This window comes from Aethalodelphis obliquidens, unplaced genomic scaffold (assembly GCF_003676395.1).
Source record: "Aethalodelphis obliquidens isolate GAN/ISIS:26980383/991018 unplaced genomic scaffold, ASM367639v1 scaffold53, whole genome shotgun sequence".
In the NCBI taxonomy this organism is placed as follows: domain Eukaryota; kingdom Metazoa; phylum Chordata; class Mammalia; order Artiodactyla; family Delphinidae; genus Aethalodelphis; species Aethalodelphis obliquidens.
This window is the reverse complement of record NW_020837997.1, coordinates 8813279-8949471: the sequence shown is the minus strand read 5'-3', so window position 1 is coordinate 8949471 and position 136193 is coordinate 8813279. Positions and strand designations below refer to the sequence as shown.

General features: G+C 53.2%; 10 protein-coding genes and 2 long non-coding RNA genes across 25 annotated transcripts in view; 7 read left to right on the top strand and 5 right to left on the bottom strand.

The window, feature by feature from the left end:
• PNPLA6 (patatin like domain 6, lysophospholipase) overlaps nt 1-10785 on the top strand; it is a 21550-nt gene extending 10765 nt beyond the window's left edge. For 4 of the 9 annotated variants that reach the window (XM_027085727.1, XM_027085726.1, XM_027085734.1 and 1 more), the window contains 19 exons: nt 266-471; nt 691-822; nt 911-1034; nt 1489-1602; nt 1873-1948; nt 3690-3833; nt 4051-4114; nt 4400-4568; nt 4769-4951; nt 5120-5238; nt 5426-5582; nt 5871-5987; nt 6075-6144; nt 6585-6701; nt 8280-8581; nt 9605-9721; nt 9845-9947; nt 10052-10161; nt 10266-10785. In XM_027085727.1, the coding sequence (XP_026941528.1) occupies nt 266-471; nt 691-822; nt 911-1034; nt 1489-1602; nt 1873-1948; nt 3690-3833; nt 4051-4114; nt 4400-4568; nt 4769-4951; nt 5120-5238; nt 5426-5582; nt 5871-5987; nt 6075-6144; nt 6585-6701; nt 8280-8581; nt 9605-9721; nt 9845-9947; nt 10052-10161; nt 10266-10337 (2496 nt within the window). In that variant the 3' untranslated portion in view covers nt 10338-10785. The remainder of the gene's footprint in view (nt 1-265; nt 472-690; nt 823-910; nt 1035-1488; nt 1603-1872; nt 1949-3689; nt 3834-4050; nt 4115-4399; nt 4569-4768; nt 4952-5119; nt 5239-5425; nt 5583-5870; nt 5988-6074; nt 6145-6584; nt 6702-8279; nt 8582-9604; nt 9722-9844; nt 9948-10051; nt 10162-10265) is intronic. The other 5 variants (XM_027085733.1, XM_027085728.1, XM_027085732.1 and 2 more) reach the window with 3 other exon arrangements.
• Nucleotides 10786-39644: 28859 nt separating this feature from the next.
• CAMSAP3 (calmodulin regulated spectrin associated protein family member 3) lies at nt 39645-54478 on the top strand. Of its 2 annotated transcripts, XM_027085736.1 has the most exons (18): nt 39645-39960; nt 45396-45649; nt 45950-46072; nt 46156-46251; nt 47316-47363; nt 47625-47763; nt 48374-48513; nt 48599-48692; nt 48772-48826; nt 48977-49050; nt 49362-49431; nt 49517-50948; nt 52124-52263; nt 52344-52651; nt 53008-53107; nt 53512-53624; nt 53703-53821; nt 53911-54478. In XM_027085736.1, exons 1-18 carry the CDS (start codon nt 39813-39815, stop codon nt 54214-54216), a joined length of 3759 nt encoding a protein of 1252 aa, XP_026941537.1. In that variant the 5' UTR covers nt 39645-39812; the 3' UTR covers nt 54217-54478. The 2 variants fall into 2 exon arrangements, with proteins under 2 accessions (XP_026941537.1, XP_026941538.1); XM_027085737.1 differs by lacking the exon at nt 47316-47363 and having other exon boundaries at nt 39649-39960.
• Nucleotides 54479-55654: 1176 nt separating this feature from the next.
• Nucleotides 55655-65399, bottom strand: XAB2 (XPA binding protein 2). 3 transcript variants are annotated; one of them, XM_027085749.1, is made up of 19 exons: nt 65321-65398; nt 64069-64217; nt 63641-63764; nt 63210-63407; nt 61930-62064; nt 61686-61850; nt 60260-60404; nt 59635-59786; nt 59429-59548; nt 59181-59312; nt 58946-59092; nt 58729-58842; nt 57323-57485; nt 57041-57231; nt 56699-56821; nt 56443-56614; nt 56101-56230; nt 55867-55970; nt 55655-55772 (listed from the first exon to the last, which is right to left on the bottom strand). In XM_027085749.1, the coding sequence occupies exons 1-19, from the start codon at nt 65369-65371 to the stop codon at nt 55711-55713; spliced, it is 2577 nt and encodes an 858-aa protein (XP_026941550.1). In that variant the 5' UTR covers nt 65372-65398; the 3' UTR covers nt 55655-55710. The 3 variants fall into 3 exon arrangements, with proteins under 3 accessions (XP_026941550.1, XP_026941552.1, XP_026941551.1); XM_027085750.1 differs by having other exon boundaries at nt 55660-55772; nt 58946-59077; nt 65321-65399; XM_027085751.1 differs by lacking the exons at nt 63641-63764; nt 64069-64217; nt 65321-65398 and having other exon boundaries at nt 61930-62087; nt 63210-63313.
• Nucleotides 65400-65591: 192 nt separating this feature from the next.
• PET100 (PET100 cytochrome c oxidase chaperone) lies at nt 65592-67046 on the top strand. The gene is made up of 4 exons (XM_027085830.1): nt 65592-65705; nt 66314-66400; nt 66552-66584; nt 66890-67046. Exons 1-4 carry the CDS (start codon nt 65679-65681, stop codon nt 66971-66973), a joined length of 231 nt encoding a protein of 76 aa, XP_026941631.1. The 5' UTR covers nt 65592-65678; the 3' UTR covers nt 66974-67046.
• PCP2 (Purkinje cell protein 2) lies at nt 67037-68923 on the bottom strand. Its single transcript, XM_027086022.1, has 4 exons — nt 68876-68923; nt 68180-68312; nt 67830-67954; nt 67037-67223 (listed from the first exon to the last, which is right to left on the bottom strand). The coding sequence occupies exons 1-4, from the start codon at nt 68921-68923 to the stop codon at nt 67104-67106; spliced, it is 426 nt and encodes a 141-aa protein (XP_026941823.1). The 3' UTR covers nt 67037-67103.
• Nucleotides 68924-69953: 1030 nt separating this feature from the next.
• Nucleotides 69954-74822, bottom strand: LOC113608854 (uncharacterized). The gene is made up of 3 exons (XR_003428435.1): nt 73839-74822; nt 73296-73536; nt 69954-70177 (listed from the first exon to the last, which is right to left on the bottom strand). It is a non-coding gene; the product is annotated as an uncharacterized LOC113608854 (long non-coding RNA).
• STXBP2 (syntaxin binding protein 2) lies at nt 73481-82045 on the top strand. Its single transcript, XM_027085782.1, has 19 exons — nt 73481-73558; nt 74829-74878; nt 75157-75238; nt 75680-75756; nt 75883-75961; nt 76049-76152; nt 76556-76704; nt 76875-76959; nt 77047-77177; nt 77269-77376; nt 77663-77720; nt 77869-77934; nt 78029-78109; nt 78556-78694; nt 79156-79265; nt 80368-80463; nt 81212-81297; nt 81415-81572; nt 81893-82045. The coding sequence occupies exons 1-19, from the start codon at nt 73522-73524 to the stop codon at nt 81976-81978; spliced, it is 1782 nt and encodes a 593-aa protein (XP_026941583.1). The 5' UTR covers nt 73481-73521; the 3' UTR covers nt 81979-82045.
• A 9620-nt stretch (nt 82046-91665) lies between these two features.
• On the bottom strand, nt 91666-93722 carry LOC113608856 (uncharacterized). Its single transcript, XR_003428437.1, has 2 exons — nt 93177-93722; nt 91666-92258 (listed from the first exon to the last, which is right to left on the bottom strand). It is a non-coding gene; the product is annotated as an uncharacterized LOC113608856 (long non-coding RNA).
• On the top strand, nt 92446-93976 carry RETN (resistin). Its single transcript, XM_027085826.1, has 4 exons — nt 92446-92698; nt 92859-92986; nt 93344-93421; nt 93720-93976. The coding sequence occupies exons 1-4, from the start codon at nt 92562-92564 to the stop codon at nt 93851-93853; spliced, it is 477 nt and encodes a 158-aa protein (XP_026941627.1). The 5' UTR covers nt 92446-92561; the 3' UTR covers nt 93854-93976.
• A 6207-nt stretch (nt 93977-100183) lies between these two features.
• MCEMP1 (mast cell expressed membrane protein 1) lies at nt 100184-103718 on the top strand. Its single transcript, XM_027085825.1, has 7 exons — nt 100184-100322; nt 100616-100699; nt 101274-101396; nt 101551-101601; nt 101678-101803; nt 102085-102153; nt 102276-103718. Exons 1-7 carry the CDS (start codon nt 100253-100255, stop codon nt 102290-102292), a joined length of 540 nt encoding a protein of 179 aa, XP_026941626.1. The 5' UTR covers nt 100184-100252; the 3' UTR covers nt 102293-103718.
• A 2-nt stretch (nt 103719-103720) lies between these two features.
• TRAPPC5 (trafficking protein particle complex subunit 5) lies at nt 103721-105995 on the top strand. 3 transcript variants are annotated; one of them, XM_027085822.1, is made up of 3 exons: nt 103869-104074; nt 105169-105244; nt 105372-105995. In XM_027085822.1, exons 2-3 carry the CDS (start codon nt 105230-105232, stop codon nt 105948-105950), a joined length of 594 nt encoding a protein of 197 aa, XP_026941623.1. In that variant the 5' UTR covers nt 103869-104074; nt 105169-105229; the 3' UTR covers nt 105951-105995. The 3 variants fall into 3 exon arrangements, with proteins under 3 accessions (XP_026941625.1, XP_026941623.1, XP_026941624.1); XM_027085824.1 differs by lacking the exons at nt 103869-104074; nt 105169-105244 and adding an exon at nt 103721-103828; XM_027085823.1 differs by lacking the exon at nt 105169-105244.
• Nucleotides 105996-119689: 13694 nt separating this feature from the next.
• CLEC4G (C-type lectin domain family 4 member G) lies at nt 119690-123976 on the bottom strand. Its single transcript, XM_027085811.1, has 9 exons — nt 123879-123976; nt 123435-123536; nt 123076-123129; nt 122823-122885; nt 122583-122687; nt 121091-121180; nt 120724-120872; nt 120494-120609; nt 119690-120208 (listed from the first exon to the last, which is right to left on the bottom strand). Exons 1-9 carry the CDS (start codon nt 123931-123933, stop codon nt 120070-120072), a joined length of 873 nt encoding a protein of 290 aa, XP_026941612.1. The 5' UTR covers nt 123934-123976; the 3' UTR covers nt 119690-120069.
• Nucleotides 123977-136193: the final 12217 nt, after the last annotated feature.

The following is a 136193-nucleotide window of genomic DNA, read 5'->3' as shown; positions in this document are numbered from 1 at the left end:
TGTGTAGCCAGTCTTCGTCGGCTCTTGCTGGCTGTGTTGAAAAGAATTCATGGGCCTTAATCTGGGTTGAGTTGGGTGATCCATTAGCAATGTCTGCCCTGGTGCTGAGTGGGAATATAGATGACATATGCTGCTCAGCTCAGTGCTATGGAAAGCCTTCACTCCCTCCAACTTTTCCTTCCTTAACCTTTCCTCTGGAGTGCACTGACCTGAGCTGTGGGTGAGGTGGTGCCCCTGTGCCCATCTCCTGGCCCTTGCCCTACAGGATGTGAGCCTGCACTTCGTGCTCTGGGGCTGCCTGCACGTCTACCAGCGCATGATCGACAAGGCCGAAGACGTGTGCCTGTTCGTGGTGCAGCCCGGGGAGCTGGTGGGACAGCTGGCCGTGCTTACCGGCGAGCCCCTCATCTTCACGCTGCGAGCCCAGCGTGATTGCACCTTCCTGCGGATCTCCAAGTCTGACTTCTATGAGTATGACTGGGCCCGATATTGGGGTGGGGGTGACGCTTAGGCAGCCCCGACCAACTCTGTTCTGCCCTGCATGAGGCCATCCCTCTGAACAGCCAACAGTTTTCCAGGGAAGATTTGAGCCCTTCTTGTCCCGCCTCCAGGCCATCCCCCACCCTCTCTACTCCCGAAGGGCTGTTCTAGGGCGCCCCCGGCCCATGCACCCCTGCCCTTCGCCTACAGGATCATGCGTGCACAGCCCAGTGTAGTGCTGAGCGCTGCGCAGACCGTGGCCGCGAGGATGTCGCCCTTCGTGCGCCAGATGGACTTCGCCATCGACTGGACAGCGGTAGAGGCGGGACGCGCACTGTACAGGTGCAGGCCCTGCCCCCACCTCTCCCCTCAGGCCCTGCCTACGAGGACCCCTACCCTGTCTGACCCGCCCCTCCCACCCCCACCCCAGGCAGGGCGACCGCTCCGACTGCACCTACATCGTGCTCAATGGGCGGCTGCGAAGTGTCATCCAGCGTGGCAATGGCAAGAAGGAGTTGGTGGGCGAGTATGGCCGCGGGGATCTCATAGGAGTGGTGAGCTCGGCCCCACCCACTGACCTCTAACCTCTCCCAGTCCAGTTTCCCCCCACGCCCAACATACACTTCATCCCAGGTAACCTGTTGGGGGTAGAGAACGCTCCCTCCCCAACCTATGACCTCGTGCAATCCACTTTCCCAACTCCTTTCCATGGGGTGGGGCCATGGGGGCAACCTCATCAGGATGGCGAGTCTGATCTGAATCAGTCTCCAGACCTCTCTACCTCAGAAGAGGGGACCCCCGCCGGTGTGGATCCCTGTCCTCCTGTCCTCTCCCTTTCCTCAGAGCCCCGAGATGGGTAGTAAGGCTTGGTTCTCTCCACCCCATCTGGGGGTTGGGGCGGGGTGGGGGGGACTCGGTAGGGCCTCCTCTCTGCACCCACGGTCGTCCTCTCCCTTACCTATCAAGCTCCTGGCTCACGCAGCCCTGGTCAGGCACGCTGTCCCCTAGGTGGAGGCGCTGACCAGGCAGCCACGTGCCACAACGGTGCACGCGGTGCGCGACACAGAGCTGGCCAAACTCCCCGAGGGCACCCTGGGCCACATCAAACGTCGATACCCGCAGGTGCAGCTCGCTGGGTTGTGGGCTGTTCTCCTAACGGGGGCTGGACAGATGGGAGTGGGGGCGGGTACCCAGAGAAGGCAGGGCCTAATGTGTGGAGAGGGGGGTTAGATGGGGGTGGAGCCCTAGGAAGGAGGTGAAGCCTCCAAGTGAGGGCGGGGCTCATGGGGTGGGACTCAGGTAACAGGGACCCAGGCGCCCTGGTAGAGGAGGAAAAGGTGGTGCAGAATTGCTCCTCCAGTCTCACTGGACCGCCGGCCTCCAACGACCCAGGTTGTCACCCGCCTCATCCACCTGCTGAGCCAGAAAATTCTGGGGAATTTGCAGCAGCTGCAAGGACCCTTCCCAGGTGAGAGCTGGCCAGCGCCCGTGAATGCTAAGGGATCTAGTCCAACGCCCAGGACGAGCTAGGAGAGGGAGCCATTGAACCCAGGGCATGCTGGGAAGTGGAGTCCTGCGTATAACCTGCTCTGGGCGGGGCTTCAAGTGGGAAGTGGGAATCCGAGTTCCGGTGCATGCTGTGGGCTGCAGTGCTGGTTATTGGGCATGCTGGGAAACGGAGTCCTGGACCCAGGGCCGGCTTTTTAATGGAATCTGAAGTATCAGTGGTGCTGACAGGAGGAGTCTTTAGGGCAAGCTTGGTTCAGGGTGTCAGGGCTGGCTGGAGGATGGAGTCCACATACTAGGAAGGGGAAACCTAGACCAAAGTGTGCTGGTAAATGTAGTCTATGGGGTGGTGTTTGGGGCCCAGGGCATGTTGGAAAGTGGCTTCGTAGGTTACCAGCCTGTTGGGAGATGTGGTTCCTGGTTCCGGTGAATGCTGGGAGATGGCCCCTGTCCCAGTGCATGCTGGGGGTGGTGGTGGTTGTGTGGTTCCCTTCCCTGGGCATGCTGGGAGATGTGGTTTCCGTCAGCTAGGATACACTGGGAAATTGAGTCAGATTCGAGATGTGCAGAAATATGGACCTGAGGTTCTATGTTATGGTGACCTGACCCTGGACCAGCCTGGCAACCTCTACTCTCCTTTTCCCCCCAGGGGCTTCTGCCCCATCAGCCCTGACACCTGGATCCTGAGGGTAGGGGCGGGGGTGAGCCGTGGCCAAGAACTGCCCCTATGCCCAGGGTCTTCCCCGATAGACTTTTCCCCCAGTCTCGCACCAAGTACACAAATACATGTTCTCTCCCACCCGGCTGCCAGGACCGCCCTTGGTGTGATTCTGGGGCAGATAATGGGGGCAGGGACTTTAAAATCTCAGACCTCTGGGAACCTGGAGAATGCACAAGAGAGACAAAGCCCCTAGAAGGGTTTACAGCTTCAGAAGCAAGATACAGTTTTTAAGATACAAAGAAAGAGTACAATGTCGGATAATGTACTGTGAAGAAAACAAAATAGGGTCTTGATGGGGTATGACTAGAGGCGGGAGGGAGGCTTTTCTGAGATCAGTGAGCTGAGACGTGATAAATGAGATGGGGCCAGACGCTGACAGAACTCTGAAGGCTCTGCACACAGGGCTTGGCGGTGTTGAAACACTTCAAGGAGGAAAGTGAGTGAGGGGGAGGGGGGGCAAGTCATGCAGGGACTAGGAGCCGTCGAAAGGCATTTGAAGTTGTTCAGACTGTTATAGGAAAACTGGAGGAGAGGAGGCTGGGAGAAGTCCGGTCAAGAGATGGGGGTTGATGTCTTGGTCTAAAGTGTAAGTAGAGAAGCTGAGAAGCAATCAGTGCGTCAAAAATATATTTATTTCCGTCTAGTTTTGTGTTCAAGTCCCTTTAGTGGACAGAGGCCCCAAGGCCAGAATGGGGTAGGGGCACAGATCAGTCCACACAGGTGGAGTGGAAAACAGAAATGGTTATACAGTTGTGTAGTGGATGCCACTGAGGAGATTGGGCCAAAACTGAAGGTCAGATAGGCAGGTCTTATCAAGAACAGTGGTTGAGGCTGTGAAGCTAGGATTGAGGCCATGACCTTCACTACGGCATCACTAAGCCTCAGCTGAGGAACAGGGAACAGGGATTTCTGAGAAGGCAGAGGCGAGCTGACCTTTCCAGACACAGGACTGCACAGCAAATACCATCCTTTGGGGTCTCAGCAGGTTCGGGCCTAGGTGTTCCCCCTCACTCGGAGCTCACCAACCCAGCCAGCAACCTGGCAACGGTGGCAGTGCTGCCCGTGTGTGCCGAGGTGCCCATGATGGCCTTCATGCTGGAGCTGCAGCATGCTTTGCAAGCCATTGGTCAGTCGTGGGCAAGGGCAGGCTTTCCGTCTGCGTGGGGCAAGGCGCATGTGGGTGGGGGCATTGGCCAATGAATGGAGACGCCTGGGTGGGCCAGAGGTGGGGCTGGGGGGCTGGAACAGGGCTGTGGGAGCGGAGTGGGTGGTATTGTCTTATAGGAGGGTCCTCCAGCTCCGTTGACCTGGGTTCCTAAACACCCTTCCTCACCCATCCCCAGGCCCCACACTTCTTCTCAACAGTGACATCATCCGGGCACGCCTGGGGGCCTCTGCACTGGACAGGTGTGTGTTGGGGGTGCAGGAGGTTAGGGTGGGGCGCGAGGGATAAGCTCAAAGCATAGGATTCTTTCAGATCTCATTTGAGGTCTAGGCTGTGAAACAAGGAGCATGCGCCCCCCATTCCTCTGGTCACTGGGGAGACAGTGTAGTGAATCCGCCCCTGGAGGATGCAGGCGTGTGGGGCTTGGATGTCCAGGTCCCCCTCCCCAGAGCAATGGAGCTACATGGTCCCTGAGGGCAGGGACCCCTGACCAGCCCCAGGATGACTGTCCCCCGCCCCCATCCTAGCATCCAGGAATTCCGGCTGTCAGGGTGGCTGGCCCAGCAGGAGGACACGCACCGCATCGTGCTCTACCAGACGGACGCATCGCTGACGCCCTGGACCGTGCGCTGCCTGCGCCAGGCCGACTGCATCCTCATGGTGGGCCTTGGTGACCAGGAGCCCACGCTTGGCCAGGTCTGGAGACCATTCACAGTGACCCCATCCCTGGGATCCCGCCCCCTGCCCTCCGGTGCCTGCGCCGGGCCACGTGCACCCTCACCGGTGGGGCTAGGCGACCAGGAACTACGGGGCCAGGTGTGGGAGGAGCAGGGAGGAAACCACGGGTGAGAGTGACTTCCGTGCTTCCCCCTTCTCCCCCCCCCCCCCCCCCAAAGCTGGAGCAGATGCTGGAGAACACGGCGGTGCGCGCCCTCAAGCAGCTGGTCCTGCTGCACCGCGAGGAGGGCCCGGGTCCCACGCGCACAGTGGAGTGGCTCAACATGCGCAGCTGGTGCTCGGGGCACCTGCATCTGCGCTGTCCGCGCCGCCTCTTCTCGCGCCGCAGCCCCGCCAAGCTGGTGAGGGGCCCTGCAGGGGACTGGTCGGCTCTCAGGACCTTTCAGGGGCGTGGCTACTGGAGGGGCGCGGCCTAGAGACCAGCGGGGCCAGGGCAGTGCCTTGGAGGTCTAGACGCCGCTTCCTACACCCGCATCCTCATGGGCCGCGTCTCTCTCCTTTCACACCAGCACGAGCTCTACGAGAAGGTTTTCTCGAGGCGCGCTGACCGGCACAGCGACTTCTCCCGCCTGGCGCGGGTGCTCACAGGCAACACCATCGCCTTGGTGCTGGGCGGGGGCGGGGCCAGGTGAGGGGCGGGGTCAGCGCTGACAGGAGCGGGGCCAGGGGCCCTGAGGGGTAGAGCTGATTCCCTGGGCGCGATCCCATAGGGGCGGGCCGGCACCACCTTCCTAGCAGGTGAGGGAGAAGGGATAAGATTCCTGGGGGTGGGGCTTAGGGGATTTCCAGAGGGTCACTGGGTCTCCACCTTGCAGAGGCTGCTCACACATCGGAGTGCTGAAGGCATTAGAGGAGGCGGGGGTCCCTGTCGACCTGGTGGGCGGCACGTCCATCGGCTCCTTCATCGGGGCCCTGTACGCCGAGGAGCGGAGCGCCAGCCGCACTAAGCAGCGGGCCCGGGAGTGGGCCAAGGTGTGTGTTGCGGGGAGGGGGTCCCCCCACCCCAGGAGCACCCTGAAACCTCACCCTAGACGGGCTTCTGGGTTTCTCCTGCCCCTCCCCGTCTTAATCTGTGAGCCCCACCTGGATCCTTTATAGAGATACCTCCAGGACCTTGGATGACCCCCCCCCCAATGACTTTCTGGCTAGTGACCCTAGTCTCCAGCTCCCAGCTGGAGAAGTCAGGCCCCTTAGGGACTGCCTAGTCAGTGACCCCCAAGTGACTCCTGTTTGACCCCCCGCTGGCCCATTGCCCCCTAGAGCATGACTTCAGTTCTGGAGCCCGTGCTGGACCTCACCTACCCTGTCACCTCCATGTTCACGGGGTCGGCCTTCAACCGCAGCATCCACCGTGTCTTCCAGGACAAGCAGATCGAGGTGCACTCTTCCCCCATGCCTGCCCCTCCCCTGCCCCTCCCCACAGGAGTCCCCACTCCTCCTGGACCGCAGTCCCTGTCCCTGTAGGACCTGTGGCTGCCGTACTTCAACGTGACCACGGACATCACCGCCTCAGCCATGCGTGTCCACAAAGATGGTGGGTACCCCAGCCAGCCCCACCAAAACCACTGTAGCCATGTGGGGAGTGGGTGCGGGGGAGGGGCAGCTGAGCATCTGGGACATTGTTAACATGAGTGACCATCCCTCCTGGCCTGAGTGCTGAGCACCAATCGTCACCCACTAATGCCCCAGAGGCCCCAGGTATGTCTGTCCTCGCGGGCAGGAGGCCGAGAGACTAGTTGGGCGCCTCACCCCCTCACACCAGTCCCCACAGGCTGCGTATGGCGTTACATCTGGGCCACTGCCTCCTACTGCCCCTACCTGCCCCCGCCTTGCGACCCCAGGGACGGGCACCTGCTGGTGGACGGGTGCTGTGTCAACAATGTGCCGGGTCAGCGAGCCCACCGGGCTGGCTGGGCCTCCAAGTGTGTCTGAGTGTGCCAGTGCGTGTCTGTGTCTGTGTGTCCCGCCGGGCAGGCTCCCTGTGGCGATACGTGCGTGCCAGCATGACACTCTCGGGATACCTGCCGCCACTGTGTGACCCCAAGGATGGGCACCTCCTCATGGACGGCGGCTACATCAACAACCTACCAGGCAAGTAGCCATCTGCTTGTCCCCGTGCACAGACACGCGGGCAAGCTCATAGCAGGCATGTGTGTGTGCAGGTGAAGGATGCGCCCATGTGCTATATTTGACACGCACACACACAGGGCAAGCGTGGACACACGCAGGTGGGTGGGGCAGCTCCACAACGAGCTTTCTTTCACACCCACTCACTTGAAGCATGCAGATGAGAGGCAGGGGAGTTGCAACTTAAAATTCCACACACCCAGTGGTGTGCAAACACAAGTAGACACCTACACTGGCTACACAGGCGCTTGAGGTCCCATAGATCAGGGATCCGCACACTGCACCCCACAAGCCAAACCTGGCCCCCTGCCTGATTTTGTAAATAAAGTTTTATTGGCACACAGCCACACCTAATCATTTATCCTTTGTCTGTGGCTATGTCTGTGCAGCAGAGTTGAGTAGTTGCAACAGAGACCATATGGCCTGCAAAGCCGAGATTAGTTTTTCTCTGGCCTTTTACAGACAGCTTGCCAACTCCTGCATAGGCGTTCTGTACAGATACTTGCACTCACACAACCTCATGCGCGTGAGCAAGTGTGTACAAACTCACAGGAGGACGGACACACTTGGACGCACAAAGAAACATACTTAGACATTGATCTAGGGACACAGGAAAGAAATACAAACAGTCCTGGGTGTGTGTGCAGAGGTATAGCACACCCAGAGGTGGGTGTGTTCACAAACATACAGACGGGACATGCACATACCTGATAGGGGTGTGTACAGCACACACACAGACACAGACAAGCTTGTGAGGGACACGGGCAAAGTCTTCTGGAGACTTAGGTGTCTTTGGGGACTGGACCTGGCTACAGGACCCTGTCCATGTCCCCCCAGGCACCCTGAGACCCACTCAGGGGCCCTCAGTGGGGCACCCAGACCCACAGCTACAGCACCCTCCTCAGCGCGCCATCACCCCACCCTTCACCCCATCCGTCCCGCTGCCTGAATCTCCTTGATCCGGCTCTTTGCTCTGTGTCCCTTGTCTCAGTCTCAAGATCCCTCTTTCTGCCCGGATTCTCTCTCCTTCCATATCTCTGGCCCCTGATATCTCTCTCTCCCGCGAATCTCTGTTGCTGTCTCTGGTCCCCTGCATTTCTCTCCCCGCGGCTCTGTCTCCCGATGTCTTTATTCCCGCATCTCGCTGCGTCTCTGATCCTCCATCTGTTTCCATGACTCTGATCCCTTCATCTCTGCCTCCTGGTGTCCTTACTATAATCTGTCTCCGTGTTACTCTCCTTCCATATCTCTCTCCCCCATGTGTCTGAGCTTGGGTCTCTTTCCCCAGTGACTTTATCCCTCTGCCTCCATCTTCTCCATTCCTCTGGCCCTGGTTCCCCAGACCTAAAAGCTCCAACACCCGTCCCCTCCTCCACATCATCGGCCTCTACAGCCATACCCTTTGCACGCCTACGTGTTGTTCGCATGGTTTTTTTTTTTTTTTTTGCGTGACCACGTGCGTGATGGTGTTTGCGGGGCTGCATTGAACTTCCCTGCCTCAGTCCCGGTGGAGAACAGCCCCCTGACCCCCATGCCCCACAGCGGACATTGCTCGCAGCATGGGTGCCAAGACGGTCATTGCCATCGACGTGGGAAGCCAGGATGAGACGGACCTTAGCACCTACGGGGACAGCCTCTCTGGCTGGTGGCTGCTGTGGAAGCGGCTGAACCCCTGGGCAGACAAGATCAAGGTTCCAGACATGGCCGAGATCCAGTCTCGCCTGGCCTATGTGTCCTGCGTGCGGCAGCTGGAGGTCGTGAAGTCCAGCTCGTACTGCGAGTACCTGCGGCCACCCATCGACTGCTTCAAGACCATGGACTTCGGGAAGTTCGACCAGATCTATGTGAGCGGGTGGGAGCCACTTGGTGCCAGTGTGGTGGGCCGGCAGAGCTTTAATACTGAAAGCCCAGAGCAACATGAAGGGAAGGATTCTAGGGCTGCATTTGGGATCCATGGGGAATAGAACGGTAATCAATCAGTGATGTCTGCAGTGAGTGTGGCAAGGGGATGTACATGTGTATGTGCGAACTAAGTTTCTTAGTATGTGCCAGCGGCACTGCCTGAAGCACGCTGTAGAGATTTCTAATGCTGTTTCTAATTAGAGATTTCTAATGCCGTTTCTGTGTAGGTGGGAATGAGAACCACGAAAAATTAGTAACGTCCGATGCCAAGTCTGGGATACACTGGATGGAGCACTGTATAATGTGCCACTGACCCAGAAAAATGTGTCATAGCCCATGCCAACTGAAAATGATCGGTAGCTGGGACTTCCCTGGTGGTCCGGTGGTTAGGACTCCGTGCTTCCCCTGCAGGGGTCATGGGTTCGATCCCTGGTCAGGGAACTAAGATCCCGCATGCCGCACGGCGTGGCCAAAAAAAAAGAGAAAGAAAGAAAAGAATATGATCAGTAGCTGCTGCCCAGAGCCCTGAGTAAAAATGTCTGATTCCCTTTCTGGGCTCACTGGGAAGGCGTACCATGCTGGATTAGTGATGTCTGTTATGGGCATGGGAGATGATGATATTTACGGGTATACCGCATATTTGCAGACCTTGAAATAAGCCTGCATGCCGCCATCTCGAATCATTTGGTACTTGGCACACTGCATGGGGCTGAGTGGGAAAGCATGAGCAAAGAGTGATTGGTAATGTCTGGCAGGGGCACAGGATAGGGGACATGGGGGTGAGTGTGCTACGTGTGGCCGACTCTGAAATCAGTGTAGTCTCAAATGCCAGCTCCGCCAGAGCATCAGGCTTTTGAGGGGCCAGGGCAGGGGCAGGCAGGGTGGGGATAAGCAGAGAAGATGAGGCAGAGAAGAACACCCCCAGGGATTGCAGACATGGCCCCAGACCCCCTCGTTTCCTGCAGGATGTGGGCTACCAGTACGGGAAGGCCGTGTTTGGGGGCTGGACCCGGGGCGACATCATTGAAAAGATGCTCACGGACCGACGGTCTGCAGACCTTAATGAGAGCCGCCGTGCAGATGTAAGCCTGCGCCCTCCTTCTCCGGCGGGGCCGCTCTGACGACACATCCCCCGTCCCCAGTCCCCTCTGGGTCTCCCCCAGACCTCAGACGACCCCGAGAGCCTCACCCACGCCTCTCCGCAGGTGCTTGCCTTCCCCAGCTCCGGCTTCACCGACTTGGCGGAGATCGTGTCCAGGATCGAGCCCCCCACGAGCTATGTTTCTGTTTCCGACGGCTGCGCAGATGGTGAGGGGGCTGAAGGCATCCCCAGGAGCCCGGGGTCGGTGTACTGGTGGCTGGAGAGGTCAGCCCAGCCCAAGCGCCCTCAACTTCACCCACTGCCATTCCAGGGGAGGAGTCGGACTGCCTGACTGAGTACGAGGAGGACGTGGGGCCAGACTGCTCGCGGGACGAAGGGGGCTCTCCAGAGGGCGCGAGCCCCAGCACTGCCTCCGAGATGGTGAGAGTGGGTGGTTCGGGCCCCCCACAAGGTGGGGAGACCCAGATGACTGCACCGGTGTCCCGGGCTGTGTGTCACGTGCGGGGTCGCCCCTATCCCTGCAGGAGGAGGGGAAGCCGATCCTCCGGCACCGGAGCTGTCTGCCGCAGGACGCCCCCAGATCTGCGGATGCCTGAGGACCTCGAGAGGGGTCCCCCTTTGGGCTGGACTAGGGGTGGGCCCTCTGGAGGCGGCTCACTGCCCCTCTGCCTGCTGCTATGCCTGTGACCCCCCGGGGTCCCCCTTGACCCCCAGCCCCCAGGGTCCACACACTGGACTGGCTTGTCCCCCGGGGGAGGGCCAGCACTGCACTGATGACCCTTGATCAGTCCCACCAATAAACCTGCCCCTCTCGGAAGCGGCCGTATGTCATCTTTGGGTTCAGGGGGCACCTCGCCCCACCTTCCATGCTCAGGATGGCCAGGGCTGGGGCCGGAAACGACCTTGAGCTTGTCACCATGACCTGTGCTCCCAGCCTCGGGCTGAGCTTCCCCCACTGGGAGTGGCCATCCCCAACTTCGCCTGTGAGCCCACACACATACGTATGTATATATATGGCATAAAATTTATCATTTTATCCCTTTTTAAGTGTACGGTTCAGTGGCACCAGACAGATTCACATTGTGCAGCCATCCATCCCCAGAAGTGTCTCACCTTCCCAAACTGAAACTCTGTCCCCATGAAACACTCACTCCCTACTCCCCTCCCCCAGCCCCCGGCCCCCACCACCCTACTTTCTGTCCCTAGGAATTTGACTTGTCGGTGGACCTCACGTGAGTGGAATCATATATTATTTGTCCTTTTGTGTCTGCCTTATTTCACTCAGCAGAATGCCCTCAAGGTTTCTCCGTGTTGTAGCAGGTGTCAGAATTTCCTTCCTTTTTAAAGGCTACATAGTATTCCATCGTACGGATGGACCACATCGTGTTTATCCATTTACCCGTCAGCAGACGTTTTGGTTGCTTCCACGTTGGGGCTGTTGTGAATTGTGCTGCTCTGAAAACAGGTGTACAAATACCCCTGCTTTCCAATCCTTTAGATAGATACCCAGAAGTGGATTGGCTGGACATGGGGTAATTCTATGTTCAACTTTTTGAGGAAGTGCTAAACTCTTTTCCACAGCAGCTACACCACTTTATGTTCCCACCTGCAATGCATGTGGGTAGTTTTTAAGCAAAGGAGAGAACGGTCAGATCTGTTTCTGGAAGCGGATGGATTGGAGGAGGCGGAGGCAGGGGGCCAGAGACCAGGGAGAGATGACAAGGCCGAAATTAGGACAGTGGACACAGAGACGGTGGGGAGGGGACAACACCCAAGAAATGTGTACAAGAAATTTTGGCAGAACTTAGAAATTAATGCTCTGTGGGAGCTCGGGACAGGGGATCCCAAGGAGGATGAAGGGACCTTGGCATAGGTGACCAGGGAGGGGCATCTTTTTAAAAAAATTTACATCTATTTATTTTCAATTAAAAAATATATTTTTGGCCACACCGCACGGCTTGTGGGATCTTAGTTCCCCAACCAGGGATCGAACCCAGACCTCTGCAGTGAAAGCATGGAGTCCTAACCACTGAACCGCCAGGGAATTCCCTTTTTTTTTTTTTTAATTGAAGTATAGTTGGTTTACAATGTTGTGTTATTTTCAGGTGTACAGCAAAGTGATTCAGTTATACACACACACACACACACACACACACACACACACACACACACACACACATATATATGTATATACATATATTCTTTTTCAGACTCTTTTCCCTTATAGATTACTACAAGATATTGAGTAGAGTTCCTTGTGCTATACAGTAGGTCCTTGTTGACTATCTATTATATATATAACAGTGTATATGTTAATCCTAACCTGCTAATTTATCCCTCCCCACCTTTCCCCTTTGGTAACCATACATTTCTTTTCTATGTCCATGGAGTCTGTTTCTGTTTTGCAAGTAAGTTCATTTGTATCATTTTTTTTAGATTCCACATATAAGTGATATCATATGATATTTGTCTTTCTCTGTCTGCCTTACTTCACTTAGTATGATAATCTCTAGGTCCATCCGTGTTACTGAAAATGGCTTTATTTCATTCTTTTTTATGGCTGAGTAATATTTCATTGTGTATATATATCACATCTTCTTTATCCATTCATCTGTCAATGGACATTTAGGTTGTTTCCGTGTCTTGGCTATTGTAAATAGTGCTGCTGTGAACATTGGGGTGCATGTATCTTTTCGAATTACGGTTTTCTCCAGATATATGCCAAGAGTGGGATTGCTGGATCATATGGTAGTTCTATTTTTAGTTTCTTAAGGAATCTCCATACCGTTCTCCATGGTGGGTGCACCAATTCACATTCCCACCAGCAGTATAGGGGGTTACTTCTTCCACAGGGAAGGGCATCTTGACTGAGATGAGGGTGAGGGGAAAGGACCAGGAGAAGGGGACACTGATGCTGGGCTCTGCTTTGAGCATGTTGAGTTTGGGGAGCCAGAGGAACAATCCAGGGGAGACAGCAGGGGCTCTGGACATTTGGGATGGGAACTGAAGAGAGATTTGTGCCGGGAACATGTCTGGAGGTGTCAGGACAGCGGTGGAGACTGGTGCCGTATGGATGGGTGAAGTTGTCCAGAGAGGATGAGACAGTCAAGAACAGCCCTGTGGCCCATGTGTGTCCTGACTCTAGATAGTCCTCTGAAGTCCCCTCCTCACCTCGAAATAGCTCGTGATTTGAACCAGCTGGGATGGGTCTAGAATCCTAATTCTGGTGCCTCTGTGGCTTTGGGGGGTGCTACTCTTCTGGGGGGCTCAGGTTAGGCCAGAGATGGGGTGCAGCTTCCCAGAGTCCCCAGGTATGTGGCTTTGCTGGGGCTGCCATAACAAAGTACCCCAGACTGATGGACTTAAACAACAGACATCTCTCACAGTTTTGGAGAATTAGAAGTCAGAGACCAAGGTGTCAGCAGGGTTGGTTCCTTCTGAACCTTCTCTCCTTGGCTTGTAGATGGCTGTCTTCTCCCTGTGTCCTCACATGGTCCCCCTCTGAGTGTGTCTGTGTCCTGATCTCTTCTTATAGGGACACCAGTCACTGGAATTAGGGCCCACCCCACTGACCTCATTTTAACTGAATTGCCTCTTTAAATGTCCTTTCTCTAAAAGCACTCACATTCTGAGTTACTGGGGGTGTTTAGTCCATTCAAGCTGCTATAACAAAGTACCATAGGAACTTCCCTGGTGGTCCAGTGGTAAAGAATCCGCCTTCCAGTGTAGGGGATGAGGGTTCGATCCCTGGTCGGGGAACTAAGATCCCACATACCGCGGGGCAACTAAGCCCATTCCACAACTAGAGAGAGAAGCCCCACATGCCACAACTAGAGAGAAGCCCGCGCACCGCAGTGAAGAGCCTGTGCGCCCCAATGAAAAATCCCACATGCCACAACGAAGACCCAACGCAGCCAAAAAAAAAAAAGTCTAGAGTTGTACAACCGTCACTGCAATCAAGTTTTAGAACATTTTCATCACCCCCCCAAATTCCCTCAAGCTCATTGCAGCCGCTTCTCTCTCCCCCAACCCTGCCACACCTGCCACCTACCCTGCTTTCCTCTACAAATTTGCCTTTTGCGGGGGTATTTCATATAAGCAGAATCATATAAAATATAATCTTTTATATCTGGCTTCTATCACTTAGCAACTTGTTGAAGTTCCTCCATATTGCAACATGGATCAGTACCTTGTTCCTTCTTACTGTAAAGTAATATAAACAACGGGAATTTATTTCTTGCACTTCTGCAAGCCAGAAGTCCAAGATAAGGGTTCTGGAGAAGGCCCTTTTCTGGGTTACAGACTGCTGACTTGGTGGAAAGAGGACAGGAGAGCTCTCTGGGATCTCTCTTATAAGGGCACTAATCCCATTCATGAGGGCTCCACTGTCATGACCTAATTCCCTCCCAAAGGCCCCATCTGATACCATCACATTAGGGGTTACAGTTTCAGTGTATGAACTGGATTGTGGGGGGACACAAACCTTCAGTTCACTGCATGGGGATTAGAACTTCAACATGCGAATTCGGAAGGGAGGGGGCCACAGTTCAATCCATAACACCAGGGAAGATATTTTCAGCATGGTGAGGCAGTGAAGGACATAGGCCTGGAGTCAGACCACCTGGCTCGAATTCCCATTTCTTCCAATTCCTAGATTTGAGAGGAAGAGACCTGGCTTTTCCAAGCTTTGGCTCCTTCATGAGTTCCCCACTGTTTCTGTAACTGATTACCATAAACCTGGTGGCTTAAACCGACACGCATTTATTATCTTACAAGTCTGGAGGTCAGAAGTCTGAAATGGGTTCCACTGGGCTGAAACCAAGGTCAGCTGGGCTGAGTTCCTTTCTGGAGGCTCTGAGGGAGAACCTGATTCCTGGCCTTTTCCAACTTCGAGAGGCCACTTGCATTTCTTGGCTTGTGGCCCCTTCCTCCACCTTCAAAGCCAGCAATGGCTGGCTGAATCCTTCTCATCCTGCATCACTCTGACCTCTGCCTCCATTATCCCATCCCCCTCTCTGACTCTGACCTTCCTGCTTCCATCGCGTAAGGATCTCGTGACAGCATTGGGCCCCCCCCGGGTAATCCAGGATCATCTCCCATCTCAAGATCATATCTGCAAAGCCCCTTTTCTATGATTAGGTTGTTTGTGGATATTGAGCTGTATGAGTTGTTTGTATATTTTGGAGATTAATCCCTTGTCGGTTGCATCGTTTGCAAGTATGTTCTCCCATTCTGTAGGTTGTCTTTTCATTTAGTTTATGGTTCCCTTTGCTGTGCAAAAGCTTTTAAGTTTAATTAGGTCCCATTTCCTCATTTTAATTTTTATTTCCATTATCCTAGGAGAGTGGTCCAAAAAGACATTGCTGCTATTTATGTCATAGCGTGTCCTCCCTATGCTTTCCTCTAGGAATTTTATAGTATCCAATCTTACATTTAGGTCTTTAATCCATCGTGAGTTTATTTTTGTGTATGGTGTTAGGGAATGTTCTAATTTCATTCTTTTACATGTAGCTGTTCAGTTTTCCCAGCACCACTTACTGAACAGACTCTCTCTTTTCTCCATTGTATATTCTTGCCTCCTTTGTCGTCGATTAATTGACCATAGGTGCGTGGGTTAAAGCCCATTTTCTATGTAAGGTGACACATTCACAGGTTCCAGGGATTAGTACACATACCTCTTTGGAGGGGAATAGACATTATTTTGCCAATCACAGCTCCCTCCCAAGTTCAGGGGCTGAGCCAGTAGGAGCCTCTCCATGAATTACGGTTGTTACTAGGATGATCAGCTGGTCATGACTGATGTTCTGACTATTTGTACCTGGAACTTCAGCACCTCGAGGGTACGTCTCCATTGTTGAATCAATGGCTTCTTCCTTCTGGAGAAACAGGTCTTGGGATGTCAGCACCACGGACAGCGAGGGCGCTATCCAAGGTACTGCTTAAGCCCACCCCTCTCTACCTCCCCCTCCGAGCCCCCGACATCCCTGCCCCTTCCAGATTCGGGGGGGCACATTAAGCTGAAAATTCAGCCCAAGTGTGCCCCCTGTTGACGTCTCCACCCTAACTGCCTCCCACTCCACCCTCACTTGCCCCTCAATTCCATTAGCATTTCTTCTGTTACTCAACTCTCCATAGATTCCTGCCTTGGAGCCCTTTGTAGCTGAAATGTTTGTTCTCAAATACCCCGCCTTCAGATTGTCTGAAGCTACTGTTTAAAGCATTTTCCCCACTCCCACTGCCCCGTTTTCTTGCCTTTTATTTATTTATTTTTTTAAATTTTTATTTATTTATTTTTGGCTGCTTTGGGTCTTCGTTGTTGCGCGCAGGCTTTCTCTAGCTGTGGTGAGTGAGGGCTACTCTTCGTTGCGGTGCGCGGGCTTCTCATTGCGGTGGCTTCTCTTGTTGCAGAGCACGGGCTCTAGGCGCGCGGGCTTCAGTAGTTGTAGCACACAGGCTCAGTAGTTGTAGCTTGTGGACTCTAGAGCACAGGCTCAGTAGTTGTGTGGCACGGGTTTAGCTGCTCCGCGGCGTGTGGGATCTTCCCGGACCAGGGCTCGAACCCGTGTCCCCTGCATTGGCAGGCGGGTTCTTAACCACTGTGCCACCAGGGAAGCTCCTTTCTTGCCTTTTAATCATGCTCGCTAACCACAGTTGCTTCACTTGTTTATCATCTGTCTCTTTGAGACATGACCAAATATAAGTTCCAGCACTGGAAGAACCTTTGTGTAGAAGAGCTTCTGGCCTATAGTAGGTGCTCGGTAATGTTTGTCAAATGAGGTCAAGCTCTGAAGGTAAAGCAAAGATACCTGTGATGTCTCCCACTCTCTAGGAATCTCGAGACCCCCCACCCTGAAGCCACATAATGTCCTCTTTCCCTTAAGCACATATGAGCACCACCAATAGCAATAACGATAATAATTCATTTTTGGAGAGATTGCCATATATCAGGCCTCATGCTGATGCATGCATATTCTCCCTCTGAATTCTCACAATAGTTCTATGGAGGACATATGATTATTATTATCCCATTTCATAGACGAGATAACTGAGGCTCAAAGAAGGGGTTAAGTGACACAGTGGCTAAGAGAGGCAGCCAGGCTTCATATTCATTAGCCTACCCACCACCCTATGCTATCTCCCTGGGAAGTGGATTTATTGAGGTTTCCATGCTAGGCTGCATTCCTGTGGACAGCACTTGATCCTCAGGAAAGAAATCTTCCATGGATCTAGAAGGAGCCCCCTGGTCACCCAGCATCAATGTCTCCTACCTTCTCTCACTGATGCTGGGAAGGCTGGGACCCCTGGCACCTTGGAGTTGGAATGGAGCTTGTTATGGGATGGATCGCATCCCCCCCCCCAAATTCATATATTGAAATCCTCATCCCCAGTACCTCAGAATGGGACTTTATTTGGAGATAGGTTCTCTAAGAGATAATAAAGTTAAAAGGAGGTAATTCAGATGGGTCCTAATCCACTATGACTGGTGTCCTTATAAAAGGGGGAATTTGAATCCAGACACACATAGAGGGACAGCGATGTGGAGACACAGGGGGAACATCATTTACAAGGCCAAGGAACACCTGAGACTTTAAGAAGCTAGGAGAGAGGCACAGAACAGGTTCTCCCTCACAGCCCTCAGAAGGCACCAACCCTCTTAACACTTTAATCTTGGACTTCTAGCCTCCAGAACTTCTAGCCTCCAGAGACAAGAAAAGTTGTTGTTTAAACTACCCAGTCTGTGGTCCTTTGCTATGGCAGCCCTATTAAACTAATAGAGAGCCCTTGGCTGGACCCAGGTACCATGATGTAGATGGGTTGGTGTATCATCAGGATAATTTAGGGCCTAAAACAAAACAATACGAAACAATACAAAATTAATTTCTCACTCCCAGGACGTATCCATCACAGGTCACCTGGGGATTCTTTCCCATGTGCCACACTCCATGACCCAGGTGATGAAGCAGCAACTATCTGGAATGTTTCAGGTCACCATAGCTGAGGAAACTCTCTGGCGGGCCTCACACCAGCAGTTAAATACTCTGGCCCGGGAATGACACAGCATTTCTGCTCACTTCTTATTGGTCAGGACGAGTCACAGGGTCCTACCCAACCAAGAAGGGGCAGGACGGAACAGCCCTACCATGTTCTCTCGGAAGAGAGAGCATTGGAAACATTTGGTGAACGTTCATGACTAACAGAGTTAGTTGGGCTTTCACTGGAGCTTCAGACTACTTCTCTCTGAGATTTAGCTAATGCTAAGAAATCTTGGGGTTCCAGTGAGGGCCTGGGTTCTGGGTTGAGGGTCTTCCCTGCAGCCCACAGGAGCTGGACAAGAGTGGAGTCAGAGGAAGCTGATGGAGCCAGGCTCACAAGAGGGGTGTGTGTGTGTGTGTTTCTGGCCAGGTCTCTGGAAATGGCCATATAGAGATCAGACAGGGAAGTGACAACAATGTTGGACCCCAAGACATCTGGGAAGCTGAGTTAAAAGACCTCTTATACATAGAGTTAAAATATGACCCAGGGCTTCCCTGGTGGCGCAGTGGTTGAGAGTCCGCCTGCCGATGCAGGGGACATGGGTTTGTACCCCGGTCCGGGAAGATCCCACATGCCGCGGAGCAGCTGGGCCCGTGAGCCATGGCCGCTGAGCCTGCGCGTCCGGAGCCTGTGCTCCGCAACGGGAGAGCCCACAGCAGTGAGAGGCCCGCGTACCGCAAAAAAAAAAAAAAAAAAATGACCCAGCAATACCACTCCTGTGAAAATATATGTCAATTGATGAGTGGATGAACAGATTGTGGCATATCCATACAATGGAACATTATTTGGACCTAAAAAATAATGAAGTACTGATACATGTTACAATGTGGATGAAACTTGAAAACATTATGCTAAATGAAAGAAGCCAGATACAAAAGGCCGCATACTGTATTATCCCATTTGTATGACTGCTTCCATTAATATGAAATATCTAGAACAGGCAAATCCCTAGAGAAAGACAGATCAGTGGTTGTCAGGGGCTGGTGGGAGGGGGAAATGTGGAATGATTGCTAAGGAACACAGGGTTTCTTTCTGGGGTAATGGAAATGTCCTCTTTTTATCGAGGTATAATTGACAAAATTGTAAGACATTTAAAGTGTCCAATGTGGTGATTTGATAATGGACACAGTGGGAAAGGATGCCTCCCCAACTAGTTCATTAATACATCCATCACCTCACATGTTTACCTTTCCCTGTCTCTCCCTCTCTCTCTCTGTGAGAACACTTAAATTCTACTCTCTTAGTCAATTTCAATTACGCAATACAGTGTTATTAACTGTAGTCACCATGTTATACATTAAATCCTCAGACCTTATTTGTCTTCTAACTGAAAGATTGTACTCTTTACCAACCTCTCCCTATTTCTCCCACCCCCATTCTTTGGCAACCTCTTTTCTTCTCTCAGTTTCTATGAGTTCTACTTTTTTTTTTTTATGCTTTGTAGCTATTTTATTTATTTATTTATTTGGCTGTGTTGGGCCTTCGTTTCTGTGCGAGGGCTTTCTCTAGTTGCGGCGAGCGGGGGTCACTCTTCATCGCGGTGCGCGGGCCTCTCACTGTCGCAGCCTCTCTTGCTGCGGAGCACAGGCTCCAGATGCGCAGGCTCAGTAGTTGTGGCTCATGGGCCCAGTTGCTCCACAGCATGAGGGATCTTCCCGGACCAGGGCTCGAACCCGTGTCCCCTGCATTGGCAGGCAGACTCTCAACCACTGTGCCACCAGGGAAACCCTATGAATTCTACTTTTTTCTTTTAGATTCCACGTACAAGTGATTGCAATATTTGTCTTTCTCTGGCTTATTTCACTTAGCAGAATGCCCTCCAGGTTCATCCATGTTGTTGCAAATGACAGAATTTCATTCTTGGGACTTCCCTGGTGGTCCAGTGGTTAAGAATCTGCTTTCCAATGCAGGGGACACGGGTTCGATCCCTGGTCGGGGAACTAAGATCACACATGCTTCGGGGTAACTAAGCAACTTCTGAACCTTCACACTCTGGAGCCCACACGCCACAACTAGAGAGAAGCCCACGTGCCACAACGAAGATCCCACATGCCGCAACTAAGACCCAATTCAGCAAAATAAAAATATATATATATTATTATATATTTAATTTTTTTCATTCTTTTTATTTTTTAATTTTTTTAAAGATTTTTTTTGATGTGGATCATTTTTTAAAGTCTTTACTGAATTTATTACAATATTGCTTCTGTTTTATGTTTTGGTTTTCTGGCCCCAAGGCATGTGGGATCTTAGTTCCTCGACCAGGGATCGAACCCACACCCCCTGCATTGGAAGGCGAAGTCTGAACAACTGGACCGCCAGGGAAGTTCCCTCATTCTTTTTTTTTTTTTGCGGTACGCTGGCCTCTCACCGTTGTGGCCTCTCCCGCTGCGGAGCACAGGCTCCGGACGCGCAGACTCAGTGGCCATGGCTCACGGGCCCAGCCGCTCCGCGGCATGTGGGATCTTCCCGGACCGGGGCACGAACCCGTGTCCCCTGCATCGGCAGGCGGACTCTCAACCACTGCGCCATCAGGGAAGCCCCTCCCTCATTCTTTTTAAAGGCTGATACTATTCCATCACATATACAGTGGAATGAATATATATGTATATATCTCACAGTTTCTTTACCCATTCATCCATCAAGGAACACTTAGGTTGTCTTCATACCTCGGCTATTGTGAATAATGCTGCTATGAAATAGGAGTGCAAATATCTCTTCTAGATAAGGATTTCATTTCCTTCGGATGTATATCCAGAAGTGGGATCACTGGACCATACGATAGTTCTGTTTTTAATTTCTTGTGGAAACTTTATACTATTTTCCATAATGGCTGTACCGATTTACATTCGCACCAGCAGTGCACAAGGTTTCCTGTTTCTCCGCATTCTGTGATGGAAATATTTTCAGATTGACAGTATGATGGCTGCACAACTCTGGGAATACACTAAAACCCACTGAATTGTACACTTTCAATTGGTGAATTGTATGATATGTGAATTAGATCCAAAGACAGGGCAGGGGCCCTTTGGGAGCAGAGGACTTGGTGATTAAAAACAGGGGCCTGGGGGGAATTCCCTGGTGGTCCAGTGGTTAGGACTCTGCACTTCCACTGTAGGGGGCACGGATTCGATCCCTGGTTAGGGAATTAAGATCCCACAAGCTGTGTGATGCGACCAAAAAGCAAAACAAACACACAAAAAACGGACCTGGACATTTCTCCAAGTTGGGTGGGGAGCTGCCCCTTGCCAGCTGGGTGACTCAGATTCCTCACCTGTGTCTTCTACATAATTTTAGTCCCCAACTCAAAGTGTTGCTTTGTGATTTAAGTTGAACGGAACAGAGCTCCTTACAGGAGGACGCGCATGTGTACGTACACACACACACACACACACACACACACACACACACACACACACACACACACACACACACACACACACACACCCCTTCTTGGATCAACTCATCTCTTTGCCACCAGGGGGCGGTCCTGCTATAATGTTTGGCCTATGGGTGGGGTTAAGTGTGGAGTCCCAAGCTAACTGCCTCCTTTTTTTTTTGTACTTTAAGGTAAACAACATTTATTGGGCGGGGGCAGGAGGGTGCTTTTTCTCACTATAAAATGATTACCAGCGTGCTTAGTTAAAATTTTAAAACAGATAAAGCATAAAAATAAAGGTAATATATGTTCATTTGGAAATATATACTCATGATATATGCTCATTAGAACATTCAGAAAACATGGAGTATAAAAAAGGAGCATAAGTCATCTGAATTCTATCGCCCAGAGGTGAACACTGCTAATAGTTTCTTCTCTTTTCCCCATTTCTTCCTCTATGTTCAGTTTAAATGTCCCAGTTTTGCTTTTATTGAAACTCAGAGCCATGAATGAAAAGACAGACAGATTTGATGATATGGAAACACGCTGAACAAAGACAAAAGGGCCAACAAAGCAGCAGCCTGGAAGGAAATACTTGCAATAAAAATGATAGGCAAAAGGGCAATAATTGCTAATGTTTTATTAGCTGCTCACTGCATACTGGATACTGTTCTAGGTGCTTTATATACACAGCGTAATTTAATCCTCAACCCTGTGAGATGGGTACTATTATTATCTCTATTTCACAGATGAGAAACAGAGAGGTTAAGTGACTTGCCCAAGGTCACACAGCCAGTAAACAGCTGAGCTTGATTCAAAGCAGCTTGGCTGTGGGGTCCGTACTCCTAACCCCTACATCATCTGGACTGTGTAAGCAAGCTAGAAATATAAATAGCAGAAAAAAGAAAAAGAAGACAGCAACATGCTCTGTCTCACTAGTAATCAGACAAATTTTAGTCCTCATTCTTTAACTTGGCAAACATTAAAAATATTGCAGGCGTCAGGTCTTATGGAGAATTGGATGAATAATAATCATTGCCACACTGTCAGGAGGGGGAAATGTAAATTATTGCAAATTTTTGGGAAGGGAATTTGACTGTGGTCGAACAAAATATTTAAAGCACATCACCTTTGTTCTGGCCACTCTACAGTCAACAACTGATCCCATGAATATACGTTCCCAAGTGTGCTCATCGAAGACTTGCTTGCAATGATGCCATTGCTTGTAAAAGCAAAACATGGAAAACAGTCTTGATGACTGACAATAGGGGCATAGTTAGACAAATCAGGGCACGGCAGACTGTGGGAACGCAGCACAGTCATTAAAAAGAATGAGACAGACCTATATTACTGACATGGAAAAAATCCCTGTGTATATTACTGGTATATTGCTCAATGGGAAAAAAAAAACACATAACATTGTATACAGTCTGATTGCATTTATATTAAAGAACACGAATGATACACAACTATGTACGTGCATAAGACGCCCTGGGAATCTATTCCAAACAATTGACAGTGGTTCCCTCTTTGGAAGAAGTGGCAGGGTGACAGTTAAAGGGGGAACTTCTGTATCTTCACTTTTTGTATTGTTTGACCCTTTTTACAATGAGATTGTACTATTTCAATAATTTTTAAAGCCCCCAGAAAATAACTTGTTAAATATTCCTCTAAAACAGGACGACTCCTCCTCTCCCCTGCCCACATGGCTGCAAAATTATTTAACCAGTTCTTTCCTGCTGGGCACTTAAGTTGGTTCTAACTTTTCACTGTTACAAATGAAATTGGGATGAATATCCTTGTATGTTCATCTTTCTTTGCCTCTGTGATGATTTCTTTATGCTACTCCCAATTCATTAGTGAAGAAATAAATAGGCAACACGTATTTATTGTTTCTTTGCTTATGCTCTTAGGGAAAACAATGCCAGATGTGGAAATACTGGATTAAAAATAAGTGGTTGGGGAATTCCCTGGCAGTCCAGTGGTTAGGACTCCGTGCTTTCACTGCTGAGGGTACAGGTTCAATCCTGGTCAGGCGAACTAAGTTCCCACAACCTGTGCTGTGCAGCCAAAAACATAAAGAAAAAATTTAAAAATAATAAAAAATAAGTGGTTTTGTTAAAGTTCTTGATGCATTTTGCCAAGTGTTCTTGGAAAAAATGATCCTCACCACCAGCAGTGGAGGAAAAATTTCACTCCGTAGAACACTTAAAGACATAGGACAGGATCCCAATTTTAAAATATCCACTGATGCAATTGAAAACCGAATAGCTCACATCCACGTAGTGTATTATGTGCCAGGCTCTGTTTTAAGCCTTTCATAAATCACTTTTTGATTTATTCCTTGCAACAATCTGACTTTGCCTCTTACTTTAAACTGAGGCAAGGAGGACGGAGTGACTTGGTCAGCGGTCTGAGTTTTTGAGTAAGAAGCCCAGAGTTGAACGTTGAACCTCTAACCAGAATGGCTTAAGGCTCTGTGTTCATGCCTTTTCTAATATCAAGGCAATCTTAACTTTTTTTGCAAATGGTAAGTTAGTAACTATTTTCCCCTTTACGGACCATAGTTTACGTCAGGACTACTCCACTCTGCCCTTGTAACTCGAAAGCAATAAGACAGGATGTCTATGAGTGCACGTGGCTAGGCTCCGATAGAACTTATTTGTGGACACATGAAATTTGAATTTCCTGTAATGTTCAGGTATTGTCAAATAGTCTTCTTTGGATTTTTAAAAAAGTCAAAATCATTCTGAGCTTGCAGGCCATACAAACACATGCAGTGGGCCAGTTTTGGCAAGTGAGACATAGTTTGCCCAACCCTGTTTTATTTTTTATTTATTTATTTATTTTTTTTTTGCGGTACGCGGGCCTCTCACTGTTGTGGCCTCTCCCGTTGCGGAGCACAGGCTCCGGACGCGCAGGCTCAGCGGCCATGGCTCACGGACCCAGCCACTACGCGGCATGTGGGATCCTCCCGGACCGGGGCACGAACCCATGTCCCCTGCATCGGCAGGCGGACTCTCAACCAACTGCGCCACCAGGGAAGCCCGACCCTGTTTTATTTTTATTTATTTATTTATTTTTTGAACAGTGGCGCACCCTGCAGGATCTTAGTTGCCTGACCGGGGATCGAACCCAGGCTCAGAGAAGTGAAAGCACGGATTCCTAACCACTGGACCGCCAGGGAGTTCCCAATGCCTACCCCTGTTTTAGATGTTCACATAAATCAAAGATATTAACCCATTGTAATTAATGTTGCAAATATTTTATACCAACTTATTTTATGGCTTGTTTGTTTGTTTGTTTGTTTTTGGCCATGCCACACGGCATGTGGGATCTTAATTTCCAGACCAGGGATCGAACCCGCGCCCCCTGCAGTGGAAGTGCGGAGTCTTAACCACTGGACTGCCAGGGAAGTCCCTTATGGCTTCATTTTTTTACTCTTAATTCTTTTATTGATCTGAAATTTATTTTGTCGCATGATGTATGGTAAGGTTTGAACTAAATTTCTTTCCCAAATGGTAAACCAGTTGTCTAAGTTACATCTATCGAATATTCCATCCTTTCCCCACCAATTTGAAATGCCATCTTTATTATGAATTATTATTGAATATTTTTAAAATAAGTTATGCTACATTTTTTAAAATTTTTTATTTATTTAATTTATTTATTTTTTTTGGCTACGTTTGGTCTCCGTTGCTGCACGTGGGCTTTCTCTAGTTGTCGCGAGCGGGGGCTACTCTTTGTTGCGGTGCGTGGGCTTCTCATTGTGGTGGCTTCTCGTTGTGGAGCACGGGCTCTAGGCGCGCGGGCTTCAGTAGCTGTGACACGCGACCTCTAGAGCTCAGGCTCAGTAGTTGTGGCGCACGGGCTTAGCTGCTCCGCGGCATGTGGGATCTTCCCAGACCAGGGCTCGAACCCGTGTCTCCTGCATTGGCAGGCGGATTCTTAACCACTGCGCCACCAGAGAAGCCCTATGCTACATTTTGTAGATAAGAAGAGAGATATATAGACAGTTGAAAACTAGAGTCTATTCTTTTCTGTTAATGTTTATTTATTCTTATAATAGTACCACACTATTTACATTGTTGTCATTTTATAGTAGGTTTCATTCGCTTTTCCAAAATTTTATTATGATATTCTTGCCTATTTATTCTCCCAGATATATTCTAGGTCAGTCTTCAAGATCTTTTCCCAAGTGGCTTCCCCCAAGCCCACTGGAATGTTTATTTGTAAGTTTTTTTCGTTTTGTTTTGTTTTGTTTTTGCGGTACACGGGCCTCTCACTGTTGTGGCCTCTCCCATTGCGGAGCACAGGCTCCGGACGCGCAGGCTCAGCGACCATGGTTCACGGGCCAAGCCGCTCCGCGCCATGTGGGATCTTCCTGGACCGGGGCACGAACCCGTATCCCCTGCATCGGCAGGCGGACTCTCAACCACTGCGCCACCAGGGAAGCCCTATTTGTAAGTTTTTTAAACCTATAAGTCAATGCAGAGAATGTCAGCAACCTTATAACATAAAGTCCCCCATTCATGAATAGGCTTTAGTTCTCCATTTAATTCAAGCCCTCTTGAGTTATATCTCACTTGTCCTGCACATTTCTTGTTGGTTTTATCTTAATTTTTATTATTATTGTGAATGAATGTATATTTTTATAAGTTGATCATCTCTGGCATTTGGGAAAGCTATTGAAGGGAGGAGATATGGGGATATACGTATATGTATAGCTGATTCACTTTGTTATAAAGCAGAAACTAACACACCATTGTAAAGCAATGATACTCCAATAAAGATGTTTAAAAAAAAACACACACACAGGCATTTGGGTGATGTAATAATGAACTCCCAATCTGCTCACATTAATCCCTTGGAATAAATTATGGAGAAATCTGGATGACAGTCTTTCTAAAATGTATTACATGGAGTTAACTTTAATAAATTTATATAGCATTGATCCAGGTATGCCTGGAAGGCATTTAAAAAAATTTTTTTAATTAAAGAAAAGAAAAGCTATTGTTTCATATTTTTATTTTGTAACGGCCACATTCATTAGTTCTAATAATTTTCAGTTAGCTGTCTGAGTAGACAATCATGTCAGGGATGGACTGTCTCTGTTTCCTGTTAATCGCATGGCATTTCTGATTCCTGCCTTGTTGCGCTGGCTAGCACTGTTGGAAGTAAAGCGGAACAATACCGGTGATATTGGCCATCTTCATTTCTTGTAAATTTTAGTGAGAACTCACCTTGAGCATGGTGTTGGCTTTGATTTCAGAGTTTTTGTCAGGAAAGAGTGTTAAATTGACTGACCCTCTGTAATGCGCATTGACAGGTATGGTGGGTAAGCTGGGCTATTGAGATGATGATTGCCCTATGATTTTCCCTTTTCAATTTCTTGATAGGACATATTACATTGATTTTCTAATGCCGAGCCGGCCTTGCATTGCTGAGATAAACCCCACTTGATCATGATGTGTTTTCTTTTTAATATATGGCTGGACTCTATTTGCTAATATTTTTTAAGAGTTGTCTGTGTCCGTATTCATGAAAGATATTGGTCTGTGGGATTTATTTTTCTTGTAATATCCTTATCTGGTTATGGTATCAGGATAATGCTACCCTCACAGAATTAACTGGGAAGCATTCCCTCCTCTTCTTTTTCTGTAAGAGTTTGTTTAAAATCAGTATTATTTTCTTTCCTTCAGTTTTGTAGAATTCACTGGTGAAGCAATCTGGGCATGAAGTTTTCTTTATGGGAAGGTATTTAATCACAAATTCTATTTTTTAGTAGACACAGGCCTATTTAGGTATCTATTTCTTCTTTTTTTTATACGCACATATATATACATGTACATGAAATATCTTTATTGTTAGTTTTACAAAAACAGGGTCATGTTATTCACACTTTTCTGCATTTTTCTTTTTTAAATTTAATTTTATTTATTTTTTTATACAGCAGGTTCTTATTAGTCATCCATTTTATACACATCAGTGTATACATGTCAATCCCAATCTCCCAATTCATCACACCCACACCCACACCCCCTGCTGCTTCCCCCCTTGGTGTCCATACATTTGTTCTTTACATCTGTTTCTCTATTTCTGCCCTGCCAACCGGTTCATCTGTACCATTTTTCTAGGTTCCACATATATGCGTTAATATACAATATTTTTTTTTCTCTTTCTGACTTACTTCACTCTGTATGACAGTCTCTAGATTCACCCACGTCTCTACAAATGACCCAATTTCATTCCTTTTTATGGCTGAGTAACATTCCATTATATATATATGTGCCACATCTTCTTTATCCATTCGTCTGTCGATGGGCATTTAGGTTGCTTCTATGACCTGGCTATTGTAAATAGCGCAGCAATGAACATTGGGGTGCGTGTGTCTTTTTGAATTATGGTTTTCTCTGGGTATATGCCCAGTAGTGGGATTGCTGGGTCATATGGTAATTCGATTTTTAGTTCTTTAAGGAACCTCCATACTGTTCTCCATAGTGGCTGTATCAGTTTACATTCCCACCAACAGTGCAAGAGGGTTCCCTTTTCTCCACACCCTCTCCAGCATTTGTTGTTTGTAGATTTTCTGATGATGCCCATTCTGACCAGTGTGAGGGTCCTTTCTCTCTCTCTTCTCCTTCTGGGACCCCTATAATGTGAATGTTGTTATGTTTAATGTTGTCCCAGAGTTCTCTTAGGCTGTCTTCATTTCTTTTCATTGTTTTTTCTTTATTCTGTTCCACAGCAGTGAATTCCACCATTCTGTCTTCCAGGTCACTTATTCATTTTTCTGCCTCAGTTATTCTGCTATTGATTCCTTCTGCACTTCTAGTGCAGTTTTCATCTCAGTTATTGTATTGTTCACCTCTTTGTTTGTTCTTTAATTCTTCTAGGTCTTTGTTAAACATTTCTTGCATCTTCTCGATCTTTGCCTCCATTCTTTTCCCGAGGTTCTGGATCATCTTCACTATCATTATACTGAATTCTTTTTCTGGAAGGTTGCCTATCTCCACTTCATTTAGTTGTTTTTCTGGGGTTTTATCTTGTTCCTTCATCTGGTACATAGCCCTCTGCCTTTTCATCTTGTCTATCTTTCTGTGAATGTGGTTTTTGTTCCACAGGCTGCAGGACTGTAGTTCTTCTTGCGTCTGCTGTCTGCCCTCTGGTGGATGAGGCTATCTAAGAGGCTTGTGGAAGTTTCCTGATGGGAGGGACTGGTGGTGGGTAGAGCTGGCTGTTGCTCTGGTGGGCAGAGCTCAGTAAAACTTTAATCCGCTTGTCTGCTGATGGGTGAGGCTGGGTCCCCTCTCTGTTGGTTGTTTGGCCTGAGGCGACCCAACACTGGAGCCTACCCGGGCTCTTTGGTGTGGCTAATAGCAGACTCTGGGAGGGCTCACGCCAAGGTGTACTTCCCAGAACTTCTGCTGCCAGTGTCCTTGTCCTCACGGTGAGACACAGCCACCCCGCACCTCTGCAGGAGACCCTCCAACACTAGCAGGTAGGTCTGGTTCAGTCTCCCGTGGGGTCACTGCTCCTTCCCCTGGGTCCCGATGCGCACACTACTTTGTGTGTGCCCTCCAAGAGCGGAGTCTCTGTTTCCCCCAGTCCTGCAGAAGTCCTGCAATCAAATCCCGCTAGCCTTCAAAGTCTGCTTCTCTGGGAATTCCTCCTCCCGTTGCCGGACGGCCAGGTTTGGAAGCCTGACGTGGGGCTCAGAACCTTCACTCCAGTGGGTGGACTTCTGTGGTATAAGTGTTCTCCAGTTTGTGGGTCACCCACCCAGCAGTTATGGGATTTGATTTTATTGTGATTGCGCCCCTCCTACCGTCTCATTGTGGCTTCTCCTTTGTCTTTGCATGTGGGGTATCCTTTTTGGTGAGTTCCAGTGTCTTCCTGTCGATGATTGTTCAGCAGTTACTTGTGATTCTGGTGTTCTTGCAAGAGGGAGTGAGAGCACGTCCTTCTACTCCACCATCTTGAACCAATCTCCCCTATCTATTTCTTCTTAAGTAAGCTTTGGTAGTTTTGCATTTCAAGGAATTTGTTTATGCCATGTAAACTGTCAAATTTATCAACATAAATCTGTTCGTAAAAATACCCTCATTATCCTTTTAGTGTCTGAAGGGCCTACAGTGATATCCCCTCTTTTATGACAGTGTGAAAGTACTTTACAAACCTCTGCTTCTATCGCATTTGCTATTGTCCCGCTGGCCAAAACAAGTCACATGGCTAAATCATTACTTCGATAATCTGCCACACGGTTCCTCTTCGTGGTAAGTTTCTGCCCCTAAGGAACAGATTTGTTCATATTACTGGCTGAGTGATTTTGCGTGACCAGTTTTATTTATATAGGTGTAACACGATTATTGGCCATACATCAAGACTGCTTGTTGTATGGTCTACCTGTCCACACTGCACCCTGCATCTCTTCCTCTCAGAGTACTCACTGCAACTGTAATTAATGAATTGTGTCTGCAGCTATTCAGTGTCTGTTCCCACTAGAACATAAGCTCCACAAAGACAGAGACTATGTCTGTCTTTGTCTGGCTTGAATCCCCAACTTCTAGGGCCGCGTAGTTGCTCTTTAATTGATATATTCTAAATGAAAACCTACAATGCAACACATGACTTTTATCTTGACAATTATCTTCATGTCTTAGATACGTAATTTAATGGGGAAGCTGAGAAGCTAGGTGAGGGGGGCAGTGAAACTGATTCCACAAGCATGAATTGAGGACCTACTATATGCATGATTCTGCTAAAGGAATGACTCTGTGGCCAGCAGAGCTAGAAGGGGCTGCTTCTCTCAGAAGTGAGCTGCCTGTTCATGGAAAGAATCAAGGATAGGCTGGATGAGAGGAGACAGAGATGCTCTGTGTGTGTGGGGGGGGGGGTTGTTTGAGCTCTGGGTGAAGACTTGTACTAGCCAATGTTTTGAGTTCCTTTCGTGTCTAATATTCTTTTTTGTTTTCCCCAGAGTTTTTTTATCTTCCAGTTTTATTGAGGTATGACTGACACACAGCACTGTCTAAGTTTAATGTGTAGAGCGTAATGACTTGACCTACATACATCATGAAATGATGACCACATAAGTTTGGTGAACATCCATCATCTCATATTGATACAAAATTAAAGAAATAGAAATTTTTTTTCCTTGTGATGAGAACTCTCAGGACTTATTCTTAATAACTTAATAACTCTTAATTACTCTCTTAATAGCTCTCATATGTAACATACAGCAGTGGTAATTACATTTCTCATATTGTACGTTACATGAGGTGCAGAACTTTGCACCTCTTTGGGTTCTAATAGTCTACAGTTCTGCTGCAGGGATTAAGTTTGGGGAATGATAGGAAGTGGAAAAGGAGTATAAGGGAGGATGCTAGGAGGAGGAAGGGTGGAACTGTGGGGGGAGAACAGCTTTGGAGAGAGCAGAGCATAGGCATGGATGGTGGCTGGGGAATTTTAGGTGAAGTTTCCACTCTCTCTCATCTCGCTTCTTCATCTGACTCCCTCCCTTGGGCCTCCCCACACAGATACCCTTGAGACCACTTTCCCCAAGGTCACCATTGATTGCTACGTCCTTGTATCTATTTGTGACTGCTCACTCCTTCTCCCATGGACCCTCCAAGCCAGCCCTGAACACTGGGGATCCCTCTCACCTTCCAGAAGCTCTCACCTGCTTTGTCCTCAGGCTGTGTCTCATTTTCTTTGGGGCTTCAATTTCTCTGGCTCCACAGGGTATCCCCAGCCCTGACCATGACTCTTGAGGGGCTTGCACGCCATGGGATCATAGCAGATGGGGCCATCACAAGACCCCAAAGTTTGTGTGATTTGCTTTTTCCAGTGTGTCCCTTAGCTGTGCCCTTGGAGTTGAAAAGGGTGGATGGGCACAGCAATGAATTCAGAGGATGATAACAGAACCTTCATTTGTGTTGAATCCCCACAGTCTTCAGCAATGTCCAAAGAGCAATCAGAACCCCCTTCTCTCTCTTCCTCTTCCTCCTTCCCCTACGATCACCTTAGACTTTGCTTTTCTAACCTGCGAAGTCACTTCCTCCCTTCTGTCTGCCCACAGACCTCCTCCTACCAGAGGAGGGAAAGAGAGAAAAGAATGAAGTGGATAGAAAATTTCTTCCCATCAAGGACATGCAGAGGACAGAAGCCACACTTGAGATAGTCTCTTTCCCTTGACCTACATCAGTAACGAGTATCTGCATGAGTGTGTGTGTGTGTGTGTGCATGTACAGATACTTGCATTCATGAGTGTGATCGTATGGGTATTATTGGGTATTTTTAAAAAGCTTATTGGAGTATAGTTGATTTACAATGTTGTGTTAGTTTCAGGTTACAACATAGTGATTCAATTATACATATACATACATTCATTCTTTTTCAGATTCTTTCCCCGTATAGGTTATTACAGATTTTTTTTTTTTTTTTTTGGCTGCACTACACGGGCATGTGGAATCTTAGTTCCCCAACCAGGGATCAAACCCGCAACCCCTGCATTGGAAGCACGGAGTTGTACCCACTGAACCACCAGGGAATTCCCTATTACAGAATATTGAGTAGCGTTCCCTGTCTATTTTATATATAGTAGTGTGTGTATGTTGATCCCAAGCTCCTGATTTATCCTCTCCTCCCCGCATGTTTCCCATTAGGTATATTTTAAATGTCCAGTATGTATTCAGGGATATTTACTTAGTATTTATATATGTGTCCCACTGCATGTGTTTATTATAGACTAATTTTTAGAGCAGTTTAAGTTCACAGCAAAATTGAGCATAAAATACAGAATTCCCATACACCCCCTCCCACTCCCATGCATAGCCTACCCCGTTCTCAACATCTCCCAGCAGACAGTACATTTGTAATGACTGACGAACCTACACTAACACATCAACATCACCCAGAGTCCATAGTTGACATTAGGGTTCACTCTTGGTGTTGTATATTCTATGGCTTTGGGCAAATGTATAATGGCATGTATCTGCCAGTATAATATCACACGGGGTGTTTTCACTGCCCTAAAAATCCTCTGTGCTCTGCCTCTTCACCCCTCCTTCCCCCGCTAACCCCTGGCAACCACTGATCCTTTAACCGTCTCCATAGCTTTGCTTTTTCAAGAATGTCCTAAAGTTGGAATCATACAGTCTGTATCATACAGCCTTTTCAGACTGGTTTCTTTCACTTAGTCATGTGCATTTTTCAAAGTTCCTCCATGTCTTTTCATGGCCTGATAGCTCATTTCTTTTTAACACCAAATAACATTCCATTGTCTGAATGTCCCACAGTTTATTTATCCTGCTGAAGGGCATGTTAGTGACTTTCAAACCCTGTTGTGGGACTTGCCTGGTGGTGGAGTGGTTAAGACTCCGTGCTCCCAGTGCAGGGGGCACCAGGTTTGATCCCTGGTCAGGGAACTAGATCCTACATGCCTGTCGCAACCAAATTTAAAAAAAAAAAGCTCTGCTGTGTTTTTGTGTGAGGAACAAAACGGGCCAAATTATCCCTTTGACACTATTTTACATTCGTGGAAGCACACGGGGCATCACCCATCGTGATCTGTAAAAGATTATGAACTTCTGCCCTCCTTACATCCCTCTGGGACCTGAAACTCCATCTGTCCAAGATAAAACTCATCATCATCCCCTCCCTCACCCAACCCGGCCTCTCATCCCATGTCCCCATCTCAGCCCATGACTCCACTGTCTACCCAGTTGTGAAAGATAGAGATCTGGGCATCTTCCCAAACTCCTTCCCCCCCACCCCCCATCAATCAGCAAGTCCTGTCAATTGTCTCTCCCCTTTTTTTTTTTGGCCTGGCCGCATGCAGGATCTTAGTTCCCGACTAGAGATTGAACCCGGGCCCTCGGCAGTGAAAGCACCAAGTCCTAACCACTGGACCACCAAGGAATTCCCCAATTCTTTCTTTCTTTTTTTTTTTTTTTTTGCGGTACACGGGCCTCTCACTGTTGTGGCCTCTCCCGTTGCGGAGCACAGGCTCCGGACGCGCAGGCTCAGCGGCCATGGCTCACGGGCCCAGCTGCTCCGCGGCAAGTGGGATCTTCGCGGACCGGGGCACGAACCCGTGTCCCCTGCATCGGCAGGCGGACTCTCAACCACTGCGCCACCAGGGAATTCCCCAATTCTTTCTCTTCAACACATTCTGAATCCTTGCTTTCTCTCTAGTCCCAAAGCCAAACCCTAGGATTGGCCTCCTAAGCCACGCACGCTTCTGCGGTCCACCTGGCACGGGTAGAATTGTTCTGGAGATCCCAAGCCCCTCAAAGGCAGCCTTGAGTCTCACAGACATGCCTGGGTCTTTCTGGACTAAGTTTCCAGATTTGACCTCATCACCTGCACACCTGCATGGTTTTCAATGGGAGAGTGATTAATTCAGGCTGCCGGGGACATTTGGCAATGTCTGGAGACATTTCCGGTTGTCACAATCGGAGGGTGGCTGCCACTGGCATCTAGTGTGTAGCGGTCAGGGACGCTGCTAAACATCGTACAACGCACAGCACGGCTTCCCACAGCAAAGAACGATCTGTCCCAAAATGTCAATAGAGCCGAGGGTGAGGAACACTGTCCTAGAACCACTCAGATCAATCCACAGACCAGTGCTGGTCCCATCCAGCTGATTACCCATCCAGATAAGAGAGTACAGAAAATAATAAGCGTTTAGAAACTTTCTAGTAACTTGGCCTCGTCATTTATGGACTACTGGGGCTTGTGATTTGCATGTTTTATACATTCCTTATTTTTTAACCATTTTTTATTTTTTTAAGATTTGTTTTTTATGTGGACCATTTTTTTTACAAGTCTTTATTGAATTTTGTTACAATATTGCTTCTGCTTTATGTTTTGGTTTTTTGGCCATGAGCCATGTGGGATCTTAGCTCCCCGACCAGGGATTAAACCCTCACCCCCTGCATTGGAAGGTGAAGTCTTAACCACTGGACCACCAGGGAAGTCCCCTTTAACCACTTTTTAAATTGAAGTATAGTTAATTTACAGTGTTGTGTTAGTTTCATGTGTATAGCAAAGTGATCCAGTTATACCTATATCCATACATATATGTGTGTATATATGTATATTCTTTTTCAGATTTCTTTTCCACGTAAATTCTTTTTTTAATTAATAGACTTTATTCTAGAACAAATTTAAATTTACAGAAAAATTGAGCAAATAGCACAGTTTCCATATAGTCTCTCCCCCAACACACACACATAGTTTCCCCTATTAGTAACATCTTACACTAGTCTGGGACTAGTGAACCAATATCAATACATTATTGTTAACTAAAGTTCACGCGTTATTCATATTCCTTCAATTTTCCCCGAATGTCTTCTTTCTGGTCCAGGATTGCACGTGACATTTAGTTGACACGTCTCCTTAGGTTTCTCTTGGCTGCAACAGTTTCTTGAGCTTCCCTTGTCTTTGATGACCTTGACAGTTTTGAGGATTATGGTCGGTATACAGGAGGATGCCTCTCAACTGGAATTGTTTTGGAAATTTCCCTCATGTTTAGACTAGGGTTATGGGTTTGGGGGGAGAAGGATCACAGAGGTAAAGTGCTATTTTCCTCACAGCATCTCAAGAGTACATATTATCAACCTAATTATGACTTTGGTGTTGACCTTAATCACCCAGCCGGGTGATGTAGTGTGTTTAGCAGTTTTCTCCACTGAAAAGTTATTCTTCCCCCCAATCCCGCCCTCTTTACACACTGTTCCTTTGGGGAGGAAATCACTGTGTGCCGTTCTAACCATCCCTCAGGGTGCGGCACCTACATAAATTATCTGGAAACCTTCCATACCTGTCCTACATTTGTTAATGTATTCGATTATTTCTTTGTATCAGTGCAAACTAATGGACATTTCTTTTTATTCCTGGAGTTATAATCCAATACTATATTAGTGTCTTTGTTCACATGGCTCTGGCTTTGGCCATCGGGAACTCTTTCAGTCGGCTCTTGTGGACCCACAATATATCCCCATCCTTGATCCTTGTCAGCTGATCCTTGGTTTCTGGCACTATGCATTTCTTTTTCTTATTTGGCCTCACCGCGCGGCTTGCGGGATCTTAGTTCCCGACCGGGGATCGAACACATGCCCTCTGCAGTGGAAGCATGGAGTCCTAATTACTGGACCGCCAGGGAAGTTCCATGCATGCCTTTTCAATCTTATTTTCCCATTGAAATTCATTTTTATTGCATTTTAGGGATTGGGGAAAAAAAACTGGTCTGCTCTGGCAAGAATTTGAGAAGCACTCCAAAACCTTCCAGCATCTTCCTCTATGTCCTTCACTCACACCCAGCTACAATGACCCATCCCGAGCACCAAGCTTCTGCCTGCCCCAGAGCCTTTGCCCTGGCAGCTCTCTCTGCCTGGAACGCTCTCCCTCCAACTGTTCCAGGTCATCATTCCTGTCTCTGCCCATCTCCCTCTCCTCAAAGAAGCCTCCCTATTCCAAACTAAAGCAGCCGCACCCTGGTTATCTCCAGTACACTCGCTTTGTTTTGTTATGATCCCAATAGTTTGTCCCTTTCTGAAATGATGTTTTTGATGTATTTGTTTATTGTCTCTAAATGGGAGTGTCATGAGGACAGGCACAGCCCTGGGCATGCACAATAGTGTTTTGGTTTTTAAAAACATTATTTTGAAATATTTTAGAAATGTTTCCCTGAGGTCCCTGGGGGTCTGATAATAATCTCCCTCTACTCTGGCCAACCTTCAGAGGGGCCACCATGCGGTACTGTCACGGTGAGGAGGACAGAAACAGTGGCCATACCTGAATCCCATCACCACAGCTTGCTTTGGGCTAGAGGCACAGAGAGGGGACCCCAACCCTCCTCCTCTGCTCTGAGATCCCCACAACTACAGGCCTCACCCAGCCCCATTTGAAGGTCATAGATATTTAGAGAAGCTGGGCCAGCCTCGGGATGGAAGTTTCAGCGGGTGGAACTTGGATGCAGGTGACTTGGGCTCAAAGCCTCCTTCCGTTCTCCTTGCCATGTGACTTCCGGGCTCTTGGCCTCAGTTCTTCTGTCTATAAGATGGGTATAATACTCACTATGTTGGGGTGGCGGTGAGGATTAGATGAGATTGTGCTGGGCATATAAGACTCTCGAAAATTGTTACCTGTTAGCATGATCCCCGAAGTGCACACACGTGCAGAATTTTGCAGATGACTTTTTTTGGGTTCATACAGTTCCCTAAACCTAGTCCTGAACCCTTGACCTATACAGCTTCTAAGTCGTCCCCACCCCCAGCTTAATAAAACCAGGGCCCATCGAATGCCTTAGGAGGCTTGAGAGCCAGGCCCCGGGTGAGCGAGGATGCTGGAAGCAAAGATGCCGGGAGGACAGAAGGGGACGGTGGGGAGGGGGCCACCTGGTGCACACAGGGGAGCCAGTGTGTCCGGAGCTGCCTGGGCCCCAGGAACAGGCCCCGGGGAGAGGTAGGACGTCGATTCCAGCAGGCGTGGGTGGGGCGGTCCAGCCCAGCAAGGCATTCCAGTCCGGCCGGTGTGGGGCTGGGCTCCAGGAGGCCCCCGGCTCCCGCTCTGACGCCGCCGGAAGCCCCCTGGCTCTCGCCTCCAAGGACGCCTGAGGGCCTGCGGGGCGCCTCCCAAGGCGGGAAAACCTTTGCCTGCGTGCTCACAGCGCTTCCCCCGGCAGAGTGTACCAGCAAGCGGCAGGCACCGTCTTCACCCATGTTTACCCTTGGGGTCCACAAAGGTCACGAGAATCTCCCCAGGGAAAGCAAACACACGTGTGCGCCGGCAGGACACGCCACGCTCCCAGGAGGGGATGGGCACGAAGGCATGCGCTTCCCCGCCAGGTCGCCTCCCCATGCCCTGAGCCCCAGATCCCCCAACAGAGCCGCAGATGGGGACACAGAAGCCCAGTGCGAAAAGGACTTGTCCAGGTCTTTCGCGGGGGGCGCTGGGACACGGGCCAGGGCACACGCACCACGCACATCCCACACGTGCTCTCAAACACATCTACACTGGCCCCGTGGTGCGTGCGCCCACACCTGCTACTGCACGGGCACATCCAGACAGGAGGGCCCACGCCCCAGCTCCCCTCCTTCAGGCACACCCACCCACTGCCCCATGACACCCACGCCTCAAACACGCCTGTGCAACGCATGTTAAGGGGATGGGGAATTTCTACAAAGGCTGGTGCTCAGGGACCACCATGGGTGGGAGGGGAGGGGTGGTTCTCAGGAGCCTGACTTGGCTGTAGTGATTTCTCATCTCATAAAAAAAAATTTTTTCATTTACTTTCTTTTTTAAATTATTTATTTATTTATTTTTGGCTGTGTTGGGTCTTTGTTGCTGCGCGTGGGCTTTCTCTAGTTGCGGTGCACAGGCTTCTCATTGCGGTGGCTTCTCTTGTTGCAGAGCACGGGCTCTAGGCGCGTGGGATTCAGTAGTTGTGGCACGCGGGCTTCAGTAGTTGTGGCTCGCAGGCTTGGTTACTTCATGGCATGTGGGATCTTCCCGGACCAGGGCTTGAACCCGTGTCCCCTAGCATTGGCAAGCGGATTCTTAACTACTGTGCCACCAGGGAAGCCCTCATCTCATAGAATTTTATACAGTCAAGAAAACACTGTTCTGTGCGTGTGTGTGTATAGATTGAAACCCCTGCCGTAATTGTAAAAATTCACCCACCTGGTCTCACTTATACATGACAAACAAGTGCATCTAGATGCACACAAATACCCTTACACACCCACAAAACCATTCAAAACACAACTCCTTACACATGTACACCTACTCACACACTACAGCCATATGTTCACAACCAGGCACCCATAAATGCACTTACACATACAGAGATACATTCAGATACTCAGTTTACATTCAGAAACCAGATACACACTCATACATGTGCACCTCGTCAAACTCACACTCACAGATCCGTGCAAATATCCACAAATCCACACAGATGTAAACGCCAGCTTCACACACACAAATACACAAAATACACTCAGCGATACATGTCAACAAATAAACAGATAACATATAAACCCAAACACATACGTACACTTATTATACACATGAAACTACACTCAGGTATACACATCGGGACATACACAAAGACCTCACACTCACAAGCACAAACACTTGTGCATTCACAATTACACACAGTTAAGAGGCACACAGTAGATATCTTGACAAAAAAACACAGGGGACACACAAGCAAATATTGACTACCCACAAATAGAGGCTCAGACATTTACAAGTACACCAGGCAACCTCCACACAGTTGCATCATGTATACAAATATCTGCGTTCACACACACACAAATATATTCTCTCTCACACACACACCCCTTCATACTGCCGTACACAGTCAAGCTCATACCACACATAGATTTGCTCACACAAATGTGCAGTTCCTAGATAAATAGGCACACTTGCACTCTCATAGATGCATCCAGAAATGGACATTCTTCTACAGTTATACCCACTTCCACTGTTTACGCACCCTGTCACACCACCTTATCTCACACCATATACCCAAACACAGTCACCCACAAATACACTCACATGTAAATACACATATCTGAGCACAACACATTCCACAATCGCTACCCCCATACACACACCCGTGTGCACACAATCATACTCATAGACTCATATACAAATGCACTTAGATACAAATACATCATCCTCATTTACACACAATTGGAGCCCAGCCCCCAACAAATTCTGTTGATACCACAAATGCACACACAGACATTTGCAAATATACCCAGTAACAGCCATTCAACCACACTCACAGATACAAGCTGTCACACTCCTGCATAATTACACACACTCTCAGTTTGTCGCACATACTCCTTCACTGACATTCATCACACCCTGACACAAAAGAGATGTACATTTAGATGCTCACAAATAGGAAAACTCACAAATGCACTGACAAAACACAAATACACACACACTCCTGAATCCTCAGGACACCAACACCTACACAACACAGATCCTTGTACACACAACACACATAAAAACAAGGACGCGCGCGTTGTCACATTCGCACAGATACGGACACGCAGACACCCTCAAACACATTCCACACCCTCCTTTCACCACCCAAACACGTCCAGAGATGCACACACTGATGCGAATACAGACACACCTTCTTGGACGCTCACAAGACACAATGAGAAACAGGTGCACACACGCGCGCGCTGCCTCCAGGCCGGGAATGACAAGCTCACACTCACATCTAAGGAAACACAGTTGGGCAGGCACACACACCCGCAAGCAGAGAGGGTCCCTCACCCTCCCCAGCGCGCGCGCACACACAGGCGCGCGCGCGCACACACACTCCTCCGCAGCCTCCCCCGCCACCACCGCAGTCTGGGCCCGCCCCACCCTGCGGCGGCGAGGGGCCGGAGAGGCGAGGGGACAGGGTCGGGGGCCAGGCCCGGGGGCGGGGCACACCTGGGCTCCGCCCCGGGGCGGGGCCGACGCAGCGTCGTGAGCGCGATCGGCCGCACCTGGCTCGCCTGCGGCCGCGGCGGTGACGGTGGTGGTGACGGCGGGCCCGGCCAGGGTGCTAGCGCGGCGCAGCCCAGCCCAGCTCAGCCGGAGCGAGCGCGGAGCCGGTGCCCGCAGCCCCGGCGCCGCCATGGTGGAGGCGGCGCCCCCCGGGCCCGGGCCGCTGCGGAGGACCTTCCTTGTGCCCGAGATCAAATCGCTGGACCAGTACGATTTCTCGCGGGCCAAGGCGGCGGCCAGCCTGGCGTGGGTGCTGCGGGCCGCGTTCGGGGGCGCAGGTACCAGGCCGGGGGAGAGGGGGCGGCAGGTGCGGGGGGCGGGGCGCCGCGCCGGGGAGGCCGGGGCCGTGGGAACAATAGCGCCGGTCGCCGGGGGTCCCCGGGCCCGGGCCCCTGCGCGCCGGGCCTCTGGGCTTCCTGCTCGGCCCAGGCGGTGGACTTTGCCCGGCCGGCTGCGGGAGCGCGGTGGGGGTGGGGCCGGCGGCCCAGCTCCGCGCCGGGACCCGGGCGTCCCGGACCCCAGGTGACCCGGGCAGGGTCTGCGGGCTGAGTGTTGTCTCCCACTGCGGGCCTCGCCTGGCTGCCCTCCCCCCCCTTTACACACACATCGTGCGCCCGCGAGGACCCCCGCCCCCGTCCAGCCCGGACGCACACCCCGCGTCGGCCCTGCCTGCTCTAGGGGCGGTGAGGGGAGCGGGAAGCCCCTGTTTCGCCTCCACTGCCCCGGCCGGCGGCTGGCAGCTGTGACTTATTGCCCCATTTTGCTTAGGAGGCGGGCGAGCCCAGCAGAAGGGAAATGGCTTTTCCAAGATCGCCGGGGGTGGGGGCCCAGGTGCAGGGCCTTCTCCCACTTCCTCCCCCCGGTTCACGTGTGTGAAGAACTCAGGCCACCCCACCGGGGAGGATGCGAATGGGTCCCTAGGATTTGCGGCCCAGGGAAGGCTCAGTAATGGCCCCATGCCAGAGCTGAGAGTCAGGGCCTGGCCATGGGGAAGACGAGTTAATTAAGGTCTGGGCCTTCTGGGGGGACGCCCTGCCCTCCCACTGGTCCTGCCCACTGGTCTTGGCACCAGCTGAGCACAGCCCATCATACCTTCAGTGGCCTTCCCAGAACAACCAGTTCTGGGTGTGGGTCTTGGTGACAGCTGTCCGGCTCCTGGTTCCGCCTGAGCCTGTCTTTCTCCCAGTCTCTTTCCCTGCACCCTCCCAAGCAGGGCCCACTCTGGGGCTCACCGCCCACAGGGATCTGCTTGAGAAAGGGGGTGGGGGGTGGGGGGATGGTTGGCGGGGAGAGACCCAGGTCTGCCCCAGCCCCTCGCATCCCAGGTTATGAGGCCACAGAGGACTCAACTTTGGGAATCAGAATTGGCTTTGAGTCCCACGCTCCACCAGAATGTGGACGAATTAACCCAATTCTCTAAGCTTCTGTTTGGTCCTCTATAAAAGAAGGCATTTGTGCACTTTGTTATCCATTTCACAAATGTCTGCGGGGCACCCACTAAGTACCAGGGCAGTGCTGGGGTGATTGGGGTCCCAGTTCCTCCTCTCACAAGGTGAGAGAGACTGACCACGGGATTATTCTGTTTCTGGCGCACAAGTACACACTAAGTGGATGTTGCTATTCCTGCTGCCGTGACCAGTGGTATTTTTATTAACGATAATGTTATTCATCATCTGGTCAGGGGACAGAAGAGAAATTACTGTACCATTTCCCAGAAAGAAAAGTCAGGTCCCTGGGGGACGCCCTGACTCACCCGGTTCTGTTCTCCCTGACCCAGCTCCCCTGCGTTGTGTGACATCCTTCCCGAAGGTCACGTTGAATCTGCCCCCCCACCCACGTTCTCTAAACAGAGGGGGTCTGAGGAAGGTGGGCCCCCAGGCTCTGAGCGGGAAGTGGGGAGCAGAGCCCTGCTTGGTTCATGGACTCTGGGACTCTTTACTGATGCCTGTTGGGTGCCAGTCCAGTGCTGGGTGCTCAGGATGGAGAGAGGGGGATGAGACGAAACCAGATCATTGCTGCTAAGAGTGATAAAGTCGGTGATGTCCAGTTAATGTCGAGGCGTGCTGAGGGCCTTCCAGCGAGCAGCTGGGGGAGGAAAATCCCTGAAATCTTCCAGGGAGGGGAGGAGAAAGGAAGGCTCCCAAGAGGAGGGAGCATTTGAACCTTGAAGGGTGTGTAGGAGTTTGCCAGGGGGAGGAGACCAACAGCGAGTTCTCCAAGAAAAGTGTACAGGTCCCAGTGGTGGCCAGGAGTGGCCAGGGAGATGAGGGAGTCTGGTGCAAGTGATGAGGGCCTCTCAGGCCATGGATGGGGAATCTGAGGGCCCTGGGGAGACATGGAAGGTGTTTGGGGACTGACCAGATGAGATCAGATATGCAGTTGCCCCGGGGGAATAACGGCTGGGGGAAGGGGTAGTTCTGATGGCCCCAGGGTACAGGCCTGAAGAGGCTGGGCAGGAATGCAGGCTACTGGGTTCCACAGAACTCAAGCTCAGAGATAAGGAAGGGTGGCATCTTTATGCAAGTTTGGGAAACACCACATGCAGTCCCTTAGGCCGCCAGAACCTCCAGGTGATGCTTAGGGAACTAGGGTCCCATCGGCTCTGCCCTTTACTATCTCTGTGATCTTGGCCAAGTCATCTTAGCTCTCTGGGCCTCGGTTTTCTTATCTGTACAACAGATAAGAATAAGTCTCGGAATAATTCAACGAGCAAATGCACACAAGGCGGCAGCGGCGGTGGTGGTCCAAGGGCTAGCTGCGCTTTAGCTGTGCTGCCCAGTGTGGTAGCCACGAGCGGCATCTGGCCAGTCTGAATTGTGAGGTGCTGGACATGTAAAATACACAGTGGCTTTGGAAGCCTTTGTAGCAAAAAAAAAAAAAGTGAAATATCTCGTTAATAACGTTTTTATGTTGATGACGTGTTGAAACGATAATATTTTGGGTATATATAGGGCGAAATATATTGCTAAGTTAATGTTACTTGTTGCTACTTTTTTAATGTAGTGACTATAAAAGTTTAAACTTCCTGTGTGGCTCACATTCTATTCCTATCGGACAGGACTGCTCTACAGTAAATGGTCAATAGAACACTTTATAGTATAGAGCGGTGGATCTCAACCAAAGATGAGTTTGTCACTTAAGGGACATTTAGCAGTGTCTGGAGACATTTCTGGTTGTTGCTACTTGAAAGGACAGTGCTCTTGCCATCTAGTGAGGAGAGACCAGGGATTCTGCTAAATATCTTAACAATGCACAGGACAGCACCCCCCTGCCCCAATTCCCCACACCTCAGCCCCACTAAACACAAAATTATCCAGCCCCAAATGCCAAGTGTGCCGAGGTGGAGACAGACTGGTGTAAAGTAAGGACTTGATAAACATTAGCTATCGGTAGCTCTAGCTCAAGTTGTCATCTTCAAGGCCCTGACAAGCCCTGCAGGAAAGAAACTTTAATTTTGCTGATGGGACCAGGAAGCTACCGGGCGCTGGAGAGAGGGGGAGGAGGGTTTGGCTTCAGGGGATGCCAGGAGCTGAAACCAGATGACTGATTGGATGTTGGAGCCGGGAGAGAGAAGGAGAGATGGTGATCTGTCTCTCACTGTGATGGGGACAGAGAGAAGGATTACGTTTGGAGTAAGACGCTGAGCATGATGGGTGTTGCCTGGGCTGTGGCAGGTGGCAGTGTTCAGATGGCCATGGAAGCCATCATAGTAGCGGGGGCAAGTCCATTGACAGGACTGCTCAGACAGAGCTGTTGGGAGCCCAGCATCAAAGAGGCATGTCAGGAGGTGGCCTGGCTTGAGTGGTGGGAGAGAGAGAAAAAGATGCCAGGGGGAGGAAGTTTTCTGGAAGAAGGAGGTACTCGGCAGAGAGCCCAGGCAAGATAGTGGGCATTGGAAGGCCACTGCTGGCCTTGGGGAGGCCGGGAGCTAGGAGGGCAAGGGCAGATCAGGGAGGTTGGGACAGGGGAAGGGTGGAAGGAAAGAAAACCTGGAGAACTCTTTTTTTTTTAATTGAAATGTAGTTAATTTACAATGTGTTAGTTTCAAGGGTACAGCAAAGTGATTCAGTTATACACACACATATATATATACTTTTTCAGATTCTTTTCCAGTATAGGTTATTACAAGATAATGAGTATAGTTCCCTGTGCTAGACAGTAGGTCCTTGTTGCTTACCTGTTTTATACATGGTAGTGTGTATATGTTAATCCCAAACTTGTAATTTATCTCCCCTGCCCATCATTTTTCTTTACCCTAAGTTTGTTTTCTATGTCTGTGGGTCTATTTCTGTTTTGTAAATAAGTTCATTTGTATCATCTCTTTTAGATTCCACATATAAGTGATATCATATGATATTTGTCCTTGACTGACTTCACATAATATGATAATCTCTAGGTCTGGAGAACTCTCCTTTCAAGGAGCAGAGAGATGGCCCAACTCTACATGGGGTTTGGGTATTAAGTAAGAAGGTCAAGTGTGAGTTTAGGGGGTGGGGAAAGAGTGGGGGGGTGGGGCAGGTAGGGACTGAAAGCCAGGGTGCCTGGGTCCTTGTAGGTGAGGGTAGGGGCCTCTGGAGAGCATCGCTGTGAATTCAGGCACCTGAGGAAGGCCTGGTACGACACATTCAAATGTTTTTAAGCAGTAGAATCCTGCCCCTTTCCATCCTTTCAAACACGCAGAAGCCCAGTATACGAAGCAGCAGCTCTGACTGGGATGAGTTGGGGCCTCCCTGGAAGACCCATGAGGGCACATCCAACCGCCTTGGCCTCGGCTGCCTCTTGTCTACCTCCCAGATCTTCTTGGCGGCTTATTCTGATCTTTCTCCTCCCCACCCTTGGGTCCCACTTGGTTGGGGCTCTGCCACCCCTCCTCCCTCCACATGCGGCTTCCTCAAGCCTCTTCCTACCCTGCCCCTCTCTTTCAGGGTTTTTGTGGCTGCCTCTAAGCTCCAGCCCCTCCTGTACCCCCATCTCAGCCACCACCCTCTTTCTCTTGCCTTCCGCCTCCCTCTGTCTCTCTTCCCCCTCACTCCCAATGGGGCCCTGGGTGCCTCTCCCGCCTCCCCTTCAGTCACCAAGTTCAGGCCATTCACCTGCCCCTCACAAAGTATTTGCAGTCTGTCCCCCTCCCCCATTGCATGTCCTGTCATCCCACCCCCTGCTTAAGGCCTGGGTTTGAATCCCAGTCCAGAGCTGTGTGGCCTTCTTGGTGCCTAGGTTTCCTCATTTGTAAAGCGGAGTTACCACGTGTGCCCTGGCTGCTTCTTCCTAGGGTTGCCTGAAGGCAAAGCGAGTCCGCTGGGGTGGTGTAGGGCACCCAGGGAGATCGATTCAGTCACACTGTCGTGCAGTCCTTAGGTGAGGGCGAGAGGGGAGGCTACAAGACCCCGCCCATCTGGCCTCCGCCCCCTCTCCTCAGGGTCCAAGAGCCCGCCATCTCCCCGAGGCATGTGCTCTCTCCCACCTCCTCGCCTTTGTATGCAGACCCCCTGCCTGGAACACCGTCACCCCTTCCTCTGGCAAACTCCCCCACACCTGCACCTCGTGTCTCAGGCCAGGTGCCCTATTTTCCCGTCCCGGTGCCATCCTCCCTGGTCCAGACCCGCAACGACCCACCCCCCATAATTGGGTCCATGTAATTGTATGTATGCGGAGGGGTTATGTCCGGTAGCCCTGACCCGCCATGATCCACCCCCCCTCCTCGCCCCGGCAGAGCATGTGCCCTCGGAGCTGTGGGAGCCCTTCTACACCGACCAGTATGCACAGGAGCACGTGAAGCCCCCGGTGACGCGGCTGCTGCTCTCGGCTGAGCTCTACTGCCGGGCCTGGCGCCAGGCGCTGCCGCAGCTCGAGACGCCCCCCAGCCCCTCTGCGCTACTGGCCCTGCTGGCGCGGAGGGGCATGGTGCCCGCGCTGCCCGAGCGCCCGGTGCAGGACGCCGACCTGAGGCACCAGCCTATCCTCATGGTAGGCCACGCCCCTACCACGTTAGGTCCCGCCCACCAGGCCTGGCTCCTCCCCTCATGGCTGCTCCCACCAGGCCAGGCTCCTCCTGCCAAGCCTGGAGCCTCCCAAAAGGCGCTAACTCTGGCTCCTGAGGGCTTGCCTACCCGGCCCACCAGATCCCTAAGGCCTAGTTTGTGACCTCAAAGCTTGGACTGCCTCCCAAGTCCCCCCCACTTCGAGCCCCTCCCACCTCCAGGTTCTTCCTCTTTCTTCTCCCTGGGAGGCGCTCTGGTCTCACCCTGCAGCTCTTTGCCTCCACAGGGAGCCCACCTAGCTGTCATTGATGCCCTCATGGTTGCCTTCGCCTTTGAGTGGACAAAGACACTGCCTGGTCCCTTGGCCCTGGCCAGCTTGGAGCACAAGCTCCTTTTCTGGGTGGACACGGTAGGTGGGGCCTGGGCCAAGGTGGGCTGGTGGGGGCCAGGATCACCCAGTGACTGGAGCACTGACCTCTCCCTGCTCCCCAGACCATCCGGCGGCTGCAGGAGAAGACAGAGCAGGAAGCTGCCCAGAGGGCATCTCCCGCGGCCCCTGCCGATGGCGTGGCCCCAGCGCAGGCTTCGGTGAGCCTGGGGCGATGGATGGAAGGAAGGGCGGCCCCTCGAGGGCTGGGTGGGCAGGTTGGAGCTGTGCCTCGAGGCCATTCCTACACTGGGGGGCTGGAGGTGACTCTCTCTCTCTGCCCTCTCCCCTCTGCCGCCCCTGCCACTCTCCTCTCTGCCTCTCTGGCATCAGTGTCCCACACGCTGGTACTGGAAGCTGGTTCCTGTAAGTGGGGCTCTCTCTCTGCCCCGTCTGCCTGCCCTGCTTGTTGCTGTCTGTGTGTCTGTTTCTGCCTGCCTGTCCTGCTCCCTCTCCTGTCTCTCCCCAGATATGAGCAAAGGAAGTAGGACCCCAGCCCTGGGGGCACAGAGAGAAACCCTTTGGGAACCAAGGGAAGGGGGGAATCTCTGCTGTTCCTGAAAGGACAGACTTCTCCCCGGTACATGACTCACCTCCCAGTAATCAAGAGGCTTGTCCACTTGAGCCAAGGTGGGGAGAGGGAGGACCCCAGCCCATCAGACACATGGATCCTGACCCCAACAGGCAGGGCACATGGAGAAGACCCCTCTAGCCAAGAGAAAGATCCTCAAACCCAAAAGAGGGTAGAAGAACCTTCCTGAGACTCCAGCTTCCCTAAGGACAGCTCCCTGCTCTCAGTTTTGGGGGCAGTGGGGTGTCCATCCCTGAAGTACAAGGGGAAAGTGACCACTGCAGGTGTCGGGGGGAGGTTTTGGGCTGAAGTCCCTGCCTTTGCTCACTTCAGGGTCTCCTTCCGCCCACACTAGGGCCGGGGTTGGGGGTTCCTCTCCTGCCTTCCTGCTTCCTCTGCATCCCCTCCCCCAGCTGTGACCTGGGTCTTGTGTTGGGAGGAGAGGATTCCCTGCATGAGTGGCTGCTCTGTGGGGTCCCTCCTGGCTGGGAGGAGCTGGGGTCCCCAAAGCCGGCCAGGGCGCAGTCAGGGAGCTGGATGGCCAGGGCTCAGGACAGGGGTCAGGGCTGTCTCCTCCCCCGCCGGAGGTGTGCTTGGGGGCCCAGCAAGTCAGCACCCCTCCCGCCCCGCTGACAGCTGCTCCTCTCCCCCCAGCACGCAATTGCCTTCTGTTTGAAGGAGTCGGGGAGCAAACCCCCCATGGTAACGTATCCCCCACCCCAGGGTCCCAGGAGTCCCTGTCCCCAGCCCCCGCTGCTGGCCTGGCTGCTCGCAGACACCTCCTCTGCCTCTTGCTGCTGCCCTTCCCCTGCTCCAGGCTGGCCCCCCCCACTCTGGCTCTGGGACCCCCGGCTTCACGCCCCCTCGTGGCGGAAACCCCAGGCCTCCCCGCCCAGCCTGCATGACTGCTGACCTCGGAGGGGGCCAGCTTGACCTCTGACCTGACCCGGCTCCCACCCACAGATCCGATATCGCAAGGACCGCGCCGTGGCCCGACGCGCCCCCTGCTTTCCGACCGTGACCAGCCTCCAGGACCTGGCAAGTGGGGCTGCGCTGGCCGCCACGATCCACTGCTACTGTCCCCAGCTCTTGCGCCTCGAGGGTGAGTGAATGTGCCTGAGCCAGACCCCGTCCTTGCAAGCCTGGCACCCAGGCATTGGCGTCTGTCCCCAGAGTAGTACAGCGATTGTAAGTGCAGCTCCCAGAATTGGCAGACCTGGGTTTGAAGCCCTCTCTTCCCGTAATGAGCTGTGTGACCTTGCACAAGTGTCTAAACCTCTCTGTGCTTTATATAACTCACTCCTGCAGCAGATACTGATAGAGTACGAACTGCCAGGTCCTGTTTTAGGTGCCAGAGCTCCAGCCAGAACGATACAGACCCGTTCCTGACCTCAGGCGGCTCACATCCTAGTTGGGAGAGAAAGACAATAAGTTCATCGAGAGGAATGTTCCGGATGTTAGGTGCTCTGAAGGGCACTGGGTAGTCAGGATAAGCTTTCTGAGTTGAGTTCTTGGGGAACTAGCACTCCAGGTGATGGGAACAGCAGATGCAAAGGTCTGAGCAACAGCCTGTCACGGTACACACCTTGTGAAGGGGGCCTAGCCTGGCTCGTCAGAGGTCCTCTGTGCATGTTGGCTGCTGGGCCCCCGCCTCCCTGGGGCCCCATCCTCCTTCCCTCAGAGCTGGGGACGCAGGCATCCTGTCCTTACAGAGGTGTGCCTCAAGGACCCCATGTCTGTGGCGGACAGCCTGTACAACCTCCAGCTGGTGCAGGATTTCTGCGCCTCCCGCCTTCCTCGGGGCTGCCCGCTCTCTCTCGAGGACCTGCTTTATGTCCCACCGCCCCTCAAGGTAAGGCCATCTCGGGGCCTTGTGGGCAGAGGGGGTGTGTCGGAGGCCGTGCGCCTGGTTGGCTGACCCTACTTTCCACCTCCAGATCAACCTGATGGTGCTGCTAGCGGAGTTGTTCATGTGCTTCGAGGTGCTGAAACCCGACTTCGTGCAGGTCAAGGATCTGCCTGATGGTCACGGTGAGGCCCGACCCTGGGTCCGGGGGGCGTGGGAGCGGGGGAGGCCAAGCCCTGCCTGACCCTCCGCTCTGTGCTGCAGCTGCCTCCCACAGGGCCACGGAGGCCTCCCCACCTCAGAACAACAGCGGCAGCAGGTACCACTCCCCTGTTGGGTTGAGACTACACAGCCCCAATGGGCTCCTCCTCCTGCGGGGACGGGGAAGGGAGATGATCTGGTCTCCACTCCCAGGAGGGCCGAGGGAGGGGGAGAGGGGGCCCCTCGGCTGACGCGTATCTCTTGGCAGTTCTCCTGTCTTCAACTTCCGCCATCCACTCCTGTCATCTGGTGGCCCCCAGTCCCCACTCCGAGGATCCACAGGTGAGGGCAGGGAGATGGCCTGTCACTGGAGACCCCCATCCAAAGACCACCCCAGCTGACCTCATGTTGTCCCTCTAGACCCCTCCATTGGGTCTCTCTGGCACCCGAATGACTCCTTGGTGACACTCGTTGTCCCCCCAGTGACCTCCCCAGTGGCTCAACAGGACCCCGTAGTGACACCACCCACAGTTATCCATCCGCATAATGACCCATCAGTGACTCACCCGTTGACAACCCGTGGCTGACGCCACCCAGGGTCCCCATTGACCCCCCGAGTGAGCACTGAGTGACCACTCACTGCCCCTCCCCAGGCTCGCTGAAGTCCTCCCCGTCCATGTCCCACGTGGAGGCCCTCGGCAAAGCCTGGAACCGTCAGCTCAGGTGAGCGCATCGCAAGGGCCCGGGCAGTGGAGCGGGTGGGGCCCAGGCTTGTCCCAGGGGCTGACCCCTCCCTCCGGCCGCCCAGCCGTCCCCTTTCCCAGGCCGTGTCGTTCAGCACTCCCTTTGGCCTGGACAGCGACGTGGATGTTGTCATGGGAGACCCCGTCCTACTCCGCTCCGTCAGCTCAGACAGCCTGGGTCCCCCGCGCTCTGTGCCAGCCCGGACCCCCACCCAACCAGCCCCGGAGACTGGCGACCTGCCTACCATCGAGGAGGCCCTGCAGATCATCCACAGTGCCGAGCCCCGGCTGCTCCCAGATGGGGCTGCCGACGGCAGCTTCTACCTCCACTCTCCCGAGGGGTCCTCCAAACTGCCACTGGCTTCCCCCTACCCACCCGAGGGGGCCACCAAAGCACCCACCTACTCGCCCCACCCCGAGGGCCTCTCGAAACCGTCTCCCTGCCCAGTGGGGGAGGTATCGAAACCGCCAGCCCTGTCTGAGGGCTCCCCGAAGGCGGCGGCTTCATCCCCAGTGGCCAGCAACTCTGAAGTGAAGATGACCAGCTTTGCTGAACGCAAGAAGCAGCTGGTGAAGGCCGAGGCTGAGGCAGGGTCCCCGGCAGCCACCCCAGTGGCACCAGAGGCCCTGAGCTCAGAGATGAGTGAGCTTGGAGCCCGGCTAGAGGAGAAACGCCGGGCCATAGAGGCTCAGAAGCGACGGATCGAGGCCATCTTTGCCAAGCACCGCCAGCGACTGGGCAAGAGCGCATTCCTGCAGGTGCAGCCGCGGGAGGCCGGCGGGGAAGCAGAGGTGGAGCCGGGCCTGGCCCCTGGTGGGGAGCGGCCGGCAGGCGAGGGCCAGGGTGAGCAGTCGCCACGGCCAAAGGCAGTGACCTTCTCGCCGGAACTGGGCCCGGTGCCCCCCGAAGGGCTGGGGGACTATAACCGGGCGGTCAGCAAGCTGAGTGCAGCGCTGAGCTCGCTGCAACGGGACATGCAGAGGCTCACGGACCAGCAGCAGCGGCTCCTGGCCCCGCCAGAGCCCTCTGGGCCTGCCCCGCCTCCCGCAGCATGGGTCATCCCTGGTCCCACGACGGGCCCCAAAGCCGCGTCCCCCAGCCCCGCCCGGCGTGCTCCAGCTGCCCGGCGCAGCCCCGGGCCTGGCCCCAGCCCCACACCCCGGAGCCCGAAGCACGCGCGGCCGGCGGAGCTGCGGCTAGCACCCCTGACGAGGGTGCTCACGCCTCCCCACGATGTGGACAGCCTCCCCCACCTGCGCAAGTTCTCGCCGAGCCAGGTGCCCATGCAGACACGCTCCTCTATCCTTCTGGCGGAGGGGCCGCCCCCCGAGGAGCCCGCGGCCCGGCCTGCCCTCGTCGAGATCCCGCTGAGCAGCCTGGAAGAGCCCACGGCTGAGGATGACGGAGATGGGAGCCCCCCTGGTGCTGAGGATTCCTTAGAAGAAGAGGCATCTTCAGAGGGAGAGCCCCGGACCGGGCTGGGATTCTTCTATAAGGTGAGTCACCTGAGCAGGTGGGGGAGGGGCCAGGTGGGTAGATGGATGGATGGTCAGGGATGGGTGGGCGGGTGGGTAGACAGGCAGTCGCATGGATAGGGCTTTCCCAATGGATGGACAAACAGATGGAACTGGGGGTGGGGTGGGGAACAGAGGTGGACGGGTGGTTAGCCAGGTGGCAGCTGGCAGACAGACAAGGTGTGTATGTCCAGATGGACACGTAGATGGGGTGGGTGGATAGACAGAGGGAGAACAGGTAGTAGACAGTTGGACAGGGCTGGGCGGATGGATGGATGGGTGGGTGACGGACAGATGGACAGGAGTGGGTTTAGACAGATGGGGCTAGGGTCCTCTATGGTATCCCCTCCCTCCTGCTCCCTCCTTCATCCCCTACCGGCTCCCCTTCCTGACTCTTCCATATCCAATCACTCTTCTTCCTGTTGGCATCCCCAGCCTGGGCCACCACTTCTTACCTGGACACCAGCAGTCATGTCCTGATTGGTCTCCACTGCCCACCCCTCACCACACACCAATCCCTGGCCATTTTCAACTGAGCGGTTAGCAAAATTTATTTAAAATGTAAATTGGACCTTGTCACCCCCTTATTTCAAACCCTTCTGTAGGTCCTCTTTGCTCTTAGAATAAGTCTTTCCCATGGCTGTAGGCTCTGCTTGCCCCTGACCTCATCCTATGGCATCCTCCCCAGCTCTGCATCCCAGCCACACTGGCCTCCCTGCTGTTCCACACCTGCTAGGCTTGTTCTGGCCTCAGGGCCTTTGCACTTGCTATTCGCGCTGCCCAGAATGCTCTCCTCACCGCTCACCCCCATCCAGTTCAGTCCTCATCATCATTCTCCGAGGTTGCTTCCTCTGGGAGGCCCCCTCGGTGTCCCCAGGCCAGGATAGGTCCCTACCCACAGTGTAGACTGACAGCAGCCTCTGCTGGTGTTCACCAATGTTGGTGTGACACCTGATTGCCTTCCTCGCTGCGTTAAGCGCTTGGTGTGCCCAGAACCCAGCATGGGGCTGTGCTACAGCAGGTGCCCACCAAGTGCCTTCAGACCAATTACAAACACTCAAGGACAGGCGAGCGGCTGGCAGGCTGGGTCGACACAAGGTCAGACTCCAGCCGAGCCAGGGGAGGGACAGCCAGCTACACTTGGTGCCTGCCCCCAGGATGAAGACAAGCCCGAGGACGAGATGGCCCAGAAGAGGGCCAGCCTGCTGGAGCGTCAGCAGCGGCGGGTGGAGGACGCACGGCGGCGGAAACAGTGGCAGGAGGCCGAGAAGGAGCAGCGGAGGGAGGAGGCTGCGAGGTGAGGCTGGACCCAGCCTGGGGAGTCTCCCGCCACTGGCGTCCCCACAACCTGACTGCTTCGATCCCCTCAATCTGCAGGCTGGCCCAGGAGGAAGCAGCCCCCGGGCCCCCGGCCCCCGCAGCTCCTGCGGCTCCTGCCTCAACCGCAGCCCCTGCCACCCGGGCCCCAGCCGAGGAGGAGGTGGGCCCCCGGCGGGGGGAGTTCACGCGGCTCGAGTATGAACGCCGGGCCCAGCTGAAGCTGATGGATGACCTCGACAAGGTGCTGCGGCCCCGGGCGATGGGGAGCGGGGGGCCGGGCCGGGGCGGTCGGAGGGCCCCCCGGCCACGCTCCGGTTGCTGTGATGACTCGGCCCTGGCGCGAAGCACAGCCCGTGGCCTGCTGGGTGAGGCCCCCGTGGGTGTGTGGGGCGGGAGGTGCAGGGCACATCCGCAGGGCCGAAGCGTGGGCTCCCAGGGGTCAAGGCTTCCACAAGGATGTGGGGCTGCAGCGGGGTAAGGGCCGTGGGCAGAGCTGGCCTGGGGTTCTCTCCACGGCTTAACAGGGGAAGGGCCGCTTCCCACAGCCTGGCGTGGTGGGGTGAGGTGGGGAGGTCATTCTCCAGCGAGGCTGCGCAGGGCGAGGGTCTCGGACAGGGCTGACCGCACATTCCCTCACCAGCCGGCCAACTAAGGTCCCCTGGGCATATGTGAAGGTAAGGGGACTTCAGGTGGGGCCTGACCTGACACCCTCTGCTGCCAGGCTCTCGGCTCAGCAAAGTCTACTCCCAGTCCACCCTGTCTCTGTCCACTGTGGCCAACGAGGCGCCCAATAACCTCGGCGTGAAGAGGCCCACGTCTCGGTGAGTTTAGCCTGGGCGGGCAGGTGTTTGTGTTCCAGGTGGCCTCTCAGAGAGATAGGAGAGGAGAGGAGAGAGGGAGGGAGGAGAGAGGGAGAGGGAGGGGGAGGGAGAGCGAGAGAGAGAGAGAGAGGGAGGGACAGGGAGAGGGAGCCTTAGGAGGGTGATATGGCACGAGGGTGTGCATCTGCCACCAAAGATGCAAGGCTGCACACCTGAGACGGGTGTTCAATGTGCCCGGGGCCGGAAGAGGGCCCTGCGTGGACTTGGGAGCCCAGATGATGTCAGTGGATGCGTCCTGCCTGCTGGGCTGTGTCCTGGGCTCGCCCTTCCCGGGTCCCACAGCACACTGATTGGGAGGCTTCGTCCACCGCTGACCGCACCCCACCCCACCCCTCCCCCCGCAGGGCTCCATCTCCATCCAGCCTCATGTCCCCAAGCCGCCTGCCTGGCAGCCGAGAACGTGAGTGGGAGAACGGCAGCAACGCCTCCTCCCCGGCCTCAGTGCCTGAGTACACGGGTAGGTGGGACTTCGGGGGGTGAGCACCGGGCCCCACCGGCGCCCCCGGTTGTCCCTGCTGACCGCCCCGCCCCCTAGGTCCGCGGCTGTACAAGGAGCCGAGCGCCAAGTCCAACAAGTTCATCATCCACAACGCCCTGTCGCACTGCTGCCTGGCGGGCAAGGTGAACGAGCCCCAGAAGAACCGCATTCTTGAGGTGGGCCTGGGCCGGGGCTGGCGGACTGGCGGCGGGCGGGTCGCAGGGGCCCTGCTGGCCTGGCTAACTGCTTCCGCCCCCCCACCCAGGAGATCGAGAAGAGCAAGGCCAACCACTTCCTGATCCTCTTCCGCGACTCAAGCTGCCAGTTCCGGGCCCTGTACACGCTGTCCGGGGAGACGGAGGAGCTGTCGCGGCTGACAGGCTATGGCCCCCGGACGGTCACGCCCGCCATGGTGGAGGGCATCTACAAGTACAACTCGGACCGAAAGCGCTTCACCCAGATCCCCGCCAAGACCATGTCCATGAGTGTGGATGCCTTCACCATCCAGGGGCACCTCTGGCAGAGCAAGAAGCCCACCACTCCCAAGAAGGGCAGCAGCACCCCCAAATAGCCCCGTCCCGGGTGGTCCGCAGGCCGGGCCCCATGTGCTCTGGCCACCGCCCTCCTGGGGGACAGCCCAGAGGACAGTCCATTGGTATGCCCGGGTCCTGTCTGTCCCCCCGTGACCTCGCCTGGGTGGGGCTGGAGTCCCCACACCCTTACTTTGGTCCCGTCCTGCTGTGGGGGCTGAGCTGGGAGGTTCAGGGACTCAGGGCTCAGCTCAGTCCCCCGTCTGTCCTCCCCACCTTCTCGAATAAAGTAATTTAAAAAGAGCTCGACTGAGGCTGGCTGGGGTGCCTGGTGACATCTCTGCCCGAGACGGTTTCCCATACTCGCCGGCTGTTCCCTGCCTCCCGTTCCCTCTTGAACTTGCTCCAGCCTCTCCTCTGCCTCCTCGACACGACCCGGCCCCCAGGGCCCCGTGGCTGCTTCCCAGCTGCCTCTTAACTGACTTCCTGGGCACCTGAGGCCTCTGGCCAGCCCTCCCCGCCCCCGCTCGCTTCAGTTTTCTCCTCAGTGTGGCTGTTATTATCGGCCCGTCCTGGCATTTGGTCCTTGGCCAACTGCTGAACGTGATCTCTCCTCCAGCTGCCTGCCTGCGTTTCTAGGCTCCGTGGCCGCCTCTGGGCCGGGGGTTCCTGTTTCTCTCCTCTGAGCTACACGTCCAAGGGTCTGGTTGCCGCCTTGGCACGGCCGCTGGACGTCTCAGGTGGACGAGCTACGTCACAAGCTCGAGCGGGCGGAACTCGGGTCTCCCTGCAGCTCAGCCCCTCCACCGCCACTGGATCCCACACATTCACCTCCCGAGGGCCTCTCTGGCTCGCGCGCCTCTCTCTGTCCCCGTGACTGCGCCCCCAGCCACCTCCTGCCACAAGCCGGTCCCCACAGCAGCCTGCCTGGCCCGTTCAGGGCACAAATCCGGTTAAGTCCCCGAATGCTTAAAATCCTTTACTAGCTTAGAGCCCGCTAATGGCTTCCGGGAGCTTAGGACTAAGGACCGCACCTAGGCCATGGCCCGTGGCTGAGGTCTGGCTCCTGGCAGCTGTCCAGGGAGAGAAGCGCCTTGCTTAGGTCACAGAGCTGGTTGGGGCCCGCCTGCCTCCGGAGCTCTCAGCCCAGCCTCTTCCCAAGGGGAGGGGGATGCCCTCATCCAAGGAAGAAGGGTTCGTGGTGGGGAGGCTGAGTATCTCTATCTGCTGAGAGGGAGGGGCGCAGGGGCCCCCTCCAGGCTCAGGGCCTCAGGCGGCAGAGAGACTGGCCTCTCGGAGCCCAGAACTGGCTCTGCGGGGTTAGGGTGGAGCGTGTGCCCTGGCCTGGAGCCCAGCTGCCCCACCTCCCCACACCGGCCAATCTGGGGGGTGGGGTGGGGGGCAGGGCGGCACTGAGCTGGCAGTCCCCAGGGGCACCGAGGCAGTAGGAGAAGGCGGGGAGGAAGGAGGCTCAGACCAGAACGTACAAACACAAGCTTCACTGGGGGAGCAGTGGAGGGGGTAGGGGATGGGAGTCAGTCTTCCTTCAGGCTCCCGAACACGGCGGCCGGCACGCTCTGCTGCTCCAGGCGCACCTCTGGGGGTGAGGCGAGGAGGACTCAGTCACCTTCCAGGAGGGGGTCCCGCCCCCGCCTCCGCCCACCAGCCCGCCTGGCCAGCCGGCCTCTTACCATTGGGCTCCAGGTCCATCTCGTCCTCGTCCTCGCCCAGCTCGATCTCCTCCGGGTTGGCCTGCTGGGCCAGCTGGGCCAGCTCCTCCCGGGAGGCGTCACTCCTGGGGAAGGCAGGCGGCCGGGGGAGGGGGCCACACTGCTCAGCTAGGCCCGGCAGCCCCCCAACCTCCCCACCCCTCCCCCCTGCAGAGCTGGCCCACTCCCAGCTCGGCTCCACCGCCCCGCCCTCACCTCACAAACAGGATCTTGCTCTGGGCCCGCGAGGGCTGGTCCTGCTCGGCCTCAGCCGCCAGCTGCTCGGCCCGCTGTTCCAGCAGCTTCATGTCGTCCATGCCGCTCTGCCCGGGGGCCAGGTCGGACACTGTGGGGGGAAGCGTGGGGGTCAGACGCCGTGGGCAAGCTGTCCTCAACCACGGCCTTAGGTGCCTGCCTCGGTCTGAGTGCTGCTGGGTGCCCCCCGACCTGGGCCTGAGGCCCTGGCCCTCGAGGAGCTCCCAGCCTGAGGCAGGGGAGGCAGAGGAGACCCTGATGCTCCCAGACCCGGGAGACCACCACTGGGCCACAGCTGCTCACCAGTGCCCGTGGCGCTGCCCGTCACCTTGAGCATCTGGGAGGCCATGAAGTTGACCTGAGTGTTGTACGTGGCCTGCACGCTGCGGCGGATCCGCAGCATCTCCCGGATGGTGTCCTCATTGCCGTGCCGGACCTCGAAGTCCTTCCACGTCTGCCAGAAGGCCCCGGTCGTCTGCAGAGGGGCGGGGCCGGGGGACGTGAGCCAGCTGGCTCAGCCGCAGACTCCCACACCCACGGGCCCGGGACCCGTCCCTACCCGGGGGTCACAGATCTGCGAGCAGAAGCTGTAGATGGCCCGGGCGCGGTCGATCTCCCCGAGCTTGCACTCCATGTCTGCGAACCGCAGGCACATCTCCCGGGCGTGCTCGTCTGACAGCACCTGGGCGGGGTCGGGAGGGATCAGGGAGGGTGGGATGTGAGGCAGAGGGAGCCGCCCCTCTTGGGGAGCCCCGGTGGTTCCCAGCACACCAGGCCGGCCCCTGGGCGGGCGGGCCTCCCCACAGACGCGCGCACCGGCTCGCTCGGATACCCTGCCTACAGGACCCCTTGTTCCCCCTCTCTAGCCCCAGCTCCCCACCCCACCCCCTGCAGCGGGCACCTCGATGGCCTTCTGATAGATGCTGCGCGTGTGGGTGACCCCGTAGATCTCGGCCGCCCGCTTGATGTAGATGTTGAACATGTCGTATTGCTGGGCGGGCTCCACGGCCCTGGTGGCGCGCTCATACACGGCCATGGCGTGCCGGGCCAAGCCCCACTCCTCCTCCAGCTGCGCGTACAGCAGGTACAGGGCTGTGACAGGATGCAGCGGGGGGGGGGGGGGGGTCAGAGGTCAGTGGCTGGGCCCGTGATGCCCCCTCCAAGCCCACCTGGCCCTCCTCACTCTTTGCGTATTTGGGAGGGCAGCCATCCAGCGCCTGCTCAAACAGGTCCCGTGCCCGCTCCAGCTTCTGGCCCCCGTAGCGGGCGATGAACTTGGTCAGGTAGGTACTCCAGATGTCGGACACGTTGGGCCACTTGAACAGCGAGATGCCACGCTCGTATGCCTGCCCCGAGGGAGAGTCGTGTGAGTCCGCAGGGGGAGACTCCTTAGGGCTCAGCAAGTAGGCCCCTTGTCTGCCCACCTCTCCCCATCCCACTTCTCCCCGTGATCACGCAATCAAAGCCCAGCCAAGAGTGTCTGTGCACTGCCTGTCTCCCTGGACAGGCTGCAAGGACCCCGAAGACAGAGCTGGACTAGGGCTCACTAGGATCAGTCAGTGACTTTACGGCTGAAGAGGAGGGTGGAACCTCAGCTTGCAAACACTGCAGCCCGGTGTCCTGGAAGAAGGTTCACCACCCAGGCAGAGGGGCAGGGCCTGCCACTCAGGCAGAGGGGGCACTCACGTGCATGTATGACTTCCCCGCCCATGTATGTGCACAGTCTCCACTTGTACACGACAAAACCTCAGACAGTGGGGCAAAGCCCCACCACACGTACACATGCACATGGAAAACACCCCACGTGCCTACAACCCATCGCCTGAGCAGCAAGGCAGGGGCACCCCCGCACACACAGGCAGAACTCCGTGCCTGTGACAGGCTGACCTGTGTCCCCCCCAAATTCAAGTTGAAATCCTAACTCCCCGTACCTCAGAACGAGACTGTGTTCTGATAAGATCTTTAAAGAAGCAACTAAGTTAAACAGAGAGGACTTCCCTGGTGGCACAGTGGTTAAGAATCCGCCTGCCAATGCAGGGGACACGGGTTTGAGCCCTGGTCCAGGAAGATCCCACGTGCCGCAGATCAGCTAAGCCCATGTGCCATGACTACTGAGCCCACGAGCCACAGCTACCGAAGCCCGTGCACCTAGAGTCCGTGCTCCGCAACGAGAAGCCACCGCAATGAGAAGCCCGCGCACCACAACAAAGAGCAGCCCCCGCTCGCCGCGACTAGAGAAAGCCTGCACGCAGCAACGAAGACCCAACGCAGCCAAAAATAAATAAATTAAAAAAAAAAAAAAGAGATTAGGGTAAATTTCATTCCAATACAACTGACAGCCTCACAAAAGCAGAGCTGGGCACAGGAGGAACACCAAAAACACACAAAAAGGTGTCCACGTGAAGACACAGTGAGAAAACAGCCTCTACAAGCCAAGGAGAGGGGCCTCAGAGGAAACCAGCCCTGCCGACGCCTTGATCTCAGGCTTCCGACCTTCAGGACTGAGAAAACACGTCTCTGTTGTTTAAGCCTCCCAGTCGGCTGTGATGGCAGCCCGGGTAGGGACAATGCCGTCCGGGGCCCCCTCACCTTGAAGCTCTCTTCAAAGTACTTGTGCTCCTCCAGGAACATGGCGTAGTTGATGACGATTTGGGGCGTGGCGATGCGCAGGTCCAGGATGCGGTCATAGACGGCTTTGGTGGACTGTGGGGCAGGGGGCCGGTCAGAGCGTGTCCCGGGGGTGGAGTCAGCGGCCCTCCGCGGGGCGTGTCCCATCCCACGCCCCCATCCCATCCTGGCGGCTCACCTGGAAGGTGCCGAGGCTCTCCTCCAGGTCGGCCAGCATTGACCACACCTTCAGAGACTTGTATACGCGGTTCTGCACGGGCTCCGAGCCGTCGAAGTACTCGGCGCGGCGGGCGGGCAGCGCCGTCGCCTTCTGCACGGGCAGCGCCAGCAGGGGGAAAGCCGCGGGGGTGTCCAGGACCAGATCACACACCCGGAGGCTCCCCCACCCCCTCCCAACCCGGGCTTGTGTTTACTCGCAGCAGCCGCAAGGCCTGGTCGTAGTTCTCGTGCCGGAGCTCCAGCTCGCCACACTCGCACCACACGCTGGCCAGGTCGTCCACCTGCTTGAAGCTCACCTTGGTGGCTTTCTCCAGGATGATGCGGGCCTGTGGGGCGGGCAGAGGCCAAGCTGAGACCCCACCCGCCCGCCCGGCTGTGGGCGCTGGGCGGAGGACCTGTAAGTACTCGTACATGCAACGCGCACTGGCAACACGGCACTCACGTCATCCAGCTGCCCGTTGTCCTCGTAAAACTTGGCGAACGCAACCCACAGGGTGTGGGGCTTGCCGGTCGCCTTGAAGGGGTCCACAGTCTGCACGGCCTCCGTGTACGTGTTAATGATCTGGGCAGGAAGGGTTGGGTCAGGCTGGGCAGGGCCCTGGTTGGGGAGGGCGGGGCCTGGGGACGGGGGGCGGGGCCGCCACGTACCTCCCTCGGGCGGCCCTCGTGCAGGGCCACGCGCTTGTGCCACTCGTGCACGTGGTGCGGGTTCTGGCGCAGCAGGACGCTGTTGAGGAGCAGGGGCCGCCGGCTGATGAGCTGCTCAAAGCGAGCCAGGCGCAGCTCCAGGTCCACGTCGTCTGGGACCCGTGGGAAAAGCCAGGAGCACGGGGGGAGGCCTCAGCACGCGGCCCCCGGCCACCTCCGTCTCTCAGGTCTCTCTCCCTTCAGCCCCCAGCTCCCCCCCACTGTCCATCCGGGCACTCCCTCCCTGAGCTGCCCCAGGGCCACCCTGACCTCACACCTGCCCTGGGGCCAGGCTACTCTGGAACCCCCTCCAATCCCCACCATTCCCCCCAGCCCTTGTTCCCTGCCAAGCTCTGGCCCAGACGCCCCCCCCCCCACGCCTGCTGTCCAGCCAGCCCTCCCTTCCCGCCAGTGGCCGGCCCAAGCCCCACTGAGATGTGTTCCCAGTCCTGGCTACCCGCCGAGATCCCACCCGCAGTGCCCATTCAGGCTCCCTCCCTGCTGGCCTCTGACCCCAAGCCCCACACCTCCCTGACCCAGCCACTCGGGACCCCTCCGAGCCCTGCGGCCCACCCCTGCTGCTCACCCTCCTCCTCCCGCCCCAGCTCCGAGGCCGTCTCCATCTTCGCCGCGATCATGCTCTCCTCGAACTGGGCATAGCTGTCGAACACCTGGGTGAAGTCCCGCACGGTCATCACGGTCCGGATGGCCTCCTCATACACGTCCCGAGCCTGTGGGGATGGGGAAAGTGCTGGCAGAGGAGAGGCACGTGTGCCCACCGCATGCACACAGGGCATCCGGCAGCACCGCCCTTGGCACCAGTCCCAAATCAGAACCCCCGGAGGGCCTTTCCTGGGCCTGCCCAGCTCCGTCAGCGCACGGCCGTGGTCGGAGCTCCCCGCCCGTCCTCTGCCAGAGTGAGGTGGAGGATTCAGCTCCTCAGCAGTAAACTGACAGTGACAGCCCCTCACGCAGAGTCACTGCGGGGCTCGAGTGAGACGCATAAAGGGTCTGGCCCCAGTGAGACCCAATAGGTGACCAGCCACCCTGCAGGGACCCTAACCTCAGCCTGCCATGGAGTGCTCAATCGTTGCTACAAAGTACCCCTCACGCCTGCCCGATCCCCCTTCTGCAGCTCACATTCTCCCCATCACCCCCCACACCAACCCCTGAGGGCAGCATGAAAGGAAAGTGCTGGCGTGGGCGAGGCGCATCCCCACCAAGGGCGGGCCCGTTGCTCTACCCCTGGCCCTGGCTGATCCTGCCCCTCTGCCTCTGCCTGGCCGCTGGCTCCAGCAGCCTCCTGGCCGGTCTCCTGCTGCCGGCCTCGGCCTGTGCGCTCCACTCAAAGTGTCAGCCTGAAGGGTCTTTGTAAGACACACACCTGGTCAGGCCTATGTCCTGCTCACGGCTGGCTGGCTGGCGGCTCCCCGCAGCAGGACACAGCCGGCCCCTCCTCAGCCTGCAGGGCCTCCCTTCCCTAGTCCTTCACCACCCCCTCTGAGCCCCCTCCAGCTCCTCCTTCCCACTCTGCTCCCCCCGGCACCCCCCTCCCCAGCCAGTCCCAAGCCAGCCCCTCTGGGGACCTCTCAGAGCTCCACACCCCGCCCCCCACCCCGGCCCCAAGCTCGCCATTCCATGGCCCGATGAGGAGAACAGCCAACGTGGACACTGACAGAAACACCAACACCTCGGGAGGGACCCTCACACCGGACACCGGCTCGCTGCCTGAGTCCCAGTAGGCAAGGAAGTGACTGTCACTCTCATTTTGCAAATGAGGACACCCAAGCTGAAGCAGGTCCAAGGCCAGAGCAGAGAGATCCAGGTCTGGCTGGCCTGAGGTGGGTGCACTCGCCGGCAGGGCCGTGATGCCTGCCTCTCCCCACCTTCAGAAAGGCAAAAGCGGTCCACGTGCACATCTTCTGCTCACACGCGTGTCCTCAGGCATCCCCCAATACTACGTGCTGGAGGGAGACCCCACCCCGCTCCCGGAGCCCCACGTGCTCAAGCACCTTCTCGAAGTGACCGCTGCGGATGTAGTAGTCGGCCAGCGAGCACCAGAGCTTGCCCAGTTGGTCGGTGAAGCGGGTGAGGCCCCCGCGGATGATGGCGTCCACACTGAGAGACTGCACCTTGTCTGGGTTCTGGGAGATGAGGTCGCAGAGCTCGTGCCACAGCTGCAAGGCATGGGAAGGAGCGTCAGCCTTGTCCCTGAGAGGGCGAGCCCTCCCGCCCAGCCGTCACCCCGGGGCCCACCTGGTAGTTGGACTTGCCGGCCTTGGACACGAAGCGCTCGTCGTTCACCACGGTGGCCAGGCGCTGTGCGGCCTCGTCCAGCCGGTCGCTCGACTTGAGGTACTCGATGTACTCCTCAGCACTCTCGGGGCTCAGCTGGGCACCCATCCACCCGCCAGCTGTCAGTGGGGCCACAGGGCCATGCCGCCATGCCACCATTCCCCCTCCCACTCTGGGCTTTCTGTCAGCCACTCACCACTGTCCCGGACAAGAGCTCGCCCCACACACCCAGTCATAGCCACACCTGTCCAGCCTGGGCCTCACTGGTCCAGCTCCAGCCCTGACTGGGCCCTGACTGGTCCAGCCTCAGCCCTCACTAGTCCAGCCTGGGCCCTGACTGTTCCAGCCTGAGCCTCACTGTTCCAGCCTGGGCCTCACTGGTCCACCCCCAGCCCTGACTGGTCCAGCCTGGGCCCTGACTGGTCCAGTCTCAGTCCTGACTGGTCCAGCCTGGGCCCCAGTGGTCCAGTCTCAGTCCTGACTGGTCCAGCCTGGGCCCCAGTGGTCCAGTCTCAGTCCTGACTGGTCCAGCCTGCGCCCCAGTGGTCCAGTCTCAGTCCTGACTGGTCCAGCCTCGGCCCTAGTGGTCCAGTCTCAGTCCTGACTGGTCCAGCCTGCGCCCCAGTGGTCCAGTCTCAGTCCTGACTGGTCCAGCCTGGGCCCCAGTGGTCCAGTCTCAGTCCTGACTGGTCCAGCCTGCGCCCCAGTGGTCCAGTCTCAGTCCTGACTGAGCTTAGGCATCAGTGGTCCAGCCTGCACAGCCCCTAAACAGCACCATGCTAAGCATTTCAGGACGCGTAAGAGACATTATAAGTTCAGGAAAACTACACAGTGCCTCCCCACTATTTGCACCTCGACTGTCAGCCCTGCCTGTTATTTGTTTCCCTAGTCGTTTATTTCCTATTCCCTGCTCTCCCGTGGCTGCAGTTTTACTCTGATTTATGGGGTCAGGTAATATGTATCTGTCTGCAAAGTCAGACTGAAAGCTCCATGGAGGCAGCAACTGTCTTAGCCACACTGTCCCCGGCACCTGTCTTAATACCTGACATGGTTACTAGCAAACTGTCTGGAGATTAAACACAGAACTCACAAACAAAACCCTGTCTTAAGAAGCCTTGTTCCCATATTCTGTCTGTTAGGGCAGACAGTGTCCCAACGAGCCGGTTTCCGGAAAGTCTTGACCTGGGGGAACTGGCCCACCTGCCTGAGCCTGGCCCCATCTCGCCCTCTGAGGGGCTTACCTTGAGGAAGCGCCGGTAGCCCCGCACAGCAGTCTCAGGCAGGGGGTGTGAGCGCAGGAAGCGCAGGTACAAGGGCCAAATACGAGAGTGCTGTGTGATGGGCAACGCTCGGAGGGCACGGTCGAAAGTGCGGCGCGTGTGTGTGACGCGTCCCTGGTCCATCAGGAACTGGCAGTAATCTAGCCACAGCCGGGGCATCTGCAGGTGCGGGGAGAGGCAGGGTCTGAGCTGCCAGCACCACCACCAGGCCATAAAGACACCAGATGTCCATTGCAGCAGGACCCGGAAGTCCTGTCCCCCTGGAACCAAGTCTCGCTCAACCCTGAGTGCACAGAGGCCACAGGACTCCAACCCCCTGCTCTGTCCACCTCCGTGGACTCTGAGCCCCACCTCCCCACTCATCCCCTGGCCCAGCCAGGCCCCCTCCCCACCTTGTGCATGAACACAAAAGCCCTCTCGTGGCAGTTGTTGACATCTTCGTAGGCAGGGTCGGTCACACAGCGATGCTTCACCTGTGCCCGGCGCGCCTTCAAATAGCGGTACCAGAGTTTGTAGCTGGGGGGGGTGGGGGGAGAGGGGAGGGGCAGACAATGATCGGTCAGCTTCATGGACCTCGGGACCCTTCACTCTGCCTCACGAGACAAGTGCTGGGAGAAGGGGCCCAGGGAGGGGTGACAAGTCTCTGCGACAGGGGAATGGCCGGGACGTCAGGGAAGGTGTGCTCACAGATCAGGGGATGTATATTCGGCGACACAACACATAGCAGTCACGTGGGATGTACTAGCAAGTTCTGGGTTGATTGGATAAGGTGGGGTGCGTGTGGGGCTGGGGCAGGCAGGGCAGCTGCAACCAATCTCACCTGCAGGGCAGCAGCTTCAGCGCCCGCTCATAGAGCTGATTGAGTCTGGGCTTCGGGGCACCCTGCTTAAACTCAATGTAGCGGAGCCAGCATTTGACGGAGAACTGGTTCCGCATGATTTCCTCCTCATAGGGGAGGTCCTCCTCCTCCTGCCAGGGCCGGGGTACAGGGAGAAGACAGACCTGTTCTCAGAGCCTGCGCGCAGCACCACTCCACTCCAAACTCCAGACCCCTCCCCAGGTCCCAGATCCCACACTCCTCACCATCGGGAGCCCGGTCACCAGACACCCAGATACCAGGAATCTGGTCCAGACCCTTCAGAATACTACTGCCTACAATCTGACCCAGACCATCAGACTCCTTGGTCACAGCGTTCTAGGCCAGATATGAGACTGTCACCCAGACATCACTCTTTTGGCCTTCCTAATCAAGCTATCCACTCTGGCCCAGATCACCAGACTCTTTTGCCACCAAGACCCTGGTCCGACGCCAGGCCTCTGCCCTAGACGTCAAGTGTCACCTCCTCACAACATGGCTCTTCCCAGACACGAGACGTTTGGCACCTCAGGACCCCACTAGCCAGAGTCTAGCTCAACTCTGCCCCAGAACTTGGAAGCTAGACCCTTATCTCAGAAAGAAAGGTATGTACAGGATGCCTAGCCTTTAACTCGAGACACCAAGAATCTAGTGAAGATGCCAGGCTTCTACTTCAAACACCAAGCCTTTGACTCTTCAGGAGTCCACGGGCCATCGCCTGATCAGCTCCACATCACCCGGTCTTTACTTCTGATTCCAGGGTTCTCCCGGTCCAGACACCATGCCCTTATCCCAGAAACTATAACGCTCAGGACCAAACGTAGACCGTTACCCAAGACACCAAGATTTTACCACTGAAACCAGAGACCTGGACTGGTCGTCCTGCCTTTACTTCAAACACCAGGCCTCTCAAGATTGAGCTACGCGAGTCTCCCTTCTCTCCCACTCCCATTTCCGCCCCAGGCCCGGGACGCCAGGCCCTTAACTTCAACCACCTGCTCTTTGCTCAGGTCACCTGGGCTCTAGCACCAGACCTCTACTCCTGACCAGCCTGGTCCGTACATCATGATCCGGTCTCTGGCCCGTAAGGGTCCTCCTGCCCTCAGACCGGCATAACTTTGGCCTAGATACCCCGGGCTGCCATGCCCGAATCTCCTGAGGCATCTAAGCCCCAGTGCCCCCAGGCAGGCCACCCCCGGGCCCGCCACGGACTCACGAAGACAAGGTCCGGCCGCTCGGGCCTCGAGAGGCGCGCCATCACCACCATTTTTCTGGCACTCCAGGTACGCGCAGGAGTCGCGTTATAATGACGTCTCCGGCTGAAGGCCCGCCCCCTCGAACCAGGCCCATTTCCTATTGGTTGAACCCTTCCCGATTGCGCGCCCTGCGTTGTTGACTTACACGTAGACGTCCAGCTACCGGAAGCAGAGAAGAAGCGCCCGAATATGACGTCATCACGAAGCTCATCGGACCAATCAGGTTCAGCAGTGGAACCCTCGGACTCCCAATGGGCTGCTGTCTTGCTGGATAGTTGGCTTTGGGCGGAAGCGGCTTTGAAGCCTGAGAAGAGCGAGATGGGGGTGAAGCTGGAGGTGTTTCGGGTCAGTGAGCAATGGAGCGGTTGCAGGCCTGGGCGCGGGGTCTTCCTGGTTGAGGAGGAGACTCTGAAAAGGGGGACCTCTGAGAGAGGGCGCTCTGGAGCGAAAGCTCCTGAGATTTGATAGGGACCTTTACGGTTGGAACCCCAGAGAAGGGGGCACAGGGTTCGGGGCTCTGGGAGGGCTGGTGTGAGGAAAGCCTTCTGAGAAGAGTGATCTGGGGAGGGGGTGGGATGATGAGATCTCAGAGAGATGCCTTTACTGTAGTACGAGCTTTTCTGTTCCTGGGGCGACTGTGTGTGTGTGTGTGTGTGTGTGTGTGTGTGTGTGTGTGTGTGTGTGAGAGAGAGAGAGAGAGTGTGTGTTTCTTTGAGAGGGAGTCTCCCGGACTCGGAGGGGGCTTTTGGAGGGGGCTCTTGGATTATGGAGGCTAGACTTTAAGGTGTATGGCTTCTGTACCCTTGATGGGAGTTTTGGGGTTTTGGGGGCGCTGGGGAAGCACCACTGGTCTCTGTCAGGGGATGGTCCTCCAGGCTCTAAGCAGCCTCTGCACAGTTTGGGGGTGGTGGGGGTGACTCCTGGCTCTTCTTATCTCGCCCCTGCCCTTCCAGATGACCATCTACCTCACCTTCCCTGTGGCTATGTTCTGGATTGCCAATCAGGCCGGGTGGTTTGAGGACTATGTCGTACAGCGCAAGGTGGGCACAGGTTCATTCCAGGGGTGGGGGAGGTTATGGGGCACCAACCTGATGGGGACCAGTGTTTGCCTCCCCTGAGCCAACCCTGCCCTGGGTGTGGGGCTCTGGAGGCTCCTGGCTTGTGTATCCAGCTGTGACTTTGTCCCTACAGAGGGAGCTGTGGCCCCCTGAGAATGAAGACAAGGTAAGCAACCTCCTTTTCCTCCCACCGGAGGAGGGAGGAACGTGGGTTCCTGTGGCCATCATGGGACCCTCAGTCATGGACAGGGAACCGAGAGTGGAGGGGCACGTGATTTCCTTATTGCCCTCTCCCTGAAGGTTGAAGCTAATCCCACTTGGACCTGGGTTATAATTGGCATAGGCTTCCAGTGTAGTCACTGAACTGTGAAGTGGTGGTCTGGGGAATTAAAGGGAGGGGTGCTGAGAAAGAGGTCCAGGCCCTGAGGTGTGTATGCCCCTCCTTCCTTCCCATCCCACTCCCTTACCCAGCGCCAAGAGCTAGAAGAATTCAAAGAAAGGATACGGAAGCAGCGGGAGGAAAAGCTCCTTCGTGCTGCCCAGCAGAGGTCCTGAGGCCTCCAAGTGCCTGAATCCCTGCCTCTCCACCCACAGAATGACACACATACACGGTTCTTCGTTGCTCGTGGAAGTGTTTTATTGTCCGCTTTGGGGGGCCAAGTGGGGCCCAGGACGCCTCAGGCCCTCACGGGGCTTGTGTCTGGGGCTGGGGGCTGCTGTTTCGACGGAAGCTGAGTGCAGTCGGATCCTGAGGGGTGAGGAGGGGTTGGGGGCTGAGGGTCCCGGCTCGTTTCTGTACTCCATCCTGTAGATGCAGAGGGGTCAGCCAGAGGGCCAAGGGCAGTGCTGGCCGTTGCAGGTGGCAACCGGAGTCCCACCTCCCCCCATCTGCCCCACCATCCCTGAGCTTCTCCACTCCTCAGTTACTCAGCATTTAGGGTGGTATTTGGGAGCTGGTGGGTCTTGGGGACGTCCCTGGGATCTTGATCAGAAGCCAAGCTGTGGGTGAGTACGTGTGACATGGACACATGGGTGTCTGGATGTGTCCTGGGCATGAGCTCGCATGCTCTCCACCCTCAAGGTGTCTTCCCAGGAGTGGGTCTATTCTCTCTCGCCTCCTTGAAGTTCTCAGACTTGGGAGCGGGAGCCACAAGTTCTGGCCACAGCTCTGACTTTAACACGCCCCCTGCATGACCTTGATCTCTTCCCAGCTCTGTCTGGGCCTTTGTCCTACCTCTGAACTGGGGTATTGGATGGGCCGGGGTCTTGTGCCTGGCAAGTACACAGGGTGGGCACTCCTACCATGTGCTCATCCCGAGGGGCAGATGATGGACAGGGGTGGGGGTGGGAGGCAGGGTTAGAGGGATCAGTGTGGCTGGTCTCTCCTCAGCCCTGGCAGAACATCACCTACCTTGGGGCCCAGGGGCTGGAAGCCAGGCAAGGCGCTGACTGTCACACGCTGGTCATCCATGCGGCGGCCCTGGGTACTGGCCAGCATGTCCATGAGACTGTCCATCTCGGGTGCAGGGCCGCTCTCTGCATGAAGCAGAGGCCGTGGGGAAGAACTCAGCCCGGCCGGAGGCCCCAACCCATCCCTCCACCCCCACTCACATTCTCCAGGAAGCATGCTCACATCTGCCCCCAACCCGCAGACATCTCTGTCCCCACTTGCCTGCTCACTTTCTCAGACCCTTGCCCACTGGTCCCCCAGATGGGCACTTGCCCCATTCACACCCCCCCATCACGCCCACTTCCGCACACCTCCCTGCCCGCTCTCACGGCCCTGGGAGGCTGGGCCCGGCCCCGCCTGCAGTGAGCAGCGCTGCTCCTCCATCCGGCCGCCCTGCACGTGGCTCAGCAGGTTGAAGAAGCCCTCCTGGTCTGGGGAGCCCGCCTGGGGGGCACACACACTCAGTCCGGCCGGCCTCTCAGCTGGAGGAGCCCTCAACTCCCCTCCTGGCCGGCCAGCTTCCCCCCGACCCCCGGGCCTGCCCTGCCCCTTCTGTGGCTCTCACCATGGTGCCCGCCGATGTGCTGCTCTGCAGAGCTGCTCCAAATGAGACATGAGTCTCCTTCTCAATCCCGGCCCCCGCCCCAGGGGCCACACCAGCAGTGCCATGTCACGTGGTGCTGCCCCAAGGGAGAGGGCCACCGTCCTAGATTGGGGCCTGACTGCGGGGTGGCCCGGGGGCTGGGACACGAGCCAGGGGAACGTCCCCCTGACAGCTCCTGAGTCCCAGCATCCCTCACCTCACAGGGGGTCAGCACTAAGAGCCCTGACCTCTGCCCTGGGGCTGGGTTAGGCACTCGGACCCTCCCGCCCACCAGCACCTTCTTGGGCAGCAACTGGGTCGGGGGTCCCAGGAGACTCACTTGCTAATTAGGTGCCCTACAAACTCATTAGCCTTGTCATTCACGGGTCCTTGAGTTGGTGGGGGGGCGGCGGGGCCTGCTCACCTTGTCGCAGGAGGCCGAGCCCCCATCCTCCTCTTCCTGGTCCATCATTGTCCCTGCTCCCCTCCCCTGGGTCCTGTCCACCTCTCCACTGGCCTCTGCCCTGGCCCCGTGCCAGAGAAGGCTTTTTAAGAGACTGGGACGTGGCGGGGAGTGGATACCCAGCCCCAAATCCCCAGCTCACGCCCCATCTGCTCCCACCCAAGCTTAAGCCCCATAAAGATGATCCAGATAATCGTTTTTGCAGCGTGAGGCGGGGGCTGCCGTGGGGGGCAGGAGGCAGGGTGACCTGGGCTCGGACATTGTTGGCCCAGCAGGACTCGCTGGGCCCCAGGGACTCTCAGGTGGGGTGCGGCAGTCGGCCAAAGCAGCGCCCCCACAGTGGGGAGCTTGGGCGGGCTTGGTCCCATAGGGAGAGGACAGGGCCCTAGGGCAGCCGAGGTGAGGTCTGAAGCTACCCAGCTTGCCCACCGATATCTGCCAGAAAGGCAGTTGCCGTCCGCAGGTGGTGGGAAGAGGGGAAGCTGGGCCCGAGGACCCCTGAGGCACCACCGGCTGGCCTCTGTCTCCTGGCCACCCTTCCTCTCTGCTCACTGTCCCCTGGTCTGGTTGCCCACCCCCTACTCCCAAAACAGGAAGGTCTGGTAGCTCCTGTCTCCCCACCGCCAATGCCAGGTTGGTCTGTCTCCTCTGATCTTTACCCCCAGCCCCGCCTCGGAACTGGAGGCTAGACTCCTGGGGAGGAAGGTGCCTGCCCCCTCCGCTGAGCAGCTATGGCTCTCCCTCAGTGCCCCGGGAGAGGAGGATGCTGGGAGGATCCCACCTGCACCCCACCCCATCCCCAGGATGCCTTTCTGGAAACCAGTTAAAGTTTCTTCTCGGAATACACGGGCCACGCTCTCATCACCTCTGCTCAATTGAAAAGCTTGGTCCTCCTCTCCAGGCAGCCCTCCACCATCCGGAGCCCCCATTCACACCCTCTCCATGGCCCCAAGACCCGGATGCCAACGTGATGTCCTGCTCCTCCCCGGACATATTAGTTTCCCAGGCTGCCTTAACAAAGTGTCCCAAACTGGGTAGCTTAGAGCAACAGACGTTTATTGTCATACAGTTCTGGGGGCCGGCAGTACAGAATCGAGGCGTTGGCAGGGCTATACTCCTGTAGCATGGAAGAGAGGGTCTTTCCTTGCCTCTCCCTGGGTTCTTGTGGCTGCCGGCAGTCCTTGGTGTCCCTTGGCTTGTGGCAGCAGGACTTCAGGCTCTGCCTCTGTTGTCACAGATGTCCCCCTTGTGTCCTTCACATGGCTGTCGTAAGACATGGACACCAGTCACGTTGCTTTAGGGATTCACCCTCCTGCAGCACGACCTCATCTTTACTAATTGCACCTGCAGAAACCCTATTTCCAAATAAGGGCACGTTCTAAGGTTCTGGGAGTTAGGACTTCAACACACTTTTCTGTTCTGTGGGCAGCCTTGTGCCCATAACAGCAGAACACCTTGGTCACCCTCACTGAGTAAAATGAGAGGCGGCAGACCCTACAGAGCCTCACCACCAGGGGACAGGCTGAGAAGCTAGAGGTGGTCCCAGCTTCCTCAGGGTCTCCCAGCTCCCTCCTTTGCCCCTGCAATCCATCTTTCCTCCCAGGAGCTGCAAGGGTCCCTTCCTTCCCCTGCTCAGAACTCTCTCTTGGCCCCCACTGTCCTCAGGAGAAAACCCGAGCACCTTGGGATCATGGGAATGTTCTAAACTTGACTGGTTATGCCGGCCATCGTTTAAAAATCTACAAATAACAAATGCTAATGAGGGTGTGGAGAAAAGGGAACCCTCCTACACCATTGATGGGGATGTAAATTGGTACAGCCACTATGGAAAACAGTGTGGAGGTTCCTCAAAAAACTAAAAATAGAACTACATTATGATCCAGCAATCCCACTCCTGGGCATATGCCCAGACAAAACTATAATTTGAAAAGATACATGAAAAGATATACCCAGTGTTCATTGCAGCATTGTTTACAATAGTCAAGACATGGAAGCAATCTAAATATCCATTGACAGAGAAATGGATAAAGAAGATGTGGTAAATATATACAGTGGAACATTACTTAGTCATGAAAAAGAATGAAATAATGCCATTTGCAGCAACATGGATGGACCTAGAGATTACCATACTAAGTGAAGTAAGTCAGAAAGAGAAAGACAAATACCATATGATATCATTTATATGTGGAATCTAAAATATGACACAAATGAACTTATCTACAAAACAAAAACAGACTCACAGACATAGAGAACAGACTTGTGGTTGCCAAGTGGGGGAGAATGGGGGATGGATTGGGAGATTGGGATTAGCAGATGCAAACTATTATACATAGAATGGATAAACAACAAAGTCCTACTGTATAGCACAGGGAACTGTATTCAATATCCTGTGATAAACCATAATGGAAAAGAATACATACATAGGGACTCCCCTGGTAGTGCAGTGGTAAAGAATCTGCCTGCCAATGCAGAGGACACGGGTTTGAGCCCTGCTCCAGGAAGATCCCACATGCCATGGGGCAACTAAGCCCGTGAGCCACAGCTACTGAGCCTGCGCTCTAGAGCCTGTGAGCCACAACTACTGAGCCCATGAGCCACAACTACTGAGCCCATGTGCCACAACTACTGAAGCCAGCACGCCCAGAGCCCTGCTCTGCAACAACAGGCCACCGCAATGAGAAGCCCGTGCACGGCAATGAAGAGTAGCCCCCACTCACCGCAACGAGAGAAAGCCTGCATGCAGCAAGGAAGACCCAACGCAGCCATAAATAAATAAATAATTAAATATATATATATATATATATATACTTATATGTATATTCTCAGAATCACTTTGCTGTACAGCAGAAATTAACATTGTATATCAACTATACGTCAATAAAGTAAATTTTAAAAAAAAATTGGTGATGGATACACAACTGTGAATATGCTAAAAGCCATTAAATTGTATGCTCTCAGTGATCAAATTGTATGGTATGTGAATTTTATTGCAATAAAACTATGAAAGAAAGAGAGAAAAGGAGAGGATGGGAGGGAGAGGGAGAGAGAAAGAGAAGGTGAGCAAGAAAGAGAAAGAGAAAGAAATAAAGAAAAGGAAAAAGGAAAGAAAACCCCAAACTCCTACATAGAGAGAACAGCCATCCTGGTTTGCCCAGGACTGTCCCAGTTTTAGCACTGAAAGTCCTGGGTCCTGTGAACCCCTCAATCCAAGGCAAATCGGGTTAGTCCTACTACGTCCCATAGAGGTCTGGCCTCCGTAGACCCTCCAACCTCACCTCACTCCAGCCACTCCTCTGAGCTCATCCCTCCCTTCTCTCTGCATGGTTGCTCCCTGATGTCATTCAGGGTTAAGCCTAAAGGCCACACCCATAGGGTACCCCTCTGGCACCACCCTCAATAAAGCGCCCCCCCACCGTGGCACTTGTTATCAGGTCACTGTTTATTTCCTTAAGGCATAACCGATTATTTTCTATCCCCTCCTCCTCCATTCAACTTTAAGTGCTGCCTGGCAGGCTTTCTGGTCTTATTCACTGTGGTCAGTCCCATGCCTGTCCCATGAAAGTGGCAGAGGACCTGGCACCTGGCCGACTCTTAAGAAACATGGTCAAATAAAAGCATGGGTTCGGGACTGAACGAGCTTAGGACTCTGCATTCACACACGTGTGTCACACTTTAAATCCTCATTTAAAGGATGAGGTGCTGCTGGACTGGGCCCTTTGCATGACAAGGTGTCAGCCCTTTGCTGGTGCACAGCAGGGGCAGGCCCTGAAATTTCTAGTCCAGCGTGAATTGAGGTGTGTGTGTGTGTGTGTGTGTGTGTGTGTGTGTGTGAGAGAGAGAGAGAGACAGAGACAGAGACAGAGACAGAGACAGAGAGAGAGTATGCAAGCCGTTGAGCATGCCACTGAATCCACGTGCGTAGCAGCAAGGCCATGACCAGCATACCTCCCGGGGACAGACTCGTGTTTCAGATTGCAATAGGCCTACTCATCACGTGGCCTTGGACAAGGGTCCGGCCCAGCCCCTGTTTCATTGTCTATCCCGCATCTCCCGTCAGGGTCTCTGGCAGGATCGACTGAGAACCTGGCACGGGTCCCTAGCACACAGTAGATACAGGCTTAGCTTCAACCATCCCTCCAGGCCTCCTCCCCAGTTTATCAAGTGTTGCCTAAGCCCGCTGCTGCTGCTAAACTCGGGTACGTTAGATAAGTGGGGCACGGGTTTGTGGCCCCGCGGCTCCGGGTGGGCACACAGTATCTTTCAGACAAAGAGAAACTTCGGGCAGGGTGGAGCTGTGCCTGGGGAAGATGAAGAGGTTATTACTGCCTTGCGATCCCACTTTCTCGCTGCACACAAGCTAGGGAAGTGTGTCTGAGCTCACGTCTGTGAGTGCGTCGTCCGGCGACTTGGTGCGCGTCTGCGTGGACTCATTCGCGGGTCGTCTCCACACGGAACCCAGCAACCTCTCTGAAAACCGACGGCGGGGCGGGGCCAGGTGCGCAGGGGGCGGGAGCCAGGCCCCGCGGGGCGGAGTCCACGTGGATGACGTTCAGGGCCACGCCCCCACCTTGGGACAGACCCGGAAGCGGCGGCACCCCTAGGGGAAGATGGCGCCCTCGGGGCTGAAGGCGGTGGTGGGGGAGAGTGAGTGCCGCCTCCTGGGGGCGGGGGGCCGGGTGCGCACGGACTCTGGGACCCAAGCGGCGGGGAGTTGGGGGCCTGGCTGGGCATCGAGCACCTGACGCTCGAGGGGGCGGACGGGGACTTGGCCTCAGCTGGATGTCCCGTCGCTCCCTTGAGAGAGCGGAACAAAGTTGGGAGACAGAACTCCGGGGACCTAAAGGAATCAGACTAAGGGTGGCGTAGACAGGCGCTGGGCAGGGACTCCTGGGCCCCCTAGGGTGCCAGCGGGGGGAGGGCACACCTGGACATCCAGACTCCCGGATCTCAGCCGGGCGAAGTCCGGCGAGCTGGACTCTTGGGGCCCCTGGTGCGGACGGGGTCCGGGCCTGGGTGCGCTGGTCAGCGACCCCAGGTGGTGAGAGTGCTCAGGCGACGCGTCCGGACCCCTATCCAGGTCCATGGGTGGGGGACGCCTTCCTCCTTGCCCGGTCGCTAAGAACCCCATGCAGCTAGAGGACCCAGGCATCCAGGCCCCGCAGGCTGGGTTCTTGGGGGAGGGGTGGAGGTCGCCCCCTCCCCCACCTCCGGTAGTTCCGGCCTCAGCGACTCCTTCCGCCCTGGCCGTCCTGATAACTGTGGACACGACACTCTTGCCGGGCGGGGCTGCCTATCCACTCCCTCCACTAGGCAGGGGCCAGTGTGGCTGAAACCCCCAAAACCCCAACTGAAAAAGGAGTCTCCTACATAGGAGTTAATGGGGAGATAGGAGAATCGCTGATTCCATTATACAGATGAAGAAACTGAGGCTGGATGTTGGGTAATGGGATGACCACAGCCAGGCATGCCTCAGACCAGGGATCCAGGGGTCCTGTGTTCTGGTCCAGGGGAAACTGATGGAGGTCGAATGAGGGTGTGGCTGAAATATACAGGCCAGGAGTACTTGAGTAGCAGATAGGGAGGCTGAGAGCCCAGCTCTGGAGGCAGGTAGACCTGTTATGTGAGTCTTGGCTTTCCAGTTATTCGTTTATCTAAAGCATAGTTATCCAGTGGCTACTTATTGCCTCAGGCACTCGCCACTTAAGTGCTGAGGGTACTTATGCAACTTACTTCTCTTCTCTGAACCTCAGGGGCCCTGTCTATAAATTGGGGGTGACTAGGAGCTACCTCACAGGACTGGGGGGAGGAATAAATGTGAGTTCAGATGGAGGTCCAGCCCGGGACCCAGAAGGTTTGGGGGCACGGTGGGACCAGAGGAGCTGGCATCCTGAGCCTGCCCCTCACTTCCCCGCAGAAATTTTGAGCGGAGTCATTCGGAGCGTCAAGAAGGATGGGGAGTGGAAGGTAGGGGTGAGACAGAATGCCTTGTCCAAACCCATGTGGGGGACCCTGAATGTGAGACTCCCTCCAACTCCTTAAGGAGGTTGCTGGTCCACAGAGGTGGGGTCAGGCGGGCCAGTCTGGGATGCGGTGGGTTGGGGATGGGGTCCTGGGTCCTTGTGTTCAACCAGCTCTTGAAGCTGTCAGGCCTGCCCACTGCCCCAGCCCCTCCTCAGGGACAGGTTCAGCCTCTCCCACCCTCTTGTCTGTCCGCCGGTCCATCTGTCCATCCACCTGGACAGGTGCTCATCATGGACCACCCGAGTATGCGCATCTTGTCGTCCTGCTGCAAGATGTCAGACATCCTGGCTGAGGGCATCACCAGTGAGTGGACACTCCCACCCCATGCTGCCCAGATGGGACCTGAGTGTGGGATCCCCTCAAATTCTCCAGAGCTCCCAAATATGCAGCTCACTGCACAGACAGCCCTGATTTGGGAGCCCATGGTTGTGCAGCCCCTGTATGTGGAACACCATGTAGGACTCTCAGTGCGTGACGTCCAGAATGGATAACTTTCTATGGGCGATCCCCAAGGGGTATGACTATGTGACCCCCGAATGTGCAGGACCCTTATCAGACCCTTACGCTCTTAGCTGTGTGACCCGTGGGTGTGCACCTCCTGCTTTGGACCCTTAGGGAGTGCAGTCCCCCTGCTTCACTCCAGGATCTGACCCTCCTTCCCAAGTGTCCAGCTCCCTGAGTCAGAGACTCCCCATGTGCCCTGGCCCCACTGCCATCATGTGCCCCTTCCTTTGTTCCTACTAGTTGTGGAGGACATCAACAAACGGCGAGAACCCATCCCCAGTCTGGAGGCCATTTACCTGCTGAGCCCCACGGAGAAGGTGCCTATGTGAGCGGGTGTGTGCGCGCATGTCTGCAGTGTATGGGGGACAGGCAGCTGGCTGGAGGCTGGGGCAGGGTATGGTCAGTCTAGGGGCCAGGCCTGGAGAGTGATCCGCATTCCTCAGTCGGTGCAGGCCCTGATCGCAGACTTCCAGGGGACCCCGACCTTCACCTACAAAGCGGCACACATCTTCTTCACCGACAGTGAGTGAGGAGAGCCAGTGGGGTGGGGGTCAGGGCGAGGGGGTGTGTGGGCTGCCCTGGCCTGATGCCCCCTCTTGCCCACCCCAGCCTGCCCCGAGCCCCTGTTCTGTGAGCTGGGCCGCTCCCGGCTGGCGAAGGTGGTGAAGACGCTGAAAGAGATCCACCTTGCCTTCCTCCCGTACGAGGCTCAGGTACAGCCCAGCCTAGTCCTGGGAAGGGGTGGGGGTCTGTCACCAAACGTCCCAGGTTCCCTCAGAAACAGGCACCGAGACAAGTAAAGGGGACACTGAATCAGAAAGCAAAGGAGCCAACACCGGGCGGAATGAGCTCCTAGCGCTGTGGCATCCGGAGTACTGTCCCACTGGGTAACGGCAGGGGGCAGCATAGAGCTCACCTCAGCGTCGTCCCAAGTTGGAGAGGACTGAGGTATTTCTCCACCTCCTTCTCTAGACAGGAGTTGGGGGCTGCCCCAGGCCTGCCTCCTAGATGGCAGAGCAGGCTCCAGAGACCAGAGGAAGCCCCAGGGAGTGGCAGATGGCGGCTGCTGGAGTTGGGCAAGGCTACACCTCCAGCGGCGGCTCTGTGCCCTCCCAGGTGTTCTCCTTGGATGCCCCGCACAGCACCTACAATCTCTACTGCCCCTTCCGTGCCAGCGAGCGGGCACGGCAGCTCGAAGCGTTGGCCCAGCAGATCGCCACCCTGTGCGCCACACTGCAAGAGTACCCGGCCATCCGCTACCACAAGTGGGAACCCCACCTGGATGCCACCCTCTGACCTTGACCCCATCCTGTTTCCAACCCCAGCCCCAGTCCTCACCCTGGTCCCTAACCCCATCCCCGACCCCCAGTCTGCGCCTGGCCCTCCCCAAGCCCACGCCCTGAGCACCCCCCACATCTGCCCACCCCACCCCCAGGGGCCCAGAGGACACGGCCCAGCTGGCCCACGCCGTCCTAGCCAAGCTGAACGCCTTCAAGGCAGACACTCCCAGTCTGGGCGAGGTGAGGGGGCTTTCTGGGGAGGTGGGGGGAGGGCCCAGCCAGGGTCAGGGTCAATGTCCTCATCCCTGCCCACCCCCTCCACCCCAGGGCCCTGAGAAAAGTCGCTCACAGCTCCTCATCATGGACCGGGCGGCCGACCCCGTGTCCCCACTGTTGCACGAGCTCACCTTCCAGGCCATGGCCTATGACCTGCTGGACATCGAGCAGGACACGTACAGGTGGGTGGACCCCGGGACTCGCCATCTGCCATCACTGCGGACCTGGGTCCTCAGCCAGTGCGCCCGACGCTCATGTCTCCTGCTCCCCCAGGTATGAGACCACGGGGCTCAGCGAGGCCCGGGAGAAGGCCGTGCTGCTGGACGAGGACGATGACCTGTGGGTGGACCTGCGGCACATGCACATCGCAGATGTGTCCAAGTACGGGCACGTGGTGGGCGCCGGGGGTATGGGCCCTTCCGCACGCGGTCCCCACCCCCTCCCACCCCTCTGTGGACTGGGTACATGGCCTCCCGCTGTGGGTGAGCGCCCCTCCACGAGCCACACCCCTCCGCTGGCCTCCCCGGTGCGTCCCCAGTGTGGGCTCGCACGTGGCCTGTGTCTCCTGGCTCCCATCCCCTGGCCGTGCAATGCCCCCCAACTCTGCCGTCAAACTACGGTCTTGGCACCCGTCCCCATCCTGCCCCCTGCCCACTCTCACTGCCAGGAAGGTCACGGAGCTCCTGAAGACATTCTGTGAGAGCAAGAGGCTGACCACAGACAAGGTAGGGTGTGGGCCTGTGTCAGGGTGGGCAGCTTGGGAGGAATGCCCCTCCCCCCCAAAGATGGGGGCGGGGCCTCAGTCTGGATCCCTAGCCTGCAGCAGGGGCCTCCGGTAGGCAGGGCCTGGCTCACGCTCCTTCCTGTCCCCAGGCCAACATCAAAGACCTGTCCCACATCCTGAAAAAGATGCCACAGTACCAGAAGGAGCTGAACAAGGTGAGCGGGGGCGGGGAACCTGCCCCCTCCAACTGCCACCCCGTCTCCACCCTGGCTCACCTCTGTTACCCCAATTCCCACCTCTGCTCCTCAGTATTCTACGCACCTGCATTTAGCTGATGACTGCATGAAGCACTTCAAGGGCTCTGTGGAGAAGCTGTGCAGTGTGGAGCAGGTGGGGTGAGCCCAGGGCAGGGGTGGGGTCTGTGGAGGGGAGGCTGGGCGTGGGGGGCGGGGTCTGTGGAGGAGGCGGGGTCTGTGGGGAGGCAGGGCCTGTGAGGGAGGCGGGGCCTGTGAAGGGGCGTTTTCTGGGGTAGAGTATGGCTTGTGGGGGTGCCAGGCCCGTGGAAAGGTAGGACCAGGGTAAGGGGCGGGGCCTATGGAGAGGTGTGGCCTGTGTGAGGGGTGGGGCCCGTGGGGAAGAGGCTGGGGCTGCGAGGGGGTGGAGCCTATGGAGAGGACGGGCGTGTGCGAGGGGTGGGGCCTCTCTGCGAACACGTGTAGAACCTTCAGAGACCTGGTGGTCAGATGAAATGAAGCCCAAAGGTCTTGCCGAGCCCCCTGGGATGGTCCTGCCCCACCCCGTCCCCCCACATAGTGGCTGACCCCCATGCCCCACAGGACTTAGCCATGGGCTCTGACGCAGAGGGCGAGAAGATCAAGGACGCCATGAAGCTGATCGTGCCGGTGCTTCTGGACGCCGCAGTGCCAGCCTACGACAAGATCCGGGTTCTGTTGCTCTACATTCTTCTACGGAATGGTGGGTAGGGGGCAAGGGGGGGCCTTGGTATACCGCCACTCACCGCGGTCTCCAGTGATCCTGGGACTCTCTAAACCCCACAGTTGCCCTGCCCTCGGGATGCCCCCAAACCCCACAGATACCCCTGTGGACCCTGGGCCTCCTTCCATTGGCCTCCGTTGGCATGGAGAGCCTGCAAATCTATGACGTCTCCAAATTTGGCCCCCAGTCTACTACCCGCTCTGGGATTCGCATCCAGAATTCTAACATCAGGAACGCCCCCGCGCCAGCCTGGTGGCTCCCCTGGTCCCGAGGGTCTCTGAACTGTAGGCTGCTCCTGTCATGGTTCTGCCACCTCCTCACCCCACCGCAAGCCCCTCAACCCAGAAATGTGCATGGCTACCTCTGTCCCCCCACCCTCCCCTCCCCCGCAACCCCATGAGCATCCCATCCACGTCAGCCCGCCCATCGGCCTCCTCCAGGTGTGAGCGAGGAGAACCTGGCCAAGCTGATCCAGCACGCCAACGTGCAGGCACATAGCAGCCTCATCCAGAACCTGGAGCAGCTGGGTGGCACTGTCACCAACCCCGGGGTATGCTGGGGCAGAGACTGGGGGGGAGGCGGATATGGGGGCAGCCTCATCCAGAACCTGGAGCAGCTGGGTGGCACTGTCACCAACCCCAGGGTATGCTGGGGCAGAGACTGGGGGGGAGGCGGATATGGGGGCAACCTCATCCAGAACCTGGAGCAGCTGGGCGGCACTGTCACCAACCCCGGGGTATGCTGGGGCAGAGACTGGGGGGGAGGCGGATATGGGGGCAGCCTCATCCAGAACCTGGAGCAGCTGGGCGGCACTGTGACCAACCCCGGGGTATGCTGGGGCAGAGACTGGGGGGAGGCGGATATGGGGGTGGGGCCGCCTGGGGAGCGGGCACTGAGTCAGAGGGCAGTGACTGGGGGTGGAGGGCACGTCACCAGGGCAGGGGTACGCAGGGCATGATGTGGTTCTTGGAGGACAGGAGGCTTGAGTGGGGTCTGGGGACCGGGGGGCACTAGGGCTGTCCCCAGCCTCGGCGGTCATAGGAGAAACAGGGCGGGCAAGGCATAGTCAGAGCCCCAGTCCATGTGGTCCGAGTCCCGGGGGCGGATAGCCGGGTCACCAGCATGGGGCACACAGTTGACCCTGGGCTCCCAGAGGTCTGAGGGCCACCGACCTGGGCGGGACACACATGGCAGCTTCCTGTGCTCCGATCTCCACACATTCCGCTTCCTCTGACCCTGCCTCCACCTCTGGCCACGCGCATCTCTCATGTTCTCCCCTTGCCAGCTGGTCCTCCGTCTCTCTCTCAGGCGCCCGTCTGTCGCCCTGTCCGCCACTTCTCAGTTCCCTTGCTTCTGTGTCCTCCCACATCTGTCTCCATCTTTCTCTCTTAGTCCTGATCTTTCTGTTTGTCACATGTTTGTCTCACTGCCTCTGTATTTCTTCCTCCCTCTCTCTCATTTTCCCTTCCTCGCTCTCTGTGTCTGTCTCTCTCTCTGTCTCCCTCCCTCCTTCTATCTTTCTCTCTGGTTCTCTGTCCCCTTTCTCCATCTTTGTCTGCAACCTTCCCAAATCCGACAAGCCCCCAGCCCCATTTATGACCCGCCTCCTTCTCCCTGATTCCCCCACTGACCCCGGCCCGCCCCGCCTGTAGGGCTGTGGGACCACAAGCCGGCTGGAGCGGAGGGAGCGCTCAGAGCCCACCTATCAGCTGTCCCGCTGGACCCCGATCATCAAGGATGTGATGGAGGTACCGCTGCTGGGGGGTTGGGGCCTGACCCCCACACCCCGCCCCTATCCAGGCAACGCTCAGCCCTCTTCCTGATCACCGTCCTAAGCCCCCAGGCTTAAGGGGAAATCCTTCATTATGGGCATCCCTGTGGCATCCGATTTGCGCTGTCATGGGGGCAATCCCAAGCCCACACTGGAGGAAGTGGGGTGTCAGAGGGGTCCCTCATAGGGGAGCTTCATTTCCTCTCCACCTGCTGGTCCCCTCCTCTGTCCCCCTCTATTCGCTCCTGCCCCCCAGAAAGCCCCCTGGGTCCCCCTTTGTCCTCCCCATGCCAGTCCCTGCCCATTCTGGGAACCAAAAGTAGCAGCAACACAAAGGACCAGGCCAGGGACCTGGCTTCCTGGCCTCCTGCCGTTTGTATGGAGTCCGGGCACCTCCGCCTGCTTGGAGACCGGTGACCTTGGCCCCCGTGTCCCCATGGACTCTGCATGCTGAGACTCCTGGGTACCTGAGGGGCAGGGAGCTCAGAATCCTGGGTTCCCAAGGGTCTGTGGGCCCACACCTCTGGGTCCCTGCGGAGCTGAGGAGGAGCAGGGTCCTTAAGAAGTTAGGGGCCCAGAGTCCTGGGTCGCCAAGGGGCCGGAGACACAGATGGTGGCCCCCATCTGCCAGGATCCTGGCCCATGAACACACCCTATGGAGGGGGCTCCAGGCCGTGCACCCCGTCGCCCGGGCCCCTCTCTTCAGCCTCCTCCTCTGGCCCCAGGATGCTGTGGAGGACCGGCTGGACCGGAAGCTGTGGCCCTTCGTGTCTGACCCTGCACCCACGCCCAGCTCCCAGGCTGCTGTCAGGTGAGGCCCAGGGACGCCCCCCCCCCCAGCTGTGCCCAGGCCTGTGGGAGGTGAGGCTTGGGTATGGGGGTGGTGGTCTGCTGTTGCGACTGACCTTTCCCTGTCTCCCCCGGACAGCGCCCGCTTCGGCCACTGGCACAAGAACAAGACGGGCGTGGAGGCCCGGGCAGGGCCCCGGCTTATCGTCTACATCGTGGGCGGTGTGGCCATGTCAGAGATGCGGGCCGCCTATGAGGTGACCAGGGCCACTGATGGCAAGTGGGAGGTGCTTATCGGTGAGTGGCCAGGACCGGGGCCCCTGGGCTGGGGTGGGGCCGGGAGCCTGCCCCTGTGTGTGGGTCCCTGGGGGACTGACAGCTGCGTGCCTTCTGGGTGCCCAAAGCCTAGAGCCTCCACAGGGCCTGGGTGAGAGGATACCGGATACCTGAGGGGCTAGGGCTTGGCTTCCCAGGGAAGGGGTCACCTAGGAGTGGACCCCTCTCTCTCCGAGGGGTGAGCCTTCTGAGGCCTTAGGGTCAGGGCCTGGTTTCCCGAGCACCCCACCTGGGGGTGTCAGGGGCCGAGGTCACTCCCCCAACCCCATCCTCCTGCCCAGGCTCCTCACACATCCTCACCCCGACCCGCTTCCTGGATGACCTCAAGACGCTGGACCAGAAGCTGGAGGACATTTCCCTGCCCTGACCCTCCTGCCCCCGCCTGACCTGCCCCCTGCCCTTTTCAGAGAAATAAACTCCCATGTTTCTGCCAGCTGGCACCCACCTCACTTTCTTTCCATGGGAGCTAGACGAGGACTGCCACCCTTGGGTCCCATTCCCTGACCTGTGCCTCAGGCCCCACCCCATCCTGTTGTCCTTCCAGAGGGCATCCCAAGCTCTAATTTGAATATTGGCTCCAAGATCTACTAGCTGCTAGGTTTTGGCCAACTTCTTGGGTCCCCCTTCCAAAAACATGGGGGCCTACGACGGCAGTGGCTTTGCAGAGGAGGTGAAATGGCGCCGAAAGCTGACGGCACCGGAAAATGACAGCAGCTGCTCCTCTACTGGTACTAGGGTTATCTCGGCTGCTCCGATGGGACCATCAGTAGTAGTGTTAACAAGCAGAACAGGCCCTGTATCCCAGCACCCCCAGTCCTTCAGGAACTGTCTCAGTGGGGCCTGGGGCCACACGAGGCCAGGGGTCTTCTCAGGCTCCTAGGATCAGAATCTGCATTTGTGTGAGGAACACAGCAAATGCCCAGTTCCCACCCCAGAGAGAACTCTCCCTGCTTATCCTCCTCCCCACCCCCACTTTCTCCAGGCTGTTCACAGGGGCTCCTAACTGCAGGACTTATCAGACCCTTCACTGGGTGTGTTAGTTTGCTAAGGCTGCCATAACAGAGTGCCACATGCTGGGTGACCTACACAACAGAGATTATTCTCTCACAGTTCTGGAAACCGGGAGTCCAAGATCAAGGTGTCGGTGGGGTTGATTTTTTCTAAAGCCTCTCTCCTTGGCTTGTAGATGGCCATCTTCTCCCTGTGTCCTCACATCCTCTTCGCTCTGTGTGTGTCTGTGTCCTAATCTCCTCTTCTTCTTTTAAATTTATTTATTTTAATTTATTTTATTTTTGACTGTATTGGGTCTTCATTGCTGTACACGTGCTTTCTCTAGTTGCAGCGAGCGGGGGCTACCCGTCGTTGAGGTGCACGGGCTTCTCATTGCGGTGGCTTCTCTTGTTGTGGAGTACAGGCTCTAGGCGTGCGGGCTTCAGTAGTTGTGGCACGTGGGCTTCAGTAGTTATGGCGCCCGGGCTTCAGTAGTTGTGGCTCACAGGCTCTAGAGCGCAGGCTCAGTAGTTGTGGCGCACGGGCTTAGTTGCTCCGTGGCATGTGGGATCTTCCCAGACCAGGGCTCAAAACCATGTCCCCTGCATTGGCAGGCGGATTCTTAACCACTGCACCACCAGGGAAGCCCCTAATCTCCTCTTCTTATAAGGATACCAGTCATATTGGCTTAAAGTCTACACTAATGACCTTATTTTGACTTAATTATCTTTTAAAAATCTTGTCTCCAAATACAGTCACATTCTGAGGCATGGGGGTTAGGATTTCAGCATATGAATTTTCTGGGGACACAGTTCAGCCCATAACACTCAGCTAAAGTGAGATGTGAATCTCACAGCCTGAATAAGTTAGATGACAGCCCTTCTCTCTGGGGCACAGACACACAGCCAGGCTGGCAGTCTGTGGCACAGGTGGCTGTGGGAGCCCCAAGAACATGGTAATCCACTCAGGGGCAGCCTGGGAAGGCTTCCTGGAGGAGGTGGCACTTAAGAGAATGAAAGTGAAGAGGAGTCTGGGAAGGGAGGGGAGGGCACAGTGGAGGCAAAGGCAAGAGAGCAGAATGGAGCCAGAGGGAAAGGTCTTGAGGGACGACAAGGTCTGAGAGCCACCTGAGGCCTGAGTGAGGATTTGGCCCCTGCTGGGATGATGGGAAACTACAGAAAGGATCTGAGCATGGTCAGGTGGGGGCCCCAAGTCTAATGTTGGCGATGGGGTTCAGCTGGGATGAGTGCCTTGGGAGGGGGCCCTGGTGGGCGGGTAAATTGGGTATAGTGCCCCCCAGTGGAGCGCTACCCATTTCCATCCTGTCATCTCTGGAGTTGTGGCCCCTCCAAGACTGGGACCAGGGGGGCATGGGTGGACACAGGACACTTGAGGCCCTCCTTCCCTGCGCACGGAAGACTTGGCCCTGATTTTGAGGTCACCTATCCTTTTGAGAATTCAGAGAAGTCTAAAGACACTCTTCCCAGAAAAATTGCACGGACAGTTTTGCAGGTAGGGCCTTGGAGAAGCAAAAACCCCTCCGATTCAGCAATTCTACTAAGATTTATGCGAAACGCGTAATAGGGCGGAAAGATGGATGTGCAAGGCTGTCGAGTAGATGAGGTGCAGGGGAGAAAGTGAGTCATCTCAGACCACTGAGACGGCTGGCCCTGGATGCCCCGCCCCCCGCCACGGCTTTGGCAGAGAAGCCTTTCTACTGGGAGACGGAGTGGGAGGGAGATGGATTTAAAAGTTTAACTTTTAGGGACTTCTCTGGTGGCGCAGTGGTTAAGAATCGGCCTGTCAATGCAGGGGAGACGGGTTCGATCCGTGGTGGGGGAAGATCCCACATGCCATGGAGCAATTAAGCCCGCGAGCCACAAATGCTGAGCCTGTGCTCTAGAGGCCGCGAGCCACAACTACTGAGCCCACACGCCTAGAGCCGGTGCTCCGCAACAAGAGAAGCCGCCGCAATGAGAAGCCCGCGCACCGCAACGAAGAGTAGCTGCCACGCCCCCACGCGCAGCAAGGAAGACCCAACACAGCCCCAAATCAATTAATTAGTTAATTTTTTTTTAAAGTTTAACTTTTAAACTCTCCTCCTTGGAAAGCCGCGGTTTTCTTCCGGGACCCGCCTAGGTAGGTAAGCGCTCCGAGCGCCAGGGGGCGCTGTGGCTCAATTTGCTGGCTGCTTTGATCTTTAGCGTCTGTAACCCGAGCTTGGGTGACCCTATTAGAGACGGCGGGGGTGGGGGAGGGGGAGTAGGTCATGAGTTACTCAATAGTTCTCAGCGCCAGCGAAACTCTGTTGCTTAAATCGCCTCGGCCTCTGGCCCTTATTTGTACGTAGACGATGTTGTAAAGGCTCCCACCTCAGGGCATTTTGATTCTACAAATATTCACGGACCACCCCCATCCCCGCCCCCGAAAATGGGCCACAGCAGCCGGTAGTGTCAGGCCCTGACCACGCCCCAGGCACCCTGCCAAGCCCTCCACATGCATTACACAGAATTCTCAAAACCCTCGTGTGAGGGTAAAATCCACCCTCTCTCTGCGTCCTGTGAGACCTCACGTCAGGAGCTCCATGATGTCATGTCCCTACGATCGGTCGGTGGGTTGGGGGCGGGCGGGAGGTGTCCCTGGTTTCCAACAATTCTCCACATAAAGGTTTTAGCAGCCATGGATTCCTTCCGATCTCTCCCTTTTTTTTTTTTTAATTTAATTTTATTATTTTTTTCCCCGACGCTGCGAGGCTTGTGGCATCTTAGTCCCCCAACGAGGGATCGAACCCAGGTCACCGCAGTGAAAGCGCGGATTCCTAACCACTGGACTGCCAGGGAATTCCCCAATTTTTTTTTTCTGTACTTTAAAATTTTATCTATTTATTTATTGCCAATATCTCTTGAAGATTATTTTCAAACTTGTCATTCCTCCCACTGGAATCAGCTGGGATCCTTCTTGAAAGGACTCTCAGCAACTATTGAAGTTGGTTCGTATGGAAAATTACAACCTAGCGCGTTTTGTTACATGTTATTGTGGGTGTGGATTAGGTCGCTGAATCCCCGGGAGGCAGCTGGACACGTGAGCTCATCGGGGAGGCCTGGGGTGGGAACAGACTCCAGAGTCACCGGTGGTCATGGTATAAGCTTCGAGGCAACATCCAAGAACCACCGACTGCCACAATAATAATATATTAATATATACCACGATAATATAGTATTAATATAATAATACATCATTATTATTTAATACTGTAAGATGGTCTGGCCCCGGCTGGGCGGTAGTTCTCAGGATGTGCCAAGAAGGAGGACTCCACAAAGTGAGAAAAAAGGATTCCTCAGGTCAGCATCAGGGCTTCAGAAGGTCAGGAGGGCACCCCTGGGGTGGTGAGCACTGATGCTCTTGGTTGTGGGGACGTGGGGACACATCATAGCAGGGAGGCTTCTCAGCCCATGCTGTGCAGGGCAGGGGGCTCTGCTCGAGCAATATCTCATCCAGGTTAACAGGAGGGAAAAGTTTGTGGTCTTGAATTTGCTCTACTTAAAAATAAAAGTGAGCGGGGGAGATAAATTAGGAGTTTGGATTTCTATTTTTTTGTTTGTTTTTTTTTCTGCACTATGCAGATCTTAGTTCCCCTACCAGGGATGGAACCCCGGGCCCACGGCAATGAAAGTGCTGAGTCCTAACCACTGAACCACCAGGGAATTCCCAGGAGTTTGGAATTAACATAGACACACGACTATATATAAAATAGGTAAAAAACAAGGACCTACTGTCTAGCACAGGGAACTATACTCAGTATCTTGTAATAACCTATAATGGAAAAGAATCTGAAAAAAAATACATATATGTGTGTGTATAACTGAATCACTTGGCTGTACACTTGAAACTAACACAGCATTGTAAATCAACTCTACTTCAGTTTTTTTAAAAAACTAAAAAAATAAAAGTTTAAATACTTTACGGTACATTTAGACAATGGAAACTGACCCTGCATTAAAAAGAATTCACCCAAGAGAAAGGAAAATATACATCCACACAAAGACGTGTCCAGGAACGTTCATGGCATTATTCATAATAGCCCAAAGGTGGAAACAATCCAAATGCCCATCAGCTGGTGAATGGAAATCAATGTGGTACATCCAGGCGATGGAACGCAGCTCAGTCAAGGACCAAAGTACATGTTATGACATTAATGAACCTCAAAACACTATGCTAAGTAAATAAGCTTGATGCAAAAGACCACATAGTGTACGATTCCATTTAGATGAAATGTCCAGAATAAGCAAATTCACAGACAGAAAGTGGTTGCCTAGGGGTGGGGGTGGGAATAGAGAGTGACTGCAAAGGAGCACAAGATTCCTTTTAGGGGTGATAGAAACTTTCCAGAATTGGATTGTGGTAATGGCTGTGCAACCCTGTGAAACTTACTACAGATCACTGAGTTGTACAATTGAAATGGAGGAATGTGGTATGTAAATTATACTTCAATAAAGCTGCTTTAAAAAAGAACGAAAAAGTGAGGATCCCAGACATGGTGGAGCTGCCGGCTGGGCGGAGAGGGGTGGAGGTGGGATGGTGAAACCCGCAGGACCCTAGCAAAGCAAGAATTGCCTGAGGCCTCTGGGGGAGGGGCTGAGTGGCCCCGGGGAACCCAGCAGATGTCAAGGAAGCAAGGCAAGCTTCCCCTTTTTTTTTTTTTTTTTCTGTAAAGTTGCTCAAAATCTGAAAACACAAGTTAACCAACAGCTACTGCCAAAAATATTGTGAAAAGACTCCTGGAGGTGAGGAAATAGCCCTGAAAGTGGGAAAGTTCTGTTCCTGTTGGGCTGAGATGGGGTCCCCAGGGCTGAGGTATTGAGGGGACAGGACAGGAAGAGGAAGTTCTGGCTGGTGGCCCCTCCACATTGAGTGACCACTCAGAGCCTTGATCCCTGTCTGTGGCTGGGGAAATTCTGGGAAAATATTGATCCCCCTCCCGAAAAAAAGCTACGTTTGAAGCATCCACTACATACCATGCCTCATTCTGTAACGTCTACATAGATTTACATAAAGTATTTGCTGGATGAAATAAGTCAGATGGAGACAGACAAATACTTAAATGTGGAATCTGGTTTTCCCCCAGCTTCGTTGACATAAGCTTAAGGTGTACAACGTAGTGATTTAATACATATATACTGATCAAAGAAATGTTCACATATTGAGATATAGGGAAAGTCATTCTGGCTTATACATGAGTTAACTTGAATTTTATGCCAACAGCCTGTTTGTGGCCTATGCTAACAGCCTGTTTTATGCTAACAGCCTGTTTGTCGCCTATGAAAACTACATTGTGCATCTGCTTTAATTATTAAAGAAAAGGGCACATTGACCAGAAATTAAGAATGTCCATGTTCGAAATAAAGATTAAATGCCTCCCTTCCTGGGATGCCAGGGCTGGTCCTCCTTTGATGATAAGACTCCCTTCCCAGGCGCCGAGGTCATACTGACTCGCTGTGTACATCATGATCTGTTTTTTTTTTTTGAAACCTTGAAGGAGTGTCTCCCTGACTTGTTTGATGTCCTTTGTTCTGACAAGATATAAAACTGCGCTGAAAACCATACATCTCTGGGGCAGTTCCTCAGAGTTATCAGAGAGGCCGTCTTCCAGGCTATAGTCCTCAGTTTGGCTCAAATAAAACTCTTTCCTGGGACTTCCCTAGTAGTCCAGTGGTTAAGACTCGGTGCTTTCACTGCTGGGGGCGCAGGATCAATCCCTGGTCCGGGAAGTAAGATCCTACAAGCCAAGAGCTGCGGCCAAACAAATAAATAAATAAATAAGGACTCCGGCATCCAACAAATCTGGATCTGAAATCTCCCCTTCGGGAGTGACTCAGCCTCACCCAACATCAGTTTTCCCATCTGTGAAATGGGGCACAAGGTGGAGGCTGTCAGGAAGCTGTGGTCAGACTCTCCCTCCCGTCTCCACACCATTCCCCTTTTCTTTAAATTTTTTTTAAACATCCTTATTGGAGTATAATTGCTTTACAATGGTGTGTTAGTTTCTGCTTTATAGCAAAGTGAATCAGCTATACATATACATATATCCCCATATCTCCTCCCTCTTGCATGTCCCTCGCACCCTCCCTATCCCACCCCTCTAGGTGGTCACAAAGCACCGAGCTGATCTCCCTGTGCTATGTGGTTCCTTCCCACCAGTTATCCAGTTTACATTTGGTAGTGTATATATGTCCATGCCACTCTCTCATTTCGTCCCAGCTTACCCTTCCCACTCCCCGTGTCCTCAAGTCCCTTCTCTACATCTGCATCTTTATTCCTGTCCTGCCCCTAGGTTCTTGAGAACCCTTTTTTTTTTTTAGATTCCATATATATGTGTTAGCATACGGTACTTGTTTTTCTGTTTCTGACTTACTTCACTCTGTATGACAAACTCTAGGTCCATCCACCTCACTACAAATAACTCAATTTCATTTCTTTTTATGGCTGAGTAATATTCCATTATATATATGTGCCACATCTTCTTTATCCATTCATCTGTCGATGGGTACTTAGGTTGCTTCCATGTCCTGGCTACTGTAAATAGAGCTGCAGTGAACATTGTGGTACATGACTCTTTTTGAATTATGGTTTTCTCATGGTATATGCCCAGTAGTGGGATTGCTGGGTCGTATGGTAGTTCTATTTTTAGTTTTTTAAGGAACCTCCATACTGTTCTCCATAGTGGCTGTACCAATTTACATTCCCACCAACAGTTTTTTTAATTTTTTAAATTTTATTATGTTTTTTATTATTGAAGTACAGTTGATTTACAATGTCATGTTAGCTTCAGGTGTACAACACAGTGATACAGTGTTGAGATATATATATATGATATTTATTGTTTGTACTTTTGGATGATGGCCATTCTGACCAGTGTGAGGTGGTATCTCATTGTGGCTTTGATTAGCATTTCTCTAATAATTATCAAGGCTTTTACTTTTATTTTCTTTCATCCTTGTGGGACAGGAAGCAGGTGTCAATGATTCTCTTCTGATTGGCAGAGGTACCTGTCATTGCGACATCATCACTAGGCCAAGTTATGTAGCAAGGCAACCAGTCAGAAGCGTAGGTTGCCTCTGGAAGTCAGTTTCACAACAAGTGGCAACAGTTTCCAGTCCTCTGAGTGATACAGGCCTCTTTGTTCAAAATTACTTCAAGGACAGATGTATATTAACAGAGGTGAGAACAAACTGGTTTTCCTGTGCGCTGCAGATTCACAAGATCTGCAGCGCACAGGAAAACCAGTTGTATGGGTAGAAAAATCTCCTTCTCTGTTACTTCAGGACAGTTTTCCTTCAGATCTTTGGGAAACTTCCTTTTTTTTTTCCAATTATAATTTAAATTATAAGTATTTGGTGGCAGTGGTTACACAACTGTATGCATTTGTCAAAACTCAGAACTCAGTAAAAAGGGCGAATTTTGCCGTATGTAAATTACACCTGATTTTTTAAAAAAGCAGTACTTGGGAAAAACAAAACATTCATGCAGTATGCAGGTATATAGACTTGTCAAAATGTATGCAACTGAACACTTAAGATAGATGCATTTTATTATATGGAAATTATACCTCAATAAGATTGATTTTTAAAAATTGTAGTTATGTGATTGCCCTATTGTACTTTTTAAAGACCTGGTTCTAGAATTGTATTAAGTAGTATTAGATGTAAAAGGTCACTAGAGCTCAGTTTTGCTGGTAGAAATCAGGGAGAATAAAGGGATTTTTTTTAAAGAGAATTAAGGGGCTATCGATGACAATAATCAATAAACAATCAATAATAGCAATAGAAAGAGTTTTATTTTAGCCAAACTGAGGACTATAGCCCAGAAGACAGCTTCTCAGAGGAAAACTCTGAGAAACTGCTTGGGAGAAGCAGGGTTTTCAGCACAGTTTTATACCTTGTAAGAACAGAGAACATCAAAGAAGTCAGGGAGACACTCCTTCAAGGTTTCATAAAAACAGATCAGCATGTACACAGTGAGTCGGTAGGACCTTGGCACCTGGGAAGGGAGTCTTATCATCAAAGGAGGAGCAGCCCTGGCATCCCAGGAAGAGGGGCTTTAATCTTTATTTTGAACACGGACATTCTTTACTTCTGGTCAATGTGCCCTTTTCTTTAATAATTAAAGCAGATGCACAATGTAGTTTTCATAGGCCACAAGCAGGCTGTTTTACCTAGCACAAAATTCACGTTAACTCATGTATAAGCCAGAATGACTTCCCCAGACCTCAATATGTGAACATTTCTTTATCAGGGCATATAGAACTCTTTCCTGCTACTGAACTAAGAGTTTTCAAACTGAGTCCCTGGGGAGCCCCAGGGGGTTCCACACATTCTCTCTGCTTTTCACCCTGCCTGTAGTTAGAGCTGCCCACTTCTTTTGCATCCTTCAAAAGTTATTTTTTTTAATTTTTTATACATATTTATTGGAGTATAATTGCTTTACAATGTTGTGTTAGTTTCTGCTGTATAACAAAGTGAATCAGCTATATGCATACGTATATCCCCATATCCCCTCCCTCTTGCGTCTCCCTCCCACCCTCCTTATCCCACCCCTCTAGGTGGTCGCAAAGCACTGAGCTGATCTCCCTGTGCTATGCAGCTGCTTCCCACTAGCTAGCTAGTTTACAGTTGGTAGTGAATATATATGTCAATGTTACTCTCTCACTTCGCCCCAGCTTACTCTTCCCCCTCTCCGTGTCCTCAAGTCCATCTCTACGTCTGTGTCTTTATCCTGTCCTGCCCCTAGGTTCATAGCAGCATCCTTCACAATAGCCAAAAGGTGGGAACAACCCAACTGTCCATCAACAGATGATACACGAAATGCGGTATGGACATAAAATTGAATATTAGCCTTAAAAAGGAATGAGGTTCTGATCCATGCTACAACATGGATGAACCTTAAAATGTTATGCTCGGTGAAATCAGGCAGGCACAAAAGGATAAATATTGTATGATTCCACTTATTTGCTATATGAATAGGCAAATTCATAGAAATAGAAACTAGATGAGAGATTACCAGGGGCTTCAAGAGGAAGTGCGACTTAGTGTTTAATAGGTAAGGTTTCAGTTTAGGATGGTAAAAAGAAAGTTCTGGAAATGGACAGGGCTGATGATTACACAACACTGTATGGCTGAAATCAAGCCATACTCCCTCTAAAGACTAGGGAAAAGTTGGTTCTTTGCTTCTTCCAGCTTCTGGTGGCTTCTGGCATTCCTTGGCTTGTGGCCACAGCATTCCAGTGTCTGCCTCGGTGGTCACACTGCCTCAATGCTGCTGAATTTACACTTGAAAATGGTTAAAATGGTACATTTTATGTTACGGGTGTTTTATCACAATTTTTAAAAAATCCATCCATATTGGAAACAAAACAAACCCAAACAATGTGAAAACCATTCTTAGCTCATGAGTCATACAAAAAGAGATGGTAGGCGGGACTTCCCTGGTGGTCCAGCGGTTAAGACTCCGTGCTTCCATTGCAGGGGGATGGGTGTTCGATCCCTGGCTGGGGAACTAAGATCCCGCATGATGCTCAGTGTGGCCAAAAAAAAAAAAAAAAGATGGTGGGCTAGATCTGGCCCATGGGCCGTAGTTTGCACACGTCAATTGTCGATTATTCTATCGAAGAAATAAACCATGATTTTATCTATCTCTTCTATGGTGATCGCTTTTTGGGAATGAACATGGCATGCAGTTCTCAAACAAGGACATTATTTTGGTCACGTTTGTGTGCCCCCTCCCCTCCGTGCAAGCTCCTGTATCTCTCCCTGCCCCGTCGACTATGGTTCCTGGAATTATCCCCCAGGTTCTACCCTCTGGACCAGTCCCAGCCTGGATGTGGGAAGGGAAGGCTCTTGAAGGAGAGGCTGTGGCACCACTAGGTCCCTGGACTCTACCCTGGGGGCTTCCTCTTAGCCCCGGATGTGGGAAGGGAGTCCCAGGATGCCAGGGGTCTTAGCCAAGACAGGAAGCCCCACACTCGGAGGCCTTAAAGAGAGAGCTGAGGCAGAGGCACGTCATTCGTGTCCAAAATTGGGCCTGCTGAGTCCACGGAGAGGGTAAGTGACAGTTGCTCCCGCCTTTAGGGGCAAAGCTGGGCCTCCAGCCCCGTCCCCCGTGGGGACCCAGGGTTCCCGATCCCACACATTCTGTGGGCCTGACCCTTCCCAGGTTGGAGAGGGGCTGATGCAGCTGGGGTCTCTCGGTTCCCTCTTGCAGCACCTACAGGATGAAGGCTCTCTCCCTCCTCCTCCTCCCAGTCCTGGGGCTGCTGGTGTGTGGCAAGTTGACGTGTCCCATGGATAAAGCCATCAGTGAGAAGATCCAGGAACTCACCAGCTCCCTAAGTGAGCACCCTCGCATCCAACCTCGGCAGGGGCCTCAGGGGCCCCTCTGATTCCTGACATGGAGCGAACGTCAAGCCAACCCCAACTCCAACCCCAACCAAATCTCAACCCCAAACCCAACCCAACCCCATTTCCCCCCAGCTCCACCTTTAGCAATAGCTCCAAACCCTCCTCCCTCCAAAACACCCACCTCAAAGCAGAATCTTGAGAGGTGATGAGCTCCCGACCCCCTGGGCCTTCCCCAGGGGCGGTTTCCTTGAGCCCCCTGCCCATCTCCAAACCACCAGGGCCTGGGCAGCATGAGATTGGGGGAGGAGCAGCTCGGTTTCACAGTTACCTCGGTCACTCCTTCCCTAGATCCTGCGGCAATAAGGAACATTGGCCTGGACTGCCGGAGTGTCACCTCCAGGGGGCACCTGGTCACTTGCCCCGCAGGTGAGTACAGAACCCGTGGTCCAGGCTCTCAGTTCTGTTCTCAGTACCCCATAACCCCCTCCCCTAGGTCCAGCCTCTATTTCTCTAGGACCACAGAGTCTCAGCCTCTACTTCTGTAATGTCCTAGTCTGCACTCCCAGCCTTGTCCCTTCCCCCAACTCCCGGACCCCATTTCCTCAGGACACTGGTGTCCAGGCCCCCGGCCTCCCCGCCGCCCACGCTGCCAGCCCCCTGGAACCCCAGGCCCGCAGCCTCTGGCTCAGAGTCCAAGCTCTCTCCTCCTCGCTCCGCCTTGCAGGTTTCGCCGTCACCAGCTGCACCTGTGGCTCTGCCTGTGGCTCGTGGGACGTGCGCGCCGAGACCACGTGCCACTGTCAGTGCGCCGGCATGGACTGGACCGGAGCTCGCTGCTGTCGCCTGCGGGCCGAATAGCCTAAGGTTGCGCTTGGGGGGCGGTGGCGCGGGCCTGGGTGCGTGGCCAGGCCTCGGAGGGGCGGGTTCCTGTCTCAGAGGGGCGGGGCTGGAAATAAACCTCCGAGAAGATGATGGAGAAAGCCCGGGATGTGTGCTGTTGTCTTCTGTGGGGTGTGGGTGCCTGAGCCGGCATCTTCAAAAAGAGCAAGGCGCCAGAGGGAGGGGGGTGGGGGACAGCCGTGACTTTCTTCCGCCCCATTCCCCCCTCCTCCCTTGTCCGCCAGTTCCACTTCTGAAAATGGGGCCTTAACTTCCTGTAATGACAACCACACCCAAGGCTCATGACCTAAGGGAGTGTAACCTTTATTTATTTATTTTTGGCCACACCGGGTGGGCATGTGGGATCTTAGTTCCCTGACCAGGGATCGAACCCGCGCCCCCTGCATTGGAAGCGTGGAGTCTTAACCACTGGACCAGTAGGGAGGTCCCGAGAGTGTTACCTTTGAGGCCACCTTGACGGTCACCCTAAGGTCTCGGGCCTCCTGGGAAGCTGCTGGGCCATTCTCCTCCACTGCTCACAACGAAGCCTCATCGGGATCTGGGTCTGGACAGGACAGGAACCCCCCAACCCCCTACCCCACATACACTCCAGGGCCTCAAGCCACCAGCAGCCCCAGCGTCAGGGTGCATCCCTGAATCCATTGCTGAGTCCAGAGTCCTGAGCACCGTCCCTCACTCCCCACCTGCATCAAGGGACATTCGTATCCCTCGTGAACACTCAAATATGAAAACACAGGGCAGGGGACTTGTTTGCTCTTTGGTATATCCTGGCGCTTAGAAGAGAGCCTGGCACATAGTAGGTGCTCAGGAAAATGTCTTGAATAAATAACACACACACAGATGAATACACCACCTAGGTACACACACTACACGTATGTACACAGTTACACATAGCCATGTGCACACACAGTGCACAACCCAGTTACCACTGTCACACAAAGACACCATGCCCACAGACACACACATGCCCACTGTGGAGAGGGACCTAGGGACACATAGACACATGTATGCCTTGGACAGACACTCGTACTTCCAACATCAAGTCCCCACCTCAGCTTGGATGACGTTGGTCTCAGTCTGGAGTCAAAGCCCTAGAAGGCAAGTCCTCAGCATTGCTGCGGGCACAAATCCAGGTGATTCAAGATCCGGTTTCCTGAGAATCTTAACCCAGGAGTCTCAGAATCCAGCCCCTGAGAGATGCAGACAGAGACTTCAGAACACTTAGCACCCAGTCTTTTTTTTAATTATTCTTTTTTTAATTAATTAATTAATTTATTTATTTATTTATTTATGGCTGTGTTGGGCGCAGGCTTTCTCTAGTTGTGGCGAGCAGGGGCTACTATTCGTTGCGGTGCGCGGGCTTCTCACTGTCCCGGCTTCTCTTGTTATGGAGCACAGGCTCTAGGTGCACAGGCTTCAGTAGTTGTGGCTCGCGGGCTATAGAGCTCAGGCTCAGTAGTTGTGGCACATGAGCTTAGTTGCTCCGCGGCATGTGGGATCTTCCCGGGCCAGGGCTCGAGCCCGTGTCCCCTGCATTGGCAGGCAGATTCTTAACCACTGCACCACCAGGGAAGCCCCAGTGCCCAGTCTTAAGAGGGACCCAAGACTTAAATGTCACAGACCCCAGCAGCACACTCCAGAGGCTGGAGAATGGGTGACAGGGTGGGTTTGTGGTTTTCAGGATGTTTTGGACTCTCTTCCCACGGACAGCCACCCCCTACGATGGTACACCCACCTGTCTGATCATGGTAGTCATGAGCTGAGATCACACAAACACTTCTGGTGCCCATGGAGCCCACCAGACCCCAATCCGAGGATTCCCCTCCCAGGTCCTCCCTCCTAACCCCATCTTGGCCATGGGGTTGGAGTGGGACCAGTGAGTCAGAAGAGTGTTAGGGACCAGAGAGGGCGAGCGTAGTACCTTGTCCATCCTGCTCCCTCGCTGTCCCCTGACCCTGATGCGAATGCCTCTTTGTCTCCAAGACCCACAATTGTCCACCTGTATCTGGACCCCAAGAAGAGCCTTTTAGAGGTCTCAGTTCCAACACAGTCATCCTCCTGTCTCAGAGTGCAGACTTCGGCAAAGCCCCTTCTTAAGCCTCCCTCTTCATTTGCCAACTGCCCAGCCCCCTGTAGTAGCCAAGATTGTGCGAGTTGCAGGTGCCGCAGACCCCCCGTCAAGCTAGCTCGAGCAAAAGTGGAAGGACATTTCTGGATTACGTAACTGAGGGTCTCAGGGTTAGAACAACAGACTCAGGTATGGCTGGATCTAGGGTCTCAGATAATGTCTCCAGGACCCGACTCCGTGTCAGGTCTGCTCTCCGTAGTGCTGGCTTCACTCTCAAGCAAGTTCTCCCCTGTCACAGCACCAGACTTATATTCCTGGCAGTCTGACAGAGGGGAAAAAAGAGAGAATGCCCTTTGTCCTGGTTAACCCAATAAAAGCCTCAGGCTTGGGGACTTCCCTGGTGGTCCAGTGGGTAACACTGCGTGCTCCCAATGCAGGGGGCCCAGGTTCAATCCCTGGTCAGGAAACTAGATCCCGCCTGCATGCCGGCACAACCAAAATATGCAAGCAAACAAAAGAATCCCTAAAGCCTCTGGCCTGAGTCTCATTGGTTGAGTCTGGCTCATTTTGCCCACCCCTTTGCCAAATTTTGGACTTTGATTGGCTGGGCCTGGATCATGTGCTCACCCTAAACCAATACCTGGTTAGGACACATTTTCTTTCTTAAAAGAAAATTGAGACTGTTGCTTCATGAAAGGATCCGGTCAGGCAACCCCATGGTTGCTTATGGATTTCCAAGCACCATGACATGGTTGCTTATGGATTTCCAGTTCCGGGGCTACCTTTTTCTCAAAGTCCAGAGGGCTGGAGCCTGGTCTTAGCCTCATCGGAGCCAGGGAAATGTGTAATGCCACGGCCCCGCCCCCTATGCCTGTCCATCAGAGCAGAGCCAGTTCCCCATTGGTCCATCTCTTCTGTAGCTATTACATCAGCAGGGGCGGGGTCACATCTCTCAATGGCTGACTTCTTTGTAAGAGGAGTTGGAGGAGCTGGCATCTAATCATTATTAAATTGATCGTCCTTGAACAGACAAGATTGGCAATACTTTAGGAAAGAGAACATTATCCTCGCCAGCCAGATCTCGGGGACCATTCCAAAGTTATCTAGAATTTAATCACATATTTTAAACCTAAAACATACTCACTTTCCACACATAGAAAGTTTTAAACTTATTTTTTCCAAAGGGAGTGTAACAGAGCAGGACCCTACGGGGCCTTCCCAGGACAGACACCACCTCCCCCCATGTCCTCTGCCTGCCTCTTGTCTGTAGAAAAACTTTAGCCAAAGAATAAATTTAATCAGAGAAATGAAAAAATGCAGAACCAAAGAAAAACAAACAGGACAAAATAATAGTTTTGCCATTAAGCAAAGTCAGGACCTTTAGTTCCTCCTCAAGGGCTATAGATAATATTCTGAGCCATAGGCTTTGAGCTGCTTAGTGGATACCAAAACCCCTACCAGGTGGGGGAAGTTGACTACGTGATGACCAGACTGTAGCCATGACATAAGCTGCCGCATCTTACACAATTTTGAGAACTGGCCTCAAGGAAATGGGAACAAACCAACCCTGGAACTGAAGATTAATTGTACTTAAAACAATCCAGATGACATTGATCAGACCACTGCATGAACAACTTCAAGGTGATTGTCGGAGCCGACTCTACTGTTTCTGCATGTAGACCCCTCCCTCCATCTATCCACCCCTGAAAAGCTTTTGCCCCCTGATCGGCAGCTGGGAGATGTCTTTTGGACATGAGTCTGCCTTCTCCCCAGGTTGCTGGCCTCCTGAATAAAGCAACCTTTTCTTTTCAACCAACACTTGTCTCTCGAGTATCGGCTTTTGAGTGGTGATATGCCAAACCTGAGTTCAGTAACAGGAGAAAATTATAATATTCTAGACCAGCACTGTCCAATATGGCAGTGAAATGTAGCCAGTCCAAGTTGAAATGTGCCTTAAGTGTAAATACATGTTTGGTTTTGAAGACTTAGTACCCCCCCCAAAAAAGGTAAAATATCTCAATAAACATGTGGTTCACAAACAACTGATTAAAAAATCGTCTGGGGGCTTCCCTGGTGGCGCAGTGGTTGAGAGTCCGCCTGCCGATGCAGGGGACGCGGGTTCGTGCCCCGGTCCGGGAAGATCCCACATACCGCGGAGCGGCTGGGCCCGTGAGCCATGGCCGCTGAGCCTGCGCGTCCAGAGCCTGTGCTCCACAACGGGAGAGGCCACAACAGTGAGAAGCCTGTGTACCACAAAAAAAAAAAAAAAAAAAAATCGTCTGAAAACCTGAATAGACATCTTTCCAAAGAAGACATAGGTGGCTAATGGGCACATAAAAAGATGCTCAACATCACTAATTATTAAAGAAATGTAAATTAAAACCACAGTGAGATAACCCCTGAACTTATCAGAATGGCTTTTATTTAAAAGCCTACAAATGACAAATGTTGGCAAGGATGTGGAGAAAGCAGAACCCTTCTACACTGTTGGTAGGAATGTAAATTGGTCCAGCCACAATGCAAAACATTATGGTGGTTCCTCAAAAAACTAAAAATAGAACTAATATATGATCCAGAAATTCCACTCCTGGGTATATATCCAAAAAATTGAAAACACTAATTTGAAAAGATAAACGTACCCCAATGTTCACAGCAGCATTATTTACAATAGCCGAGATATAGAAGCAACCCAAGTGTCCATCAACAGACGAATGGATAAAGAAGATGTGATATACATGTGTGTATATATGTATATAAATATACATATATACACACATACATACACACAATGGAATATTACTCAACCATGAAAAAGGATGAAATTCTGCCATTTGCAACAACATGGATGGACTTGGAGGGTATTATGCCTAGTGAAATAAGCCAGACAGAGAAAGACAAATACTGTATGTTATCACTTGTATGTGGAATCTAAAAAAAATTTTTTTTAATGAACGTATATTAAAAAACAGAAACAGACTCACAGATATAAAGAACAAACTAGTGGTTACTAGTGGGGAGAGAGAAGGGGAAGGGACAATGTATGCTTAAGGGATTAAGAGATACAAACTACTATGTATAAAGTAGATAAGCAACAAGGATATACGGTACAGCACAGGGAAATACAGCCCTGGAGTATAGTCTATAAAAATATTGAGTCACTGTGCTGTACACCTGAAACTAACATAATATTATAAACCGACTATACTTCAATTTTTAAAAACCCTGCCAAAAATCCACATTATACTCTATCAGAAGGCACCACTCTAGACTTAAAGAAAAAATTCCTTATGTACTTTGTCTCATTTTAATCCCCAGTTCTCAAGGTCAGATAGACACAAAGAGAGATTTAAGACACCTAGACAGAGTGGAGACAGTGTGAGCGCATGAATATGTATAAGCATGCAAATGAGCATGCCATGTGTACACGTGAACAGATATGCGACTGGGGGTATTCAGGAGTGTGTGTGTGCAAGTGTGTGTGTGGGTCTGGGTAGGCAAGCGGATGTGTGGATGAGGCTGGGTGTGTTTCTGAGTGTTTCTCTGTCAGGGGTCTCCAGGTGGAGGAGGAACTACTTCCAGGGTTAGGTCAAGGTGATGTCTGGCATCAGTCCCAAATGTAGGGGTGGAGTTCCAGTGGTTAGTCCCATTGCCTCATATCCGTTTCTCTCCTCCAAGGGGCCTTGAAGAAGTAGAACTTCTCAGGGTGGAGCTGAGGGGTGGGACTAGGGCAGAGGGAAGGTAGGTGTGGGGACCTAGGAATCCTGCCTCCAAGGCTGGATGCCCCTGCCCCCAACGGTGGGACTCTGGGGTGCCACAGCATTTCCCATGAGAGCAAGAGGAGATGGGAGGATGAGGTTTATCCAAGTAGACACACACACACACACACACAGCTTCCTGTAAAGTTCCTGACCATCCTCTTTTTTAAGAAAAATTATTTTATTGAATATAATTGACATATGACATTGCATAAGTTTACGATGTACAACATGTTGATTTGATACATTTGTATATTGCAAGTTCCTGACCATCCGATTCGGTTTCTGGGTCTATGGGCATCTCTTCTTGGTCCCCCCTGAGACCACTGGTCTCCTAAGATCCCTCTCTAGGTTGGGGTGAGAATGTCCCAGGGTGGGAGGGTCCTGCATCCCCGAAAAGAGGAGGCTGACCTCTCTTTCCTCTCTTCCACCCCAACCCAGAGACTTCCTCATCTTCCCAGACACTTTCTAGTGGGTGGGGTTGTGTGTAGACAAATTGGTAGGCTGGGGACTACGGAGGCTGAGGAAATCTCCATGAACCAGGAGATCAAGATGCAGGCGGCAGCCTTCAAAAACAAGAAACAGGGGTCCCCAGCCAATGAAGGTTAGACACCTTGGGTGGGGAGGGGAGAGGTACAGAGCTGAAAGTGGGGGCCGGAGGGTTCCTTCCCCCACCCAAAGTGTGTTTGTGTCTGTTTATCACCCGAATGTTCACTCACATCCTCTCCGCTTAATCAAGATGGAGATCTGAGTTCCCCACTCCTTATCTTTACACCCAGAAGCTTGTTGAGCGCAGTGCCCCGTGAACCAAGACGTCTGAGGCCCCTCTCCCACCCTCACCCCTGCCCCAGCGCTCTCGGCAGTTTTCTTCAATCCCTCTCACTGACCTGCCCACAGGTGCGGATGACCCTGCCTATGAGAATATCACCTTCAAAACCCAGCACCAGCCAAAAGGCAGTCACTCACCACCCAAGAACAAGGGTAAGCAGCCGCCCACTAGCCCACATCACACAGCCTTGGGAGGGGCCCGTGGGAGGGACAAGGGGCCGTGTGTGGAGGTCAGGGCCAATGGGGTGGGGTGTGCTGACATCAAGGCTTGTGTGGGACAGCGGTGGGGGGGTGGCTTTGAGGAGGTGGTGATGATGATGGTGTGATTGTGCCGGTGGAGGTGCTGGTGAAGGTCTGGGTGTTGGTGACGGTGAGTAGGGGACCACGTAGTGGATCGGGACAGAACCACCTAGATAGAGCTGATGAGGGTGCTCACGAGGTCCTGGTGATGGAAACAATGCTGGCAACAACGGGCATTGATGTTGGTGGGTGTTGGTGACAGGGATGTTAAGGGGGGCATGATGGTGACAGTGTTAGCGATAGCTGCTTGTGGCACTGGCCAGGGTGCATGTTGGTGGCAGTGTTGTTGATGGCCACAGCTGCTTATGGTATCGGGAACAGTGGGTATAGGTGAAGAGCTGTCGCCGGTGTTACAGTCAGTGTTGATGGTCTGAGTGGCAGTGTTGGGCCCTGGAGATGACCTGTCCTGCCTCTACCCCTGTTCCAGCCCAGTCCAAGCCAGCCTCCAACCCTGCCCAGGTCCCCCATTGGTTGCCTAGAGCCACGATGAGCCTGTATGTTCTCCTCGCTCTGTCCTGCGTCGTCCTCTTAGCCTTTGTCCTGGTGAAGAGTGAGTGAGGTGTTTTGTTCTGTTTTGGTGGTGGAGGAAGGGGCTGGGGCAGTGTGGAGGGGTTCCCAGGAGCTGGGGCGGTCCAGCGCTGCTCCCAACTGCAGACCTGAGGCGATTCTAAGGTTTTCTTGCCTCCCCACCCCATCCTGAACAGATTCCAAGATGTCCCAGGAGCTGCTGGTCTTGAGAACGGAGCTCCAGAAGGGTGAGGGAAGGACCTGGGTCGGGGTGGGGGTAGGGAGAGCAGAGGTGACACAGACATCCCTGACCCACACCCTCAGTCTCTCTTTCGGTGGGAGAGTGCCAGGACGAGGAGAAGAAGCGCTGGAACGATGTCAAGCGGGGCATTGACACGGTCAAGAGCAAGGTCCATGAAGGGAACCAGAAACTGAAGACGCTGGCGACAGGTGCCCTTATAGATCTCCACTGGGCGAATTTGCCTCCATGCCCAATATTGGGCTGGGTGCTGGGGAGTCGGGGGAGGGGACAGCAAGGGTCCCGCCCTTCCAGAGCACAAGGTTTGGAGAGGTGATGGATGTCACCCTCCAAGTCACTTGGGGAGTATATAAATGCATGGGAACTCCAAGTACATGGGCTGTGTGGCACCCCACGTTGGGGGCCGGGCAGGGAGAAGGCTTCCAGTAAAGCTAAGAAAGCCCCACTTCCGCTTTTTCCCGTCTCTCCCCAGCCTCAGACATGAACCAAATCAGGACTATGTTACAGAAAATCCTCCAGACGCTGAAGATGCCAAATCCAAGTAAGCTGGGCCCAGGGGAGGCGGAGGAGGGGCCCCCTTGGATTTGGCCCCAGATTCTCTTTCAAGAGTGGGATCTGTCTGACCTTGGATCTCCACCCTTCACCCCCGCCCCCACCCCGCAGAGCCCACACCTCAATAAAAGAAAAGACATCAGAGCCCTGGCTACACCTCGGAGGACAAGACAGCACCTCTCAGTGAAGATGGAAAATAGGGTTCCCAGCCTGGTCTGAAGTTGCGCTTTATCCCACGTGTAGAAAATCACGTGTCTTGGTGAATGTGTTGTGGAGTTGTGTGTGTGCCTATGTGCTCGTGTGTTGGGGTAAGCACTTCATGGAGGGTGGGTATTTCAGTGTTTCCCACAGGAAGGTGTTATGGGTGAATGTTGAAGGTGGGAGTCACAGCGAGTATGGTGTGCACCCCTATGTCACTGTACATGTGATGCACACGTGTATTGCGGCGTGTTGTGAGTGTAATGCATGTCACCGTGGGTGGCTGTGGCGACCACAGAAGTGTGTCACTGTGGGTGTGGGTGTTGGTGACACGTGTTACACGTGCCCATTTCAGCGTAAACACATGTGTGTCCTGAGGGATGTTGTGTGGTGGAGGCGTGAATGGGTGGGGTGGGCACACCATGGGAATGTATCACTGTAATTGTGGGTGTGTGCCCTGTCACACCCACCTGTCACGCTGTGCTGGCCTGAACAGGTGTGTGTCCACACGAGTGTGCCTGATTATGCCACTGAGGATGTTCAGAGCGTGGACCCGCATGTGTCCATTTGTTTCTGCACTCACATTCCGTGATTCATGATGATAAAGGCCAAGGGGAAACAACGCGGCTTTCAGATCTATTATTGGTGTGGCTGGGGAGCTTTGGAACCTGGTAGGGAGGGTCTGTAAGTGTTCAGACTCGGAGAATGAGAAAGGTCACACGGTGAACACGTGGACGTAATGCCAGGAACCCTGGGGGCACGAGGGGGCATGAGAACCAATGTCTGCAGTGGGTCCCAGTGTGTCCATGAATGTGTACCCTGGGAGCGACTGAGTCCCTGCGCCGCTGAGTGTGTGCCCATGAGGGTCTGTGGCCTGAGATGTCCAATGTCTCCCTAAGTGTTCATGGGCCCACGAATGTATGAGCCCCTGAGTATGTACTGTGCTCGGGAATGTATCTGTCCACAGGGCATGTATTCATAAGGGCACATGCCCTTAAGTGTACTATGCCCACGGCTCATGGATGTACGTCCTCTGAGAACTTGTGCCCACGGACATGCACATGGACCCTAAGACAAGTGGACATGTTCGCATGGACATATGTGTGTCCCTAAGACAGGTGAGTGTGTGTGCATGGGCATACGTGTGCCCCTGAGACAAGTAGACATATGCCCAAGGACGCACATGTTCCCAAGACAGAGACGTGTGCCCATCATCAAATGTGTGCTCCTGAGCAGATGGACGACCCGTGCCACTGTCCCATACAGATCACGGGCCAACCAAGGCCAGCGAGGCCCCTGGCCCGGGCCGCACCCCTCTGTAGGGCCGCACGGACACGCGCGCCCCCGTGCGGCCACTGTCTGGAATCACAGAGCGCGCCCCGCCCGTCCCGCCTCGACGCCTGCGCACGCCGGCCCTTTTGCGGCGCCGTAAAGCAGCTCGGCCGAATCGGCTGCCGCAAGTCCCGGTGAGACCCCGCCCGCCACCACCCCTCCCGACGCCGTGCCGCGTCCGCTCCCCAACCCCTCTCCGCGGGTCTTTGGGTCCTGGGTCAGGGTCTTGGCGTCCACGATCCCCGGAAGCCCTCTTCGGCCCACCCCGGGGGACCACGAGGAGGGTGGGCTCCTTCCCGGTCCCTCTGCCTGGTCCACGCCGGGGCCGGGGTCGCGGGATCTCGGTCTTTCCACGGCTTAGCTCACCAACCCTATGGCAGGTGGGTGGAGGGGTCTCAACACTCCCCCTCCCCTCTCTCGCGCTGGGCGGCCCCCATGTAGGCAGCTGCGCACCGGGGCAGGGGCGTCCTGGAGCTCCTGAGATTCCTGGTCTTTTCATCCCCCACGCAGACCTGGTTGGGACCCTCTCAGCAACCCCAGACCCTTCCGGCTTCTGGCCAGGTCCCTGCGTAGTGGGGCGGGGTTCTCAGTTACCCCTCCCGACCCCACCCTTAGCAGGGGTGTGTGTGTCTCAGAGCCCTTGGGATTCCCCCCCTCCCGCCCCATCCGCTGCCATTCCCATCGCTGATCCACATTTTTTTTGTTTTTTTTTGGTCTCAGCACCTCTTAGGGATTTTCTCCCAGCAACCCCCTTCCGGGTCTCTCGCCACCGACAGCTGTGGCTTCACGCCCTGTGATGGGAGGATCACTGCGCCCCTTCCTGGCTCCCCTATAACCCCCGGATCCGACAGTCCGCCCCCTCCCTCTTTCCACGGTGCAGCTACCTTTCTGGAAAGCACGCGGGTGGGGTGTTCCCAACGCCTTCTCTGGCCGCCCCCCCAGTCTTTTTACAAACGCAGGCCCACTCAAAGAGGCATGCTTCGTGCATGACAAAGTGGTGCTGCCCGAGGGTGCGGGTTTGGAAGGGTTCCCAACATCCTCTCCTGGCTTGCTCCATGTGTCTTGCCTGTTCCCCAAGCTCCCAACCCTTCTGGCCGTTGGTCTCCACACACCCCCTACTCCTCTCTCCCAGTTTCTCTGACTCCGCAGGGGAGAGGCAGGGAAGTTCTCTTCACCCAGGGAAGTCAGCGCTGTTGCTGCTGGAGCGCATGGCGCGGGGAGGGATAGCTGCCAGTGTACGCTCACGGCCCCCCATCCTCGTCCCCTTCCTGCCCTAGGTTTGACGCCCCCCTCCCCGCGCACTAGTTTTCTGGTTACTCGTACAGGCGGCGGAGGGCTTAGGTCGGTGCTTTGAACGCACAAGGGTCACCTGGAACTCGAGGGGGGGTGGTTTCGAGCGCCCCCTTCTGTTCCCCCTCTTGTCTCTCCTCCCACCTTCCCCCTCCACCCCCCTCCCTCCGAAATCCTCTCCTAGCCTAGGGTACAAGCCTACCCCGTCTCCCGTTTGGCCGTGGCTGGCTAGGCGTAACGGAGGTATGCTTTACGCACAGGTGGGTACCTCCTTTCCTTCTACTCATCTCTTCCCACGTGGGAAATCACTGATGGAGCGCACAAGGGAGGTGGTAGAGAGGGGCTCCTTCCCGCCTCTGACACTCACGTTTTCTCGTCTCCCCGCAGGGCAGCGGCGGCATGGAGGCGCGCTTCACGCGCGGGAAGTCGGCGCTGCTGGAGCGCGCGCTGGCCCGGCCGCGCACCGAGGTGAGCCTGAGCGCCTTCGCGCTGCTCTTCTCCGAGCTGGTGCAGCACTGCCAGAGCCGCGTCTTCTCTGTGGCGGAGCTGCAGGCTCGCCTGGCCGCGCTAGGCCGCCAGGTGGGCGCCCGCGTTCTGGATGCGCTGGTGGCTCGCGAAAAGGGCGCCCGGCGCGAAACCAAGGTGCTGGGCGCCCTGCTCTTCGTTAAGGGCGCCGTGTGGAAGGCGCTCTTCGGCAAGGAGGCCGACAAGCTGGAGCAGGCCAATGACGACGCCCGCACCTTTTACATCATCGAGCGGGAGCCGCTCATCAACACCTACATCTCCGTGCCCAAGGAGAACAGCACGCTCAACTGCGCCAGCTTCACGGCTGGCATCGTGGAGGCGGTGCTCACGCACAGTGGCTTCCCCGCCAAGGTCACGGCGCACTGGCACAAGGGCACCACGCTCATGATCAAGTTCGAGGAGGCGGTCATCGCCCGAGACCGGGCCCTGGAGGGCCGCTGATTTCGCCCCCCCTCCCTCCGATAAAGGATGAAGATAGCCCCCTTCCCAAGCGTGTCTTGTGTCTTGTGTGAGGGCCTCAGAGATCCGCTCAACACCTTGACCCGGGAATTCCCTGGCGGTGCAGTGGTTAGGACTCGGCGCTTTGACACTTTCACTGCCGAGGGTGCGGGTTCAATCCCTGGTCAAGGAACTAAGACCCCGCAAGCCCCGCAGAGTGGCCAGACAACAAAAACACCCACCTTGACCCAGGCCCCTGCCTCAGGCTGCTGAGGGATGCCAAGGCCCAAGCGTGTTTATTTTTTATTATTATTTTTTAAATATTTTATTTATTTATTTGGCTGCTCCAGGGTCTTAGTTGCGGCACGCGGGATCTTTTAGTTGCGGCCCACAGGATCTAGTTCCCTGACCGGGGATCGAACCCGCGCCCCCTGCCTTGGGAGCGTGGAGTCTTAACCACTGGGCCACCAGGGAAGACCCCCCCAAGCGTGTTTATAGTACGATGGGGAGGTGGGGTGGGGGCAGAGGGAAGATAAACCAGGCCCAAGGAGCTGCTGGTATGGCTGCAGTAGGGAGAATGCTGGCACCTTCCGGAATCGCAGTTGGAGGCCATCCCTCGGCTGAGGAGGTGGGGGGGGGGCGGTATCAGGGTGGAGGGATCAGGCCAAGGGAGACTCCTTTAGACCAGGGGCTGGCACACTTTTTCTGTAAAGGACCAGAGGGTGAATAGTTTGCACCCAGCAGCCTCTGTCCGACTACTTTGCGCTGTAGACAGCAGTAGGTTAAGGAGTGGGTGTAGCTGCGTGTCTAGAAAACAGACAGAGAGTGGTTGTTTGTCAACCCTCCACACCTTTTTCTTTTTAATTTATTATTTATTTTATTTTTGGCTGCGTTGGGTCTTCGTTGCTGCACACGGGCTTTCTCTAGTTGGGGCGAGCAGGGGCTACTCTTCGTTGTGGTGTGCGGGCTTCTCATTGCGGTGGCTTCTCTTGTTGCAGAGCATGGGCTCTAGGCGCACGGGCTTCAGTAGTTGTGGCACGCGGGCTCAGTAGTTGTGGCGCACGGGCTTAGTTGCTCCGCGGCATGTGGGATCTTCCCGGACCAGGGCTCGAACTCGTGTCCCCTGCGTTGGCAGGAGGATTCTTAACCACCACTAAGGAAGTCCCCAACCCTTTTTTTTTTTTAAACCCTTGCTACTCAGAAGTGTGGTCCCGGGCCTCAGTGTCAGCATCCTCCAGGAGCCTGTCGGAAATGCAGACCCTCAGGCGCACCCCAGAGTAACCACTCAGTCTGCATTTTAACGAGGTCCCCAGGGGATTCCTGTGGGCACACTGGGGCGGCTGCCCCCCTCCACCCCCCAAGAGTTTCCAATGCTGCAGATCTGGGGTGAGCCGGGGATTTGCATCTCTAACAAGTTCCTAGGAACTTCTGTTAACTCCAGGGGCCGCACTTTGAGAACCCTGACCTTAGAGACCTGGTTCTCAAGGGGAAACAGGCAGGCTCACTTGAAAGTCATCTGGGTGCTTAAAATAGTTTGCGGTTCATCTCTAAACACATGATCCCATTACCTGAACACACGTTCCTTGTTGACAAAGGAAAATAACTACATTTCAGGCAAACTGCCCTTTTGCCTACCACCCTTGGTCTCTTGATCACTCCTCACACTTCCCTCCACCCCAATGAAAGCCCTTCAGGACTTTGGAGGGGAAAATTTCTTCACATTTTCGCTTCCCCCCACCACGCCCTTGGCCAAGACCTGAACAAGTGTGTGTTTTTTTGGTTTTTTGCGGTACGCGGGCCTCTCACTGCTGCGGCCTCTCCCGTTGCGGAGCACAGGCTCCGGACGCGCAGGCTCAGCGGCCATGGCTCACGGGCCCAGCCGCTCCACGGCACGTGGGATCTTCCTGGACCGGGGCACGAACCCGTGTCCCCTGCATCGGCAGGCGGACTCTCAACCACTGTGCCCAGGGATTCTCGGTGGGGGAACGCCCTGGGCCAAACTCCTGGATGGGCTGCTTTCCAACTCCAGGCTTGATGCTCTGCCTCTCAGGAAGACGTCCACCTGTGCCCCCGTGTTCCACCTACCAACCAGGACTAGGCCAGGCTGTCCACCGAGCAGGGAGGGACCTGGCTGGAATGTCCCCGGACCGTGCACTCCAAGAGAGCAGGCACCGTGTTACCTCATCTGTCATGCTGTGTCCCCAGCTTGAGGACAGGTAGCCCTCAGTACATGTCTACTGAATGAATGACTCTGGTGGCCTGAGGCTGTTCATTCTGGACCCCCAAATGTCCCTCTCAACCTTGATCAGGGCTAATTGTGGGGACCTGAACCCACTGCACGTTTTGCTGAGTGACAGACGAGGAACATTTTTAGCAGGGGAGAAAGTTGTCAGGTGGGCAACAGAGAGAAGTCACTGGGGGCCACTGGGTGGGCGAAGATGGCAGGAGGCCTGGGGGGTGGGAACCCTGGGGGACTTTCATGGAGGCCAGGTGGGGGGTGGGGACACTGCGGGGGGCTGTCACCTCGTCCAGGAGCCAGAGGAGGTGGCCTGGGGCAGTGGCAATGGGGATGGAGAGAAGCAGGTAGGTTTGAGATGAGATAGCCTTTATGATGGGAGGGACGTGGGGGTGGGTGCTTGGAAGATGCTATGGAAAATGACCAGTGTGGGTAGACAGCTGGGCGGTGAGGACACAGGAACGAGGAGGAGAAAGTTTGGGAACAAGTCCTGCTGGGCTGCGGGGAGGCCACAGGACGGGGTTCTGGATAGAGGCTGGGCCTGTGATGGAATCTGGAGTTTCCGAGCTTCTGACAACTCTGCAGGCCCAGGCGCCCCAGCCCTAGGCCATAGCGGTGCCCAGTGGCCCTACATGTTCTAACTGGGACTCGACGGCTTGCGTGATGCTAGGTTCCTGCCAAGACTCAACTTAGACACCCACACAACACACACACACACACACACACACAACACACACACACCACAAAAGCACAAATCGACATGCAAAGACATCCACACAACACACATACAAAGATTCAGACAGGGCTTCCCTGGTGGCACAGTGGTTGAGAGTCCGCCTGCCGATGCAGGGGACACGGGTTCGTGCCCCGGTCCGGGAAGATCCCACATGCCACGGAGCCACTAGGCCGGTGAGCCATGGCCGCTGAGCCTGCGCGTCCGGAGCCTGTGCTCTGCAACGGAGAGGCCACAACAATGAGAGGCCCGTGTACTGCAAAAACAAAAAAAAAAGACTCAGACACACGGACAAACAGTACTATCCAACCACAGATACCTACACAATGCAAAACTGCACATGCCCCACGTGCACACAGACACAACCCAGAGGCGTCTACACAACACACACACAAAGATACAGACCACAGGATACCACCAAACCACACACGTACACAACGCATACACATAGATATACACAGACACAGACAAATACACAGAAATGCACAGAGGTCCACACAGCACACACACACAACTTAAACACACAGAGACAACACACAGTGGGACTACAGATGCAAGATAGACGCACCCAATATGCACACAGATACACACAACGTAATCACATGCACACATAAACACAAATGCACATATAAGTGTACCGAAACATACATAAAACGCACAGAGACACACACCACAGATATGCAACACACACGCACGCGCGCAAGTACACGGTCATACAGACACACACGTACGCCCTCTACCGGTCTTCTGCAGAACTGTTTCCAAAGAGGGCTTGATGGACAGAAGTAGGGCCCTCCTCCAGCAGCCCTCCTGCTGGAGGAGGGGAGGAGGGCTGGACTTGGCCCTCCTCCCCCCAACCCCCCATCCCCCACAGGCCTCAGTTTCCCCTTAGGACCTCTCCCTTCACCTCTGTACCACCGCCCGGCTTCAATCACCCCCAATCCTTGCTACTTCCCACATCTCTGTTCAGCCCCGTGCATCTCCTGTGCATCGCTCGTTCATGCGACGAAAAAACTCATCAATAGTCAATCTAAGAAAGAAACGGAAAATTTTATTGGAGCCAACCTGAGCATTATAACCCGGGAGACAGTCTCTCAGAGAGCTCTGAGGGCTGTTCCGAAGAGGTAAAGGAGGCCAGTATAGATGTGATTTTGGAGAAGGGGGGTTCGTGCAATCGAGCAGTCATCTTTTTATTAATTTTTTTAATTTTAACTTTAAATTTTTTATTTTTGGCCGCACCACGTGGCATGTGGGATCTTAGTTCCCCAACCAGGGATGGAACCCACGCCCCCTGATTTAGAAGCACAGAGTCTTAACCACTGGACCACCAGGGAAGTCTCTCATCTTTTTTTTTGTTTAATTTTATTGAAGTATAGTTGATTTACAATGTCGTGTTAATTTCTGCTATACAGCAAAGTGACTCAGTTATACATATATATTCTTTTTCATATTTGAGTACTCATCTTGGTAGAAGGTTGCCGCTGTTCTCGAGGAACTGATATCTTAGTTAATGGTTTTAGTGGTTTCCTAAGGATGGGATGATGCAAGAAACTGAGTTCATAAAATTGTCTCCTGGAAATCCCGGTCTATCCGAGGGCCAGTTCTGCCAATTTTCCTACAGCACAAAGTGCCTCATCCTGTTACAATCCCCTCCCTTTCGGTCTTAATTTCGACCGAAGTTTGGGAGGCATTTCGTGACCAATTTGTCCCATGGTGCTAGGAATGCTCGTTCCCAGGTCTGGCGAAGATTTCATGGATACAGCCACTCAGTGTGCTATTAGTGGACTGTTACAGTAGCCAAAAGCTTCTGGACTACCTCTCTTACTAGCTCGTTATGGTCCAGGCAATGGTTCCCTCTGTTGCTTCTTCCCATAGCTAGAGTTACACTATTACAATCACTGATCTTATAAGACTATATATTTGATCAAGTGTTTCAAGTCACCTAATCATGATTAAATCTACCTGAGGCTCGATTACACATTTTTTAAAGTCTTCTTTTTAATAAATTTATTTATTTTATTTTACTTATTTATTTTTGGCTGTGTTGGGTCTTTATAGCTGCACATGGGCTTTCTCTAGTTGCGGCGAGCGGGGGCTACTCTTTGCTGCGGTGCGTGGGCTTCTCATTGCGGTGGCTTCTCTTGTTGCAGAGCATGGGCTCTAGGCACGCGGGCTTCAGTAGTTGTGGCTCGTGGGCTCTAGAGCGCAGGCTCAGTAGTTGTGGTGCACGGGCTTAGTTGCTCTGCGGCATGTGGGATCTTCCCAGACCAGGGCTTGAACCGTGTCCCCTGCATGAGCAGGTAGATTCTTAACCACTGCACCACCAGGGAAGTCCCTCGATTATGCATTTCATAATGCAAGAAACAATAATCTGGTGAAAGAGGCAGAATACAAGTAATATAGCTAGTGGCATTAATAAGGTCATAAGTAAGTATTTAAGCTGAGAACTACCATTAGGTACTGCCCAGGATCGCCCCAGGTTGTCTGACCAGTCTGTTCAGCATCCATCTCTATCTTTAAGGAAAATGGTACATTAGCATTGTATGGAAAGTTCACCGAAGATGTCTGCACCTATAAGGCGAGTGGTGGCTCGTCGTGACCCCTTACAGATTGTGGAAGGAATGTCACCGTCTAAGGAGTTACAGGGCTGGCGCCAGAGGGAGAAAATTGATCTTTATGGTTGAGTAGGTATTTCTGCCGTTGGGGAGGTCTGGTTCACACATAATGCAGATGCACCATGCACGCAAGAGGGCGAGGGAGGAGACCAAAGGGCAGAGGAAAAATTTTATGTTTAAATTTTTCTCGTCTCCCCTTAAAATGAATTTTTTTTAAAACACATGCTCTGCATTCAAAGACCTTATTCTTTATTTTTAAATTAATTAATTTATTTTTGCTGTGTTGGGTCTTTGTTTCTGTGCGCGGGCTTTCTCTAGTTGTGGCAAGTGGGGGCTACTCTTCATCGTGGTGCGCTGGCCTCTCACTATCACGGCCTCTCTTGTTGGGGAGCACAGGCTCCAGACGCGCAGGCTCAGTACAAATGTGAATTTTTATTTCATCACTGGCATTCACTCACTCATGCATTCAGTGAGATACTGGACACCATGATGGGCCCTTGGGGCTGATGTCATGAACAAGCTGGACAAAATCTCTACCCTTGGAGCTGAGACGTTCTCTCTGGGGAGACAGACAAATGTCAGATGGTGACGGATGTCAGAGACATAAAGGAGATAGGAGGAGGGGGTGTCAGAGGCACTATTTAAATAGTGATCCAGGAAAGCTCTCTGAGTAGGTGACGTTTAGCCAGAACCCCTGCAGAGAATGAGACCCCCAGCTCATGGATAGGGGGAGGGATCCCCAGCAGGGGAAACAGCACTTGCAAAGGGCAAAGACGAGCCCGCAAGGCCCCGTGTAGCTGTCACCTGCCCCTTCTGCACACGCCTGGGGATCCCCTGGGCAGCAGGGTCTGTTGGAGGAAATCAAGGGGGGCTGGTGTGATAAGTAGAGTGGGCCCAGCTGCGACCCCTGCCCCGGGCTGAGCACAGCATTGCCCACCACCACCTGCCTTCTCCCCACCCCATCAGCCACATTCCTTATCTTTTGACTGGTCCTGTCTCTCCTCTTCCACGACCCCACCCCCGGTCACCATCTTCCCTCCTGGACAATGGTGGCAGTCCCCTCTCCATCAGCCACAGGACCACATCTTCCCCTGCTTCCAACCCTCCACGCCTCCCCTGCCTGGAGTTCAAGGGCTTTACCTGCTGCTCTTCAGCCTCTCCGGCCACACCTTCCCCCACCCCCACTCCCTACAAGACTCCCCAGGTGCACTCTTACACCTCAGGGCCTTTGCACTGGCAGCTGCCACTCCTGGGGTGCCAAGCTGGCCTGCGGTGACAGTTTGCACGGAGGCCTCCCTGACTGCAGAGGCCGGGCTGGAGGCCTCCTCTGAGACCCCACAGTCCTCTGTATTCCCCTTACCCAGTCCATCTGTGTTAGGTGGACCTCTCCTGGGACCCGGAGCTCCCCGCAGGTAGGACCTGGGCCCCCTTCCTGGAGGGGCTCTGAGCTCACAGGCAAATGTGCCCCTCCTTACTCCCCTTCCCAACCGTCATCCACGCAGAGAGCAGGTCAGCAGGAAGAGGAAAGGCACGTGTGGGATGGGAAGCGGCTGGCTCTGCACTATCACGTCCTGGAGCTCACGTGGCTGATTTTGTTTTTTTGTGCTGTTGTGGGTGGCGAGGGCTTGGGTTGGGGGTGCTCAGGATGAGGGGGACACAGAGGCTGGCTTGTCCACATCCTTCCTTCTGGAGAGACTCCCAGGCCCAATGCCCACTCCCTCCAGCCCCTCCAGGCCCCAGCACATCCCCAGGGACCAGGGGGGCTGAGCCAGCCCATCCTGGGAATCCTGAGAGCATTCCAGGACTGCACTGGGAGATTCGGGGGTTTCTCTCTGACATTGCCCATGGTTCTCTGAGAGGATGGGATATTGTGTGGGGACCAGGCTAGAGGATGGCTCCCAGCCCCCTAGAGATACAGAAATCTTGGAACCCAGGCTCCACCATCAGGGACCCATGCTCTGAGCTTCCTGGAGACCCAGGAATCCAAACCCTTAAGGACCCAAGAAGCCAGGACCCCAAGCCCCACACTCAGTGACCCAGGCCCCTAGCCCTTTGGAGATTCAGGATTTCAGGACCCCAGTTCTGACTTTTAGGACCCCAGAAATCCAGGCCCCCAGCCCCTTAGGGACCCAGGAAGCCAAGACCCTAGTCTTTTTTTTTTTTTAACACTGCTCTGTTTTATTTATTTATTTGTTTGTTTGTTTGTTTATTCCCAGTTTTTTGGCCATGCTGCATGGCTTGCAGGACCTTAGTTTGCCGACCAGGGATTGAATCCCAGCCACGGCAGCGAAAGCCGTGAAAGCGCCAAGTCCTAACCACTGGGCCGCCAGCGAATTCCCCAAGATCCCAGTCTTGACCCTCAGGAACCCAGAAATCCAGGACCCCAGGTCCTCAGTCCCTCAGGGACCAGGCCCCGAGACCTTAAGGACTTTGGTCTAGGATGGTGAGGTTTTTCTGCTCCATCTGGCTCTTCTGCGGGCTGGTTCCCTAGGTTGGTCAGGACGGTAGGAGTGCTGCCCTCTTCTGGATATACCTGGTCACTGCTTCCCCCGACTGGGCGACTCCCCACAACCCGCGTGGGTGAGAGAAGGCCACGGAGTCCCAGCTCCACCCCCTTCTCCTGTGGGCCTCAGTTTCCTCATCTGTAAAGTGGGTATATGCACAGTTCTCTCACGTAGGTTGTTGTGTGCATAAGTCCTTCGGCACGATTAAAAAAAAAGTCTCTTCCGCAGGATAGAGAGAAGCCAGCAACAGATGGGAGCGCTGTTGGCACTATTTCCCGAAACACATCAATGTCGCGTATCTCCCATTATTAATACCCTCCCCCGCCCCCCGCCACAAAGCACAAAGGCTCTTGGAAGAAAACTCCCTGCAGCCAGCAGGGCCCTGTGTGGCTGGCACCTTCCTTGCCTGCATTGTTCCTTTGCTCAGCTCCAGCCACATCTGCACACTTTTCTGATTTTTGAGCCCTCTGGCTGGCCTTTCCTCATCCTCCAGTTCTCTGCCCTCCAAGAGAAGTGGTCCCAGCTAAAGCAGCCCCTAGCCCCTCAGTCACCCTGTCAATGGTCTCTATGACCCCCACCTGTGAAGGTGTCCGGTTTGCTTATATCTTGCATAGTGCCCATTAGAACACGAGTTCCAGAAGGGCAGGGGCAGTGCCTGTTGTCACCACCGAGTCCCCAGCCCGTGGCTCAGGGCTAGGCACACAGTAGGTGCTTTACAGACATCACATCTGTAGGAGTTTCTTAATGACTGCTGTAAGGAATTACCTCAAACTGGCTGGCTTTAAACAACGTAAGTGTATTATCTTGCAGTTCTGGAGGTCAGAAGCCCAATACAGGTCTCACTGGCTAAAATCAAGGTGTGGACAGGGTTGCCCTCCTCCTGGACATTCTAGAGAGAATGTTTTCTTAGCTTTTCCAGCTTCTAGAGGCCTCCCACTTTCAATGGCCTGTGGCCCCTTCCTCCATCTTCAAAGCAAACAGTGTAGCATCTTTCAACCTTTCTCTGACTCTGATCCTCCTGCCTTTCTCTTATAAGGGCTCTTGGGATAACACTGGGCTTACCTGAGTAGTCCATGATCATCTCCCCATCTCCAGATCCTTAACTTAATCTCAACTGCAAAGCCCCTTTCACCCTGTCAGGTTGCCTATTCACAGGTTCCAGGGATTGGGACGGAAACATCTTTGGGGGTCATCGTTCAGCTGACCACAGCACCTGAGGAGGTAGATGTTATTATTGTTCCCATTTGATAGATGCAAAAACTGAGGCTCAGGGAGGCAAAGTCACTTGCCTAGGCTCACCCATCGAGTAAGTGGCAAGCACAGGTTCTAGACTCTGGTCCTTCTGTCTGCGTCTGTCAAATCCATCCATTTGAGCCATCTGTGAGTGGACGTGGGGACACAGGAGAGGGAAGAGTTGGGGGCGGGGTGGTGAGGTGGATGGCAAAGGGGCTGCCAAGGGGACAGGAGGAGTGTGTGTTCTGTCCTACCCTAGGGGCTTCCCCAGATACCTCAGCCAACCCAGTAAGATGCCTCAGGATCCCGGGGGGGGGGGGGCCTGGAATTGGGGGGGAGGGATGCGGGAGGTTGGAAACGACAAGCTACTCTGTCCCAAGTTCACTTCCTTGGAAAACGGGGTGACAGATAGGGCCGTTCCATCCAGGAAACCCTGGCTGGGCTCCAAGGTCATCTTTGATTTGCTGACTCAGCCCCAGACAGTGGGGTCATGTGGTCACTCAGGGGGCTGTTGGTGGGAACACCTACTGGGAAAGGGTAAGAGGGTGGCCGGAAGGGGTCTCTTCTGCCCCCAACCCCCTGCTTCCCAGCACAAGCCCCTTTGGCCTCTCCAAGACAGACCCTGCTTTCCCTCCCCCTCCTCACTCCTTAGGATAGAAGTGCAGGGAGCAGGGGGACTGCTTTTCCACAATGTTCCACTTCCAATTTCACCACGTGGGCACACCACCTTCTATTTCTCCTCATCACCTCCTCTTCATCACCTGCCAGACTGTGAGCCCCAAGAAGGCAGCAACCACAACCTGAACCCCAACATTTCATTATGACAATGTTCAAGCAGACAGAAAAGTTGAGTTTTAGAATGAAAATCCATCCCTACATTCTACAATCAACACTGTCTATATTTGCTTGATTACAAATCTGTTCATCCATCCACCCCTCAATCCATTTTATTTTTCATGCATTTCAAAGTAAGGTGCAGACATTAGCTCACTCCAGCCCCCTACATATCAATACTAAATCCCCCTCCCAAATGCTCCAACCCACAGACCGTGAACTAGAGGTCAATGTTCACTGGCTGCTCTCCTAACTTTTTTCCCTTTTGAGTAAAATAACTTAGAATGAAATACACAAATTCCAGCAGTGTTTTCTTGGAGCTTTGACAAATGCATTCACCTGGGTAATCCAAACTTCTATCAAGGTACAGAATGTTTCCATCATTCCAGAAAGTTCTTTCATGGCCCTTCTCAGGAAGTCTCTGCCTCTGATCCCGGGGAACGATTGTGCCCACAATTTTCCAAGCTTGAGTAGTTCTGCCTATTCTAGAACTTCATATAAATGGGCTCATAGCGTCTATACGATTTTGTGGGTGGCTGCTTCCACTCAGTCTAAGGTAAAAAAACAAGAGGTTATTTTTACCTCTTGTTCTCCATTGGAACTCCAGTGCCTGGCATACAGTAAGTGCACAAGAAATGTTTCTGGGTGAGAAAATGATGGCATTGAATGCATGAATGAATGAAAGAAATTGCTCCTTGTTCACGGAGACTTGCTCTCCCATCAGCTCTCCCCTCTCCAGCTTCTCTCTGGCCAACCTCCTCCTCGGTCTGCTGAAGCACCACTGTTGTCACCCCCAGAAGGCCCCTCTTTGGGGGTGCAGTCAACAACCCTTCTATTTGTCTCTGTTCAGGGGGCTGCAGTTCCAAACGGCAGAGACCCCTCCCCAACCTCCTGCTTCCCAGCCCCCTGCCCTGTCTCATCTTCCCGTGAAAACACGTGTTATCAGACACATGTAAACCCGTGCTTCCTGCTTTCCCACAATATCAGCTTCAATTTCCAGCCTCATTTCCACCCCTCCTGCTCTTCTCTAGATAAGCACCTCCACCTGGTTCTAGAACTGCTAAAGCCTCTCGGGTCAAAAATACCCTCCCCAAGCCACCTGGAGACATCGCTGAGTATTGGGGATGCAAAAAGGGTGCAACCACTCTGGAAAACTGTTTGGCTTATAAACTTAATCACTTACCTACTATCTGACCCACTCCCAGGTGTTTACCCAAGAGAAGTGAAAACTCAAATCCATAAAAAGTGCTGTATGAGATTATTCACGGTAGCTTGGTTCATACTCTCACATTCAAACAACACAAACATCTGTCAACAGGTGACTGGATACACAGATGGTGGTCCAGCCGATCAATGGGAGATGATTCAGCAATGAAAAGAAACAAACTACAACAGCGTGGGTGAATCTCAAAAACACTATATGGCCAGAGAAAGAATCCAGACACAGAGCACTACACACTGTACGATTCAGTGTATATGGCATTTGAGAAAAGCCAAATCTCATCAATAGTGATGGAAAGCAGGTCAGTGGTGGCCTGGGGGAGGGGAGGAGGGGAGGATTGATTGGGAAGGGACAAGAAGGAATTTTAGGAGGTGATGGAAGTGTTCTAGATCTGCAGTGCAGTGGTGCCTACATATCTGTATATATTTCTCAAAACTTGTTAAACTGTAAGCTTGAAATAAGTGCATTTAAAATAAAAAATTTTTTCAACTGTTGTAAAATAAACATAACATAAAATGTACCATCTTAACCATTTTTAAGTGGACAGTTCAGGAGTGTTAAGTATATTCGCATCGTCCTGCAACAGATCTCCAGAATTGTTTCGTCTTGCAACACTGAAACTCTGTACCCATTAAACAACAGTATTTGTCCTTATTTCACACAGCATAATGCTGTAATACGTGTCAGAATTTCCTTCCTTTTTAAGGCTGAATAATATTCCATTATATGGATGAGTATGTTTGGTTTATCCACTCATCCATTGATGGACACTTGGGTTGCTTCTGCCTGTTGGCTATTGTGAATAATGCTGCTATGAACATGGGTATGCAAATATCTTTTCAAGACCCTGCTTTCATTTCTTTTGGATATCTATCCAGAAGTGGAATTGCTGGGTGACATGGAGTTTCTTGCGGGGAGCCTGACCCTCGTGACCTTGATTTCAGTCCAGTGAAACTAATTTTGTTTGTTTATTTTCTCTTTTTGGCCGCACCGCACAGCATTCGGGATCTTAGTTCCCCGACCAGGGATCGAACCCATGCCCCTGCAGTGGAAGCATGGAGTCTTAACCACTGGACCGCCAGGAAAGTCCCAATGAAACTAATCTTGGACTTCTGACCTCCACAACTGTAGAATAGATGTATATTGTTTGAAGCCACCAAGTTGGCAGACATTTGTTACAGCAGCAGTAGGAAACTCATACACTCTTCCAAGCTGACTGTCTGGAAATCCATCAGTCTGGTCAACAGTCTACTAGGTATTTTATCTATCCATAAGTCAGATGGCTCCTGGGAAAGGTCAATGCCTTTCTCTGGGTTGGCGTTTATTTATTTATTTATCTATTTATTTATGGCCACACCACTCGGCATGTAGGATCTCTGTTCCCCCACCAGATGTCGAGCCTGCACCCCCTGCAGTGGAAGTGTGGAGTCTTAACCACTAGACTGCCAGGGAAGTCCCCTGCGCTGCAGGTTAGAGGATTCAGAGAAGGGTTGGGGGTTTCCTGGTTACAGCACTGAAAGATTCTGTCTGGCCAGGGAGTTGGGGTGCTGTTCCCTCCTGTTCCTGTTCCGTGGATGCTCTCAGGGCTGGGCAGCTTGGGGGCTCTGAGCAGCTTTGGTTCTGGGCTCAGCTCTGCACAGAACTAAAAGCTGCTAGCCTGTCACTCCCCTCAGTTGGACAGTTGGATCCGTCTCCACTGGAAATGCTGGGAGAGCCCCCAGGTCCCCAAGACAGGAGCAGGAAGCTTTGGGAGTGCAGGGTAAATTCAGATCAAAAGTCCCCAGTTGATAACGCCAGGCTGTGTGCACCCCACACCCCCCAAATGGGTTCAGCCATAGCTTACACTTTCCAACACTCTCTACCTGCAAAGCCCTCACTTCCCAGCTCCATGAAAGCCCATTGTTCCTGGAAGGTCCCTCTTCTCTGGATGTATTTCCTGAACATCCCACAGAACCTGGGTGCCCGAGACGAAAGGGACATGCTCATCAGATCCGGGCAGCCCCTCTCCCACCTGTCTCAGGGCCTTGTGTCAGGCTGCCCGTAGTCTCCACAATAGGGTGACAGTCTCCTCAAGGAACAGGGCCAGCACTGCAGCATCTCAGCAGAGTTCCTCTCCCTGGGGACACAGGTGGCTCCTTCAAACGCATCATGTATTCCTCAGTCGAGTCACTGGTCACATTGTCCCAGGGGTAGGGATGGGGGTCAGACTCATTCCTGTGTCCCCAGTGCCCTACAGCCCCTGGCCCAATGCAGGTTACCCACTGGGTTTGGGGGGTATCATAGGCCCCTGAGGTCAGGGTCACTCACATGGGTGACATCAGAGTCCCTGAGATAAAGCTTAGAACAGCTAACCAGAGCCAGGAGCCAAGATTCCTTTCTCATTTATTGATGCTCCCTCGGGCTGCAAAGAAAGCTCTCAAAATCCCTTCTTTGAGGCCTTCCATCTGCATGGTAAAATGAAGTAAATTAAACAGCTCCATCCTTGAGTTATTTGACCTTGGTTAGGGAGGGCGCTAGGGTCAGATCACAGGGCTGGGGAGCTCAGATTTGGGGGCGGGTGGGGACTAGGTGAGGTCCACGGGTGAGGGGTTGCAGTGAGGCTGGAGCGGAGGTCTCAGAGTGCAGTTACTGGCCTACGCTGTGGGTGGGATGGGAAATTAATGGAGGTGGGCGGAGCCAGGACGGTGAGCGGCTCAGGCGATTGGACAAGTGCCAGTGGGCGTGACTCTGGGGCACTGGGGGAGGTCAGCAGCTGAGCCTCTTCTCACAGATCCAGCTGTCGTCCCTGTTGTCGCACGGTGCGTCGTTCCACATCCCCGTGCGGAGAATCATGATGCAGTCCTCGCGCCCCAGCGAGTCGTTGGGCTCCCCCTGATTCCAGTGGCTGCAGTGGTTTAGCGGGGGTGTTGCTGGGAGGCTAGGCTGAGGGTGGCCATGGGGTCCAGCCTTCCTTTCCGGGGTCTAGCCTGTTTATTGCTTGGGGCTAACCTAGACATCCTGAGGGTCTAACCTGAGCACACGCACCTGGGATATAACTTTCTAACCCCAGAATTTAACCCTAGTCACTTCCTGGGGTATAGCCCGCCCATCCCTAAGGAGGCCCGGAGATCTGGCCGAAGCGCTTCTCCTAGGATCCGAACTGTCAGCCTCCCCAAGTCCCTTCCTTCACCTGAAGCTGAGCGGGACTCCGTCCACCCACTGGTAGCCCTGGATCCTGCGCGCCCTGCGCACGGCCCTCAGGCCCAGCCAGTAACCGCGGCCACCAGTGTTCCGACTTAGGAAGACCTGGGCAAGACGGGAGACTGAGCCACGCGTCCGTCCGGCCCCGCCCCCAACCACGCCTCCTCAGGTAAACTCCTTCTCCCCGCCGCCCCGCCCCCCAAAGCCGGAGCTGCGCACCTGCTCATCCAGGCCCCCGACAATCACCAGGTGCGCTCTGGCGCCCTCGCAGTGGCGCTGCGCCTCCACCCACGTGGCCCGTTGGGTGGAGAAAAGGTAACAGGAACCCTGGAATGGCAGCCACGACTTGGGGCACTCCTCGCAGGAGCCTGCAGGGTGGCGAGGATCAAAGAGGTGATTTGCTCCCAAATGGAGCAGATGGTGAGGATTGGGGAGGGGAGTGTTGGACCACTGGGCTCAGGGTCGGTGCCACTGAAACCAGGCCAAGGTCAAAGGGCGGGGCCAGGCGGATCAGGGAACCCTGGGGCCCAAGGGCGGGATCCACTTGTCCTCTCCTCTCCCCTTCACCCCTCCGGATCGTGCTCACTGTTCCCGAGCCGGACTCCTTCCAGCGCCCGGAAGAGCTCAGTGCGGATGTTCTCACGGTCCCTACCGGCTTCAGCCAAGCTCTGGGTCACTGCGAGGTAAAAGGAGTCCAGATTATAGCTAGGCTCAGCATCAGTAATAGGGTCATGATCAGTTAAGGTCAGCATCCACTTCCGTAATCATTGCCAAGGTCAAGAATGACAGCACCCATTTTTGGATTGGGTTGTTTTTGTTATTGAGCAAACAACCCAATCCAAAAATGGGCAGAAGACCTAGACAGACATTTCTCCAAAGATATACAGATTGCCAACAAACACATGAAAGAATGCTCAACATCATTAATCATTAGAGAAATGCAGATTAAAACTACAATGAGATATAATCTCACACCGATCAGAATGGCCATCATCAAAAAATCTAGAAACAATAAATGCTGGAGAGGGCATGGAGAAAAGGGAACACTCTTGCACTGCTGATGGGAATGTGAATTGGTACAGCCACTATGGAGACAGTATGGAGGTTCCTTTAAAAACTAAAAATAGAACTACCATATGACCCAGCAATCCCACTATTGGGCATATACCCTGAGAACCCCATAGTTCAAAAAGAGTCATGTACCAAAATGTTCATTGCAGTTCTATTTACAATAGCCTGGAGATGGAAACAACCTAAGTGCCCATCATCGGATGAATGGATAAAGAAGATGTGGCACATATATACAATGGAATATTACTCAGCCATAAAATAAACGAAATTGAGTTATTTGTAGTGAGGTGGATGGACCTAGAGTCTGTCATACAGAGTGAAGTAAGTCAGAAAGAGAAAAACAAATACCGTATGCTAACACATATATATGGAATTTAAGGGAAAAAAAAAAAGGTCATGAAGAACCTAGGGGTAAGACGGGAATAAAGACACAGACCTACTAGAGAATGGACTTGAGGATATGGGGAGGGGGAAGGGTAAGCTGGGACAAAGTGAGAGAGTGGCATGGACATATATACACTACCAAACGTAAGGTAGATAGCTAGTGGGAAGCAGCCGCATAGCACAGGGAGATCAGCTCGGTGCTTTGTGACCGCCTAGAGGGGTGGGATAGGGAGGGTGGGAGGGAGGGAGATGCAAGAGGGAAGAGATATGGGAACATATGTATATGTATAACTGTATGTATATGTATAACTGATTCACTTTGTTATAAAGCAGAAACTAATAATTGTAAAGCAATTGTACTCCAATAGAGATGTTAAAAAAACAACAACAATGACATCACGGTCAAGGACTGTTATAGCTGGGTAGGGTCCAGTTGCAGTTGGGGTTAGGAGTTGCAGTCAAGGTCAGAGTCCAGAGGTCAGGGTTAGGATGGAGGACACGACTGGGGTCAATGGTCAGGATCACAGGACAGGTGGGGGTCACAGAAGGGTCCGGAGGTGAATCAAGGGTAGGGTAACAGCCGGGGTGAGGGGTCAGGGATCATGGCAATGTCCTGCCCTCACCGCGCTCGCTCAGTTCTTTCAGGGCGCTCTCCTGCTGGATCAGCTTCGACTGTGCCTCTCTAAGCTTGGTGTGCACGGTCTGCAGCTGCGCCTGAGTCCCCAGGCCTGGGAAGGGGGGCGAGGATGGGGACGGGACATCTGAGACCAGCCTGCCGCCCCCGCTACACGCCAGAGCCCAGCTCCCACTCGCCTCCTCCAATCCCGGCCACAAGCCCCGCAACCTCGGTCCACCAGTCTCACAGCAGCTATTGCAGGCTCGGACCTCCTCCTTCAGGACACCCAGCACCGCCGTCTGCTTCGAGGCTGGAACGATCCCCCGTCCACCCCACACACTCCAGGTCACCCTCGGGGACTCACAGGACCCTGCCCAACTCCAGGGCCAGCCTAGCAGACTGTGAGGTCCCCACCGACCCACCCACTACCCCGACGCCAGGGTCCAAGACCCTTCCGCCCCCAAACTTTGGGGACCCAAGAGCCCCTGTTCTGCACGTACAGTTTGTCCTCAGCAGATCCTGCTGGCCAAGCAGCGCCCTGCGCTCTGTGGAGGCTGCAGAGAGAGGGGGACTCGGGAACTCTCCCCGCGGCCCGAGGGGTGCAGGGACCCTGATCACCGGACACACAGAGTGGGTGGACAGGCGTGCAGCGCACGTGATGTGCACACACACCGACAAAGGACAAACACATTCACAGGCACATATGCACACACGTGGGTGCACACAAACTCTGTTCTGACGTGTTCACACTCAGACCCAGGCAAGGGCCTGGGACCTGGCTGGTGCGCTCAGGGATGGAGAAAAGGTCTATGTCCCCAGGGGGGCTGGACACGACCTCCCCCGTCATCCAGTCACTCACCCTTGGAAAACAGGACGCTCAGAACGAGGGCCCAGAGGATTGTGACCACCAAGAGAGCCAGGGCCAGGAGGAGGGGTCTCTGTCCCCAGCGTCCCCAGTGCCCTGGGATAACACGGATGGACTCCTGAGTTCCTCCTGAGTTCCTCCGGTACCAGGACCACCCTGGATCCCTGGGCCCTGAGGACTGAGCCCTGGATGCTTGGGTTCCTCTCAGGAAACTGAGATTCAGAGAAGTACAGTAACTTGTCTGTGGTCACACAGCCCCTAAGTGGCGGAGTTGAAATTTCAATCCAGGTCCAGCTGGCTCTAGGGCCTGTGGTGTCTCTCCTGCACTCACTACGTAGGCCCTCTCTGAGCTGGTCCTCTCCATTCTCCCATCAAACCCCAAACCACTGGTCAGAGAGGGACCCCAGGGGACCTGTGAGGCAGCCCCATTGCTCATACCTCCGGGGACCTCCTCCAGCCTGCCGTCCCACCTGCTGTACCCGGCCATGTCCATGGTGAACAGACATCCAGCTCTGGGAGTGGATATAAAAGTAGCCTCATCCCTCTCCCCGCCCCACCCACCCTCTTCCTTCCTTCCCGTCTCCTGTGTCTCAATTCCTGGTGCAGAGAACCACTGACCAATCACAGCGATGGGCCCTTTCTGGGCTGGGCTTGGCTGGGCTGGACTGGGCTTCAGTAAGGGTGGGGCGGGGAGGGGAAGTACGGAGCTGAGGGGGGTTGAGGGAGGGTAGAAGGAATGGGGGGAGTGAAGTGTGTGTGTGTGTGTGTGTGTGTGTGTGTGTGTGTAGTCCCAGCCTCTCGGGCGCCCATCCCCAGCCCCGACCATCACCAGGTACGTGCTCCAGCAACAAGTTCCAGGCTCTGCTGGGGCTTCACTTTGGAGCTCGGTCCGCATCACTTATAGGTCTGGCATTGGCCTTCCTCCTGAGAGGGGCAGGCTGAACCCAGCCAAGTTCAAGGCGGCTCCCTGCGGGTACCTGAGAAAGCCCTTTCAGGTGTGCCCCCACCCAACCCCACGCCAGCTGCTCATGGCTCCTCCACTCCCCTGCAGGTGCCTGCCAGGAGCTACCTTTGACCCTGACCTTCATTCAGTCCTCTTCGACTAGAAGGGAGAACACAGCCAGTTGTTCCATGGAGGCCAGCTAAGCTTCTGGACTCTACTATTGGATGTGTGTGTAGGGTGTCCATATGCAGCTTCTAGAAGCCTCTGTTTTTCTCCTCTGTGCAAAGGGGGACAGTGACAAGGCCTCCCTCCAAGGGATGCTGTGATAAAGAAATGAGGTTATGCACGGCAAGCCTTGGCACCATCCCCAAGCACAAAATCCTCCAAATGTCGTTCATTCTTTCAACTAATATTGGACACCTACCACATGCCAGGCATCGATCAGGGAACTGAGGATACATCAATGAACTAAAGAAGAAAATTCCTTTTTTCTTGGAGTTAACATTCCAGTAGGGGGTGGGGAGAGACAGATAGTCAATCATGAACATAATTAAAAGGTAAGTTGGAGATTGGTTCAAGATGGCGGAGTAGAAGGACGTGCTCTCACTCCCTCTTGCAAGAACACCAGAATCACAACTAATTGCTGAACAATCATCGACAGGAAGACACTGGAACTCACCAAAAATGATACCTCACATCCAAAGACAAAGGAGAAGCCACAATGAGATGGTAGGAGGGGATGCAATCACAATAAAATCATATCCCATAACTGCTGGGTGGGTGACTCACAAACTGGAGAACAATTATACCACAGAAGTCCACCTACTGGAGTGAAGGTTCTGAGCCCCACGTCAGGCTTCCCAACCTGGGGGTCTGGCAACGGGAGGAGGAATTCCTAGAGAATCAGACTTTGAAGGCTATAAGACACTGATGAAAGAAAGTAAAGATGATACAAATAGATGGAGAGATATACCATGTTCTTGGATTGGAAGAATCAATATTGTGAAAAGGACTATACTACCCAAAGCAATCTACAGATTCAATGCAATCCCTATCAAATTACCAATGGCATGTTTTACAGAACTAGGACAAAATAATCTTAAAATTTGTATGGAGACACAAAAGACCCCGAATACCCAAAGCAGCCTTGAGGGAAAAAATCGGAGTTGGAGGAATCAGACTCCCTGATCTCAGGCGATACTGCAAAGCTACAGTAATCAAGACAATATGGTACTGGCACAAAAACAGAAATATAGATCAATGGAACGGGATAGAAAGCCCAGAGATAAACCCATGCACCTATGGTCAGCTAATCTCTGACAAAGGAGGCAAGGATATACAATGGAGAAAAGACAGTCTTTTCAATAAGTGGTGCTGGGAAAACTGGACAGCTACACGTAAAGGAATGAAATTAGAACACTCCCTAAAAGCAGCCTAAATGCCCATCGACAGACGAATGGATAAAGAAGATGTGGTGCATATATACAATGGAATATTACTCAGCCATAAAGAGGAACAAAATTGGGTCATTTGTTGAGATATGGATGGATCTAGAGACTGTCAAACAGAATGAAGTAATTCAGAAAGAGAAAAACAAATATCGTATATTAACGCATATATGTGGAACCTAGAAAATGGTACAGATGAACCAGTTTGCAGAGCAGAAATTGAGACACAGACGTAGAGAACAAACGTATGGACACCAAGGGGGGAAAGCGGCGGAGGGGTGGTGGTGGTGGTGTGATGAATTGGGCGATTGGGATTGACATGCATACACTGATGTGTATAAAATGGATGACTAATAAGGAATAAATAAATAAACATTAAAAAAAAACCCAAAAAACCAAATGAATAAGTGTAACAACAACAAATCTTGAGGAAAAACCAAGCCACCAGCCTGGCAAATGTCAAAGTGTTACCATTTGCTGGTAAAAAATAAAGTATTTTAAGTTCAGATTAAATTAAAAAATAAAAGGTAAGTTGAATAGCACGGTGGCTCTCAATTGAGGGCAATTAATCTCCCCAGGGGATATAGAGCAACGTCAGGAGACATTTGTGCTCATCACAATTGGTGGGTGTGCTACTGGCATCTAGTGGGTTAGAAACTAAGGATGTTACTCAACATCCTACAATGCACAGGACAGGCCCCCACAAGCAAAGACTCATCAGTCCCCAGTGTTCATATGCTGAGGATGAGAACTCTAATATTGTGTATTAAAAAGTCACAAGTGCTACAAAAAAAAAATTAAAGGAAGACAAGTCAAGTTGGATAAAGGACCCTGGAGTGCTGGGCTGGGGCAGTGACCAGCAAGTAGGGTGGCCAGGGTTGGGCTCGCTGAGATGAAAAAATGTTTTTATTTTTGTTTTTTTGTAAGGAGCGCTTCTTGCATTGCAGCCCCCCTTGTAAATGCATACACACACCTTCCGGCATCCTCTCAACAACCCTCAGAAATAGCAAACCGTATCCACTTTGTGTTTAAAAATTTTATTCGATGCCTATTCTCTTGCCTTGTTTCAGGAAGGCATGGGAGAGACATATATGATAAAATAAAATGAAAAGACGAGAATTGTTTTTTTTTTAAAGGAAGACACTCATTACTATAACTCAAAGTCACGTGTTCTACACCGTCTTCCCAAGGTCCCCAGTGGGATTCAGCTCCTGAGCACATCCTGTACTGGCTCCTTCCCCTCCCTCTCCCACTTCCCTACATTTCTCCAGGGACTTCTAGAACCACCGCCCAGGTAAACTACAAGTCCTCAAATCCTTATCTTAGGTTCTGCTTCTGGGGTGACCCAAAGACTCCTTGGCCGTTTCTACAGACCAGCAGAGTAACACACTCAGCCTGGCAGGGCTCCATAAGAGGTAGCTGCTATTATTATTATTATTTTTTTTTTTTTTTGCGGTACGCGGGCCTCTCACTGTTGTGGCCTCTCCGGTTGCGGAGCACAGGCTCCGGACGCGCAGGCGCAGCGGCCATGGCTCACGGGCCCAGCCGCTCTGCGGCATGTGCGATCTTCCCGGACCGGGACGCGAACCCGTGTTCCCTGCATCGGCAGGCGGACTCTCAACCACTGCGCCACCAGGGAAGCCCTTGCTGCTATTATTTTTGCTGTTGATATTATGATCTTTCCATGGTTGCCATCCAAGATCAACTGGGACCTCTAGTTAAATGAATTGTCCAGGTTCATGGAGAGAGTCTGCCAGAAAAGATGTTAGAATTGCTGATTTGTAGCCCGTTTCCCTGGTGGTAATTATAAGAAGGGTTGTCAGGGGATGATAAAACTGGATCGCTTCAACCTCACGGGAAGGAATCCAGAGCTCATACAGGAAAGGTGGCTTGCCCAAGGCTACCCAACCAAGAGGTGTTGGTGCCCTGACCCAAAGCCATGTTCCTCCGCCACAGAGACAATTCTCGTAGCTATTATGGGAGACTGAAAGATCCCGGCCAAATCCCACCCATCTCCTACACAAGCCTCCCTGCGATGTGACTTTGTTACTCCTCGTGTCACGTGGAATCAATTTCCTCTCACTCAGAATCTGGACCATCCACGTGACTTGCTTTCAAAAGTGGGTGTGAGAAGAGCCACCACGTGACTTCCGGGTCTGGGCCCCAGTGTGCTTTGCGGCTTCCGCACATGAGCTCATGGGATGCTACAGGTCTCCTTGTTAGAGAGCCTGGCTTTGATCCGTGAAGATGAGAGGCCACATGGAGGGGAAAGCGGTCCAGCTGGCGGCCAGCAGCGAAGGTCCTCTTGGCTCTTCCAGCCGTTCCAGCTGCCATCCCAGTGCAACAATGCAACCGATTCTAGGCTAGACCAGGAAAGGAGTCGCTGGGTAAACCCATGGAATTGTGAGTTTTAAGCCCCAAGTTGTAGGGTAATTTGTTATCGCGCATAAATAACTGAAACAGTCATAAACATAAACAAGCACATTCTTGTACTCCAAGCAAATGCAGTCTGGAGTATGGGGTGAGTAGGGAGGGGAGCCCCTTTCGCCTGGCAGTTGGGTATGTCAGAGAATGTTCCAAGACAGAGCAGACGGGCCCTTTTTTCTTTTCAACCTGGACGTTCTCAGAAGCGTGACCCTTGTCTCCAGAATCTCAGCCCCCACTCAGGTGTGAATGCAGTCATTTGGTTTCTGGCATTGCAGCTTTCCCAGTGACTTGGGTTGACCACAGCAACTGCTGCTACTCGGAACCAGGCATCTTGTGGACTTCTCTGAGGCACATTACCTGGTGGCCATGCCAAACTTCCTGTGGCTTCTGGGACACCTGCTTGTCTAGTGTGTGTGCTACCCTATTGCAGACACTTTCCTAGGCACTGGAGATTCAGCAATGGACAGAAGTGGCCAAAATTCCCATTTTTAATGGATATTACAATCTTCTGGAAGGGAAGACAGTAAGCAAATGAATAGGTACTATGTATTCTAGTGTCACAGAGCAATCAATATATACACTATCCTATCCTATCCCACCAGGGAGTGAAGGAAAAATGAAGTAGTATACAGAGATAGTGAATGATTTGAGGCAGCTGTTTTAGGATGGTCAGGAAAGGTCTTTCTGAAAATGCAATATTCTTTGGAAAACGGTTTGACAGTTCTTCAGTCAGTTAAACATAGGATTACCATGTGACCCAGCAATTCCACACATAGGTGTGTACCCAAGAAAAGTGAAAACATACATCCACACAAAAACTTGTACGTGAATGCCTATAGCAGTGTGATTCATAATCGCAAAAAAGTGGAACTAAGCCAAATGTCCATTAACTGATGAATGGATAAACACGATGTGGTACATCCAAATGATGAAATAGCATACAGCCTTAAAAAAAGAACAAAGTCCTGATACATGCTATGACGTGGATGAACCTTGAAAACATTATGCTAAATGAAAGAAGTCAGATATAGAAGACCACATATTGTATGATTCCATGTATAAGAAATGTCCAGAATAGGCAAATCTATAAAGGCAGAAAGTAGATTAGTTATTGTCTAAGGCCAGGAGTGATGGGGGAAACTGGAGGGTAATGGTTACGGGGCATGGGGTTTCTTTTCAGGATTATAAAAGGTTCTTACATTGGTTGTGGTGACAGATGCACATTGTGTGAATATGATAAAAACCATTGCATTGTAAGGGTGAATTATATGGTGTGTGAACTGTAGTTCACTAAAACCAGGAAGATAGGGAGAGTGAAACATGGGAATAGCCATGAACATTTTGGAGGAAGCACACTCCAGCCAAAGGAAATAACAGGTGCAAAGGCTCAGAGATTTACTGTCATTTATTTAATAGACATTTATTCAACACCTCCTAGGTACCAGACACAGTCCAACGGCTGTGGATATAGCAAAGAAGCAGCTGCAATCTCTGCCCTCATAGAAGTCACACATTAAACCAAGAATTCCAATTACTATGTTACTGAAACAAAGTGTTCTATAAACTCATTTCTTTTTCTAATCAATGGCTTTCTCTCTTACTTTCCTGATTCGCAAGCAGCCCAGGTTTTCCTTCTTTTCTCTTGAATTGTCCAAGAGTCTTTAGGGACCCTAAAACCCAAGTGTGGGAGGAGAGGGAGCAGAAAGGTTTCCACCCCAAGTGGAGACTGGATCTGAATCAGACCATTCTTGCAGTTCCTCTCCAAACCACACAGTGACGCTGTTGAAGACTGGTCTCCAGGGTCTGACCAATGAGATGGGCAGCCTTTTGGGTCCAGATACCCACAAGGCAATGCAGTCCTTTGCAGGAGGGCAATTATAATCCCCCCAAGGGACATGTGGGCTGAGATACAGACCAGGTACCCACCATCGCAGGAACTCCTCATCTTAAGTTGCACACAAATCCATTGAACAGATATTTAACGACTGCCTACTATGGCCTCTTATGCATTCATTTAACAAATATTTCTTGAGTTCCTACTATGTGCCATCCCCTGTTGAAGGCCATGTCATGGCAAATAAGACAATCAACCCCAGCCCAGCTGGATCTAAATCCAAATATTTGCAAAGCCAAACTTTGGGGAAAATATCCGGTAGAAAGGATTTCTTAGAAACAGACTCACAGGGACTTCCCTGGTGGTTAAGAATCCGCCTGCCAATGCAGGGGACATGGGTTCGAGCCCTGGTCCGGGAAGATCCCACATGCCGCGGAGCAACTGAGCCCTTGCGCCACAACTACTGAGCCTGCGCTCTAGAGCCCTCGAGCCACAACTACTGAGCCCACGTGCCTAGAGCCCGTGCTCCGCAACAAGAGAAGCCACCGCAATGAGAAGCCCGCGCAGCGCAACGAAGAGTAGTCCCCGCTCGCCACGACTAGAGAAAGCCCGCGCACAGCAACAAAGACCCAACGCAGCCAAAAATAATTAAATACAATAAATTTATTTTAAAAATTAAAACTCTATTTAAAAAGCCTGATTTGTCAAGTGAAATCCTTAATGGCTTCATTTTCAATCCCTTGTTATCCCCCCCTTCCCCACCTTCTCTCTCTCTCTCTCTTTTTTCGCCCTTAGTTAAGAAAAAGTCTTTACGTTTTTATCACTGTTTACGTTTTAACTCCTTTTGCTCCTTCTCACTGAATCTCATTGTGGCTTTTGATTGTGTTGCCTGACTCCTGGAGATTTTGAATATCAGTATATGTTGATTCACTCTTCTGGTTTGATTTTCTATAAATTGTACCCTTTTACCCATCTTTTTCTTTTTTTCTTATTAATTTATAGAACTTCACTAGTGAATAAGTAAAACTTGATGGGCACACACTCTGAAACAAATGAGTAATAAACTAGTTGCAGAGGCAGCCGTGGCCTAGATCCCAGTAACCTAGGATGGCAAGAAGCAGAAACCACTCGAGGTGCATAGCACCGGGACATTTCTGTAACTTACACACACAATCACACCAAGTGTGTAAGGATGTGTATCGCCCATGTCATGATCTTGGAGAGGCAGCAGCAGTGAGCGGTGGCTCGAAGTGAGATCTTAGTTCCCTGCCCAGGAATTGAACCTGGGTAGCCTGGATGAAAACCAGGAATCCTAGCCACTATGCCAGCAAGGGCTAGAGGCTAGAAGCAAATTTCCCCTGGCTCTTACACCCATTGAAAAATGCATTTCTCAAGGAGGCAAAAACTGTAAAAACAGGTGCAAAGTGTATTATTAGAGGCACAGCACAGCACAAGTGGGAGAGCACATAGAGAGACAGTGTGTTTAGTTAAGACGGAAGCAAGGCAGAGATACACACCTGTAGAGAAAAGGGTGTGGGCGTCCTCCCTAATGAGAAGTGCAGTAAAGAGGCTGGTCCATCATTTATATAGGGCAGTTCTTCCGGGTCTCTGTTTACCTCTGGCCAACTATCTGATTTCTTTTTCTACACCTGACCTGCCCTAGGACCCTCCCCAGCATGCGCCTACAACTTTTTTCCAAGATGGATTCCAGCCCAGAGGCCTATGAGGGGCCTTGGCATCACCTATCATGGTGATGATAGGTGGACCTATCAAGGTCCACCTTGGACCTTGGTGGACCCTTGGACCCCCAAGGAGCCTGTGCAGAAGCACAGGTGCAGTGTCTCCCTTGCCCCAAGGATGGGACGTATATGACCTTTTTTTTTTTTTTTAACATCTTTATTGGGGTATAATTGCTTTACAATGGTGTGTTAGTTTCTGCTTTATAACAAAGTGAATCAGTCATACATAAACATATGTTCGCATATGTCTTCCCTCTTGCGTCTCCCTCCCTCCCACCCTCCCTATCCCACCCCTCCAGGCTATCACAAAGCACCGAGCCAATATCCCTGTGCCATGCGGCTGCTTCCCACTAGCTATCTACCTTACTACGTTTGTTAGTGTGTATATGTCCATGACTATGACCTTTTGATCTTTTCCTCAAGCAGGGTTTAGCCCCTCTCTGTTCCTGCCCTGACTGTTATCTTAAAGTGTCCTCAGGGGACAAAGCCTGGCTATTTACGTTGTTTCTGTTGTTATTTCCATCTCAAAGTGCAGACAGGAGGCCAGTTGTAAGTACCTAATCTGGAGTGCATCTATCTCCTGCCTCAGTCAGAGAGGCTGCCTGTAGTACAGAGTGGGGGGGCGGGGGGGCTGGGAGCAGGGAGGTGGTAAACATGTGACCAGGGACTTTAGAATACCATTTTTTTATAAATTAATTTTAATTGGAGTATAGTTGCTTTACAATGTTGTGTTAGTCTCTACTGTACAGCAAAGTGAATCCGCTACACGTATGCATATATCCCCTCATTTTTGGATTTCCTTCCCATTTAGGTCACCTGACCAGGGACTTTAAAACCATGTGATGAGTCTGGGAGGCACAGGGGACTATGAGGACCCCTAGAGGCATCTGACTCAGCCTGGAGGATCCTGGAGGACTTCCAGGAGGAGGTGATGCCTGGAGAAAAAAAGCCAGAATTATTCTGGAGGGTGAAAGAGCGTTCCTAGCATGATATTAACACTTGCAAAGATTGGGAGAAGAGAGGGCCTATGACTTCAGAGAAGCTGAGACTAATTCGGGGGCAGTAGTCTGAGAATGGGGTGCCAGCTGGGGCCAGATCATACAAGGACTTGAATCGTGGAGACAAGGGGTTTGGACTAGTATGGGAGGAAGGTGAAAGTCATGGGATTCAGTCCCAAGGCCAAGACCACTCTGTGACTTCCATGCTCTCCAGAGACAGGAAGCTCACTACTCACCAGGGAACCCAGCTCAGGGCAAAGGGTATCTTATGCTTTGGTTGCGGCTGTTAGTTTTGGCTTTGCTCTGGGCGTGCTTTATTTATTAAGCACGCACAAAGATATGCCAGAGAAAAACATGAAAACCCGCGTGCCTTTCACTCAGCTTTATCAGGTTCTAACTTCTTCGTGTTTTTGAGATCTTCTTAAAAGTAAATAAATTATAACTGATAGCCCCATATGCCCCCTCTGGTCTTATTTCTCTCCTTCCTTTCCCAAGGAAAATGCCCTCCCGAACTTGGTGTTTATTCTATTAAAACCTATCTGAATTATGTGTGCATTGAGACCATATATGGGGTTGTTTTGCACATCTGGAAGCTTTACCTAAACGGGACCATGTGGTCTACATCCTTCCACAATTTATTTCTGTCCCCTCCACATTGCAATTATGAAATATATCTATTTAACACTCATTCCTCATTAAAAAAAAACATTTTTGGTAAAATCAAGAACAAAATAAGGATGCCCATCTTGCTATTTCCCCAGTGCAATAATAAATAAGACCTAAAAATTTTGGAAAGGAAGAGTGAATGTTAACAGTGATCCTATTTCCAGAAAGTCCTAGGGACTTAACTTCTGGACCAATTAAAGGACTCCCCAAGATTAATGTACAAGGGAGCAAGCTTCTACGTTCTAGCAGTGAACATTGGAAAATAAGAAACAAATCCTCTACCTCATATAAGAAAATCCCTTGAACGTTAAAGAATAATCATAACAAGACTATGAATAAAGCTGTTATTCTACTAAGAATGTGTCTGAACAACTCAAGACAAAAAGTGAGTTCCCCAAATTCTCCCTAATTCTCCCTAAATGAATGGATAAATTCAATGCTATCCCAATTAAAATCCTAAATCGAGTTTTTGATAAAATTCTTTTATTGTGGTAGAATATGCATGACATAAAAATCTACCATTTTAACCATTTTATTTCTTTTTAAAAAACTGAAGTACAGTTGATTCACAATGTTGTCATTTTAACCTTTTTTTTTTTTTTTTTTGCGGTACGCGGGCCTCTCACTGTCGTGGCCTCTCCCATTGCGGAGCACAGGCTCCGGACGCAGGCTCAGCGGCCATGGCTCACGGGCCCAGCCGCTCCGCGGCATGTGGGATCCTCCCAGACCGGGGCACGAACCCATGTCCGCTGCATCGGCAGGCGGACTCTCAACCACTGCGCCACCAGGGAAACCCTTAACCATTTTTAAATGAACAGTTCAGTGGCATTAAGTACATTCACGTTGTCGTGCAACCATCACCACCATCCATCTCCAGAAACTTTCCATCATCCCCAACAGAAACTCTGTCCCCATTAAACACTCACTTTCCATCCCCTCCTCCAGCCCCTGACAATCACCGTTCTACTTCCTGTCTCTATGAATTTGACTCTTCTAAGTACTTCATATAAGTAGAATCTTAATTAGATTTTTTTGAGTCTTTTTAAAGAAACTTAATTTGGAAAGAATTTTAGAATCACAGATGAGATGCTACCAAAATACAGAGTTTGGTGTACCCTTTATCCAGCTTCCTCTGTGAATAACATCTTGCATTACCACCAGCGAGAAAATTCCCACCGGTACAATACTAACTAAACTCCAGGCTTCATTCGATTTCATGTTTTTCCACCAGTGTCCTTTTTCTGTTATAGGATTGCATCCAGGATCCCACACTATATTTAGTCATGGTGAAACCCTGTAACTCACATTGGGATTTGAACCCGCACGCTGGGACTCGAACCCAGCCCAAACCCAGATTGGGACTTGAACCCCCAGTCATTTAACTGAGATCACACACCTGGTCTCAGGACTTAATGAAGTTTAGGTTCTTGATGTCTCATCGCAGAAAGAATTCAGTGAGAGACAAAATGATAGGAAGTGGATTTATTTAGAGAGAAACACACTCCACAGACAGAGTGTGGATCATCTCAGGGTGCGAGAGTGGCACCGGGGTATGGGATGGTCAGTTTTTGTGGAGGTGGGTAATTTCAAAGGCTAATGAATGGAGGAGAATTCCAGCTATTTGGGGGAAGGGGTGGGGATTTCCAGACACTGGGCCACCGCCCACTTTTTGACCTTTATGGTCGGCCTTGGAACTCTCATGATGCCTGTGGGTGTGTCATTTAGCTTACTGATGTGTTACAATGAGCGTATACTGAGGCTCAAGGTCTAGTGGAAAGCTGACTCATCCGCCATCTTGGACCTATTTGGTTCTAATCAGTTTATGTCGTGTCCTCGGGCTATGTCATTCCTTTAAAGGTTGTGCCCTGCCCCCTTCCCTCCTGTTTCATTTGTATTAGTTTGTTCAGGCTGCCATAACAAAGTACTACACACTGGGGGGCTTAAACAACAGAATTAATTTTCTTGGAGCTGGGGGCTGGAAGTCCAAGATCAAGGTGTCAGCAGGGTTGGTTTCTTCTGAGGCCACTCTCCTTGGCTTGTAGATACCCATATTCTCCCTGTGTCCTCACATGGTCTCCCTCTGTGTGTGTCTGTGTCTTAATCTCCTCTTCTTACAAGGACACCAATCACATTTATCACATTTATCCATTTATCCACCTAGGAGTGGAATTCCTGGATCTTATGATAACTCAATGCTTAACAATTTGAGGGACTTCTGAACTGTTTTCCAAAGTGGCCACAGCATTTTATATTGCCAGCAGTAGTGCAAGAGGGTTGCAATGTCTCTACATCCTCGAGGACACTTATCTTTTGGTTTCCAGCTCTAGTGGGTGTGAAGGTTTTGATTTGCATTTCCCTTGGGGGCACTCATTAAAAATGCAGATTCCTAACCCACTCCCAAGGCAGTCTGATTCAGTGAGTCTGGGATGAGGCCCAGGAGAATCAGGGGGGTGGTCTTTCTTTTCTGATAATTAGGTTAACTTCTCATTCAAGCCCCAGTGTCCTCCTGGTGGCACATTTCATCACAACGGAACATGTGTTCGACCCATACAATTAGATGAAGCTGAGGCCAAAGAAGGTAGAAATGGAAGAGCAGCATCTCTGATCCGCCGACGATCACTGTAAAAAAGGACTTTCAGTGACCCATGCCAATTAATCATTTGCTGTTTGTGTTGTTTTTCTGTTACTTACAACTGGA

Bases quoted from the DNA above. Each gene is read 5' to 3' on its own strand.
- CAMSAP3 (XM_027085736.1), top strand. From the start codon at position 39,813: ATGGTGGAGGCGGCGCCCCCCGGGCCCGGGCCGCTGCGGAGGACCTTC. The intron at 47,764-48,373 runs GTGAGTGAATGT...CTGTCCTTACAG, and splicing joins CCAGCTCTTGCGCCTCGAGG to AGGTGTGCCTCAAGGACCCC. The intron at 49,051-49,361 runs GTGAGGGCAGGG...GCCCCTCCCCAG, and splicing joins CCCACTCCGAGGATCCACAG to GCTCGCTGAAGTCCTCCCCG.
- XAB2 (XM_027085749.1), bottom strand. From the start codon at position 65,371: ATGGTGGTGATGGCGCGCCTCTCGAGGCCCGAGCGGCCGGACCTTGTC. The intron at 56,822-57,040 runs GTGCCCGCTGCA...GACCCCGCCCAG, and splicing joins TCTATCAGAAGGCCATCGAG to GTGCTGTCAGACGAGCACGC. The intron at 56,615-56,698 runs GTAGGGACGGGT...GCCCCTCTGCAG, and splicing joins CGCAGATCTGTGACCCCCGG to ACGACCGGGGCCTTCTGGCA.
- PET100 (XM_027085830.1), top strand. From the start codon at position 65,679: ATGGGGGTGAAGCTGGAGGTGTTTCGG. The intron at 65,706-66,313 runs GTCAGTGAGCAA...CTGCCCTTCCAG, and splicing joins TGAAGCTGGAGGTGTTTCGG to ATGACCATCTACCTCACCTT. The intron at 66,585-66,889 runs GTAAGCAACCTC...TCCCTTACCCAG, and splicing joins CCCCTGAGAATGAAGACAAG to CGCCAAGAGCTAGAAGAATT.
- PCP2 (XM_027086022.1), bottom strand. From the start codon at position 68,923: ATGATGGACCAGGAAGAGGAGGATGGGGGCTCGGCCTCCTGCGACAAG. The intron at 68,313-68,875 runs GTGAGCAGGCCC...TGTGCCCCCCAG, and splicing joins GCTCGGCCTCCTGCGACAAG to GCGGGCTCCCCAGACCAGGA. The intron at 67,224-67,829 runs GTAGGTGATGTT...CTGCATCTACAG, and splicing joins TCCAGCCCCTGGGCCCCAAG to GATGGAGTACAGAAACGAGC.
- STXBP2 (XM_027085782.1), top strand. From the start codon at position 73,522: ATGGCGCCCTCGGGGCTGAAGGCGGTGGTGGGGGAGA. The intron at 76,705-76,874 runs GTGGGAACCCCA...CCCCACCCCCAG, and splicing joins CCGGCCATCCGCTACCACAA to GGGCCCAGAGGACACGGCCC. The intron at 77,721-77,868 runs GTAGGGTGTGGG...TCCTGTCCCCAG, and splicing joins AGAGGCTGACCACAGACAAG to GCCAACATCAAAGACCTGTC.
- RETN (XM_027085826.1), top strand. From the start codon at position 92,562: ATGTGGGAAGGGAGTCCCAGGATGCCAGGGGTCTTAGCCAAGACAGGA. The intron at 92,699-92,858 runs GTAAGTGACAGT...TCCCTCTTGCAG, and splicing joins CTGCTGAGTCCACGGAGAGG to CACCTACAGGATGAAGGCTC. The intron at 92,987-93,343 runs GTGAGCACCCTC...CTCCTTCCCTAG, and splicing joins GGAACTCACCAGCTCCCTAA to ATCCTGCGGCAATAAGGAAC.
- MCEMP1 (XM_027085825.1), top strand. From the start codon at position 100,253: ATGAACCAGGAGATCAAGATGCAGGCGGCAGCCTTCAAAAACAAGAAA. The intron at 101,397-101,550 runs GTGAGTGAGGTG...CATCCTGAACAG, and splicing joins AGCCTTTGTCCTGGTGAAGA to ATTCCAAGATGTCCCAGGAG. The intron at 101,602-101,677 runs GTGAGGGAAGGA...CCACACCCTCAG, and splicing joins GAGAACGGAGCTCCAGAAGG to TCTCTCTTTCGGTGGGAGAG.
- CLEC4G (XM_027085811.1), bottom strand. From the start codon at position 123,933: ATGGACATGGCCGGGTACAGCAGGTGGGACGGCAGGCTGGAGGAGGTC. The intron at 123,537-123,878 runs GTATGAGCAATG...GTGTTATCCCAG, and splicing joins GCTGGAGGAGGTCCCCGGAG to GGCACTGGGGACGCTGGGGA. The intron at 120,873-121,090 runs GTGAGCACGATC...GCCACCCTGCAG, and splicing joins AGGAGTCCGGCTCGGGAACA to GCTCCTGCGAGGAGTGCCCC.